This window comes from Leopardus geoffroyi, chromosome D2 (assembly GCF_018350155.1).
Source record: "Leopardus geoffroyi isolate Oge1 chromosome D2, O.geoffroyi_Oge1_pat1.0, whole genome shotgun sequence".
Lineage (NCBI taxonomy): Eukaryota > Metazoa > Chordata > Mammalia > Carnivora > Felidae > Leopardus > Leopardus geoffroyi.
The window spans coordinates 67,720,120-67,864,298 of NC_059334.1; the positions used below are offsets into that span (position 1 = coordinate 67,720,120).

Genomic DNA, 144,179 nt, shown 5'->3' on the forward strand with positions numbered 1-144,179 from the left:
CAAGGCTACTTCAACGAACAAATCAAAGCACACCTGGGGGAGGGTCCAAAACATCACTACAAGTCACAACAACAGAGGGCAAGTAACACTCTCCAAAACACACCTCCTGAAGGGCCTGGCCCTGGACAATGTATGACCCCTCTTTAATATAGTAGTGCTGGGGCACCTGGGTGGCGCAGTCGGTTAAGCATCCGACTTCAGCCAGGTCACAATCTCGCGGTCCGTGAGTTCGAGCCCCGCGTCGGGCTCTGGGCTGATGGCTCAGAGCCTGGAGCCTGTTTCCGATTCTGTGTCTCCCTCTCTCTGACCCTCCCCCATTCATGCTCTGTCTCTCTCTGTCCCAAAAATAAATAAACGTTGAAAAAAATATATATATAGTAGTGCTCACAGGTGCAGGGCACATAACAAACTTTAAAAACACATAAGGGACGGAAAACTAGCCAAAATGATGAAATGGAAGAATTCTCCTCAAAAGAAATTCCAGGAAGAAGTGACAGCTGAAGAATTGATCAAAACAGATATAAACAATATAACTGAAAAAGAATTTAGAATAATAGCCATAAGATTAAATCCCTGGGCTTGAAAAAAGCTTAGAAGACAGCAGAGAATCTTATTGTAGAGATCGAAGAACTAAAAAATAGTCATGATGAATTAAAAATGCTATAAATGAGGTGCAAAATAAAATAGAGGTGACCACAGTGTGGATTGAAGAGGCAGAGGGGAGAATAGGTGAATTAGAAGATAAAATTACGGAAAAAGAGGAAGTGAGAAAAAGAGAGATAAAAAAATCCAGGATCACAGGGGGAGAATTAGAGAACTAAGTGACTCAATCAAATGGAACAATATCCCTATCATAGGACAAGAGACATCACTACAACCATGAAACCTATGGATAACACAATGACTCTAAACTCCTATCTGTCAATAATAACACTGAATATAAATGGGCTCAATGCTCCAATCAAAAGACATAGGGTATCAGAATAGATAAAAAAAAAAAAAACAAGACCCATCTATTTTCTGTGTACAAGAGACCCATTTTAGACCTGAGGACACCTTTAGATTGAAAGTGAGTGGGGGGCACCTGGGTGGCTTGCTCGGTTAAGTGTCTGACTTTGGCTCAGGTCATGATCTCACGGTCCATGAGTTCAAGCCCCGTCGGCTCTGTGCTGACAGCTCAGAGCCTGGAGCCTGTTTCAGATTCTGTGTGTGTCTCTCTCTCTGACCCTCCCCTGTTCATGCTCTGTCTCTCTCTGTCTCAAAAATAAATAAACGTTAAAAAATTAAATAAATAAATAAATAAATAAATAAATAAATAAATAAATAAATGAAAGTGAGTGGATGGAGAACCATCTATCATGCTACCAGAAGTCAAAAAGAAAGCTGGAGTAGCCATACTAATATCAGACAAACTAGACTTTAAATTAAAGGCTGTAACAAGAGATGAATAAGGGCATTATATAAGAACAATAGGGTCTATCCATCAGGAAGAGCTAAAAATTATAAATGTCTATGCACTGAATTCAAAGCATCCAAATATATAAAACAATTAATTACAAATATAAGCAATCTTATTGGTAAGAATGTGGTAATTGCAGGGGACGTTAATACTCCACTTACAACAATGGACAGATCATCTACACAGAAAATCAATAAAGAAACAATGGCCTTGAATGATACGCTGGACCAGATGGACTTGACAGATATATTTAGAACTCTACATCCTAAAGCAGCAGAATATACTTTCTCCTCGAGTGCACGTGGAACATTCACCAAGATATATCACATACTGGATCACAAAACAGTCCTCAAAAATATACAAGAATTGAGATCATACCATGCACACTTTCAGATCACAATGTTATGAAACTTGAAATCAACCACAAGAAAAAGTCTGGAAAACCTCCAAAAGCATGGAGGATAAAGAACATCCTACTGGGGCGCCTGGGTGGCTCAGTCGGTTAAGCATCCGACTTGGGCTCAGGTCATGATCTCACGGTCCGTGGGTTCGAGCCCCTCATTGGGCTCTGTGCTGACAGCTCAGAGCCTGGAGCCTGTTTCAGATTCTGTGTCTCCCTCTTTCTCTGACCCTCCCCTGTTCATGTTCTCTGTCTCAAAAATAAATAAATGTTACAAAAAATTAAAAAAAAAAAAGAACACCCTACCAAAGAATGAATGGGTCAACCAGGCAATTAGAGAAGAAATTTAAAAATATATGTAAACAAATGAAAATGAAAACACAATAACGCAAACCCTTTGGGATGCAGCAAAGGAAAATACACTGCAATCCAGGCCTATCTCAAGAAACAAGAAAAATCCCAAATACAAAATCTAACAGCACACCAAAAGGAACTAGAAACAGAATAGCAAAGAAATTCTAAACCCAGCAGAAGAAGAGAAATAATAAAGATCAGAGCAGAAATAAATATAGAATCCAAAAACAACAACAACAACAACAAAAACAGTAGAACAGATTAATGAAACCAAGAGTTGGTTTTTTGAAAAAATAAACAAAATTGATAAACCTCTAGCCAGGCTTCTCAAAAAGAAAAGAGAAAGGATCCAAATAGATAAAATCATGGATGAAAATGGATTTATTACAACCAATCCCTCAGAAATACAAGCAATTATCAGGCAATACTATGAAAAATTATATGCCAACAAACTAGACAACCTGGAAGAAATGAACAAATTCCTAAACACCCACACACTATCAAAACTCAAACACGAAGAAATAGAAAACTTGAACAGACCCATAACTAGTAAAGAAATTGAATAAGTCATCAAAAATTTCCCAACAACTAGGAGTCCTAGACCAGATGGCTTCCCTGGGGAATTCTACCAGACAATTAAAGCAAAGTTAATACCTATCCTTCTCAAGCTTTTCCAAAAAATAGAAATGGAAGGAAAACTTCTGGACTCATCTCATGAAGCCAGCATTACTTTGATTCCCAAACCAGACAGAGACCCCACAAAAAAAGAACTACAGGCCAATATCCCTGATGAATATGGATGCAAAAATTCTCAACAAGATACTAGCAAATCAAATTCAACAACATATAAAAAGAATTATTCACCATGATCAAGTGGGATTCATTTCTGGGCTGCAGGGCTGGTTCAATATTCGCAAATCAACCAATGTGATACATCACATTAATAAAAGAAAGGATAAGAACCATATGATCCTGTCAATAGATGCAGAAAAAGCATTTGACAAAATACAGCATCCTTTCTTAATAAAAACCCTCAAGAAACTCATGATAGAAGGAACATACTCAAACGTCATAAAAGCCATATATGAAAAGCCCACAGCTAGTATCATCCTCAATGGGGAAAAACTGAGAGCTTTCTCCCTGAGATCAGGAACATGACAGGGATGTTCACCCTCCCCACTGTTGTTTAACAGTGTTGGAAGTCCTAGTATCAGCAATCAGACAACAGAATAAAATAAAAGGCATCAAAATTGGCAAAGAAGAATTCAAACTTTCACTCTTTGCAGACGACATGACACTCGACGTGGAAAACCCAAAGTCTCTACCAAAACCAGCATTCTTCTCAAAGCTCAAACAAACAATCGTAAAATTTGTATGGAACCACAAAAGACCCCGAATAGCCAAAGTAATACTGAAGAAGAAAACCAAAGTGGGAGGCATCACAATCCCAGACTTTAGCCACTACTACAAAGTTGTAATCATCAAGACAGTATGGTATTGACACAAAAACAGACACATAGGCCAATAAAATAGAATAGACAACTCAGAATTGGACCCACAAATGTTATGGCCAACTAATCTTTGACAAAGCAGGACAGAGTATCCAATGGAAAAAAGACAGTCTCTTTAGCAAATGATGCTGGGAGAACTGGACAGCAACATGTAGAAGAATAAACCTAGGCCACTTTCTTACACCATTCACAAAAATAAACTCAAAATGGACAAAAGACCTAAATGTGAGACAGGAAACCATCAAAACCCAATAGGAGAAAGCAGGCAACAACCTCTGACCTCAGCCGCAGCAATTTCTTAATCGACACATCTCCAAAGGCAAGGGAATTCAAAGCAAAAATGAACTATTGGGACCTCATCAACATAAAAATCTTCTGCATTGCAAAGGAAACAATCAACAAAACTAAAAGACAACCGACAGAATGGGAAAAGATATTTGCAAGTGACATATCAGATAAAGGGCTACTATCCAAAATCTATAAAGAACTCACCAAACTCTACACCCGAAAAACAAATAATCCAGTGAAGAAATGGGCAGAAGACATGAATAGACACTTTTCTAAAGAAGACATCCAGATGGCTAACAGACACATAAAATGATGCTCAATGTCACTCATCATTAGAGAAACACAAATCAAAGCCACACTGAGATACCACCTCACACCAGAGTGGCTAAAATGAACAAATCAGAAGACTATAGATGCTGGAGAAGATGTGGAGAAATGGGAACCCTCTTACACTGTTGCTGGGAATGCAAACTGGTGCAGCCACTCTGGAAAACAGTGTGGAGGCTCCTCAAAAAAATTAAAAGTAGAACTACCCTACGACCCAGCAATAGCACTGCTAGGAATTTACCCAAGGGATACAGGAATGCTGATGCATAGGGGAACATTACTCCCAATGTTTATAGCAGCACTTTCAACAATAGCCAAATTATGGAAAGAACATAAATGTCCATAAACTGATGAATTGATAAAGAAGAGATGGTTTATATACACAACGGAATACTACTTGGCAATGAGAAAGAATAAAATCATGCCATATGCAGCAATGTGGATGGCACTGGAGGGTATTATGCTAAGTGAAGTAAGTCAGTCAGAGAAAGACAGATATCATATGTTTTCATTCATATGTGGATGTTGAGAAACTTAACAGAAGAATGTGAGGGAAGGGAAGGGGGGAAAATCACTACAGAGAGGGAGGGAGGCAAACTATAATAGACTCTTAAATACAGAGAACAAACTGAGGGTTGATGGGGGTTGGGGGAGAGGGGAAAGTGGGTGATGGGCACTGAGAAGGGCACTTGTTGGGATGAGCACTGGGTGTTGCATGTAAGGAATGAATCACGGGAATCTACCCCCAAAACCAAGAGCATACTGTATACACTGTATGTTAGCCAACTTGACAATAAATTGTATTAAAAAATAGATAAAATATATTAAATATGTGAATAAAAATATTAAAGATAGATGATATATCGATGATAGATAAAAATAATAAATAAGTAAAAAGCACAGGAAGGAGACTTTGGTTCCGGATGCAGATTTGGTTCTAGATTGCTATATATTAGGTTGCTTGTGTGACCTTCAGACAAGTCACTTTACCTCTCTGGACTTGAGTTTCTTCCCTTGCAACAGATCATGAGTTTTGTCATATGTAATGTGAGCAATGTGCCTTATACATGTGTGGTTACACATTAGAACATTTGAGGAGAGGAGAGCTTTTTTTTTTTAATCAGATGTCCAGGCCTCTACCCAGGCCAATTAAATCAGAATCTCTGGAGAGTGGACCCCAGGCATAGATGTTTTTTAAAGTTCCCCCGTGTGGTTTTTTTTTCATGTTTATTTATTTATTTTGAAAGAGAAAAAGAGTGTGCGTGCAGCGCTTAGACAGAGGAGTGACAGAGAGAGATGGTGAGAGAGAAATCGAGAGAGAGAGAGAATATGAATCCCAAGCAGGCTCCATGCTGTCAGCACAAAGCCTAACTCAGGGCCTGAACCCATGAACCGTGAGATCATGACCTGAGCCAAAACCAAGCGTCAGAAGCCTAACAGATTGAGCCACCCAGGAACCCTCCCTCCATGTGATTCTAATGTGCAGCCAAGTTAAAAACCCAATGAACTAGGTGATTTTTAAGAGTTCTTCCAGGTTTAAGATTCAAAGTACCAGACACTTGATAGAACAAGATAAAGTAGATAGCCCATTGTTTGAATTGAAAGGGGTCAGTGAATATAGTGTGATGCAAATAAAAGTTATGCACTCGTGATTTGGGGCAACCATTTGAAAAGCTGAGCCCAATGTGGTGAAAAGATACGAATCTGGACAAAGATCATGGGATTGACCAATAAACCTAGAGATCAGCATCCTGGGAGATTTGCTGCATTTGTTAATCAATAAATATTTAGTGAGCACTATAGGCCAACTGCTGCCAAACTCTATAGTTGAAACACAGGCAAATGGGATATGTCCACACTACCAGTGGAGACACTAATCATTTCTCTGTAGGCATCGTGAAACACCTCATGGAGGAGGTAGCATTTGAATGAAACCTTAAGAATGGCTGGAAGTATATGCACACGTGGAACTCAGGTTGGGGGTGGGAAGCACATTGGAGACGGGAGAAAGAGGGTAAACAAAGAAACAAAGCTCCACACTTCACACTAAGCGAAACTGAACTCTGTGCTTCTCCAAACACAGCTCTTTCGCATCGCCATACCTTTAATCAAGGTATTCTTCCTGCCTCTGACACCTCTCCTCTTTTTACGTGGACAAGTCCCATCATTTCTAAAGAGCCAACTGAGAGTAAGTTCCTCTAGGATACCATCACTGAGGCACCAGGTCTGTCTCCCAGTACTTCCCCATGTTTGCCTCCATCGTGAGTCTTACACATAATAGCCCCCATCGTGCTGTGAGCTCTTCAAGGGCAGGAATGTCCCGCATGTTCATACTCATTCATGGTCTGGTTTCCATTGTCTATCACATGTCCTGGCTCTTATAGGTCTTCGGTAAGTATTTATTTAGTTGGTCTAAGAAAATAGTCTTTTTAAGAAGATAGATTTTATCATTCTTTAGCTCAAATTTTTTTTTTAATGATTTCTTGTTTACTTTTAATAAAATCCAGACTCTTTACTGGGGTCTACAAAGTCCTAGATGATTTGGACCCACATGTTTTTCTAACCTTTAATCTTTCCTTCTTTTTCACTACGTACATAAAACAAACTTGAAAGTCTTGAGGCACAAGTAAATTAACTATCTGCCAGGACAAAACTTAACTCTTCTTACAAGGAAAATGAAGAAATACAGATAATCACACTGTGGCATCCAGCATACAATCAGAACTTTCTAGTTATGTGAAAAAGCATGAAAATGTGACCCAAATCCAAGAGAGAAATCAGTCAATAGGAACAGATACAGAAATGAAAGGGATGATGGGATTAGCAGAAAGGGTTTTAAAATAGCCATTAGAGGGGCACCTGGGTGGCTCAGTCGGTTAAGCTTCTGACTTGGGCGCAGGTGATCTGACAGCTTGTGAGTTTGATCCCCGTGTCAGGCTCTGTGCTGACAGCTCAGAGCCTGGAGCCTGCTTTGGATTCTGTGTCTCCTTCTCTCTCTGCCCCTCCCCTGCTTGCACTCTGTCTCTCTCAAAAATAAGCAAACATTAAAAATAACTTTTTTTAAATAGCCATTAGAGGAGATAAAATAACATAACTAAAAAAAAATCTCAGTTAATCTCAAAGAATGCAGGAAAGGAGGAAAAAGGAACGAAGAACAGATGGCCCAAATGGAAAACAAAAAGCAAGATGGGAGACTCGATCCCAGTTAAAGGTAAATAAACACTCCAATTAAAAGACAAAGATCGGGGCTCCTGGGTAGCTTAGTTGGTTGGCCGTTCGACTTCAGCTCAGGTCATTATCTCACAGTTCGTGAGTTCAAGCCCCGTATCAGGCTCTGGGTTGATAGCTCAGAGCCTAGAGCCTGCTTCAGATTCTGGGTCTTCCTCTCTCTTTGGCCCTTCCCCACTAGCACTCTGTTTCTCTCTCTCTCTCTCTCTCTCTCTCTTAAAAATAAACATTTGAAAAAAAATTTTTTAAAAGACAAAGATTGTCTGACTGGATAAAAGCAAAACTGAAAATAATCACATGGGAAATGGCAAATGTCCAGTTTGACCAAGTCATCAGGTGTGAAAAGTTAAGTAATGGGAGATAAGACTGGAAAGTCTGACTGAAGCCAAATTATGTTGAGTCATACATGTCAAACCCTATACTTATTTCAGGTGCTTGTGTCTTCTGTGTGCAAATAAATAGTCCACCCCATAAAATGGAATGACTTTCTGGAAGAACAGGTATAAAGCTGACTTATTTTCCAGAATGTTTTAGTTCATAAGAAAAGCAAAGCTTTCTCCCTTCTGATTCTTACCTTCCTCGTGAGGAAACAGGGTGGCCATGGTCATGCATCAGCTGCCCAAGCCACCAATGCATAAATAAGCCAGGTGACAAACAAAACGTCAACCTTTAAGCTACATACTATGATCTTTCTTTTAAAAGTGAAAATGTACTTGGACACTGGAGAAAGTAATAAGTTTAGTCTTCTCTTGTCATTAAATCAATAAAGAAATTAAAGAAAACATTACTCAAAACTGTGGTTCTTGGAAGATATCGCTTTTTTTTTATTATTGTCATTATTATTATTGTTATTTCATTTTTCAGTGGCCACCGAGTATAAAAGTTCCTGGAGTTAAAGGCATAGCAAGATATAGAAAAGATATTGCTTTTGCCTGAGTTTCATGAAGCTGATATCAATCTTTTATTTCATAAACGTCAGGCTGGTTATTGCGTTAAACGTAGGCTTTGGTGCATTAAAAGTGGCAGTGACAGGAATACAAATAAGAGAATCCCCAAGGATACTAAGCAGGGGCCTGGGGAAGGACTGGCTTCCCTCCGACACCCGGAGAATGAAATTCAGGAAAGGTCACGCAGCAGCCAGACTTTGGAGATAAATCTAAGCTCAACTGACTCCGTGAATAACTCAGCGGTACAGTTTTTGCCATTGTTTTTTTCTCAGCCAGAAGAGAAAAGACAAAGGATTTGAGCCTCAGAGGGAGGTCTGGATGTGGGGAGGTCTAAAAAGGCCCCGACTTGCCTCAGAAGATCTGGAGTTTACCCCCCAATTCAGCCGCCCCCAATAGCGCCCTCTGGAGGCCTCAGTTAGATCTGCAAGATAACAGCATTTTTGAGCACTCTTTTCTAAAAGTCCTTTCTGGCTTGACATTTTAAGGACCTAGTACATACCTATAGGGAGCAATCAGTGACTTCTGGAAAATACTCTCCAGATACCAGTTGTCCTGATGCCAATCACAACCTTGAGAGGAACGAATGGTAGAGCTGAGTAAAGCGAGTTTTACCTAAACTGATGGACGAGCAGTTAGCTAACCAACTGATAGCTCTGGTCCTAGGTCACAGGTCCTCTGGCTTCCAACAACACGTGCTCTATCCTATCTGTCACTGCCTTTCAACAAATAGAATATAAGGCTTGTTTAAAGGGTACGTTCAGGCAAAACGAGGAAACAGTGCTTTTGAGCTCTTCAGGAAGAATTTGGATCTGGGATCAAACAATCAAATGGAATGGGGTTGTCCATCAGATCAGGATTAAGAATGGAGTTTGCCTACTTCTGAGTATATACTCAAAAGAATTGAAAACACGACTTCAAACAAATCTTTGAACACAGATGCCATTAGTGCCAGGGGATAAGAACTTTAGGCAGTACATCTGGATAATTTCTCCATTGGCAAACTCTTGACTTCCAAAGTCCCAAGTGCCTACTCTTGCCTTTCCTCATTACTATTCCCTTCAGGTACCTCATACCCTGGTCAGACCACAGGACAATTTTACCTGTCCTACACTTTCCTGACATTATATCCCTGCTCACACTATTCCCTCAGTCTGTATTGGATTCTATGCCTTCACCTAAACATATCTCCACAATTCTGAGAGGCATTGTCTGATGTTTCCAGATGGAAGGGCGTCTCTCCCTTTCTCGTCTGTATACTTTACTTCTTTCCTATAATTATTCCTGAACTTGGGTCAACTCCCCTCTTAAACAGTACATTCCTTTAAGGCTAGAGGAATGTAGATTGTCACAGCACATGGACTTAGGGACTCAAACCAATCTTATCTTGATCTTTACGGTGCCAAGAGTACTTAATTGCCATCTCACTTTGGATATTAAACAGCAAATGCACAATAATATTTGTTGAGTGTTATTTCTTTACTTATTCATTTTATTTTAAAGCCACTTCAACATTAAAGCTCTTTTTCAATATTTATTCATTAATTTATTTTACAACTCGCTTTTGAAGTAATATTATGTAATACCAAAACAAATTTACAAAATAGCCATGGACTTCTATGAATATTTTTAGGGAATTTTCTTCTACAATTTTCTAAGGAAAAAAAGGAGGTACTAAAGATCAAGACTCGGGATCTCTTTCCCATATCACCAGGAGAACCTTAGCCTTCAAGAATGTTCCTTGTGACAGGTTTTTAAAGCTCCCAGACGAAAACATGCTGAACTGAAAGGAAATACTTTCTTTTCATTGCTTTCAACCCTTATTCACTTGACTACTAAAACACATACCTAATCATAGCACATATTTAAAGTCATGAAATATTTTCAGTGCACTGCCTGAGGCAAATGATGTATTGTATATTCATTCCACAGTTCAGTAAATTCTGGATACAAAGACGTAAACCGATGCTCTCAAGTGATCGTGTCAGCGCAAACAAACTTCCCTTAAAAAACAGTTCTTCCTCTCCAGAATTTGATTTTCTTTCTGAAAGATGGTATTCTTTAGATATGTCTCAGGTGGCATACATAAATCTAGGCTACAGATCTTTCCTACAATCATCAAAGTACATTCTGCCCTGTGACCGAATCACTTCCTCACAGGTGAGGCTCTTCCTGCTGTTCCTAGCAGGTTAGAGCTGCCCCCTAACAGCCTTACGTCCAAGTAGGCATTTGCTAAATGAAATAAAAATTCTCCATTGAATTTGCCAGAGTTCTGATCAACCCCCCGCCACTGTTTTGATGTCTCTCAGGAAGTGCTGGCTACCTCAGGGAGTTAGCAGGTAGCAGACATGAATCACAATGTGGCGTGCCAAGCGCCTCTCTTTGTCAGAGACTGAGAAACTGGTTTACGAACCTCTGTATTTTATCCATTTGCTTCTGTAAATCCTGTGGTCTCTGCAACTTTGCCTTTTCCAGCAATTCTACCACCAGTATCTTTAGGGCTTTTTGTCCTTCTCTCACATTGTACAGTAGACCACTAGAATGAATGGAGGATTATTTGTGAAACTCTGTTACCACGTGTGAGGTACTGTGCTAGATGCCTAGAGATTAAATCGCGAGAACAAATATGGCCGCTTACATGGTGTACCTCACAGTCTAGTGGGTGAAGACAGACTGTCAGTCAAATCATGACACAATAAATGGCTTACAGATGCCGTAAGCGCTACATAGAACAGCATGTACTGTTGAGGTGGTAAGAGGGTTTACAGGAGGCTCTGAGCTGTTCAGGAAGGACAGGGATCACTTCCGCGAGATAGTGAAGCACTAGCTGAGAACTGACTTGTGAGTGGGAGCTGACAGTGGAGGTGAACATTCCAGGCAGAGCTAGTGGCATGTGCAAATGGCCTGTGGGAAGGAGTCTGGAAGTTATGAGGGGCTGAAAGTCAGGTTGTAGGGCTAGAGCAAAGAGAGTTAGAGAGCGGGGAGAGAGAGAGACCTAGAGAGGAAGGACCATGTCAAGTCATACAGGCCCTTAGCTCTACATTCCAGGGTCCTTATTCTATGAGTCTCAGAAGTCAAAGGAGAGTTCTTTGGGTTTGACAACCCAAAGCAGAGCGTTGACCTAATTGGATTTGGGTTTCAAAACCAGTGTGAAAATTACTGATACAAAAAGAGGAGAGGGCAGCAAATTGAGGGGGAAGAAATAGTAATCAGCAGATTAATATTAACAATGTTTTCATTAGTGAGCTTTTGCTGTGTCCCACTCTCAGTCCTAAATTGACCATCTAGTCTTAGAGAAGCAATCCATTTGAAGTCATCTCCAAGTAGATCCTTGACAACCCAACCTGCCGTATTAACTTTCCGGCCTTCAGAGGTACTAATGGAAACGATAGGAGAAAGAGCATCCTCCGTGGCCTGCTCCTAGAAAGTGTGGTACACCTGCTGGCAGTCACTAACTCACTCGGTTTCAGCATGAGATGAGCTCAGAGGCCACCTGAGTATGCAGTTCCCTGGGCCTCTGGTAACTACAGTGTCACTGTGCAGCTAGCTCCAAACCGCATTCCTGTCCCCAAAGACCATGACTGAGTGAGGACCTCAGTCACATGCCACCTCACTCTTGCAGGAATTCTGAGCATGTGACTTTAAGTTATAGGTCCATCACATTACTTTTGTATATGAACCAATCCCTCTCTTTGCTTTCCCTCTAGGGTGTTTTTAATGACAATAATTCCTCACTACAGCCTTGAGCTTAATACATAATAGGGGACTGTCTGACAAGTGAGGAAGCTTTTTTCCTTTTTTTTTTTCTTTTTTTTTTTTTGAGAGAGAGAGAGAGAGAGACGGAGAGAAGGAGAGTCCCAAGCAGGCTTCATGCCATCAGCACAGAGCCCAGTGAGGGGCTTCATCTCACAAACCTCAAGATCATGACCTGAACCGAAATCAAGAGATGCTTAACCGACTGCACCACCCAGGTGCCCCAAGGAAGCTTTTTAAATGAGAACCCCATCAACTTGTGCACTTAATCATCTTTATGCGGATGATACAACTAAATTTGGGACTACCGTTTATTTAGAAAGACTCCTTAAATATCAAAGACATTCTACCTGACATCCTGAACCTTTATCGTCAATCCTGTCTTCCTAATGAAACTAAATAGTCTGGTCCTGACGGGCTCACTGATTGTCAAACCTGCTATGTCCACAAACCCAAGAGTGACTCTACAGAAGTCCCCTTGTCCTTTCCCTTGGTTGAAATTCCACCAGTCATCAGGGTCCATATTTCTAACAATACCTCTTCTGTTGAGCTCTTCCTGATTACTGCCCCTGAAGAGGCCATGATAGCTTTCTTCTCTAAATCTTCCAAAGCTTCAACAATGGCTATCTACTGCCTGCTGGTGGTGTTTGCAGAGTGCGCTCCATGCGTTGAATGTAACTGACATGCAGATGGTCCCCGAGAGCCCCAAACTTAATCCCAGTCCTCCCAAGGCTGTCTCAGCAATGCAGGGAAATGTTTCTCATGTTTGAGCTACTATTTCCATCAGCAAGGCTGGGTCTTCTTGTTGCCAAGATAATCATAAACAAACCTACAAAAATGGTTTGCAATCCCATGCATGTAAATGTGTGAAAATCACTGACGAGAGTAACGGGTATGTATCTGCTACTGTATCCAGAAAACTTACTTATATATGTAAGCAGCTCTTTGCTTTTCCTACAGAACTTTGTACTGCTAAGGAATTGGGGCCACTCTGATCCTTGTACTCATAGTACCCGGAGCTATGTCTGGTTGATAGAAGCCCCACAAATATTTGTGATTCTGGTACGTTTTGCCACCATGATGAAAGTACCACATTATAACAGTGTTATCCCTTCCCAGACATATTTCCATTTTAAAAAGGACACCTGCAGAAAATAAAGCTTGTCCTACATCTTTAATAAAGTTGGCTGCTGCTTCTTTGAACCACAGCTATGGGATGGCCCACTCACCTCTCAGAAGATTCTCTGCTCTCCCAGCTCTATTTTGAGTTTGCCAACAGCAGGGACAGAGTCGTGCATGCATCTGTCAGTCACCTGGCACAGAAGTAAGCAGACAGAAAGAATACAGTAAAGATTTGGTATTTCTGACCATATTATGTGCGCAATCTCATGATTGTGGGAGAGAGTACACGGCATTGCCCCTTCCAATCCCAGCTCCAGGAATGGACACTACTGAGCCCCAGGCTATCCTATGCCAGAACATTCTCACCCACACTGAAGAAGACACGTTCAGGTCTTCCAAAAGGGCCAGAACTAAGCAGCCAAAAGAGGACCAATAAAACAAGGATTTGGCTCTGTTACTTGTGAACTTGACTTTTTTTACCTACATCATCACCAAGAGATGGTCAGTCCACTAAACCTGAATGCCCTCTTTATCCTGTCAAGGAAAAAGTCCATCTTTGACAGCCCTGCCTGTAGAAATTCATCCTGATACTGAGCCTGTCTTCCATGTAACTTCCTACTATTGGAGGAAAAATTAGGTCCTCAATGACAGGGATTTTTGTCTTTTTTTCTTTGTTTAATTCTTAGTTAGCATACAGTGTAGTCTTGGCTTCAGGAGTAGAACCCAGTGCTCATCCCAACAAGTGCCCTCCATAATGCCCATCACACCTTTAGCCCATTCCCCACCTACCTCTCACCTCCAGCAACCCTCAGTTTGTTCTCTTTTATAAGCGTCTCTTATGGTTTGCCTCCCTCTCTGTTTTTATCTTATTTTTCCTTCCCTTCCCTTCTGTTATCTGTTGTCTTTTTCAAATTCCTCCTATGAGTGAAATCATGTGATGTCTATCTTTCTCTGACTGGCTTATTTTGCTAAGCAAATACCCTCTAGTTCCATCCATATTGTTGTAAGTGACAGGATTTCATTCTTTTTCATCACCAAGTAGTATTCCATTGTGTGTGTGTGTGTGTGTGTGTGTGTATTTACATATAGGTATATATATGTTTATATACATATATGTATGTATGTATATATAATGTATATATATATATAAAAGAGAAGATATATATATATATATATATTTTTTTTTTTTTTAGATATATATATATATAACCCCAGTGTCTAGAACAGAGCCTGGCACAGAGTAGCACTCAATACTTTTCAAATGAATGAATGAATGAATAAGTCCTCACTCTGCTTCTCAGAGCCACATGGAATAAGTCTCCCTCCTTCCACATACCACCTTTTTAGACAATGAAGCCCCTCGCCTTTCTGCTAAAATTTCTCTAAGACAAATTTCCACGCTGCTTCACTATCCTGGTCAGTCTTCTCTGACCACTAAATCAAAGGGCTCAACAGGCTGGCTCAAGGTGGCTTTATCTCTCTAACAAGACTACAGATCCTGTGAGAATGGGGTCACGGTCACAATTAGGTATATAATATGCATTATGCTCACACAGCTTGATAGAGCACCTTGCATCACAGCATACAGTAAGCGTTCAATAAATGCTGATGAATGAAGCTGTTAGCCTCCCTTTAGGTTGGTAGTGCTCATCTGGATTTCCATGGCAAGTTCTCTTGCTTCTTCTTCCTTTCTGTTTTGTCTATCTTTTCTCCGTAGCATTCACTCTCAATGAACTCCTCCCTCCTAGGACTGACTGGGGCTTATCATTTATTAGGAAATCAACAACAAAACACACTAACTGGGGCACCTGGGTGACTCAGTCAGTTAAGCATTCAACTCTTGATTTCAGCTCAGGTCACGATCTCACAGTTCATGAATCCAAGCCCTGCATCAGTCTCTGTGCTGACAGCACAGAGCCTGCTTGGGATTCTCTCTCTCTCTCTCTCTCTCTGCCCCTCCCCTGCTTGTGCTCTCCCTTTCTCAAAATAAATAATAAAATAAACTTTAAAAAGCCACGCACTATAAAGTGGAAAAGTACCCTCTTAACCAAGGTTATTCTTCTCCCTACCCCCACCCCATGCCCACGCATAATTCTTCAACGTGTACAGTAGGCGGTAAGAGCCATGAGAGAGAATTAGAATGATCAGGAATGATCAGTGAGACAAAGGCAGAGACTGGAAGAGCATGGATTCCCTCATTCACGAGTTAAGTGAAATCTTTGACACATGTTCTCTTTACATTTGTAAGAAAGCCTTGGCTTTATTTTTATAAATATATCCCTTAACACTTTCTAGAAGTATAGGAGCATAATTGATTAAATAGAGTGATATCCCATGTTTTTAATTAACCCAGACTTAGCTTGCTTTGGGAGGTGACTTGGGCCATCATCGAGCACTGTGGGCCCGGTCCCTGGCGAGGCGAGCATGCGACATTCCTCAAAGAAGGGAAACAGCTTGAGGCTCTGGAGTTGCACCCTAAGCGGGACTGAGCACATATGAACATCCAGGCACTCGGTCTCGCTGTGTCACTCTCCCTCCTGCTGTCCTGTCGGCGTGAGAAAACTGAAGCTCAGGTGACTTTCCCAAAGCCACTCGATCAGCAATTAGGAGATCCAGGATTTAAACCCAAGTACGTGGTTCTGCTATCACAGCCTGTGATCTCAGTCACTAGACCGTGCGAAAGACAGGAACCAGAGACTCAGAGTTCCCGAGACTGGGACAGGAATTGTCCCTCAGACCGGTGACGAAACAGATACAACTTGCCCCTTGCCCCAGGTCCCTGTCTACTGCTATTTAATCCGAATGCTTCCCAGCCCTCGAGCCTCTGTGCAAATTGCTGCTTCTTGGGAGCCTCCCCCTGTCACTCACAAGGCTGAGCCCTTCCTGCTGTGCAGCCTCGGAGAAGTTGCCAGTTCTCCGGTGGCACTGCCTTAATCTGCCCCATTTTGTGTGCTGTGCTGCTCGGAGAATGTTCCTAGGTCATCTTCACATGTGTGTGCACATACGCCCACTCTCACCCCCAAGTCAGCTCTACGTTCGTGGCCGCAGAGAAGGAGACTTGGCTGGTTTTCGCAGCGCCCACCTCGGAGCCTTCACCCAGTGCCACTCGGTAGCTCCCGTCCCGTTCAGGCTGAGGGAGACTGCCGAGGCTACTGACAGCCGGCCGGAGACAAGCAGACACAGGAACGGTGGCAGGTAACCTGTTGTGAACAAATTACGTTCAGACAAAATGCAGAGTAGAGAGTGGAGCAGCCTCTGGAGAGGTGTAGACAAAGTTCTAAAGAATCCTTCCAATTTGGGGTGTAGGAAAAAATCAGGGCGGGCTAGAAGGAGAAGGTGACGTTTCCCTTGGGCTTTGACGAATGGTAGAAGTTGGGGATGTGGGAGAGGATGGGAGTTCCAGATGGGTAGCAAGGGCAAAAGCCCTGAGGTGAGTGACCCCAGGGAGGACACAAGGGAGAAAGAACAAATCCATTCAGGGCCTCATCTGGTGCAGGAAGGGTGCAGCAGGGGAATGAAGTTGGTTAGGTGGGTGGGGTCCAGATGGGGGATGGTGGTGTTTGAACCACAGGACTGGCATTTGAGATCTAGTCTGTGGATAGTAGGGAGTCATAGGAGGTTTTAGAGCAGGGGAGTGGTGCAATCACAAATGGGCTTCAGAAAATATTCAGCTATAATTCACATGGAAAGTGTATTGGAAACAGAAGAGACTTATGGCAGAGATACCAGTATGAGAGGTCACAACAAAATGAACAAAGTTCTGAAACAACTAGGGCAGCAGTGTGGGAAGGGAAAGAGAGGGTTGTGAGGGCCCTGGGAGGTAGAACGAATGAAATTCCACACAGAGGGCATCAGAGAGGACAGACACCTGGGGAGCTGAGAATAGTAACATTTACCGGATGTTTACAGGCTCCGTGCTGAGCAACGATGCACATCTTAGCCCTAGAGATCCTCACACCCACCCCAGGAAGTGGGCATCCCCATTTTACAGGTGTGGTCACTGAGGCACGAAGAAGTTAAACAACTTGCCACACACACACACACACACACAGCTGGCAAGTGGCAGCGCTGGGGAGTTGAACCAGACCATCGTGGCCACAGCTCACACCCCTCATCACAAGACTGGGCTGAATCACAGAATTCCAGCAGGTTAGGGCAGAAAAGCATGAAGAGCCTAAGAAGGTGCCTGCCAAGAAAGCACTGGAGAGCAAGGTGGAGACAATGGCGGGGCAGTGGGGAGGGGGGGGGGGCGGCCAAGGGGGCAAGGGCAAAGGTCCAGGGGCAAAGGGGGAGGAGTGTCCCAGAAGGGAGTACTCCTCACTGACCACCCACTCTGTGCTGCAGCCAAGCCAAGCACTGTTTTTTAAGTTTTTAATTTTAATTCCAGTATAATTAACGTACAGTGTTCCATTTGTTTCGGGTGTGCAATATAGTGATTCAACGGTCCTATACCTTACTCAGTGCTCATCATGATGAGTATACTCTTAATCCCCTTCACCTATTTCAACTAACCCCCCCTCCTCCACCTCCCCTTTGGTAACCATCAGTTTGTTCTCTGTATTTGTGAGTCTGTTTCTTGGTTTGTCTCTTCCTCGCTTTTTTTTCCCCTTTGCTCATTTGTTTTCTTTCTTAAATTCCACATGAGTGAGATCATATGGTATTTGTCTTTCTCTGACTTATTTCTCTTAGCACCATACTCTCTAGCTCCATCCATGTCATTGCAGATGGCAAGATTTCATTCTTTTTTATAGGTGAGTAGTATCCCATTGTATATATATACCACATGTTCTTTACCGGTTCATCAGTCAATGGACACTTGGGCTACTCCCATAATTTGGCTATTGCAAATAATGCTGCAATAAACACAGTGGTGCATGTATCTCTTCAAATTACTGTTTTTTGTACTTGTTAGGTCAATGCTAGTAGTACAATTCCTGGACGGTAGGGTAGTTCTACTTTTAACTTTTTCAGGAATGCCAGACACTTTGGGAGCACCTAGGGTGGCTCAGTCAGATGAGCGTCTGACTTCGGCTCAGGTCATGATCTCATGGTTCGTGCCTCACATCTGGCTCACTGCTGTCAGCCTGTCAGTGCAGAGCCCACCTCTGATCCTCTGCCCCTCTCTCTCTCTGTCCCTCCCCCCGCTTGCACCCTCTCCCTCAAAAAATAAATTAGGGGTGCCTGGGTGGCTCAGTTGGTTAAGCATCTGACTTCATCTCAGGTCATGATCTCGCGGTTCACGAGTGGAGCCCCACGTCGGGCTCTGTGCTGACAGCTTAGAGCCTGGAGCCTGCTTTGGATTCTGTGCCTCTCTCTCTTTGTCCCTCCCCTGCTCACACTCTGTCTCTCTTTCTCAAAAAAAAAAAATAAACGTTAAAAAAATTAAAAAAGGAAAAAAGAAGAAACAGAAGCCCAGAGCTTGTGCATGAGGTTCTAGGATTCAACCCAGGTCTGCTTAAAAAAATAAATAAAGAGATTAACTCAGGTCTTTTTGTCATCAAAGTCAGAATTCTTACCCATCCTTTGCCAAAATGGACACAAGAATTCACACAAATGAGAAAAAAGAAGAGGCCACTGTCTATGGCTGCTAAGAGGAGGTACAACCATACAGCTCCCAATCCAAACCAAACACTTCTCTCAGTAACTATTAGTAATCACACTGGCAGAACCAGTGGAAGACGGGGCCATCCCAGGCAACCTAGCAAGTGTACATCCTGCTGAAAGGACCCTGGCTGCACTACATGCCATGAAATAATTGAAAGAAACGAGATAAAAATAAAATAAAATGGCGCTGAGGACGGGGCCGGACAACCATGGGTGGGAGGGAAATAGGACATGAGGAACTGGAGAAAATGAATATGGAGTCAATGTTTTCACGAAGTCTGAAGATGCTGACTATCTCTAGAGAGGCAGTGAGACCGGCCCCGCCCTGAGCAGGGACAGTTCTTTGTAAATAGCTGTTGACTCATTAATTGAAACCGGGAAAGGGATTGTTTTTTCAGGAGGAAAAAATATTGAGTAGATTTTTTGTAGTCAAAAGGAAAAGGCCCTATGGGGGGGAGGGGGATTAAAATGCAAATACAAGAGGAAGTAATGAGATAAATCAGATTGGAGAGCCCAAGGGTCCAAGTGGGAGAAGAGCTTGCCTTGAAAGGGAGGAGAAGAACTCTCTTCTCCAGAGAGGTAATCAAATGAAGCTGTGGTGAGCAGCAGACTCATGGGGCAGAAGTTGCTCATCAGCAGAGGGAACTCAGGAGCCTCAGGTGAGGACAGGATACCAGCAACATCCTTTCCACATGTCCCTAACAAGTATCCTGGAGCAGGGCCCCTAAAGTTGCCAGCACACTTCCTAAAAGGGAAGATGTCACTAAAGGACTAAGATGCCTGAGGCAGGGACGAGTCTCCAAGCTAAGCCTTAGTCCCAGTTTGACCACTGACTTGCTTGGTCACCCAGAACAGGTGCTTCCCCTCTCGGGGGCTCGGTTGGTCTCTACCAAATCTAGAGGTTGAACTTGATCCGTGGATTTCAAAGGACTAGTGGCCCAGCATAGACAATGACGAAGTGTGTGTTTGCAACACTTAATCCAAATATAATGCATCCATGTCTCGTAAGTGTATGGTTCTCTGGATATTCACACCCTGGGCATGCAAAGAAACCCACACCCAGATGAAGAAACACAACATGACGAGTAGCTCCAAAGCCCCTTGCGCTCACTTCAGTCACTAACCCCCCACCCAGAGGAGCCCGTGCCCCAGCAGCAGAGATGAGCCCCACCTGTGTTTGTCCTGTCTCTCCATCAGGCCTAGAGGGTGCTGTTTGGGGCCAGGTTTCTTCCATTCAGCACCACCCACGGCGCGGTGTGTAATGAGGGCATTGGCAATAATACGTTCCCCCCAAAATGACAAAAGTGAAGGCTATCCCATGACTCCTTCATCAGATTAAATGCATTTAAGTTCAATGACCCTCCTTTATTCTGAAATAATGTTCTCCCACCTATTTTGTGACAAAATCTTGTCCTCGAAGTTTGGTTGGTTTTCTGGTTTTGTTTTATTGTTGATACACTCGTCTTTACCCCTGTGCCGCAAACCCCATCTCTAAATCACACGGCCTTGAAATTTGGCTGGGCCAGGCAATCCCCGGGTCTGGGCCCTGCTGGTGTGAACAAACTCCAGGGTTCTGGGCACTGTGATTTACTGGGCAGTCTCTTCAGGACTCTGAGCGTCCTGGTTAAAGGCCCCTCTGACAGCTGAGTGTGGAAGGAGAGAGCTAAGTCCACAGACGCTCAGCGGTGCCCGGAAAAGCTGCAGAACTGAAAGTCTTTACTTTTCTTGAGAGGAGAATGGAGAGAGGGAGGGGAGGTGGGTAGGCCACACACACTGTGTCCACACAGTGACGGGACTCCATAGTGTCGACTGCTCTGTAAACCAGACCAGATGAGGTTCAGTCAGGCAGCACAGAAGTCTGGACCCGAGGAGAAGGTGGGGAGCCCACTTACAGAACAGGACCGGAGAACAGAGCTAGACCACGCGAAGTCAGGTCTGAGTGTCCTCACCTCGGAGTCCCCCGGGGAATTCAGGAAAGAGGAGGATGGGCCATGGGCTGTGTCCCAGGAGGCCCTGAGAGCTGAAGAGCCTGTGAGACCTCATGGCAGGCACCCAGTTAATTTAAAGAAAAAAAAAAAAAAACAAAACTTGCTACACTAACTGACAGTAAGAAAATCACCTGTGCTGCTGCAAACACTACCAGCTGTGATGGAGTTTGAATCCATCCTTAAAAACAACAATTCAGGCTCAGTCACTGCCCTGAAGGAGCCATGAAGGCAATAGCATAAACGTGAAATAAAATACAAAATAAAAAAGGGAATCTCAGAGTGCCCAGTTCTTAAAGAATAATTGTCTGGTGAGATTATGGAGCCTGTGATGGAATCTTCCATCAGGATCTACTTACTGAAGGGGAGGGGCCTTCAAGGCAAAACTCAGATCTGCCTTCCCCACCGGTGGTGCGGTTACTTATGCAGCTAAATCTCCTTCAGAACAACCATTACAAGGCAATCCTCCCTCATATCAAATCAATCTGAGGCCATGTTTCACATCACTAGTTTGTAAAAGGAGGCACCAAGAGCTCCTTGGTGTAGGTCGTATCCTAGTGCATCTGACATAGGATTCCTTACAAACGTAACTTTTTTTTTTTATTTTTTTTAACGTTTATTTATTTTTGAGACAGAGAGAGACAGAGCATGAATGGGGGAGGGTCAGAGAGAGGGAGACACAGAATCGGAAACAGGCTCCAGGCTCTGAGCCATCAGCCCAGAGCCCGACGCGGGGCTCGAACTCACGGACCGCAAGATGGTGACCTGGCTGAAGTCGGACGCTTAACCGACTGAGCCACCCAGGCGCCCCAAACGTAACTTTTTTTTTTAATTTTTTTTAACGTTTATTTATTTTTGAGACAGAGAGAGACAGAGCATGAATGGGGGAGGGTCAGAGAGAGGGAGACACAGAATCGGAAACAGGCTCCAGGCTCTGAGCAGTCAGCACAGAGCCCGACGCGGGGCTCGAACTCACGGACCGCGAGATCATGACCTGAGCCGAAGTCGGACGCTTAACCGACTGAGCCACCCAGGCGCCCCAAACGTAACTTTTTAAAACACCTTCTATATGGCATAAAGCAAAATGTATATCAGCATTTCTCCATAGTTGGTTGTTTTTGCTACCGGGTCAACAAGGGGCAGCTCTGTTTTGTTGCTGGCTATCCAGCCTTCAACACCCACCGTTCCATTTGTTCCTCCATCCCCTGTTTGGGAACATTTCCCACCTTTCAAGGCCTTGGCAGAAGGTAAGTCCAACACCTGCCACCACACCCTCCCTCCTCTATTAGCAGAAGTCAAGGGGCCGCATTGTTTCTCCACCACCCCCTGAGGCAGGCCAGCAATCCAGGCTTCACAGGTCAGATACTTGTTCCTGGTACCATGAGCGCTGGCCGAGCGGTGCTAATTCAGGGAGAATGTTTGAAGGTCAGATTCAGCACAGAAGTGCATCCTTCTGATGCCAACTGTTCCCAACACCCGTGCCACCAACAACCCTCCATAAACCTCTTCTCCCTCCGCTTTTTTTCCCCTAAATATGGAGTCAATTTCTGATTCTTACAGATGAGAACCCAGCGAGAGTGCATTTTCTACTACATACGTAATGGGGCCATACATCGGCCCAATAAGCCCTACCTCCAGATCACAGATTCTTCAATAGTAGAGACATGTTCTATTATTTCTTCCCATAGATGCTCAACGACAGGGTTGGGTGATACTAACTGATGCTAACAAGAAAGAGAAAGGGATTAGATGACCTCATAAGGGAATGTATCGAACTTAGTATGAAGTTCTCTGAAAAGAAGTCAAATAGAAGCACTTTGAATCTCCCAGAGTGGATTTGGTTTTCAATAATACAATAAGCTAACATGTTGAAGTGTAAGCATATAAATAACTCCACTGCATATCTGCCTCACGAGACATTATGTCCCAGGTATTTAATTTTAAAGTCACACTGAACATTATGTTTTAGTTAATGAACCTTGCTTCATAAGGCAATGAAAGCATTTCTGCCAATTAGCATCAGGTCCACTTCATATACATATCCCTCTAATTCTGCACTCGCCCACTGGGGGGGGGGGGGGGGTAGAAGGTAATGACTTTCCTTTCACTTTATGTACACTTTCTGTGTGGGTATTTTTACCCCCTGGTACCTCACAGTTGGTCACCTCTCTGCCAAAGAACAGCTAGAACATCTACATTTGCATCTGTACGTGCTGTTCCTTGACCCACGATCACAGCAAATTTAATTTCCTTCGTAGCAGAGAATCACCGTGTGATTCCAGCTCTGTGACATTCTGGAGAAGGCAAAATATGGAGACAGTAAAAAGCCAGGGGTTGCCAGGGACAGAGGGGTGGGAGAAGAACCGCTGGGGCACAAAGGACTTTTGGAGCAGTGAAAAGTTCTGTACGCAACCATAATGATGAATATACATGTTATTACACATTTGTCCAAACCGCCAGAATGCACAACACTAAGAGTGATATGGAATAAACGACTGATTTTGGTTTTATAATGCATCAATATAGGTTCATCAACTGTAACAAATGTACCACTCTTGTGGGGGGGGGGTGTTGTTAATAGTGGGGGAGGCTGTGCATGTGTCAGGGCAGGGGTACACAGGTTATCTGTATCATCCTCTGAATTTTGCTGGGAACCTAAAACTGCTGTAAAAAAGTTAAGTCTTAAAAAAAAAAAAAAAGTCCAGAAAGCAAACCTGTGGTGATTTTGTAGCATCTAGTATGGTAAGCCACCTTAGCAGAGGCCAGCAGAGGTCGCTACCTTAACGAGATGGGCTCGCACTACCCAGGAAGCCTGGGATAGGAACAGCATGTCCGGATGGGACCAAGCACTAGGGAGGCCTTAGAGAGGTTCTATAGAAACCTCCTGCCTGTCCTACTTACATTATAAAGTCCCCTGTGCTGTAGTCATGTTAGGACATGTGTCTCCATTAAAGTACATGGTCTGTGAGGGGCCCCGTGGCAGGCATCTTTCTGTTCCCATGACGCCCAGCTAAGGGTCCCATCGGAGCTGGCGTTTCAGTCCATCTTTGTTAAGTGAACTCTACCTGCATTCCTGCGCATAGACGTGGGCTGGGTACAATGAATTCTGAAAGGACATTGAGTGGCAGCTGTGTGAGAACACGAGGGTCCTCCTCAGGTCTTTCTTAGTAGCTATAATCCAATGCGCTTCCTCCGAGGCTGGCCATCGTTGCTCTCTCTGAAGAACCACACTGCCACCTGCTGGCGGAACACACAGGAGGGCCTGGATGTCACCGGGCCCACTCTGCAGGGGCTTGAACGAAAGTCGCAATGCTTGCCTCCCAGAGTAATGCCCACCCAACCCCTGGCGCGTGCGACACTTTCAACTGTGGAAACCCCAGGATCCCACCCTTATAGTTCTCCAAGCATCTCCTTGGACGATTCTTGCTTTTCTTCAGAAATGTTTGTGTTGTTCAAAAATGTATGTCCTCCACCATGACCCTGGGCAAATTGCAGACTCTTCTGACCCTGGGAGGAAGGAAAGAAAGCATGGGATGGTGGAGGAGACATGTCCCACTCACCCCTTTTCCAAGGGCCTCCTTCACCACAGCCCCAGATCACCTGAGCAGACTCGGTCAAGTTTTCTATAATGAGGTTTGTTTCCCATTCTAACAACTCAAACATGAGGATGCACCTTAGAGTCGTAATGCCTCTGTGTGAAAACCTTCTTTGATACCTTCTGGGGAGGTCGAGAGATCACCAGCATCAAAACCTCAGTTTATAGAATCGCACAGTGTGGGAATTATATCTCAGTAAACTGCAATTTCAAAAACAAATCTCTCAGGCTGGGTGGAAGTCATGGGCGTCCACGCTGAGCTCACGTTCAGGAACATGCTCTATGAGAGCTTCCTCACTCAATCCTCACGACCAAAGGACAGGGAGAGGCCGCCACTAATCTCCCTTTGCAGAAGGAGAAACGGGGGCTCAGAGAAGTTGTGCTCTCACCCAAGGACTCACAGCTAGTTATATGGTGCCATGTGATTTGGAACCATGTTCTTAATCACTATAGTACTCTGCCTTTCACATGCTACTTCTGTAATAGAAAAGTAAAACAAAAATCCCCTTAGAAAGAAAAAAGACTTTCCCTTTTATTAAACAAATATGATAGGAAAAAAACAAGATGTCTTCCACCAGGTGAATGTATAAACAAACTGGTGTATCTATAAGATGGAATATTATTTGGTGATGAAAAGAAATAAGCTATCAAGTCAGAAAAAGACAGGGATAAAGCTACATATTGCTGAGTTAGGCCAAGCTGAAAGAATCTACATAGTATATGATTCCAATTATACGACCTTCTAGAAAAGTCAACACTAGAGAGACCGTAAACATATCAGTGGGTGCCGGCAGAGTGGGGCAGAGGGGGGGAAGCCTGAATAGGTGAAGCCCGGGGAACTTTTTCAGGGCGGTGGAGCTATTCTGTGTGACACTGTAAGTGTGGACACATGACACTATTCATTCACCAAAACCCAAGGAACCATACAGCACAGAGTGAATCTTACTGTGTGCACTTTGGCAAAAATCATTCAAGAGGTCAAGGGAATCCCAGGATGGAACTCAGTCTGTGACCAGGCATTCTAACAGCATTCAAATGTGTGAAACAAGCTCACTAAAGGGAGAGGAGGAAAGGGCACTGACTTACGTCACTTCGGAAATGAGTGGCGTCTGCAAAACCAAAGCTAAAAGAACTGCACGGGAACACTGTACCCGAGTTGTTCGAGATTTCCGCACAGGCGCACAGTGCTAATACTGCCACACATGTGCATCAGAACCGAACAACTAGGTAAATGGATGGGGACTGTGGGAGTCGGGTTTCTCACTGGTGGAGCAGGAAGCTTCCAGAGAAGCGGGGAGAGGTGATCATGGACGAGAGCTAGCGACCCTAGCACGAATCATGTCTAGCTTAATAGAGACACAGATGGTTACATATAGAAAGGTATAGGTAAATAGATGATAGAGAGATAGAGAGAGAGAGATGGGTTAGCGTACACACATCGGGGTTTCCTTGCTCCCCGCGGAGAGGGCCTACAATGACAGTCCAGTAGCAAAGAACCCATTTACCGCCCAGATGGTAGCTTTAAATCGCCTTCTCCAAGAAACGGAACTAGGGCTCCTTGGGAAAACGGCTGATTCTAGAACTGAGGCGAGAAATATACCGGATGAACTTGGAGCTTCTTGTAATGCCAGAAAGTAAGAACATGCTTAACGCGCACGCACACGCGCGCGCGCACACACACAGAACTGTATCAAAAAGACAAAGGAACCAACTCAAAGAGTTCCCAATGGCCAAAGCTGGAACAATTTGAGCAACAAAATAAAGAAGTATTCGTTATAAACCAAAGCACAAGTCAACACGGATATGAAGAAATAATTGAAAAAATGAATTAATGTGAGCAAAGAGACAAATCGTCTGTGCACAATTCTAAATAAGTGATGTAGATAGTCCACCTTCGAGAAAACTGCGCAGAGCTTAGTGGACCACACATAGTGCCTTCCTCCCAAAAAGTACAGTCCAGAATGGAGGTTAAATGAGTAACTGCAATGGAGAAATCTGACGAACACTACCTCTGCCAGGTGACCAAAGTCAACAGCAACAGGAAAAATGACTCTTTAGCTCTGTGGTTTTCCTCCCCAAGACCCAGAGCCGCAGTCTAGTCGTGAGAAAAACATGAGAAAAATCCCAAGAGAGGGACACTCTAGAGCACTCCAAAACAAAGAAAGTCCAAGAAACACAGCTAAGAGGAGCCAAAGGAGACACGACAACAAAATGTAGTGTGATATCCTGAATGGGATCCTGGAACGGAAAACGCACATCGGGTAAAAACTAAGGAAATCTGAATAAACTGTGGTCTTTAGTTACTAATAATGCATCAACATCATTCCATTAATTATGACAAATGCACCATAATATGTAAGAGGTTGATAATAGGGGAGACCGGGGCACCTGGGCAGCTCAGTCGGTTAAGCCTCTGACTTCAGCTCAGGTCATGATCTCATAGTTTATGAATTTGAGCCCCGTGTCGGACTCTGTGCTGAGAGCTCAGAGCCTGGAGCCTGCTTCAGATTCTGTGTCTCCCTCTCTCTCCTCCTTCCCTGTTCACACACACACACACTCTCTCTCTCTCTCTCTCTCTCTCTCTCTCTCAAAAATAAACATGAAAAAAAATTTTAACTAATAATAATAGGGGAACCAAAGGAATACTGTCTTCACAGTAAATTTAAAACTGTTCTAAACAGTAACATTTTTTTTTTTTAATAATGATATGATGGGAATGCAAGCTGGTGCAAACACTCTGGAAAACAGTATGGAGTTTCCTCAAAAAACTAAGAATAGAACTACCCTACGACCCAGCAATTGCACTATTAGGCATCTATCCAAGGGACACAGGTGTGCTGTTTTGAAGGGACACATGCACCCCCATGTTTATAGCAGCACTATCAATGATAGCCAAAGTATGGAAAGAGCCCGAATGTCCATCCATGGATGAATGGATAAAGAAGATGTGGTATATATATACAATGGAGTATTACTCGGCAATCCAAAAGAATGAAATCTTGCCATTTGCAACTATGTGGAGGGAACTGGAGGGTATTATGCTAAGTGAAATTAGACAAAGATAAAAATCATATGACTTCATTCATAATGAGGACTTTAAGAGACAAAACAGATGAACATAAGGGAAGGGAAACAAAAATAATATAAAAACAGGGTGGGAGACAGAACAGAAGAGACTCATAACTATGGAGAACAAACTGAGGGTTACTGGAGGGGTCGTGGGAGGGGGGATGGGCTAAATGGGTAAGGGGCACTTAAGGAATCTACTCCTGAAATCATTGTTGCACTATATGTTAACTAATTTGGATGTAAATTTAAAAAAATAAAAATTAAATTTAAAAAATAATAATAATGATATGAGAAGATTAGAGAAGGAAGAAATAGGGGGACAATAAACAGAGAATTTAAAACAAAATGGGTATCCTACCTTCTGCTTAAAAATACATATGTCCCAGCTAATTGAGTACTTACTAGCTGTCTAGCATTAGGCTAAGTGATTTGTGCACATTTCGTCACATAATCCTCACGAATATGCTAACAGTAAATATCATATCATCTCCACTTACAGATGACAATCAGGATACATAAAAGATACATAATTTGCCCCACACCAGCTAGTAAGAGGTGGGACCAAATTCAACTCACTCCTGTCATTCACTCTCCTATAAATGTGTTTAGAATGTCTTCACCACTCCACCAATCAATAGATATTGAGTACCTACTGTGTGCCCTATCCTGGCAATGGCTGGTGTTGGACCCCAAGGAGCTACAAGTCTAGTTGGAGAGACATGGGGAAAGTTCGATTTTAAGAAGGAAATATCCATCACAGTTTGTGAAGAAAGTAAATGCGAAAGAAATTTAGAGCAGGGACGTTCAGTTGGAGCAGTCAGGAAACACTTCGTGGAGAGACACGTGGGACTTGAACTAGATTCGGAAGAAGGCAAGAATTGGAAGGATGAAGGACAGGAGGGGGCTCCGGCAGGGAGGCTGAATCCAGCGGCAGCCGTACCTGCTGGCAGGGCAGGCACTGGGGACGCAGTGGAAGGAGCCCTGGCCCCGAGAGCCAGGAGACCAGGAACTGGTGTGGCTCTCGTCTGGGCCTTCGCTCTGACCTCAGTTTCTTCCTATGGTCTGGTCTACCTCTTTACAAAAAAATGATAAAACAATAAAAATAAAAAGATGTTCACACTAACAATTAGGAAGAGATTCTCATCCATGGGACCCTGTGTATCTTTTGCAGCATGGCCTCTCGGAGAGAGCGGATGGGCACAGCAGAACCCGGGGTGCAGCCGTCCCCTCGATCGGCAGCAGTCACCTGGCCTGTCTTGGAGCTGAGCATCCAATGAGAAGTCACAACTGCTGCCCAAGAACTCAATTCAGGACCCACATGTTTGTTCGGCCCATGCACGTTTTTGTTTTTTCTTTCATGTGAAATCAGCTGTGGATGTTTAAAAAGTGGGGCATGTTGTGCGCAAACACACACACACACACACACACACACACACACACGAGTTTCAGCTCCTCTTTAAAATCACATTTTTGGGGCGCCTGGGTGGCTCAGTCGGTTAAGCTCCAACTTCGGCTCAGGTCATGATCTCGTGGTCTGTGAGTTCGAGCCCCGCGTCGGGCTCTGTGCTGACAGCTCAGAGCCTGGAGCCTGTTTCAGATTCTGTGTCTCCCTCTGTCTCTGACCCTCCCCTGTTCATGCTCTCTCTCTCTCTCTCTGTCTCAAAAATAAATAAATGTAAAAAAAAATTTTTTTAATAATAAAAAAATAAATAAAAATAAAATCACATTTTGGGGCACCTGGGTGGCTCAGACGGTTAAGTGCCAGACTCTTGATTTCAGCTCAGGTCACGATTTGTGAGTTTGAGCCCTGCACTGGGCTCTGTGCTGACAGTGTGGAGCCTGCTTGGGATTCTCTCTCTCCCCCTCTCTCTGTCCCCCTCCCTTGCTCTAAATAAATAAATAAATAAACTTTAAAAAATAAAATCATAAAATAAAATCACATTTTTATATTAAATATAATTTATTGTCAAACTGGTTTCCATATAACACCCAGTGCTCATCCCAACAGGTGCCCTCCTCAATGCCCATCACCCCTTTTCCCCTCTCCCTCACCCCCCATCAACCCTCAGTTTGTTCTCAGTATTTAAGAGTCTCTTATGGTTTGCCTCCCTCCTCTCTGTAACTTTTTCCCCCTTCGCCTTCCCCATGGACTTCTGTTAAGTTTCTCAAGATCCACATACGAATGAAAACATATGATATCTTTCTCTGCCTTATTTCACTTAGCATAATGCTCTCCAGTTCCATCCACGTTGCTACCAATGGCCAGATTTCATTCTTCCTCATTGCCAAGTAGTATTCCATTGTGTATATAAACCACAAATTCTTTATCCATTTGTCAGTTGATGGACATTTAGGCTCTTTCTGTAATTTGGCTATTGTTGAAAGTGCTGCCATAAACACTGGGGTACAAGTGCCGCTATGCATCAGCACTCCTGTATCCCTTGGGTCAATTCCTAGCAGTGCTATTGCTGGGTCATAGGGTAGATCTACTTTTAATTTCGTGAGGAACCTCCACACTGTGTTCCAATAAAATCACATTTTAATGCTTCTCCTGTGAGCCCTCCTCATCACAGGGCACAGGATGCAGGTGGGTACCTCCTACCTCCTTTGCATCTGACACACAAAAAAACACATAAAACAAAGGTGAGTCTTGAGTTACAAATGAACAGCCTTGGGACCACAACCCCATGTTACTTTTGACCTCAAGTGTCACCGGGAACAATTCTGGATGGAAATATCACATTTTTTTTCTACTGTTCAGTTACTGGATCATTTGTTTGAATACAAAGGATTCATTCTTTTTCTTTAAAGTAGAATAACTTTATTACAATATGTCCTGTTGGTCACCCTGGGTCTGTTTATTCAGTTTTAGGGTGTTCCTCTTCCATGTGTACTTTCAAACTTTTTGAGGTTTTTTGGGAATGTTTTCTAGAACTCTAGTTTTCTTGCTTAAGTTTTCTTCTTTGGGGAAACCTATTGCATAAATGTTACATTTTTCCTGTCTTTTGTAACTATCACTTTCTTTTAAATCCTTTTTATTTGTTTGTTTTTGCTTTTTGTTTTCCTTACTCATCTTCTATTGATCTTGAAACATTGTTGCATTTATTCATTGCCATGTTCCTTCTGGTGTCTCCATTTTTTTAAATGCTTATTTATTCCTTGAGAGAGCGAGAAAGAGAGCAGGGGAGGGACAGAGAGAGAGAGAGAGAGAGAGAGAGAATCTCAAGCAGATTCAAAGTTATCAGTGCAGAGCCCAAAGAGGGGCTCGATCTCACAAACCACGAGTCATGACCTGAGCTGAAATCAAGAATCAGATGCTTAACTGACTGAGCCACCAGGCCCCCGTGATCCTTCATATTTAAACAATTGTTTTTTCTACTTCTTTCCTGAATTCTCAATTTCTCATCTTTTCTAATCCTGTCTTATGTTGTTCTTGGATGTTATTTTTAAATGTGTAGATATGTTTTGAAGCATTTTTGTTTTCATCTGTTTTAGGAGCATTTCGTGATAAAGTGGTATCACTGTAGGCAGGTCATCCTGCAGATTACTTTTCTTTTTAAGTTTGCAAGAACACTTGGGGCATCTGGGTGGCTCAGTTGGTTAAGCCTCCGACTTTGGCTTAGGTCATGATCTCACGGTTCGTGGGTTCGAGCCCCGCATCAGGCTTTATGCTGACAGCTCAGAGCCTGGAGCCTGCTTCAGATTCTGTGTCTCCCTGTCTCTGCCCCTCCCCTACTCATGCTCACGCTTTCTCCTCTCAAAAGTAAATAAACATTTAAAAAATTTTTTTCAATTGCAAGTTTGCAAGAACTCTTTACCTTAATCTTTTTTTCCCCATTGCCCATTTTTAGCTGAAATGCATTTTTCTGAACTTCTGGAAGAGACTTGAACTAGGATAGTTTCATTCAGGGCTCAAGAGCCTCCTTTCCTGTTGGTTTTGTGAAGTGTTAAAAAATACAGCACTTGCTTCCTTCAAAGTCCTGGCTCTGTTCCCCCTGACTGGACCTTCGCTTTCCTTTGTGTCTCCTGCACCTGCACCGCTTCCTTTGGGATCCTGTCCCCAGCAGTTTCTCCTCAGCGCGGGACTTTGTCCTAGAAGTTCCTGGGACATTGACTGCTCCAGCCCCTGCAGGCCTCACCACAAATCCCTCCCACTCACCCACTGGGGTGTGCAAACCACCCCCAGTTCCAGCGGCTGCTCCTGAATTGGCTCACTGCGATTTCAACTTCCTGATCATCATTTGGGGGTTCTTGGGTCTACCAGACGACCTGCTCGTACTCAGGGTTTGTGGGGCTTGTCACCGAGATCTGGCATGGATCTCATCCAGGAGTTTTAGTTTTGCTATCCCAGCCAAATTCTGTTTTTATGGAGTGATGTGGGGAGATCCAAAACCTATACCATAACTGCCACCTTACCAAAATCTGCATTTTTGTTTTTAAATGCTGATCCTGTGTATTTAATCCTTACTCTGTACTCCCAACTACTCTCACACCCAGCAACCACAGAATGGGCTTTAACTGCCAAGCCCCGCCCCCAGCCCTCCCACTGCCCCCCTGCCTCTCCCCTAGGAGCCAACAGCACTGAAGCTGTTGCATGGAAGTGGTCACAATGTGCTTCCTGCTGAGTCTTCTGGTCTTTGCAGAATAAACCCCTCACCTGTGGGGAAACACCAAGGGCAAAACGTGTTTCGTGGCTCGCAGGTACAACCTTGCCTCCTTGCACAATTGCTCACTCCTATCTGATGGGAAATGAAGTATGTGAGTGTCAGGCAGCTGGACGCCAGGACGGGCCCTCAGGTTGCACAAGCGCTAAGGGCTGGGCGGTGGACAGGCCCCTCACACAGTTCGAGTGACGTGGATGGATTTATTTTATCAGAGGGAAGCCGGCCCCTGGGGTGTCCATGGCGTCGGCTCCACATCTGTTCCCTTCCTGGAATCCTCACTACCTTGTACATTAAACTTCACCAGGGGATAAACTGAGCAAGAAAAAGAAAATCAGCTTCCCAGGAATTATTCCATAAATTTAGCCTGCTGCCTGTTTTTACACCCAAACTTTTTGTTTTTATCACGTATTTGAAAGTTAAAAAAAAAGAGTCCTTTGATCCACATTTTATCTCCTCTTCCCCCTGAACACTTGCACACTGCAGTTTTATTCTGGTTCTCCAGATTTCTGGGATCAGCCCCCCTCACCTTGTCTCTCGGACTTAATGCCAAGACATGAAGATCCAGGCAGGACACTCCAGGCACCCGGCACCAGGAAACTTTGCTTCTTGGGCTTGAGCCAATTAAATCAAACTTTGCTCTGAGGCTGCCTTGGGAAGTGACAGGCTTAACAGCCCGATGAACAAACAGTGGAGTTGCCGTCACACTTGAGTTACGGTCTGTTTAAACTCCAATTCAACTGCAATTCACAGCTCCCACTTCTTGAGAGAGGGAAACCTTCGGGGTCTCGGAGGAGACGACAGTCTGAGTCCTAAAGGGGAGGTCTTCTGACTTTTACAGGGATGATGGAAGAGAAACATGATTAATACATCCTATCGTTTAAGGAGAAACTTCTTTCAAGTCCAATCCTATGGGACATAGAAATATGAGTTTGTCTGTGTGAAACAAACACAATTAAGAGTTGGTCTTTGGTGGATCAAAATACATCCTGTTACTGGGAAGCCACATCACAAATACAACCTGAGAACTAGCCGTGTATCTTGCTTTTTCCCACATTGCACGTTGGAATCAATGGTCCTCGAGAGAAAAGACGGGAGGAGGGACACTGGAAATGTTGGCAAGTGTTTTCAGACATTCTGTCAATTTCGGCCCATCCTATCAGTGAAACTTCCTAGGCTGGCACCCTGGTTCTGAATGGTAAAAATAGATTAGCTCATTTCATTTTCTGTTTCCCCAGCTGGAGAAAGTAACAGACATTGCCAACCACGCTTTGGTGAAATGTCCGAAATATGCTTATATTTATTCATCTTTCAAAGCCATCCAAATCCAAGATATGGTTTAAGATTTAAGGAAACTAGTTTTAAAAAGAACCAGCCATACAATGACATAATCAGAACTAATCAGATGTATGTGCACTAATATGGAAAAACAATTTGGATATACTCCCAAGTTAAAAAAGCAAATTGTATAATAGGTATAGAATGACCCAATGTTTGTGCATGATGTGTGTATGTGTGCATATGTGTGCATATACATTTTCTTTTTTATGATTAAGGAGGTTAATTATAACATTTCTCAGATATTAAAATCATAAATTCATAAGCAGAAAATATTCACATATTAAAAAAACTTTCCTCAGTTTCAGAGAACTTAAATTCGAGTTTCGAACTGATAATCTCATCTTGATAGTAGAGAAGAGGAAGACGTACTTTTGGAAGTTACTAATTAATCTATCAAAATAAACACAACTTCAATTTTCTAACAGATTAAAAACATTTAGGTTGTATGTACACAACACTGTCAATTCAAAAGGTTTCCATTTCTTTTTTTTTTTTTTTTTATTTTTTTTTTTAACGTTTATTTATTTTTGAGACAGAGAGAGACAGAGCATGAACGGGGGAGGGTCAGAGAGAGGGAGACATAGAATCTGAAACAGACTCCAGGCTCTGAGCTGTCAGCACAGAGACCGACGCGGGGCTTGAACTCACGGACCGCGAGATCATGACATGAGCCGAAGTCGGCGGCTTAACTGACTGAGCCACCCAGGCGCCCCAAAAGGTTTCCATTTCTAATGTTCAGTGTTAAATTCAGACTGGAAACGGTTATCTCTTTTTTTCACTTGTTTTTCAATGAAGTATAATTGACACACAGTTATGTTAGTTTCTGCATACATATTCTTACATACACATATATTCATCCTACATGTTACTGAGTACTGAGCACAAAGAAAGAAGTTGGAGGAAATACAGAGCAGATTAGTAGCTGTATCTCCAGCCTATGTCTTAGGTTGTTCCTTCAAACAGCAGGCCCTAAGACAAGGACATGCATGTCAATGGTTTATTGGGGGATGGCCCCAGGAAATGCTGGTGGGAGAAAGGGAAAGTCAAACAAAAGGAAAGGAAGAAAATAAAGGGTCCTAGAACAAGTTACCATGGTGGGAAGTGGGGCTTCATCCCGCTGAGCAACCCCATAAGACAGTATAGACGACACCCCAGACATCCCAGCCAAGGGTTGAAGAGGTCTGTCCTCCCGTGCCCAACCACGATGGTCTGAGGCCCTGGGGGCATTAGCTCTGCAGACTTTGGGAAGCTTGCCCCACGCAGGAGAAAGCCCAACTGGGGCACCAGGGTGGCTCCATCGGTTGAGCGTCAGACTTCAGCTCAGGTCGTGATTTCACGGTTCGTGGGTTCGAGCCCTGTGTGGGGCTCTGTGCTGACAGCTCGGAGCCTGGAGCCTGCTTCAGATGCTGTTTCCCTCTCTCTCTGTCCCTCCTCTGCTTGCACTCTCTCTCTTTCTCTCTCAAAAATAAATAAAAAATTTTTTGAAAAAAGAGAGAGAGAGAAAGCCCAAGGACGGGGAGTTGCAGGCACTTGCCACAGAACACTGTGAACAAGTGACGAGACATGAGGACTGAGGCGCTATGGGGGAGACACCACACAATGTATGCTACAGGGTAGACCATGGAAGACTCACAGTATACTCACCAAAACACTGGATTTCCTAGAGAAAAGCAAGAGAGGCTTACAATTAAGTCAGACAATATGGGCGGAGGCCAGGGATCACTCCTCAAAGGGGACCGTCTATCTGGAAAATGCCTGCCCCAAAGGCCACCAGCCCTGGAGATGAGCTCGCCTAACACGCAGGGTGGACAGTGCTGTGAGGAAAGAGCCAGCCGAGACAAAGCACATTTTGACATTTTATTCACTGATCATAAATACAGTCTCATGAATCAAGGTGATCATGAATAATGTACTAGCACCTGAAACTTGGCCACCCCAGAGCAAGAGCTCAGTGCTTCACCATCACTGGCCAGACAATTCACTGCGGCTGATCAGGGCATCTCCCCGCATCGGCGTTTGGCTTTGTGGGGATCCTCCTTCTGGTGCAGCAATTTTATTCTTGGCTCGTTCTCAACAATTTAAAAAATCATAAAAGATTGAGTGTTTGCAAGAAAATATCAAAGAGGATCAGAAGATTTTCAGTTCTTCTTAGAATCTCAAAGTAAAAAGGGGAACTAAGGAAGGAGAGGGAAGGGGGCAGATGGCAGGGATCCGCCAGGTTTCTTCCCTTCCTCAGAGCATTTTACAAAAACAAAAACCAGGGAGGCATTAACGCTGTTTGGAGATGGGTTGCGTCTCTCTGATGAGCCACTCGAGGGCTTCCTGGCGGCCCTGTTTCTGCAATTCCTTCCCGATCACATCCCTGCAGGTCAGGTGGTAGTTGTTGAGCCAGTCGCACTGCAAGAGGGGAGAAAGAAGAATGTGCTTATTCACCATCACACCTCTCCCAGAGGCTAAACGGGCAAACGGAGAGGCGTGGCCCATGTGCTGAGATCACAAGTTGAGAGCAGAGATGCACAAAACTCCCCCCCACCCCGTTCAGGGACAAGTGACTTCTTTGTGCTCTATTTCCCTGGAAATCGACAGGACAAGGCTACATCGCTTATGGTAAAATGCTCCTAGAACAGTCTACATACAGCATGTGGACAATGACTGAAGGAGCGGTAAACACCTGGGAGCAAGTCACGGCCTTGGCTTCCCTGAGTGCAGAGTAACCTGTAACCAGGTATCCTCTCAACAGGACCCCTGGAAGCCATACGCGCAGGACATCATAAGAGGGATGGGCAGGGGGGTCTGGTGGGTCCTTCACTCACCCATGTGGCCTCATTCCCGTACACCTGGGCCATCTCTGGGTGGCAGCGGAGGAGAAGGGTGCTTACCCTAGTCGGCTGCTAAGATTCCTGCTAAGAGACACACGTGAAGGTGTCCCACCAACACACGGGCTTTCCTGTCCTAAATCCGCTGACAAAGCTGAATAAACTAGAATCAGCTGAACCCACGTGGGTCTTGTGAGCGTGGCTGTCTAGATGACCCCAAAACCTTGGGTGGCCAAGGACTGTGGTGCCACAGGGTGGGGTGGGGAGCTCAACTTTCCAACACTCAACTGAATGTGGCCACCGCCTCAGGAGATTTTTTAAAAGAGGTAAAGGAGGAAGGAGGTCTGATCCACAAGACCTGAGGGCCAAAGATCTGCAGCCACAGAAGGGTGAACTCTCCCCTCTGGGGCAGGGCGGTGCGAAGGCTGGAGGGAAGCAAGTTCTACCCAGAGGACAGCCACCCATTCTCTCCACTGTCCAGGAAGTGGGTCTGACCAGACGCTCAGCCGCAGCAAGGCTGGAGAGACTACCACCACCACCATGCAGTTGTTGTAACGAGCCAAACACCACCCGGGGAGGCAGTGGTGTTACAGAAGCACAGGCCTCAGGGACTACAGTCTGCACCAGGTACCAAACACCAGCTCAGGGTCGAGATGGGCACACAGATGCAGTGGTATTGCCACCTGGCTTTGACCCCGCCAGGGCTCCACTCCCCACCAATAAGAACCTACTAGCTCCTGCTGGAGCTGGGGAGTGGGGGAGGGTGTCAACAGCCAGCCAACTGCTATGGGTCAGCAGTGAGGCCGGGCAGGGCTACAAGACAGCCCGCAGTCCAAAGCGGCCAACCCCGGGGCCAGGAGGAAACTCCCAAAACCCTTTCAGTTTGTACACACAGCCTCCGTGAGGCCTGACCAACTTCCCTAAGGCCCTGAAAACCTGCCGCTGCCCACGTTCACGAGCAAAGTCCTCAGCTGCCATCTGGTGACAAGTGATGGGAATGCAAGACCGAACCCAAAAAGCCCCTAAAGTAATTGTTAAGACAGTCTGTTTGGGAGACGGGAAAGGGCGTGACCAAGTATTTTAAAAGCCAAATGGACAGAATCTGGTTGTGGGGTACTACTGTGCCTTCAGACAGAATGAAGCCCCAGATTCATTAAGTGGTATATGGAAAGACGTTCTTTGGCCAAAAGAGATAATAAATGTACTCTGCCTGGCATGTTAAGTACATCTACTGTTATCTGTAGAAACTTGCTTATGATCTAAGGGTAAGAAGATATTATCTGTCCTATAAAAATTGACAGAAGGAACAGTTCAGTGAATTGGCTATGCAAGGTATGGTAATGAACCACAGATTAAGACAGAGCCACTGGGGGCGCCTGAGCGGCTCAGTCGGTTATATGTCCGACTCTTGATTTCGGCTCAGGTCAGGATCTCACGGTTTGTGAGATCAAGCACCAGATCAGCTGGTGAGCTGACAGCATGGAGCCTGCTTGGCATTCTCTCTCTCCCTCTCTTTCTGCCCCTGCCCCGCTCATGTGCACACGTGCATGCACTCTAATAAATAAATAAACATTGAAAAAAAAAAAAAAAAACCACTGGTCTACGTCCAATGTCATGGGGTGGACTGTGAGGTTAACAAAACTCTTTCTCCCTCAAAGAAGAATGGTCTCACTCAACCTTCTTCATGCATATTTCCCTGGATAAAGCAGAATGTCATTGGGAGAAATGCCTCCTGATTAGTTCATTTTATCTAGACGGCAAGGATTGCAAACCCTGGGTACAGGGTAGGAAGCCACGGCCTTGGTCTTCCAAGAGAGTAAAGTGACTTGTTACTGAACAGTCCCTCGCTAAGACCCTGGAAGCGGTACCCAAGGCCACGGTAAGAGACAGTGGCTCCTGTGGTCACAAAGGATTTAAGCAGGGTGGCTTCCATGCCCACCTAGTGTTCTTGTCCCCTTTCACGTTAGCCATCCCCTGCAGAGGCTGGAAAAGACCACTGCAATGCTGGAGGGACTCTTCCCGCCACAGACACAGCTGACATTGCTGCTAACAGGCTGTGTCCTGTCCAGCACCCTCTACAACCACATCAGTAGGACTCGTTTAGGTGCTACGAGTGGGAATGTCTGGCGGGTCAAGGGCGCCGACAGTTAAGCACAGGTGTCCACACTAAGCAGGAGGTAGATGACATTTTCTGTCACCCATCTGTGAGCTGGATGAGGCAGAAGAGGCTTCTAGCTGCAGGAATTCCATCCCACAGTCCAATAGAAGGGGCCTCCTCAAGCCTGAGGCACTTTTCTCCAGGGCCGAGCATGAGGCCTAGGTGTGTGCCACTGAGGATGCCTAAAGAGGCACTTCAAGGACCCTGGAGTGGGGTCAGTGGCTGCTTTGAGTGATAAAAACGTATTCCTATAGAACCTACCACACTTGTCCTGACTTTGGCTCCCATCGATCATCTGCCTTTGCAGGGACTTCTGACCACCTACCCTGCTCTGGAACTTGTGTCCTTCTGACTTCTGTCTTCCTGGCTTGGGAGCAGTTTTGTCTGTCCAGTGTTGACCATTCCTGCCCTGTCTCTGACCCCTCTCTGCTCTGATGTTGATCACCTGGCCTGATCCCTCAAGGCTTACTCCAGGTCCTGGTGCCTGCCACCTCACCTGGCCGTGTGGGCCTGGGGACCCACCAGAGGACTTGAAGGGGTTTCAAGACCTGTTTCCTTCTGAGCTTGACAGGTGAGCACTATTGTGCTCCTAGCTTTGGGAAGAGTTTCACAGCCCAGAGTGACCGGAATAGTAGTTACCACCTCTCTCCTTTCTGTGTGGAAACTGGGCATATGACAATAGATTTTGCTTTTCATGCCCTTAATGTTTCATTCAACATTAGAAAACAATCTGGTATGCGCAATGGCCAACAGGCCCTTCCACCCATCTGGCTTCTCATAGGGGAGACACATGGCCCACAGTTTGCTAAACACGCCTCAGCACAGATATGGCTCCTGCCCTCATGGAAAGCAATGGCAAATTATTCCCGCTCACGAAACCTTACAGCCCCACAGTAGTGCAGGGAGGACCCCTACCTGGAGAGCCAACAAATACAGGAAAAGCACCTACAGACCACAGGAGACCTAGAATCTTCAGACTCAGGTGGCACAGACCTCTCAATTAAAAAGTGAGAACAGACTAGAGAGCATAAGGTAGCTCCCCACCCCCACTTCCATTCTGTCACCTCCAAGCCACCCTCATTACCTCTTTGTCTGTAAGAGAATCCACATCTATCATTTTGGTCTGTATCGGAACCAAAGTTAAAGGTTCAAAGGTCAGGCTTCCCCGGTTATTGAAGTTGTACTGTTGGAAAAAGAAGAAAACAGAAGCTTTTACTTCTCCCTCTCACAATGAACCATCATTGGTTCGCCATTGGTCATTCCCGCCAGCCAGGCCCACCCCTCAGGGCCAGGTGTGACTGGGAACCAAGAAGGGGTCAGAGCATTTTCAATCGGCCCAGGAGGCACGATGAACCCAGCTGACGCGACTGTCCCAAAGCTGCTCCGCTGTGCAAACAGCAGCCATCAGAAGCCGAGGGGCTCTCAGCAGCAGGTCCACAGGCTAATGTCCACAGTGATGGAGAAGTAAGGAAACAACATGGCGGTGTCTGGATGAGAGGCATCACTGGTTTTGGTTCTCAAGACTCTACGGCGTATAAGTGCCCGACACCACTTTTATTTAACAGTTAACCACGTGGCCTGTCCTGACCTGCTAGTCTCATCAGGTGACACATAACAGGTTTGTCCATCCTACATAGTATGGAATGGCCACAGCACCTGAGGGCATGCTGGGTCTCTGTTCCTGGCAAGGCCTCTGGGAGTGAGAAGAGAAGTCACTCCCACAGACAGTGACTTCAACATGCAGATCCCTGCAGGCTTAAGAAGCCACTTCTCTCCAACTGTTTGATTTCCAGTCACTCACAGAAGAGGAGTAAGCAGGTCTTCTAGGTAAAGCCTAGCACCTGACACCCTGCATCCTCTGTGATGGGGAGAAGGAGGAGCCCCTGTCCTCTACAGGGCACCGGACCTATCTTCTCGCCAGCCTGTGGGGCCTGACCCACAGTATAACTCATGGCTCCTCAGGTTTACCCAATAAAAATCATCTAGGGAATTTGTTGAAAATACAGTTTCCCGGCCCCAGCTCTGGGTCTGGGGTCTGGGGTCTGGGAGGGGCTTTTAAACAAGCATCTCCCCCCCCCCCCCCGCCCCTGTAGAGGAAGCATCATGACAAGAAGCTGCCTCTAGCAAACTCAGACCCAAATCACATTCAGCAGCGGCCTGCCTGGGGCTCCATGCATTCCAGTTCTGGGTCCCAGTTCATGAAGAATTTTCTTTTTGGCTTTGCAGAGGAGAGTGATTTCTAGGAAACTCTCCACTATGGGAAGGAAGCTCCATTTCAGCTCCAAAATGGTACACTCTTGGCTCCAAAAACAAACATCTTTATCTTCCCTCATTAGGAAATAATGAAAATTTTACAATAAATAAATACATAACTACCTACCTTGGTCTTCACAGGGACCACCAGGACAACATTTTCAATGCGAATTCCAAAAGCCCCATCTTCGTAATACCCTGGCTCTAAAAGACACCAAACCCAGAAATGAGAAGCAGCCCATGATGAACGTGCACATGACCACTCCTGGGATGACAGCCCCACCCTGGAGGGGGAGGAGAAACAGGTGAACAGTCCCCTCAATCCAGGCGCAAGGGCCCAGAGATGCCTCCTCCTCCCACATGGCCACTTTCAATAGGTCTTCGAGGAACAGAAAGGAAGGTTCTGAAGTCCCTGAGTACAATAACAGGATCCACCACAGAGATCACAGCGCATATTCATAAGCCATAATGATGCACGCATTACAATACATTCACAGAGATCTGTTAATGATGTGGGAAAAGGGAGTACATTAAGAAAGCAGAATACAAACACTATGTCCAGTATAATCTGAATGATTAGAAAAAAGATATATACACACATGAAAGACCAAAAGCTAATACATCAAAATATTAAGTAGCATTTCCTATGGATGGCTGGATTACAAATGATTTTCATTTTCTTCCATATGCTGTTCCACTGTCTCACTTTTTCTAATTTTTTTTTAACGTTTATTTATTTTTGAGAGAGAGAGAGAGAGAGAGAGAGCGAGCGAGCAGGGGAGGGGCAGAGAGAGAAGGAAACACAGAATCCAAAGCAGGCTCCAGGCTCTGAGCTGTCAGCACAGAGCCTGACACGGGGCTCGAACTCACGAACCGCGAGATCATGACCTGAGCTGAAGTCAGATGCTTAACCAACTGAGCCACCCAGGTGCTCCCCATCTCACTTTTTCTAAAATGAACACGTGTCACTTTTATAATCATAAAAAGTTGTTCTTAATTCAAGGAGACAAGAGGGGGAAAGTATATCTAATTTACTTTAAAATAATTAAGTATAAGAAACAACAGAGAGTGTTCAAACAGGCTCAGAGATCCATGCATGCACTGGGTGAGAGGGACACATACCGTCGGTGACGATCATGCCTGCTTCCAACGGCTCATCAGAGAACGTTTTATAACTGATGCCACAAGGACCCTCATGAACATTCAGGAAAGACCCAACACCGTGTCCTGTTCCGTGCAAGTAATCCAGGCCAGAATCCCATAAAGCTGAGCGGGCAAACGAGTCAAGAAGGTGTCCTGAAAGACACATAAGAACCACTTGATGATATTTGTCCAGTACTTTTTCAATTTGCAAAGCACTTTAGAGATTAGATTTATTATGTTTGGCTCCAGAAGGTGAAACAGAAACCAGCGTGTAAAAGTTACTGGAGGGTTCTGATTTCAACCTGGCACAAGGAAGAGCTAACAATCAGAGCTCCCGAGGAGGGCCGCTCCCCAGCCAATCAGAGCTCAGTCTGAAGCCAGAGGATTGTTTGTCCACGAAGCCAGCAAGGGGACGGCCGCCGGCAGCAGCTGAGGGTGTTGGCGATAGGGACATTCCCTTCCCAGTTCTGGGACCCGGAGGTTTCAGGATTAAAACCAGACTGCAATAAAAGGGATGCCCAGGGAGATGAGTGCAGGCTCCATCTAAGATTCAAGGTCCAGGTGTTGTCAACTCCCTGTCCAGTGTCCCATCCATCGGTCCTCAAGCAAACTGGCATATATCTGAAGTCAGGTTCCCAGTAAAATAAATCCCGACAAGGATCCCAACCAGGAGGCCCTGGCCCAGCACTGCAGGGCAGAAGGAGGCTGCACCAACTTCCGCTTGGGCCCTGAGGCCTTCACGCCCGGCTGCACTCTCCTGGGAGCCACCTTTATGTGTCATCCGACACCTGAAGTGGTCAGGAGAGAGGTATACAGCCGACATCAAGCCCAAACCTCAGCCTGCTCCCTGGGAGGCCCTCTGAGCTCAGTCAGCGGGTCGAGGAGACTCACTTCCTGCGGCACACCCACCTGCCCCGGACGGGCCTGAAGGGACTGGGGCTGACACGACAAGAAAAGACACGTTCTTCCACTCACATTTAGACACGTTTGGTGTCTGAACAAGAACCAGCCTGTCACATGACAGAAGGAACCACCTACCTTTGGTTCCAGTTGGAAAAACGGCTGCGCTCACAGCTATGTGGCCCTTGAGGACATATGTGAAGCATTCCTGCCAAAGAAAACCCAGGGGGCGTGTTGCAGAACCGGGACAGAGGTGTTAGTCCTGTAGTTTTCCAGCAGTTCAGAAAACCTTGCTTCTGAAGGCTTTTAGCAATACCACAGAGAAAATCAGAGTGAAAAGAAAAAGAAATCTGGTGGAAAAAAAGCTTGGTCATAGGACCAATTTTCCAGAAAATCTTGAAATTAAATTGAGTAAAAGAGAACTGTCAGAGACACGATCCCACAGATCCTTCCCTGGTAATGAACATTCCAATATACTCTGAGCACGAGAAAGCCTGGGAAAGTAGGACAAAGTACTGGTGAAGCCAGCTAACATTTCCCGAGCGACTCCTCTGTGCCAGGCATGGTAGTAAACACTGATCATTTAATAGCACACTTCATGATGGAGATGCTGTGGTCATCCTCACTTGACAGAGAGATTAACCAGCATGCTGGGTGGCTCACTTCATAAGCAGCAGCATCAGGCCTTGAAGCCAGGCAGTCCTGCTTCGGCCTCTGTGCCCTGACCAATGTTATACTCAGGGGTTATCCCTAACTGCCTGGATGAAGAAAGTGCTGCTTGGAAGGTTAGGGGTTTGCTGGTAAGGTGCAGAGTTAGGACTAAACCCATACTCTTCAGTCTGGTCTGGAATTCTTTCTCCAGAACAAAAAGAGTCACACCAAAGGTATATGGACCCAAGGTCAAACTCCTCTGAGGGGCTCATGCCTACAAATAGATGAGGCACAGGACCTGAAGTATGAAGCTTGCTCTGCTGCACTGCCTAAAACTCTCTTCCTTGGATAAACTTCCTGCAGAAGTTCCCAGAAAAACAGATTCACTGAGAATCAACCAACATTCACTAGGTAGTGACTGATCCGGGAACTTGCAAGGTTCATGGAACCTTTACAACCAGCCCTGGAGGCAGGTACTCTTATCCCCATTTCTGTGGATGTGTCTGTGTGCTTTACTCAGGGTCACAGAGCCAGTAAACAGCAGAGAAGACCTCAAGTCCAGACTCTAGACTCCTGGTGCACATCTCTCTACCTCACTGCTATCTCCTCCTTTCCAGGCCAGACAGACCAAAAACTGAGCAGTGTATATCATTTCAGAGGGTTCCTACGGCTAAGCCTATAAATGGAAATGCTGAACTTGAAAAAAGAAGGGGGTGGCTTTCAGAACCAAATCTAGATGCTGTTTGTAAAAAACGTACATTTCACTACCCCATTCCCATCCCTAAAGATTTCCTGACTCAAGAGAATACTACTGACGCTGTTAAACTTGAATCTGAGTTCCTTGACCTTAGCAGACAGAATGCTTTTAAAATGTCTCCAGTAATTAATTAAATGGACATCATAAAGCAGATAAGCCTGACTCCACAGTAATGAGCTATTTTACTAGCCCACATACAAATTTTACTTAGTTACACAATTCCTTTTCATAAAAGCAATGCTCTTACGAAAGCAGAGAGGCCCTCTCAAGTTTTCTGCTCCACCTTACCTTCTCATAGGCTGTAGGGGTCCCAAAATGCATGGTCCGTGTCACATCTGTGGTTCCATCCCTTTCCAGAAGAAAGGACAAATTAGTTTTCACTCCAAATAAGCTTTTGCTCAAATATGAGGTAGGTGAGGCCACTGCTGGTGGCCACGTAAAATAGTGCAGCCACTTTGGAAAGTAATCTTCAGCTCCTTAAAAGGTTATAAATACGGAGTTACCACATGACCCAGCAATTCCACTCCCAGGTAAATGCCCAAGAGAAGTGAAAATCTAAAAACCTGTATACAGATGAACATAAGGGAAGGGAAGGAAAATCACAAGGAGGGGGACAAAACATAAGAGACTCTTAAATACAGAGAACAAACTGAAGGTTGCTGGAGGGGTTGTGGGTGGGGGGATGGGCTAAATGGGTAAGGGGCATTAGGGAGGACACTTGTTGGGATGAGCACTGGGTGTTACACGTAGGGGATGAATCACTGGAATCTACACCTGAAATCCTTACAGCACTATATGCTAACTAACTTGGATGTAAATTAAAAAATAAATTCAAATAAAATAAGAAAAACCTGTATACAAACGTTCACAGTAGCATTATTCATAAAACCGAAAAGGTAGAAACAACTTGAATGGCTATCAATGGATAAACAAAATGTGGTATCTATACAATGAATACTACTTAGTAGTTACAAGGAATAAAGTACTGACACACGCTAGGTCACGAATGAACCTTGAAGACAGAAGCCAGACAGAGAAAGCCATGCATTATATAGAATTCCATTGATAGGAAATGCCCAGAATAGGCAAACCCGTAGAGAGAAAGTATAGTAATGGTTTCCTAGGTAGGAGAAAATGGGAAGTGACTGCGAATGGGAATTGGGTTTTTTTCTAAGGGTGATGAAAATGTTTCAAAATTGCTTGTGGTGACGGTTGCACAATTCTGTGAATATACTAAAAACCATTGATTGTACACTTGACGTGAGTAAACTGTATGGTATGTGAAGTATATCTCAATAAAGTCGCTTAAAAAAACTGAATGAGACAAAGTAGGAATGCAAGGATGGCCTCATGTACTGAGAGTAAACTCGTCAGGCCCTGACACACACAATGCGAGGACTGTTTCATGGGAGACGCTGTCACTGGGGTCATAAACGAGGGGGAAGAGGACAAAGTAAACAGGAGGCTGCTTCTATCAAAAGAGGGCCGGGGCGCCTGGGTGGCTCAGTCAGTTAAACGTCCGACTTTGGCTCACAGTTTGTGAGTTTGAGCCCCGCATCTGGCTCTCTGCTGTCAGCACAGAGCCTGTCTAGGATCCTCCATCCCCCCTTTGTCTCGGCCCCTCCCCCATTTATGCTCCTCTCTCTCTTTCTCAAAAATAAACATGAAAAAGAAAAGAGAGAGAGAGCCAACCTCCAATTCCTCCCATCAGGACAACAAAGGACTGAACCCTAAAAATACCCAAAGGTATCTCTTAGAACACACTAATCCATACCTGTGACACAGAAAGGATAACTTCTAGAATCCTGCTAAAATTTAGAAGTGAACCAAAATGTCCACCAGTAGCCAAATAATCTCAACACCCTCAGTTCTAGGCTGTTATCATGAATACCAACCCATGTGTCCCAAGGCTAGGCTGTGGTTTCCATGCACAGGGCAGAGCTCACTTAAAGATCAGGCTCCCCCTCAGCCATGGTCCCAACTGCAGTGGGAATGGAGCATTAAAAGGCCTTGCTCGTGCCCTCTTCATGCAGACAACACCTGTTCCAACTCCCTCTCATGGCTTCCACATTGAGACCCAACCAACTCTTGGGTTCTCCTCTGAGAAACTTTCTAGAGGGTAAGTGTGAAAAGGAGCAAGATATAAAGACGAAAATTCAGAAATTTGGGGGCAACCTAGTTTCTCATTCATTCATTCAAAATTAATCCCTTACCTCCCAAGGCCCTGAGGCCACTACAAGTCCAGAGAGCTAGCAGGTGGTTTATGAGCTAGAGCAGAAGCCTTTCCAGTGGTTTTGAAAGCTTGCTTTCAGTTATTTATTTAGCATTTAACAACACTCGGCCAAGAACTAAACATTCCTATCAAACAGTCTTTTGTGGGAAGAGTCACCACTGGGCTCTTTCAACCATGGGTGGAAAAAAAGGACAAGACACGGGAACGAGTCCATTAGCGGCAGGTGCAGAGTGGGAGTCTCAGCTGAGTGCTCTCGGCTGGAGCCTGGCTTGCCCCCTATTCAACTGCTCTGACCCAACATCGTCAAGTTCTACGGCAGCCCTAGTTCACTTACTTGTATTGAGCTCCCGAGTCGATCAGGTACACCTCATCTAGCGACAAGGTCCTATTCGTCTCAGGGACTGGCCTAAGAAAGTTAATTAAAAATTAATTAGTCCACAAATGTAAACACTTCCTGAATCTGGGAGGGGGACAAATAAGAGTTCCTTATACTATTCTTACAACTTAGGTTAAGTCTGAAATTATATCAAAATTAAAAGTTACCAACTAAATTAATTATTCCAAATAATTTAATCTTCTAGAACTAGTCAAAGACCCAGTCGACCTATCTCCCCAACTGGATAAAGAGATCAAGAGAAGGAAGAACAACATATCTCTTTATATCTAGCTCCATGTGTGCTTGGAACAAAAAAGATGTTCATGAAATAATTGTAAAAGTTACAAAAATAATAACCATTAGATGCAGCAGGACCAAGCTAGAGTCCTCAGAACTGGGAATATAGCAGCCAGGAGTCACTTGTCTCTGGGTGTGGGGGTCCCAGGCCCCGGCCTCAGCCTCCATGTAACTCCCTCAGTCCTGACCCCATCAGGAGCCTCCCCACTTGCTTCCTAGGCCACCAGACAGGCAGGAGGTAAATTCCTCAATTTGGGAGGAAAACTAAAGGGATTTTTACTGGGAAATGAAGTAGATCATAATGTTCTTATGCCAAAGCACTTTTTCTAAATGAACACGAAGCACTTTTAAAAAGTGATCTGATTTCCCCAGGCCACTTCCAGACAGTGTCACTGCACTGGGAAATGCTACAACGAATAATAGCACTGCAAGTCTCTGCCCTGCCGCTGAGAGAAGGACTCCTTCATTTCCAGGCACCGCCCCCTCTCCAGCACTACGGGCATCAGTGGCTACTTGGGCCGAACGACTGAAAAAGACAACCAGACATGGAAGCAACGTCCTGCTTCTCAACAGGCTTCCAGCAGCCCATTGTGAAAACATGCCAAAGTAGAAGCAGGCTTCTCCCCCATTTGATCGGAGTTCTTTTTAATGTGTTAATTACATGTAAAATTCTAGGATAGTATCCAGCCAAGAAATTCATCACCTGAATTAAACATAAGACAAAAACTGGAGTCCTTTTGATATTTTAATTTTGGAACAGAAGCATTAATACGAGAGAGCTGCACAATCACAGCTGTGACTGTCTCCCACACAGCTTCAAAATCTGCCCCAAGACTAAAAGCTCTAAAAGCAACTATTAAAAGGGGGTGGGGGTGAATCTCTGCCCAAGTACAGCCCAGTCAGACAGACCAAGTGATCTTCCCCCAGACTGTGTACCTCAGACATGGAGCAAAGAACTCAGAATGTCCAACACAAGGCAAATCCATTCAACTGGGCAATTCTGAAAGCTGAAGCCCGATAACCAAGCCAAGTTCCATTTCCCACCATCTCCACAGACAGATCAGCCCTAAACTTATCAGTGCCCCTCCCATCTCACAGTGCAGGGAATGCTCAGCTCTGGGAGTCCACAGGCTCTTATAGGTCATCTGCTAAAATGCCTTCATAGGCTGGGTGCCAAGCCCACAAGGAGGGAAGAAAGGGTGCTGATTATCTCCCTAACCATAATAGTATGCTCAACAACCTCATAAGTTTTTTGGTATGGAGTGATGGAGCTCACAAAGATGTCTGGACTCCTGCATCAAGATGGCTGCCATTATCAAGAAAGACAAACACCGACCACCATGATCAAGAGCTATGAATACAGCTTCTGTAGACACAGAAAGGAAATGGGCACAACCCATTTGACTACATCCTGAAGAATGTCAGTGCCATACACCTGAGCCTAAGTGGAGGCTCCCAAAAGGCAGAGAGTGGGAGATTGAGAGAAAACAAGACCTCATTTCCCATATAAGAACAGCCTCAACAGACAACATGGGGGTGGGCACTGGGGCCTCTGGTAAAATAATGTCTCTCCCCTGCTCAGGCTCCTGTGCAGAAGCAGCAGCAAAGCCAGGCAGCGTGCTCCTCCGCATGCCTTACGCGTAGTGAATGATGGCGCCATTGGGTCCCGTACTGGAAATCGTTGGGAAGCTCAGGTCCACAAAGTCAGCCTGTTGTCTGGAACAGAAAGACACAGAGAGCACAGCGGCTTCCAGAATCTTATTGTGCCAGCAATCAGGGCCCTCTCAGCCTCATTTAAGTTGCCAAAGAAATGACCACAAGGTTCCTGCGCACACGGATCCGTACCTGCGAAATTCCTCAGCCTTGTCGGCAGCTGAGATCTCCGACACACCACCTTTGGGCACCTACAAGGAAGTTGCTCATAAGTCATCTGGAGTGATAAATTCACGTGTTTATTACCTGTTAAAAGGGATGCATTAAAAGCTTATTTTTTCCTCAATTCCCATGTCCTGGCTGTCCAACCTACGGGACACAGCTGAGGTCTTGTCTTCAACAAGGAGGGAACTTTCTAAGACTCTTACCAAAGCAATCTAAAGTAGAAGGGTTTAGGGGCCCCTGGGTGGCTCAGTCAGTTAAGCATCCAACTTCAGCTCAGGTCATGGTCTCACGGTTTGTGAGTTCAAACCCCGTGTCAGGGTCTGTGCTGACAGCAGCCTGGAGCCTGCTTCAGATTCTGTGTCTCACCCTCTCTCTGCCTCTCCCCCACTTGTGCTCTGTCTCTATCTCAAAAATAAATAAAAAATTAAAAAAAAATAAATAAAGTAGAAGGGTTTCTATCCTTTCAATTTTTCACTTAACTCTCTGCCCCAGTGTTATACCCTAAAACCTCCCCAAACTTAATCCATCTAAGTTGAAAAATTCAAAACCATCTCCTGCTAGGATATTGTCCTGCGAAAGTCATCCTAAATACGTAAAGAAGATAAATGAAAGATATTATTACAGGGTGATTAATAACGGCCAGAAAATTAAAAAGGATCTAAACACCTGAAAATAGGAGCAATGGCAAATTGGTCTAAAAACTAAACGCAACCTCTCTGCTTGGATCCTTCTGTTTGTTAAATTTTTTTTATTCGAGTATAGTTGACACACGGTGTTATGTTAGTTTCAGGTGCACAACACAGTGATTCGTCATCTCTATTTATGCTATGCTCGCCACAAGTGTAGCTACCATCTGTCACCTCACAATGCTTTTACAATTTGGATCCTTTTTTTAAGGCCTCAAAGCACATGGAAAATGCTCGCGCTGTGGTGCTAACGGAATAAAATAAAATACAAAATCGTATGTATACACTGAGAGATGTGTAAAACTTATTTACACAGAAGGAAAATAGCCAGAGAGAATAAAATAGTTACACACAGGGTGATACCCTTCTTCCAGTTTAAGCTACTTTTAAAGAATTGTTTATATAATATTTAAAGGGAACATGTGATTGTTTAGTAATGACACAAAGAAATCCTCCTGCTGTCAACCATAAGGAATGAAAGGGCAAGAAACTAATGGCCAAGAGTCAATTTACTATCAAATAAAAAGTTTTAAGTCTTAAATTGAAGTACACAAAGATCTTTTTCTCTTAATATAATCAGCTTGCCTAGAATATTATTGTGAGTCATTTTTCCTCATAATGAAATTCCACTCAGTTATAAGACAATGCCTTGACCCAAAAAGGATCCTCTCTGTGAAGGAAATTCTGTCTTCATCTGTGTTACTATTTTCTACAATTAAAAAAACTTCTAAATACACACACACCAAATTTCCAGAAAGAACTACCAAAAGTAAGGACTAAAATTAGATCAAGACCTTACACCTCGTGGTCACCAGAGCATGGAGGTGCCACGGTTTGAATCACATGTTGAGAACTTCTGAATAATCTACATCCATGTGTTAAAACAAGACGAAGAACCAACCTCTTTCTCCAGCCAGTTAAAGAGTTCACAGAGGGCAACAGCATCTTTAATCTGTGCAAAGAATAGAGACAATTTTTTTTAAGTTATTACTGAAAACCAGCTGGGCAAATTCAGTGCCCAGCCCTAACGTGGTTCTGAGAAAGTCGGACCCATCGGGCACAACCAGGGAAGGGCCTGCCGAGAGCAAAGTCAAATCCCTCAGTGGATTCATTCCTGCCCTCCAGAGGCAAGAAAGACAAGCCACTGGCAAATGCCATCTGTGGGCCTCAAATCTTTCTAGACCCACCACTGGCCTTGAAACATACCTTGGGCCATTTAAGAGGCATCACCTTCTTATTCTTCTTCTTCTCCATCATCATCATCATCGTCGTCGTCGCCTTTTTTGTGTTATACATTGTACTTTATAAAGATCTAGCCCACTGAGTATTCTACTTCATTTTCTCACTAACGCTGGAAGGCTCAAAAAATTTCCAATTTTGTGCCAGGCTCAAAGCCACACAGCAGGTGAGGGACTAGGCCTTCCAACCACCATACACGCCCCTTTGCTCCGGCTGCTTTACTCACGTGAGCTCGCCGCATGCCTTCTGATTCGGCAGAATTCTTCACAGCTTTGGCGATGCAGATGGGGGTGTAAGGCATACAGCATCGATGATCCTAGGGGCAAAAGGCGTAGTATGGGAAACTGAGTCTGGCTCCACTCACCCAAGACCAAGGTAATCGCCTCTTCACCTAGCACATCAAGACAGGTCACGTGAAGAGCTCCCATTCAGGACCCATGGAGCTGTGCCTGGGGATCGAAGTCCTGCCCCTTTTGGTTGATGACTCTGAGCATGACAAGAGGGGCTCAAACGCTTCCAAAAGGTAAAGTACATCAAACAAGATTATTTTTCTTCTGTCCCCCACATCTTCAGCTCTCTGGCACTGCTGGCTGCCGGCCATCAGGAAGACACTGCTTTTCAAGCTTCCATGGTCATGGTCAGAGCCCATTCACAGATCAAAGCTTGACTGAAATAACCCCTTTCTTGAAAAAGCACAAAGGAGGCTTTTTCCCACTGGGGACACACACGACTGAGGGAGGGCTCCTGCTCCTTCCCATCTTGCTCAGGGATCACAAATCACCTACTGTTCACGGTCTGATCGTAAAGGGCTGGGGAAGACCCTTCCCAATGAGAACGAGTCAGAGGCCAGGCCTGCACTCCGGGAGGGGGTTTAGGATCACCTTGCACTCGCACAGAGCTTGTTGAAAGGCTTTCATTCCTTCTAGGCTCCTTATTCCCTCGCTCCTACGTGCACAGCCCTCATGAAACAGAGAAGGCAGGCATGGTCCCCTAACTTAGGTCAAGGAAACAAATCTCTGAGCAGATGAGTGTCACACAGTGTGAGAGTGGCAGGGCATACTGGCAAGCCAGGTCTCAGTGGGCCAGGCCTGGGCTCTTTCCAGGATGGAGAAGAGAGGAGACCCCTGGGCTTGCTAAAGGGCACTTGGCAGCCAGAGGCTCCAGACAGGATGTTCGAAAAGGCTACAATCCAAGGTGGCTTGGATTCCAGTCATGCCCTGGGCCCTAGTTAAAATGAGAGGACAGGTGTTCACTGCTTAGAATAACCCAACAGGGGCTGAGTAAAGGGCAGGGGTATCACTATCATTTGACTTTCAACAAGTCCCCAACTTCCCAAGCCCCTCTGGGCCTCCAGTCTCCTTAGCTGTAAAACGTGGTAAGGGAGGAGCACACGCAGAGTAGTGTTTCCCAGAGTTCTCCTACCACCTACACAGCTCTTACACCGGCTGCCAGCCCTCTAGACCTTTACTTCTTTTCTTTAGACCATCTTTATTTAAAAAATATTTTTTTTAATGTTTATTTATTTTTCGAGAGAGAGACAAAACACAAGCAGAGGAGGGGCAGAGAAAGAGGGAGACACAGAATCTGAAGCAGGCTCCAGGCTCTGAGCTGTCATGGGGCTCAAACTCACGAACGGCGAGATCATGACCTGAGCCAAAGTTGGACACTCAACCGGCTGAGCCACCCAGGAGGCGCCCCTCTTTAGACCACATTCAAATCAACTTAGTTTGTTAAATTCTGTCTTAAGAAACAATTTTTATATCATCATGGTCTCAAATACTAGAAATATTTTTTCTAGTATATGCTGAATTGCTTTTAAAACAGAGAATATTTAAATAAACCTAAGTATTAGTATATACCACCTAAAATCATCTCTCATGCCACACTCTGGACAACACAGGACTCAATGAGTTCTAAGGGCCCTCAGATTCTCAACATGGCTCTAGCCCAAAGGGCTCATCTAGGGAGAGGACATCTCTGATCTGACAATCAGTCCCCGAGATCTTCCAAAACAACCTGTGTTTCAAAGACAAAGCTGCATGATGCCACAACTGGGAAGGGGCTGGCAGCTGGAATGTGGCCGACTTTGGATGGGCCTCAGCAGGGCTACCAACCTTGGGGATGGTCTCGCTTACAGCGTAGCTGGCCTTGTCGCTGACCCACACCTTCTCCCTTGGGGAGAGATTGGCACACAGAGCCTTGAGCTCGCCCAGGATGGACTTGTAGGGAAGCACCTGGATTCTGTATTCGGCTTCTAGGCCCAAGTCAAAAAGCAGATGCTCCTTCACATTGGGGGCATCTATGCGGTCACCATCAATGAAGAGCCTGCAGAGGGGCCAGGGGTGAGGTGACAGAAAAAGGAGGACATGTGAGTGAGGGGGGGAAGCACACACCCACACATACACAACAGGCTCCACCTTCTAGCAACCGAAACCAAGCAGTTCCCCTTCCTCCCCATTCCCTTCTCAAATCCTGCTCCCCAAACTGTGCCCCTATCCCCGTGTAAGTTATCACCATCCACTCCATTCCCCCAGCCGGGACGTGGACACTGTCCCTTCCCTCCACTAAGATCTTTGGGCCTATAGTGTAAATCCTGATCAAATCTGTCCAGCTTTGACCGTGGCCTTGCCTAGTCACCAGCCAGGTTCAGGCTGCCCCCATCTCTCTGCTGGATTAGCACCAGAGCCTCCTAACTGGTCTCTGCATCTAGTCTTGCCCCTGCCAGCACAGTTTTCCCAGCCATAGTATTCTTTATGATTTACAAACCTGATCATGTGAAAAAAGTCATTCAATAGCTCCCCAGTGTCCTCAGGATAAAGGTCCGAGCTCCCGGACACTGCTCATGGGCCTTCCTTTATGTGGCCCCTGCTCACCTTCCAGCCTCACACTCTATGTTCCCACCACACTGAACCACTCCAGGCCCTCCTCAGGCAGCGTGCTCTCTCCTGCCCAGAGCCACTGAAAATGTCATGCCCTCTGCTTAGACCACCATTCTCCTCACTCCCCGCTCACCTAGCCAACGCACATGCGCCCTTGATCTCTGCTTCGATATTACTTTCCCCAAGAGTCTCCTCTGATGCCCAAGTTTAGGTCAGGCCCCTCCTGTAACATCCATACCCATCCCACTGACGAGTCAGTGCCCACTTACATGCCCTGAAGCCCCTGAAGAGACATTCATCCCCCAGCTCCAGCCCAGCACCCTGTCTCATTCACCCTAGCACCCAATAGAGACCCTATCAACTTAATAAATGTTATCTGAATAAAGAACCATCCAAATAAAAGAACAACTGCAGAAAGGCCACAAACAATGCTTTAATACATAAAGTTTGACGGTGGGGGGGGGCTTCCAGTGTCATTTCTGACCTTCCAAATGCCTGGGTTTATTTGAACTATGGCCCCAAGACTGTATAACTGAGCTGTACATCCCTATGCACTGGCTGCTACAAAATTTAGAATCAAATGTGTGGCCTGACCAAGACTTTGCAGCAGGAATTTTGTGAAATAGCTTCATTCTGGTTTTGTTCTGATGTCCTGCCTGGTTTGTTTGGTTTTTTTCCTATCTTCTAGTACCAGAGAGACTTTCATAGATTTCAAGTTATTTGGAAGATTAAGAGAGAGGCAGGATGTAAAAAAAAATACCTGCTGTTAAGGAAGACAAGAAGGGAAAGGAAAGAGGAGCGGGAAAGGGAGAAAGCAGAAGAAAAGCAGTGCATCAGCGGGACGTCAGGTAGTGACGGGGTCGACCAGCAAGGGGAGACGGGGAATCTGAGGAGCCGTGAGGAAGGAAGGACTTTCCAGTGTGGCCCAACACTCACATGATCGTCTCCAATCCTATGATTGCATAGGAGAAAAACACCGGATTGTGCTCCACATCTGATCCTCGGAGATTGAACAGCCCTTAAAAAAAAAATAAAAGCCCCATCACTTGCCTGACTTGAGATTACAAGAGAGAGCCTGTAGGGGGAGGGAAACGCTTCAACAACCATGGAAGGCTTCCATGGAAGGATTCCGTGGCATCTCTCAGAAAAGCCGGAAACCTCACTTCCTCGTTCCACTTGGAGCTGCAGTCGCTCATGCCCGCCAAATGATGGCACCAAAACTGTTTCTTATGCTACCATATTGCTGTCCCGGGAACAGAATGGAAGTTAGTCAAAAAACAGGAGGATTACCCTCCAAAGAGGTGAAATTGTCCCCCTGGTGGTGACCTGCCAGACCTGGCCTTGCTGCAGCAAACTGGCATTCCCAAGTAAAGGGAAAGGAACCAAGCACTCTCTCCCTTCTGAAGCAAACAACGTCCTCGGGTAGAAAGACTGAGACCCACCCAGGATGGTGAGGGAGCCCAACAAGGCCCTCCGGCTAAGAGTCAAGGAGCCCCGAGGAGGCGGAGCTTCCCAGCAGAGGAACAAAAGCAGGGAGTGAGTGGTAGTGGCCTTTAAGCCCAAGAATGAAACCCATATCGGAGCCCACCCAAGGGTCAGCTATGATACCGAACTGGAGTGGAGGCCCCACCTACAGCCAGTGTTAAAGGTGTTTGGGGAGATCACTGTATGTTTGAAGGAGTTTGGGGAGATCACTGTATGTTTAAAGTCTGGGGAGATCATTGTATGTTTAAGAAACTAAAGTGGCCAGCAGAGAGAATAGCTAGGGTCTCAAAGCTTCCAGATGCCTAATGCTTGCTCTCCTGAAGAATACAGTATTTAAAAACTCCTAGTGAGAAAAGCTCTACGTCTATTTTAAAATAATGGCTTCTCATAACAAAGCAATGAAGCTTTACCTATCAGACGAGCAGTTTAAAAATGACAGTACCAGGGCACCTGGGTGATTCAGTCGGTTAAGTGTCTGTCTGACTTCGGCTCAGGTCATGATCTCACGGTTTCTGAGTTCGAGCCCTGCTTCGGGCTCTCTGCTGTCAGCACAGAGCCTGCTTCAGATCCTCTGTCCCCCTCTACCTCTCTGCCCCTTTGCTGCTCACTCTCTCTCTCTCTCTCAAAAAATAAATAAACATTACAAAAATTTTTTTGATAAAATTTTAAAAAATAAAAATGCCACTACTTGGGACTGGGAAGGGTGTGGCAAGACAGAAATATTCCTATCCACTGTAAACAATTCTAGCAGGTAAATGGCAAGATGGGTCCAAAGGCCTACCATGTGCACACCCTCTAACCCATAATACCACCCCTGAAAGCAACCAGAAATAGAAGAAAATCATCAGAAACCAAGACACAGATTTTGATGCACTAAGATTTTGATGGCGGCATCATAATAAAATCATGAGAAAATCAAAAATAACCTAAGGTCATCCTTAAGGGAATGGGTAAAGTAAATTATGGTATAACCAACCATATGATGGGATATTTATATTTACTTAAGTTACGATTATATATGCTTAAAGTATGCTGATACTTTGGAAAAAATCAAGCTTCAAAATTATATACGCACCAAATATTAACAGTGATGATCTCTGGGTAACAAAAAATAGGTGCTTTTTTTTCTTTTTCTTTTTACTTCCTCTACATTTTCCAGGTTTTCCACAATGGGAATGTGTTTTCTTAAAACCAAAGGGAGAAATTAATTTTATATATGTTATTTTCCCTGATGTCGAGGTTATTAATTAATTAAGGATATAAGTCACTGACGCATGTCAAGTATCACTGATATCTGACAAAGTTTTGGGGCTGGGGACTGGAGACATAGGACACTGTGTAGTAGGGTCTCTTTCTCTAACGAGAAAATTAAAAAATGAGGTAGTGCCTCTTCTCAGTCACCCTGGGTCAAACCCAGTCAGAAAAGGAAGACGGAACAGGAAGATTCACCAAGATTCCTTCAGGTTCTAGAGGATGACAGCTACTAAACAATTGCATGCAGGTTGTTTAAGGTCTAAAGATTCAGAAACTGCTATTGTATCAAAAAAGCTGGTGAAAAATATTTATAGTTCCTGAGTTTTCTGAGGTACAAATATTTCTAGAACATGGGGCGCCTAGGTGGCTCAGTCAATTAAGTATCCAACTCTTTTAATTTATTTGTATTTTTTTTATGTTTATTTATTTTTGAGAGAGACAGAGACAGAGACAGAGAGAAACAGAACACAAGTAGGGGAGGGGCAGAGAGAGACACAGAATCTGAAGCAGGCTCCAGGCTCTGAGCTGTCAGCACAGAGCCCGACACGGGGCTCGAACTCACAAACCACAGGGTCATGACCTGAGCTCAAGTCAACACTTAACCAACTGAGCCACCCAGGTGCCCCATAAGCTTCCAACTCTTGATCTTGGCTCAGGTCATGTTCTCATGGTTCATGAGTTCAAGCCCCATATCAGGCTGTGCGCTGACAGTGTGGAGCCTGCTTGGGATTCTATCCCTCTCTCTCTGCCCTTCCCTTGCTTGCTCTCTCTCTCTCTCTCTCTCTAAATAAGTAAATAAAAACAAAAATTTTTTAAAAAGAGAAATATTTCTAGAACATTCTCACTGTGAAGAACACAGTGGCCTACAGAAAAAGTACAGAGAAAAAAATAATCTCCTATGGTGCCACTTCTACAGCTATAAAGAGACATGAATATTGACAGACACACAAATACTGACAGACATTAGGTGTTAGGAAGGAATGTCCTTCCTCAGAGGTGTCCCAGTCCTGAAGAGACTGGTCAGAGGTGGACATCCACCATAGATTTAACATCAGCCCCTGGCTGTAATACCACTTTGGGCAAAGCTACATTCCCCTCTCCCATCCTCTATAATTCTTTCTCCATCCTACTTGGTGCATCATATACCCATTGGTGACAGAAGTCTTTTGTTTATTCCCTGGCCACTCAGAAAGCTGATCTGCACGAACACACAGATTCCCAGAGAACCAAGGGAGAGACTGGGTAACATGCCCAAACAGTAAAGCCAGAGCACTCACACGCAATCTCATCCAGGGCAGTGACCACAAACCACACGACGTTCCTCTCGGCCATTTTCAACCGAAGGTCTGCAACCTTGTCCTTCCAGGAGATGCCTGCAAGAAACAAACGTGCTTGCGGCTCTGGCCCTGGTTCCAGGGACCCACGGGAGCCAACTGAAAGAACCCATCCCAAACATTCTGAGCCAGCACCACCTGTTATAGGGAGCATGTTGGTTGAGCAAACAGGAGGCCTAGATTTAAGCCTCTGTCCAAACCTGTTGACTTTCAAGAGCCCTGACTGCCTCACCGACAAAATTAATACATTTGTTCATCCAACAAATGTCTATGAAGCACCTAGACTTCCCAGGCATAGATATCTGCCAGGCATTGTGCTGGTCACCGTGACTACAGCTCTGAGTTATACCCAGTCCCTGCCCTCAGGGGGCTTACAACCTAGGTGGGAAGGCAAATAATTAAACCAGCAACAGTTACACTTCCGTGTAAGAACTGGCACAACAGGGGCGCCTGGGGGGCGCAGTCGGTTAAGCGTCCGACTTCAGCCAGGTCACGATCTCGCGGTCCGTGAGTTCGAGCCCCGTGTCAGGCTCTGGGCTGATGGCTCAGAGCCTGGAGCCTGTTTCCGATTCTGTGTCTCCCTCTCTCTCTGCCCTTCCCCCGTTCATGCTCTGTCTCTCTCTGTCCCAAAAATAAATAAACGTTGAAAAAAAAAAAAATTAAAAAAAAAAAAAAGAACTGGCACAACAGCAGAGGCACAGGGAGCCACGAGAACATACTGCCCAGAAGGGAAAACTCACCCAGTCTTACAGGCCGGGGGAATACCACCCACTTTACGTTCTTGGAGCCGAGAGACTCGCCCTTCGGTGCTAAGACCTAGGTACTCCCTGCAATCTGACTCACTGGGACCACTACTTCTAAATCACACTTGCCCTGTCATAGCCAGGGCCTCCCTATGGCTCTCCAGATGGAATGGTAGCCCTGGGGAAGCTCACCCCATCACCACCACGACCACCACCATCCCCACCATGAAACGGTACTTTCAACTCCGGTTACAGCCACCTGGGAACAGGACGACCCTCTGTCTTATTCACCCAGCACCTGGCACAGTGTCCTGCACATAGTAGGTACTCGTGTTTGTTGAACACAAGTCTTACCCTCAACGTCTGCTCTCCCCTCTCCTACAAGTAATAGGTCAGCGCCTCTGATTCAGCTTCTAAAAAACTCAAAACATGCGAATGGAAAATGTCTAGCTGACCCTGGGCCACTCCCTGGACCTAACCCCCTGAATCTGAGCTACCCTCCGGTGAGGGCATCACAAGGAGAGCAAGCTGGGGGCTGCCCCCACAACCAACACCGCTTTGAAGATCAGCTCGGGAATGCTGTTTAAAACTTGGCAAGAGTCTGGGCTGTAATGCTTTCTTCCCAGGACCCCTCTGGGCAATCTGCCTACATTCCAGACATCCCCCATCCACCTCTACTCTGCTGTTTCTACCACACGACTCCCTCCCCTTCAGCCCCACCTCCCTGGCCTCTCTCTGTATCCCTCACTCATAAATCCACACTTTCAGCTCCCACAAACGGTTCGCAGAACTTGCTCCACACCGACCACTATCATACAGGCCTAAGAAACCCATGCCCCAAAGCCGCTAAAGCAGAAAGTACGAGATGGGGGGGGCGGCCTAAGGAGGTAAATCTACAAACGCAGGCAAAAGAAAAAGAAATGGAAGCTAGAAACCCCTCGGCCCTGTTTCCAATATCAGACACGTGAGAGAGGCAGTGAGCAACAGCGTAGTAAAAAAGCCATCTTAGCAGCAGCCAAAGGTCTGCCCAGAAGAGCAGAGCAAGAATAAATTATGCAAAGTAGGTGGTAAGTAGGTGCCAACCCTGGAAACAAATAAAGCTCCTGCCTTCATGAAATACCCCACCAGTGCCAGTGCCAGCATAGGGCAGAATCCTCCCGTGAGCTCAAGCTCAACTCTGATTCAGGACAGCGATGAAGACAAAGGTGACAGGTGGAAGGGACGATGGCTGGGGGCCCTGCTGCATGCAGCACAGTTCTGACCTGTGTAATCGAGGCCCAGGGTGAGGAGGGGCCTGCACGGGCGCTCAGGACGGTCTGTCCAGATTTTGTCCACAAGGTTCTCCTTGACAGGAATGAGGTGGTGGCCTGCACTTCTCAGAACCTTGGCCATCTTCTTCCAGTAATCTGGGGAGAAATACACGTGGCCCAGCCATGCATGAACTGAACACCATCTCGGCCAAGGCAGGCAGCAGAGCCTTGAGAGCCCAGCGCCTTCTGAAAGGCGATCCTCCCGTGGCCTAGCGCTGAGTGCGTAGGACGCAGAACTGCAAAGAGGTGATCTTCACCACCAACCGCCTTCCCCTGCCTCTCTGCCAGAACTCCTCTCCTCACCTTGATCTTTACCATGACGTCAAGTCACGCAGAGCCCCCAGAGGATCCACGTCCCACAAACAAAGAAGAACAATGGAGAGGCATCTAGAACCCACTTCCTCACCCAAGCTGGAAGGACCCCAGCTCACTCACCAGTAGGAATGATCAGTGGGTCCACACCAACCCTGGATCCTTCAGGAAGTACACTCACCAGCCAGTCTTCCTGAGTTGGTGTGTCCTTCAGACCTACAGAGGGAAGAACAGAGAAGAAACCATTCCCAGTGGAACCAAGCTCACGGTCCTACCCAGAAGGAAGCAATTCACCAACATCATATTGACAGGGCCTTTATTAAGAGCCTTCTCTAAGGTAGATTGGTGGCACTTGAAAAAATCTGAACTTCCCTCAATCCTGGAAGGCTGCAAGAAGTATAAGATGGTGTGTTTTTCTTTTCTTTTTTTTTTTTTTTTTTGAGAGAGAGAGAGAGAGAGAGGAGGGAATGCACAAGCGGGGGAGGGGCAGGAGGGAGAACAACAGTCCCAAGCAGGGTCTGTGCTGTTGGAGCAGAGCCCAATGCAGGGCTCAATCTCATGAACCACAAAATCGTGACCTGAGCTGAAATCAAGACTCAGACGTTTAACTGAGTCACCTAGGTGCCCCTTAACACCCAGGTGTATTAAGACGGAAGCATACGATAAGAGTAAGAAGACAACAAAAAGAAAAGGCACGATTTTCATTCGACTCCTGGTCAAAACAGCACCCCGGGAATCACTGCAACATAGGTACACGTGTCACTGCAAACATCTCCGCCATCAGTCACTTTACCACCAGTGGTCACTTGAAGAGCACTTGGGTGGTGACTGGTGAAGGCTGGGAGCTGGGGGCCTCCCTCACATCCCACACCAGGTAAGAGAAACACACGCCATGGTACTCTCCCCTCACTGGAAGGCAGGGTGGCAGAGAGAAGGCTCCCGCCCCTCAACCAGGCCTGACTGGAGGGCTGAACACAAGCCTTTGCAGCAAAGAAATCTTTCCAAAGATTAAGACAGGAACACACAGGTACCCGTCACCATCATCTTTACAATGGCTCCCTGGCTTTCCAACTCCCGAGAGCAAATAGCCCTTCCCGTTTCTTCCGAGGGATTCGTCATACGACACCAAACAAGCTCCAAGAAAGGAACTGAAGTTATTTTTGATATTCCAGTTTTTCTTTAATCCAAGCCAATACCTTCTATGTTTGGATGCGTGCTTCTTAACTGATGAGATTTTTACTAAAAACTTAACAGCTTGGTGAAATACATGTATATTTAGAGTGAAAGTTCATATATTCTAAACCAGTACTTATCTTCACTATTTTCCCTACGGACTGCTGATAACCACATAACCACAGAGGGGAAGTTCAAAGATTTATAAAGAAATGAGCTCACGAACTTCAATTCCAAAAACTGCCTAAAAGCTGGCACTGAGCTGTTATTTTGCTATTTGATTCTTGGCTATTTTTTTCCCAAACCGCTAAAAAGCCACTTACTAACGAAGCTTCTTTTAATGCCCCTCGTATGACTTTTATAGGATGAAGTCATGCTATTTCCTAGCAGACAGATATCTGGCAAAACCCCAGGGATGAATCACTCCCCAACCAAACCCACCAGAATTTCCCTATGCAGGAGAAATGCCTGAGGAAAGAGGGGCTCAGGCAAACTAGAGACAGACTTGGAAAGAAGGAAGATTCATTCCCCGGTGAAACCAAATACCTACTTGAAGAAATGAGCAGAATTTGCTCCTCTGACACTCTGCCCCCCACAAAGTGCTAACAGACCTGACAGCTGGAGATGTGGGCTCCAAGAAGAGATGCCCATACCCCAGGGGTACACTGATCCACCAGGGCACAAACAGAAAATTTTAGGAGGTCTATTTGTATTCATTTTTTCTAAAAAACAAAGAAATTAATTTTTGTTCACATTTGAAATGCAGATGGACAGCAGCACATATATCTAAACACATAAACAAGTATACATATATGTTGAGGGTGCATGAGCCATTAACGGAGGCATGCAATCAGAAAGTTTAAAGGTCACTAGCCTGTTCATTTATAACAGCCCCACAGCCCCGAATGCATGCTTGTGTGTGTGTGTATGTAAATGTGAGAGAAAGAGGGTTTTCTGGTGCCATGACCTGGATGGTGTCCCCCAAATTCACATGTTGAAGCCCCAACCTCAATGTGACTGTATCTGGACAGAAGAATTTTAGGAGGTAATTAAGATTAAATGAAGTCAAAAAGGTAGAATTCTAATCTGATAGGATTGGTGGCCCTTTAAAAAGAAGAAAAGAGATCTATCTCTCTGCCGTGTGAGGACACAGTGAGAAGGCAGCCACCTGCACATCAGGAGGAGGGCTGACACCAGAACCTGACTATACTGACACCCTGATCTTAGACTTCCAGCCTTCGGAACTGAGAAAACAAACTTGTGCTGTTTAGGCCACCTCGTCTCTGGTATTTTGTTATGGCAGCCAAAGCTGACTAAGATACCCTCAAAAAGGTCCATGACCTCATAAAACCCTTGGGTCCCTTCCCAAAGCTGGCCAACTGAAGTTGGGCTGGCCATGTCTCTACACACCCATCTTCATGAGCGTCCAGTTGCTGTCCATCTGCTTGGCAGCCTGGAGAAAGTAACGTCCGTCGGTCCACATGGCCGCATGCTCTTCCGTAATGATGGCTGTGCCTGCAGCAGGGGAGTAAACAAACAAAAGAGAAACGTTTCTGACAACCACGCAGAAGCTGCACACGGTGGTGGCAGGCAGGCAAGCACAGTGAGCCCTGGGGCCCAGCCTCCCACCCTCACTCCAGCGGCGCAGATGGGCCTTTGACTCCAGAGAAAGCTCCAGGCAAAAGAACACAAAGCCACTGAGAACAAGCTGTGGGCCAAGCTCTGAAGGCTGCCTGAGGCCTGGTCCCTGCACAGTACCCCATTTGCACAGCTCGAGTCAAGGCCAACAGAACAGAGGACTGTGCACCTATGGTCAAAATGGCCTCATAATCAACAACACGGAGGTGAAAACGATTCCAGCACAGTGATCTGCTCTACTCCAGAGGAATGGTCTCACCTTTTCTGAGAAACCCACTGGACTCTACATATTCACGGTGACTCACTGGTCACCAGCAGGGGTTGACATCTCCCACCCCTACCTGCCCTCAGTTCCTACAGGCCTGGCAGAACTCAAGGCTTTCAGCAGAGGTGCCAGCCAAAAGCAATCCTAAGGGGCCAACCAACACAAGCACATACACAAAAGGAAGTGGTTCTTGCCGAGTCTAACTAGCCTAATGATGGGAGTCTGAAGGGGGAAAAATCACCCTAAAACTCAAGGACAGGGCAGTTTTGGAAAAGTTAGGACAGGGCACCAATGTAGCTCAATGTTCACCTTTATTATTTAAGTTTTTTAATGTCTATTTATTTTTGAGAGGGAGAGAGAGCCTAAGTAGGGGAGGGCCAGAGAGAGAGGCAAACACAGAATCCCAAGCAGGCTCCAGGCTCTGAGCTGTCAGCACAGAGCCTGACAGGGGGCACAAACCCATGAACCGTGAGATAACGACCTGAGCCGAAGTCGGACACTTAACTAACTGAGCCACCCAGGTGTCCCCACTTTTATTATTTACACTGAAAGTGAAATTACCCAGAAGCCAAGCAAGCACTTGGAGAATTACACAGGACCAGCAAGCTAAGGTGAGGGTTCTGGGGTACAGTTAGTGACCATTACTTATAGAGTGCCGTTGACACAGGTATCTTCAGTTTAATTAATACGGTTTTCTGTACATATATTATTTTCAATGAAAAGTTCAAAAACATTTTTTAAATGAAAATTATTTAAAACTGTAATAGCAAATAAATAAATACAATAAAACTTTAATAGCAAAAGCATAGAGAAAAGGGCCATTAAAAGCTGACCTTAGGGAACTGGGGGATGCTGGGAATTCACACCTTTCTGCAGAGGTTCAAGGGCGAGTGTCCGGCTTGCATTCTCTTTTGGGTCCTATCACAGGCTGAAGCCTGGCCCCATTATTTTTGGGAAGTGAACAAAAGTACAGAAAGAACAGACAGAGCAGTTAGCAACTCACCCGCAGAGCCATCAAATCCAGAGACGAAGGCCCGCCGACAGTCACACGGAGCAATGTACTCACTCTGGAAAACAAAAGGGAGGGCGAACTGGACCTCAACCAGTCACGTGCCAACTGCTCTCCACGTGCTCAGCTATGTGCGAGGCCCCACAGGGACACGAAGGCTGGCGGACCTTCAAGGAACAGTCTAGCTAAAAAGTCAAACTGAACATGAAAAAAATTAGCACACAATCCAGAAGACCCCAATTAATTAAGGGCTAAAAGAGCTGCTCCTGCCAGCCTCTATTTCTTCTTCTGCAGAACAAAGAGAGTCAGGATGAAACAGATCAAAACTGCTCTTTCCTCACTGAGATCTTGAAAAACAAACCAGTAGCCTTCTCCCTTCCTTGCCACTGGCATTTAGGCATCTGTTATTTTTCTGAAAAGAAAGGCTGAATTTCTGTTTTAGGCGCCAATAGTTCTCTCACTTAGATCTCTTTGGCATTGGCTTGTTTCTGAACTTCCTGAAGTGTGTGTTCTTCTCCAAGGTAGCAGCCCCAATCGCTCCCACGCAGACCCTGTCCCTTCCTGTTGGGGAATAAATGGAAACGCTTCCTCATATCCAGGAGGCTTCAGCAAAAGAAAACGTCATGTCCCAAACCAGGTCTTGCCCATCCCCCTGCCTCTAAGCGGAAGGGGTTAGAGACTGCGGAACACAGAAGGTTCTCATTCCTGTGCAGAGGGCACAGGGCCGTGGCATGCCACTTCTGGTGACAGCCCATGACACACAGAGAACGAAGGAATCTCCCCAAGGTCACGCAAGTAGCAGAGGCAGGATTTGAACTTGGGCTCTGAAGCGCCAGGCCATGCTGCTCCCACAGGACACATTCTCCCTCTCCAGGATATAGCGAAGTGTGAAGACAGACTCTCTAAGCAACTTGCCCACTCACAGGTCAACAGCACGGCCCAGATCTGGCACGCGCACCTCCACAGCTGCTGCTCCTTCTACCGTTAGCGGGTTTCTCCCGAGCTAAAGGACCCGGCAGGGCTCAGAATGCTGAGGATGGAGAACGGGGCTGCCGGACCAAGGCGTTTTTAGGTCAACGTGATGAAGGGGTGAGAAGCCGTCGATGTTCTGCTCCTGCCCCTTTCACCAGGGCAGCTGCAGTCACAGCCTCAAACCAGGCACAGGCACACTACCCACGGAGATGCTGGAGGGCCAGTGCAGAGAGCCGTGACAGGTCTAGGTCACACCTGGCCTCCAGCAGGCCCAGCTCTCTGCAACAAGTCTCACTGCATCTCTCAGGCTCAGTTGTTCATTTCTAAAACAGGTCCCTTCACACCGCTGAAAGCAACACCAGGCACATGTTTTATCCCCAAACCATAGAGGGACACTTAACAGGCAGCACGAAGAATGCAGAAGGAAATGGCCGCCAGCAGCATTTATGAACTGGAGACTTCTCATTTGATTATAAACCCAGCAATCACTGGGTGCAAAACTAAAGAGAAGTAAAGCAAAAACGGAGGGTAGGGAGGAGTTCCCAACCTTCTCCTAGGATTGCTGTGAGGAACAGTAATTTAATGTTTAAAACAGAAAACTCACCAGAAACCTGAGAGTGCTGCATATATGCAATGGAACAGATAGTATCAGTTTCTTCCTAAATGCTGAAAAAGCATCCAAGAGGCCAGGAAAACTAAGTAAACAAAAATAACTCTTATACTAAAAATCACAGTGCACAATGGAGAAGACACAGGAGATGCTCCTGATGGATGAGGAGGGTCCCCTGCTTGAGGCTCATCCACCTGTGACACACAGTGAGATTGCCAGCAAAGGGCTGGCAGAGAAGGTATTGCTCATCTCGGCCCAGCTAGTCTCCACTCAGGGATCAGCTCTCGAGGAATGTCCCACCCCTACTGGGGCAAGCCCGAGAGGAGGGACAGGGCCTCTCAAAGCAGCTGCCCATTGGCAAAGGCAGGAGGCAGGTTTCTCCAAAAGGAGGTGGAATTAACGGCAGGTGGACATGTTTGGTTTGGGATCAAGACGAGGTCTGGGCAAAAATGTCTAGACATGACCTAAGTAGTCAACATGCCAGAAAGCCGTCACTGACCAAAGCTGTCACCTCCACACCAACAGGCTAGGCAGAGAGGCCAGACAAGCACTGGGCCTGGGCCTCCCACTCTTCCCCCAGCAATGAAGCTGGCAAAACCCAAGAACACTCTCCCCAGAGAACAGCAAAAGGTCTAAAACAAGCCAAAGCCTTAGCATACGGGGGAAAAGGCACAAGGAAGCAGAGCTATCGGCTTTCTCTCCAAAACCACCGTTTCTCTCCACCTGAGGCCAGCATTCAATCCAAGCCTCCACCATCTCCCCGTGGACCACGAACCCTACAATCCATTCTTCACACACACAGAGTGAGCTTTCCAAAATGTCTGTATGCACCATGTTAGCACCCTGCTCAAAACTCACCATAGCTTCCCGTCATACTTAGGATAGAACCCAAACCCCAGCCCATCCCCAATGCACTGCTTGATCGGACCCTGCTGTCCTCTCAGAACTCCCCTCCACTCTCCCAGCCACCCGAGATTTTCAAGCCACCTCGCCTGCTTTCTGTATTTTGTACTTCCAAAGCTCATTCCTACTTCAGGGCCTTTGCACATGCTTTTCCTTGTGCCTATCAAAGTCCCTTTCTGATTGTGGCATGGCCGGCTCCTTCTCATCATTACACTGCAGATCAGATGTCACCTCCAGAGGGGCTTGCCTGGACTATCCAAAGTGGCCACCTGGCCTTTACCTCTCTGTATAGCACATTTTTCTAGATGCTTCTCTTCTTGATCTTTTTTTATACCATTATGGTGTTATCTTGCCCCAAAATACAAGTTGCATGAGATGGGGGTATTTGTCTTTGTTCATCACTGTCCCTGTCCCTATCATGGTATAGGTATAGATAACCTATCATGGTATAGGTAACACACAGTAGGTCCTTAACCAACATTTGCTGAATAAATGAACAAGCAGAAGGAAACATGAACCTTTGTCCTTCAACCTAGTTAAAACCTTAGCCATCTCTTTGAAGATGGAAGAAGGGACACAACCCAAGAAATGCAGGTAGCCTCTAGAAACTGGAAAAGGCAAGGAAATAAGATCTTCCTCTGGAGCCTCCAGAAAAAAACATAGCCCTACTGACCCACTGTAGACTCCAGACCTCCAGAACTGAAAGATAATAGATTTGTGTTATTGTAAGCCACTAAGTTTGTGGTAATTTGTTACAGCGGCAGCAGGAAACTAATACATTATCAAGACCAGAAGGGATCATTAACTGGGGTTTCAAACTCATTAAATGTGTTAGGGTACAGACAAGTAAACTAAACAAGTAAAGCAGGATAAGGAAGTGACTCTTCCAGAGAGAGCAGCTCTTCTCAGCTCTGAATTCTGTTATGCCGGAATGCAGGCCGCATGTTGCCAAACCTCAGTAATTCAGGAGAGGTGAAATATATGTGTTCATGAGAGATCACCCAACTTTTAAGCGTTGACATCTAATTCAAACAATGTAAATAATACACAGCCAAATAAGGCACATCTGTAAACCAGAAAAGAAGAGGAAAAAAAAAAAAAAAGCCGGGGCGCCTGGGTGGCGCAGTCGGTTAAGCGTCCGACTTCAGCCAGGTCACGATCTCGCAGTCCGTGAGTTCGAGCCCCGCGTCAGGCTCTGGGCTGATGGCTCAGAGCCTGCAGCCTGTTTCCGATTCTGTGTCTCCCTCTCTCTCTGCCCCTCTCCCGTTCATGCTCTGTCTCTCTCTGTCCTAAAAAGAAATAAACGTTGAAAAAAAAAAAAAAAAAGCCTTAGCCATCTCTCAAAATCCAGCTCAAATATGCCCTCTTCCACAAAGTTTTCTGACCCACTCCACTCAGAGACCTCCCACATCAGAATTTTATAGAAGCATCCACACTGACATTTGTCCATGCCCTGCCTTGGGTGATAACAGATACTAGTAGCTACATTTACTAAACCCCTACTATATTGCCAACAACTGTATTTCCATCTAGGACTTCATTTCCCATGCCCCCTTGCATCTAAGTGGGCTCACGTGAGTAGTTCTCATAAATGGAATGTGGGGTCGAGGTGATGTCTCGGTCAGGAGAGTAAAAACTGGGTGTGCCCTCTCCACACTCCTCCCCCTTCCACCAGCCGGAATGGTGGCATCAGAGGATGGAAAGAGCCTGGAGCTCCAAATCGCTCTCTTACTAGTGGAAGAAAGTCAGCCACCAACCAAGAACACCCATTCCAGACTGCTACATAAACAAGAGTTAAGGCTCCACAGTACCCGGCCACTGAAACGTTGAGATCTGTTACCATAGCTAGCATTACTCTAATTAATACAGTGGATAAAATCACTCTGTGATAAAAATCACTGCTCCACCCTAGGAGAGAGGCTGTTTAAGAAATACAAAACAGGAAGCCAACTCCAGGAAGAATGGGAGTAGGACAGAGTTTAGGAAAATCTGATTCAAGTCTTCCAGAAGGAAGAACCATAAAAATAGCCAAAAACTCAAGTTGGCACAGTCACCTCTGACAGAACATGACCCTTCGATTAAACTACCCCCAGGAACAGAATATAAAGCCTTACAGATGGGAAGGATAAAGAATTTGGATTTCTTAAAGGCAGAGCTGGCACAGCTCTGGCCCCAACCAATGATTCTCCTGGTGTGGGGCCAATGGCGCCCACAAATCCCAATGTTTGACTTAGATGGTACATGAAAGCATCCAGATTACCAGAAAGAATGGACAATTCCTCACCTCAAAAGTCTCTCTGGGCCCAAACTCATGATACCGCAACCCTTATTCTGGGTTTACAGAGAAAGAACCCCTCAGAGTTGCAGAGGACAGTGAGGACCAGACCCCTGGAGTGCCAGGTCCCTGTGTAATTACACATTTGGGGTGCATTTTCTCTCTAGCACGGAACAGTGCGTGGGTGTGTGTATTTGTGTTTTGGAAAGTACACAAAGGACAGAATTCAAGATTTTCCTTCATTCTCCGACACCCTCCCTTCCCCACCCGTAGGAGAAATTCCATCAACTCTGAATCTAGCCTGAAATGAAACAGTTAGGAACAAGAGCCACAGAGAACAGCAGCCTCTCTATTACCGAGAAGGCTGCTGCAGCAGGTCACACACAAAGCCGAGCCTTCCTTCTTGTCCTCACAGTCCTGGCAAGGCCCCAGAGTCCCACTTAGCAGTCACCCCAACTCTGCCCCACCTCTCCACAGAAACCGAGAAAGGGACTCGGGACTTCTCATTTGCTTCTCTGGACGGCATCACAAACCCTCTCAGGTTCCAACCTTCCCAAACCCCTCTGCCATCTGCCTGTCAGGTCCAAACTCAGTCTGTGTTCTACGGCTTCTCCTCCAATCCTTCCCCTCTTCTCTGCTCCTAAGGCCGGCATCACGTCCCACCCCTCTGTACCCTGACTCTGGGATCCTGCAATGGCCTCCCAATGGCTTCTCAGTCTCCAGTATCTCCCTTCTCCAATCCATACTAACCCCTGGTCCTTCTCTTGTTCAAAATCCCTCAATGGGTCCCGATTTGTCTGACAGAAGCCTCAATTCCTGACTCTCAGTTACTCATCCAGGGAGAAGCCATCTAATTCTGATATTCCGGGACCATTAGCAGGAGATGAAGGGCTGATGAGAGCCTGTTACATCACCTGCCGTTTGGCCAACCTCACTGCCATTCCCAAAGTTTAGCAAGGAAGACAAGTTTATCAGGCCATTGGACCAGAAACAGCTTTATAATGACCAAAATCAAAAATCAAAAAGCCAAACTGGCTGACGAACAGCACCCAGAACCAAGGTTATCAAGATAAACTTGGCCTGTCTTGGCTACAAGAATATCCCCTGCTAGTAAACAGATAGATTATATTCTAACTCCAGGCAGAATAAAACAAACTGAAATACCAACAGTGCAAAGCTTGTCACACCCCTTACCCAGAAACTTTCAACTTTTAATTCAAATAACACTCACGGATCCAGTCTTTCACACACCTGAGGCCTCTCCCTGAGGTGAACCGTAAGAAGTCCTTTCTTTTTTTTTTTTATTTTTTTTATTTTTTATTTTTTAAGCAGGCTTCACACCCAGTGCAGAGCCCAACGTGGGGCTTGAACTCTTGACCTTGAGATCAAGACCCGAGGTGAGAGCAAGAGTCAGACGCTTAACCAGCTGGGCCACCCAGGCGCCCCAAACTGTTAGGAATCTTTAGCTGGGGCTCTATGACGGCCTGTGAGACTCTCTCAGAGGAGAGACCCAATTTCAGACAACAGTGCTAGGAGACTGTGATGGTTAATTTTATGAGCCACTTGACTTCAGACCATCTCCAGATAGCTAGCTGGTAAGAAATTATTTCTGGCTGTGTCTGTAAGGTGGTTCCTGGAAGAGATAACATTTACATCAGTATGCAGCACCTGGGTAGCTCAGCTGGTTGAATGTCCGACTCTTGGTTTCGGCTCAGGTCATGACCTCACAGTTCATGAGACTGAGCCCCACATCGGGCTCCAGGCTGAGAGCAAGGAGCCTGCTTGGGATCCTCTCTCTCTCTCTCTCTCTCTCTCTCTTAAAATAAATAAACTTAAAAAAAAATTTTTTTGCATCGGTAGACGGACTAAAGATCATCCTACCAATGCAATCATCATCCAATCCACTGAGGGTCTGAAGAGATCAAAAGAGTAAAGTCAAATTTGCTCCCTCGTTTGAGCGGAGGCATTCATCTTCTCCCGCCCTCGGACATCAGCATTCTTGATTCTCGGGCCTTTAACTCAGACAGGGACATACAGCACTGGGTAACCACAAGCTGGGGGAAGCAGAACGCCCGTGGTGTGGTTCCAGCTCAAACCCAAAGGTCTGAGAACCAGGGGAACTACTGTGGGAGCCCTCCCTCATGATACGTCCCTCTACACACATGGACATCTCTATACAATTTTATTGGTTCCATCTGGAGAAGCCAGACTGAGCCAGGAACTCACAGAAGACCCCACACCAACGGCCATATAATGTGCTCCCACCGCAGGAACCAGCATCCTGCTCAATATGGAGACACAAGAGCAGCAACCAGATCAGTCCAGGGCAACTGCCTGATGCTTGAGAGGCAGAAAATGAAAAATATCACTGGTACGTCGGCACGGAATCCATGTGACATGAAGCCCAAGTCCAGAGGCTAAAGCCTGGGACTGACTGGAGACAGAGAAGACCCATCAGAGGAGCCTGGACAGGAGGGGAAAGAAAGGACCTCCTCAGGGACAAGGCTAGAGTCTGCCCTTCCTAAATGCTGGGGTGCCTGCTACCTGTATCTCCTACCAGGACTCAGGCCCAGGTTGTGTGGGGCCAAACTACTTACTCATCTAGCCCTTAGCCAACAGGAAACTTTGGTCCCCACGAAGGTGGTGAATCTTGTTAGTCCATTCTAGAGGACACAGGCGAAAGGAAGAATTGTCACCAACCCCCACCCTAAACTGCACCCACCTCCCCTGCCCCCCACCAACGCCTACTAAATCTAACGGTAACATACCCGCCACCCTGGCTTCCTCACATGCCACCCCCGTTCCGACTGAATCTTCTATTTCTCCTATACTCACATCTCGCACTCTCTCGCCTCCCTCTTCATCCACTTTTGCAGGCAGAACCCTAGTCTTCAGTGGCTTCCTCTCTCGACACAAGGATCTCCCTTTCCCCTCACCTCTTCAATCCAGTTCTAACCCATCATGGCATGAAAAGTGTTGTTGTGGATCAATGGAGCAAGGAATTCCATGGAACACTGAGTCCCTTACCCTATCCCTAAGATGACTGTGGGAAATCCATGGACATTTAATTTAAGTCTAGGAAATGCTGAATACTTCTTCCTCTCCTTAGAGTTGCACATTAAAGTGCAACTTTACAGGGCACATTAGCATTTAAAGGCCCCGAGAAGTCCTGCAGTTAAGAAACTGGTCAAATGGGCAAAGGACTCAAACAGACATTTCTCCAAGAGACATACAGAGGGCCAACAAACATATGAAAAGATGCTCAACATCACTAACCATCAGCAAAATGCAAATCAAAACCACAATGAAAAAAAAAATGCAATATTACCTCATATCTGTTAGGATTCCACTATAGGGGGGAAAAAACCAGAAAATAAGTGTTGGCAACCCTTGTGCACTGTTGGTGAAAATGTAAAATGGCATAGCCACCATGGAAAGCAGTATGGAGGCTCCTCAAAAAATGAGAATTACTGGGGCACCTGGCTTGCTCAGTCTGTAGAGCATGTCACCCTTGATCTTGGGGTCATGACTTCAAGCCCCACATTGGGGTTAAGAGGTTAAGAGTTTACTTAAAAAAAAAAAAAAACTAGGGGCACCTGACTTCAGCTCAGGTCACTAACTCACGGATCGTGAGTTTGAGCCTTGTGTTGGGTTCTGTGCTGACAGGTCAGAGCCTGGAGCCTGCTTTGGATTCTGTCTCTGTCTCTCTCTCTCTCTCTCTGTTCCCACCCCCCCCCCCACCCCACTCATCCTCTCTCTCTCTCTCTCAAAAATAAATAAAGATTAAAAAAATTATAAAAAACAAAAAATAAATAGAATTACTATATGATCCAGAGATCCCACTTCTGGGTATATATCCAAAAGAACTGAAACTGTATCCCAAAGAGACATTTACACACCCATGTTCCCTGCATTATTCACAAAAGCCAAGAACTGGATGCAACCCAAATGTTCATGAACAGATGAAAAGATTTTTTTCAAATGTGGCATATAAAAACAAAATATGGTATAGGGACACCTGGGTGGCTAAATCAGTTAAGCGTCCAACTCTTGATCGTGGCTGAGGTCATGATCTTGCGGTTCCTAGGTTCAAACGCCACACTGGGCTTTGTGCAGACAGTGTCGAACCTGCTTGGGATTCTGTCTTTCCTTCTCTCTGCTCCTCCTCCACTTGTTCGTGTGTGCTCTCTCACTCTCTCTCTCTCTCTGCTCCCTCAAAATAAAAATAAACTTTAAAAATAAGGTGGTATATACATACAATGAATTATCATTCAGCCTTTAGAAAGGAAATCCTATCATAAGCTACACCATGGATGAACCTAAAAAACATGCAAAGTGAAATAAACCAGTCACAAAAAGACAATACTGTATGATTCCACTTACGGGAGGTATATAAAGTAGTCATCTCTTAGAAAGTAGAGTGGAAAGTGGTGAGTGTGAGTAGTGGGAGGTGGGACTGGGGGGGTTGTTCAATGGGTATAGAGTTTCAGTTCTGTAAGATGAAAAAGTTCTAGAGATCTATTACACAACAATGTGCATATAGTTAACCCACTGTACTGCATACTTGAAAATAGGATGATAAATTTTATGTTGAACTTTGTTATCGTAAAGATAGAAACTGCTTAGCTCATTTCACTATATTCTTAACCACTGAATACACTTTTTGCAGAACACCTTATGAGACACAACAGGAATACTACAGAATACTGTTTGGGGAATACCGCTCTAAACATCAAAGTACACCAAACTGCATGCTGTTGCCTCTAATTATCCAATCCCTTTGGTTATTTACTTCAGCCCTTCATTGGTTCCCGAGGCCAGGAAATCTTATGTTTCCAGGCAGGGGTCCAATCTTCATGCTGTCCCAGGTTAACACTGGCCTGATATTGTCACAACCATGTGGTCTGGCACCCTTGAGGAGGGGCAGAAAAGCGGCCAGTGAAAGTGAACATCTTTTGAGAACTTTGCTCAACTTACAGTAATACTCTTTTGTGCCACGCCTCCATCATGATAGACCCTTATCAGTCATCATCAGTCATGTCTGTACCACATGCCATACCACACGTGTGTGTACACACACACACACACACACACACACACACACCAATGATAAACACCAAGCTGCTATGCTAATCAAGTTCTCAACCAGGACTCTGGACTTGGGATTAAGGTTCTAGCTCAATCTGGTATCTTGAAAGTAAAAGATCAAAAGATATAAATGTGGGAACTACTGGTTGGCCCCTGTTTACTGTCTACCATGTTCCCTAAGAAAGGGAGAAACTGATCTACGGCAAGAACTGAAACCCTTCCCATCTCAGTTGTTCTTGGCCAGCTGCATTCCTGCCCTCAGGTTCCACGAGCCACCCCATCTGAGGCCCTGACATCGCACAACTCCAGAGACCACCATTCACAATCTAGAGTTCTGCCAGCGCAGTGGCCCTGCCCATAAACCCTTATAAAGCCTTTTATTGCTCAAAGGACCTCAGGGCGGTTTCTGTTACCTGCCCCTGAAGGATCAGAGAGCACCAGCTATATTCCCACTATCGCTTATTACCTGCCTGGGCTTCTGCCAGGGGCACTTGCCATGTTGTTTCTCAAAAGCACTCCAACCTTCCCTGCCCTGCTCCTCGGCCTTTGCTCCCACTAATCTCCCTGCCTAGAATCCTCTCCGTCCTTCCTCTATTTATCCAACTCTACCCATCCTTCAACATCCAGTTCAAATGCCTCCCCTGCTCATAAAGCCCTCGGTCATCTTTCCCTCTCAACCCTAAACTTGCAAAGCGCTTTGCCCATATTTTCTTGAAGGCATTTCCACATTCCACCTTGTAATACAGACACATGTGTATGTATCTTTACTCCATTACTCAACTGTATGTTCTTGGGAGCAGGACCATTCTAATCTTTGTGTCACATACCACACCTAAGGCAGTGCCTCGCACGTAAGCAAAGGTTATAAAAAATATATATGTATAGATGACTCTATGGGAGAACAGTACTTTGTATACTGTCTCATCTCTCTACTAAACCATCAGCATAGTGAGGGCAGAAATTCAACCTTAAATTCATCTCTGTAACCCTGCAGGAGCATGACCATGGTACAGGCATTCCAACACTTGCTGACTGAATGACCTAAAAGAGTAGATACTAGAATGCTTTCACCCCCTGCCCTTCAGCCCCACCACGTGCAATCTCCACCTCTCCAAACCCGATTCTCCCATATTTAGCTCACCAGTGTTTTCAGAGGTAAAGGTCACTTACTGAGTTACTTCCATCAAAGGTAGTGGTTGCGGGGGGAAGGAGGGTGTTATTCAGAACTACCCCTAAAACCTGCTAGGGTAGAGATCCGTGACAACTTTCTGGCTGCTCTTCTGGCCATGTCAGAGGGACAGGACAGTCTGCATGGGGAGAGGAGAAGGAAGGCAGAACAGACAATTCTGCTAAGGATAGGGTGTGGCAGAGGAGAGGAGGTTAGGTGTGTCAGCGAAAGAAAGGTCCAGATCTCTGCCCCTTCATTTGTCCATCAATGCTTCCACAAGTTATTAAAAGCTGGCTATATTCACTGGAAATAAGGAAGCCAGGGCCAAAGCAACAAGCATTCAGTGAGACCCTACTAGACACAGGTCCCTGGTGCCAAGCCCTGGAGGACACACTCGGTTGTGGACTGACAGCTAGAATCCTACAAACACACTGGGGATGGAGGAAAAGAATGACAACAGAGGACAGGCTGATGAGATCCAACCCTGGCCCATCTCCACTTAGTACCTGGTGGGCGTCTCCTGATGGGATGATGTAGGCCTGGATCGGCTCTGTCACATACTCCGTGTTCCTCATGGCTTGTCTCAGCTGCCGAAGCAGCTCTGAGGTTACCTTTGGAGCCATTCTGCCGTCTGCAACAACAGGAGAGTTTGTTCCAAAACCAGCTTGCCCGGGGCAACTCAGTGACTAGTTCAAAGGCAGCCCTAGGGATGGGCCTGCCAGCTGCCCCACCCCAGCTGCATTTTCAAACTGACCACCCCCACCACACCAATACCAAAGGTCCCAGGAACTCTACAGTTTACAGTTCTTAAATACCACTTCCCAATAGCCATTTGCGGCATGGAAAGTTGAGCTACTGATACTCATTTCCACATTGATCAGTTACCTCTTCCACTTCCAGGGCTATATTCTAAAGAGATAAACAGATGCACAAAGATACCTGTCTATCTTTGTTGATAGTAAAAAAAAAAAAAAAAAAAAAAAATGGAGGAAAATACACAATTGGGTAAATGAACTATAATATATACAATAGGACACTACAAAATCGTTAAAAATTACAGACCAAAAAAAAATTACACTGACCTATATTTAACTGGCAAAGACACCAAAACCACTGGTGGTTGATTAAAAACAAATTACAAAAAAAGATGTACAGATTGTTCTTATCTGGAAATCTGTATGTGTATATTCAGAGAGAAGTTTCTAGAAGGCCAGTCACCCAAGTGTTAATTAGTGGCTACCTTTGGAGAGAGGGACTTGGAGTGATTTTTCTTTTCTTTTTCTGATGTTTTACTGCTTAAGCTTGACCGCATTAAAAGAAGTACATTTTAGGGGCGCCTGGGTGGCTCAGTCGGTTAAGCGTCTGATTCTTGATCTCAGCTCAGGTCATGATCTCATGGTTGGTGAAATCAGGCTCTGCGCTGACAGCACGGAGCCTGCTTGGAATTCTCTCTCCCTCTCCCTGCTCCTACCCAACTCGTGCTCTCTCTCTCTCTCTCTCAAAATAAATAAACTTAAAATATCATATTACAATATTTTTGTTGGCCAACCACAGATTAGGAGATCAGTCCACTACAAGTTAAAAGTCTAAGTCACGTGATCTAGTGAATACCTACTGTCAACTGGGTGTGCAACCTCAGGGAGAAGGGGAGTGGGGTCTCAGTGTCTGTGTTCACCTCTCTAAGATATGGTGGTTGCAGAGTAGATCCAGGGTTTTCCAAACGAGCCCTGAAAAAGTCCCAGGGGTCCCTAAGAGTCTATCCCAATAAAACTAGAGCTGGAGTCACCAGCTCAAGAAAATACAAAACTGAAACAAATATGAAAATCATTTTAAAAAGAAATGTTAAATGTAGGCTTACTAGAAATTCTTACACTTCATACTTTTACTAATTTCTAGTAAAGAAATCATCAAAAGAAATACTCAAATCAAAAATGTATTCTTGCCTCCTGATGAGTACAAGAGACAATCTCTATGTGATAAAGGACATAATGCAAACTTTCAAATCATTTCGGCTGGTTTTTCAAAAAAGTTTTCTCAAAAACTACTGACATCAGCGAACGGTTCTGATAACTCATACATAAAATAACTATAGATATATGACTAGATAATGACTATATCATAGTTATAGTCCCATAGGCATATAACAACTTCACAGAAAGTCAATTATAAAACAGGGACCATACATATTTTTCCACACCCCATATACTGGCACAAAACTATACTATTAGAATTCAAGTAGAATAATGAGTTTTTCCAGCTCATTTTTAAAATAGATTTTACTTTTTTAGAACAGTTACAGATTCACAGCAAAACTGAGCAGAAAACACAGAGAGTTCCCATATACCTCTCTTTTCCAACATACACACAGCCTCCCCCACAACCAAGATTCCCCACCGATGGAGCCAGAAAGCATTATGCTAAGTGAATTAAGTCAGTCAGAGAAAGACAACAACCATATGATTTCACTCATATGTGGAATTTAAGAAACAAAACAAACGTACATAGTGGAGAAAAAGAGGAATACCAAGAAACAGACTCTTAACTATAGAGAAAAAACTGATGGTGACCAGAGGGGAGGCCGGGGGAAGGCAGGGTGGGATCATAGGTTAAATAAGTGATGGGGATTAAGGAGGGCACTCATGATGAGCACTGGGTACTGTAAGTAAGTGTTGAATCACTAAACCATACACCTGAAACTAAAATTACACTGTATGGTACCTCACTGGAACTTAAATAAAAACTTGAAAAAAAAATAAAATAAATTGAATTTAAAAAACAAAAAAAGATCACCCACCAGAGTGGTACATTGGTTACCACTGATAAACCTACACAGACATATTATTATCCCCCTAAGCCCACAGTTCATTTTAGATTTCACTCTTGGTGTGGTACATTCTACAGGTTTTGACAAATGCATGTCACGTATCTAGCATTATAGCATCATACGAAACCGCTTAATAGTTTTCATTGCCCTAAAAATCCTCTCTGCTCGGTCTTTTTATCCCTCTGCCTCACTGCCCCCCAATCCCCGGCAGTGACCAATCTTTTTACTGTATGCACAGTTTTAACTTTTCCAGAAATTCAGACGGCTGGAATCACACAACACATAGCCTTTTCAGATTGGCTTCTTTCACTTAGCAATATATATTTAAGGTTCTTCCACATCTTTTCTTGATAGCTCATTTGTTTTTAGTCATGAATAATATCCCATTCTCTGGATGTACCACAGGTTATGTATACATCCAGCTACCGAAGATCATCATGGTTGCTTCCAAGTTGTGGCTGTTGTGTACAAAGCTGCCATAAACATCCATGTACAGGTTTTTGCATGGACTCAAGTTTCCAACTCCTTTGGGTAAATACCAAGGAGAATGACCACTGGATCCTAAGGTAAGAATACATTTGGTTTTGTAAGAAACTGCCAAACTTGTCTTCAAAGTGGCTATACCATTTTGCACTCCCACCATTAATGAATGAAAGTTCCTGCTGCTCTGCTCCCTCACCAACATTTGGTGTCTCCAGTGTTTCGTATTTTGCCAACCCATTTTTTAAACAAATAAAAAATATTTTACTTAACTATACATGTCCTAACATACAATGTTGGAAGTAATGAAGAGTGACATTGGAGCCATTATACGACCAGTATGGTCAAGGACTGACAGCCTGACTCAGTGTGGCTTGAACTCTGCTAGATGTGGATCTGTTTAGGTTTGTCTTCCACATTTTTATCTGCTGCTTCTCCATCATCACCAGCATCTGGGGCTACAGAAGTCTCAGTCATTACAGTTACCTCCAATAGACTCCCCTGTGAGGTACCATGTTGATCTTGGGACTCACTGAAGAAGTGCTCCATTCTTAATTTGCCAGGGTAGCATCGACCACCGGCACCAGGGCTCCGTCTCAGGAGTCTCCACAGGACAGCAAGTACTTAATGACAGAGTCACTGGAAACAGTCCTATTCACAATTCAAACATTCCCATGTTCCCTGCATTATAGCTGCCTCTGAATACTTTTCAGAGAGGCATCCTTTCCTTTGGTCTAATCTGTTTAACCTGTAATTTCTCTTCTATCTAAGAAGGATCATAATTATCTGATCCGATCTAAGTTTATATGTCAACACCTCCATTGGGTTCAAAATGAAGCCTACTGCAACCTTGTAAGCTTGCCAGCATCTGAAAATTTACTGTGACATCTTTCAGGGGCTTCAAACCATATTTCTGAGCAAGTTGACATTAAAAAGAGTCAAGTCAAAATGCAGACTTCCTCGGAGCAGTATTTCCACCTTGGCCGCACAACAGAACTACCTGGGGGACTTCTAATTTAATTAGTCTGGAGTACAGCCTGGGCATCTGGAATTTAAAAAAAAAGCAAATACACGATAGCAGCCAATGTATTTTCTTTCAAGATCTTCAATTTCCTTATAGGATTTGGCTTCTATTTGGGCACATTCTGACTTAAAGATTTTGATGGCACTGACTGGGAGTTTATAGCACTGACCAGAGTACATATCAACCTTATCAGTCACTGACTTCATCAATAAAGTCAACAGAACTAACGGCAAGCACAAAATCCTCAATTCCAAACTGAAAATCATCACAGGCAAAATGGAACTGGCCAAGGACATCCTCTACCTCATGGTCACCATAACCTGCCTCCTCACCACCAGATTCTGACCTTCATCACCATCTCTGCCTCATCCTCACCTTTCCCCTCTTGACCGGCCTCCTCGGAAACATCAGCACCGCAGGTCTTACTCTACTCCACACCCCGCACTTCCCTACACAATGCCACCTGCCGTCACCACCTTCCCTGCTCCCTTCTCCTCTTCCTTCACATTTGGTTGGTGTCCTTGGTCAGATGCAGCCACTTCTTTGTCACCCATACCAGACACAAAGAAAGCGCTCCCCAGACCGCAACCCACAGTCAGGACATGGTAAGTGGCAGCGGCAGCCACAGCAAAGGTGAAGAAGATAGTGATAGGCAATGACTAAAGCGATGGGCTGGGGCATTGGAGGCGGCCTCCAGGCACCAAGATGGCTGGAGCAGCTGTGGCCGCAAGCACAACAGGCCCTGAAAGCAATTGAATGGGTGTGCAGCTAGCCGAGGAGGGGACGAAGCTTACAGAATTACAAGACCCAGCCATGGAGGTGGCAGCACTTGAAAACGCGGCCAAGATGGAGGAGATGAGAGTCTCGGCTGGTTACCCTCGCCAGGTGACTTTTACGAGGGTTAGATAGGTTACTATATACAAAGCACTTAGAAACAGTGTCACACACACAGTAAATGTTATGTGTGTGCAATTAATAGAGAGATACACATTAACTAACTACGAAGGCAATGTGATAAATAGCGCAACAGGCATATATACTGCTTCTCCCTAAGAGAGGGACCATGCCATCCTCATTCCCGAATCCATGTATCTAGCCCACCACCTAACACATACATATGCTCACTCAAAGATGGCTGAGTCAAGGTCACAACTTTATGTCATGATCTTTTATCAACCAGACTCAGTATAACCAACAGCAATGAATCTTCAGTGAAAGAAGAGAGCTAGGATCTTAGATGTCACATTACAGCATCTGCTCACTCCACATTCCATTACTTTCAGAAATTTAGAAGCAGCCAAGAGTTAATCAGGGTGTGCAGGGAAGAAAGAAGCCAAGAGCAACAAGCCTAGACCATGATGTAACATTAGCCCATACGCTGCCAGGTATTTTTAAATCATGCTTTAAAGAGAATGACTCACTTAAAAGTCTCTTGTACATGCGGGCCTGCTTTTAGAAATAAGTTTCTAAACCTTCAGCCTTTATCATAAACAAAACTTCACTGCTTAGAAGTACATGAAAAGCACACCATATTTACCTCACTGGGTGGCTAGAAGAATTTAACTTGACATCATGTGTTAGAGCACCATGCACAGCATCTAGTACATTACAAAAGCTCAAGCAATATTATTTGAGTCTGGATCTGAAGCACCAGCTGGGTTTCCTACACGCCTTGTTGTAAGAATAGAAGGGGCTGGTTTACTCCGATTTCAGCATCTTAACACATGCAAAGATGCCAGGCTGCTCTTCCAGCATCAACAGCTTTAGAGGCAGTGGTTTCCTTCTCTGTCTCACTGCGGAGTGAGGACTGAGGGCTTTACACACATTAGTGGTTAGTTCTCACAATAACCCTCCAAGGGAGGTTTCGCTATTCCCATTTTATAAAGGAACAGGAGTTAAATACTTGCCCCAGACAACTGGATCATCAGGCACCAAGACCCAATATCTATCTAATTCCCAAGTCTATGCTCTACTATAACATATTATCTAGGGATGTAATAGAGGCTCTCTTCAAAGTATTCTAAGACCAATGGAGTCAAACAAGGGGGTTCTAGTTTCCAGCTGGGATCAGCAACCTCAGACAACTGATGTTCCCTGGACCTCTCTTTCTTCATACCTAATAAAGAGAAGTTCTCTTTAAACTCTAAATTTGATCATTCGATCACTTTTTCCCTTTACTTACTTATTTCTCATTCTTTCTTCCTTCTTCCTCCCCTCCTTCTTAATGTGACCCAAAATGTGTTGGATACATTTATCTATATTTTTAAAGAAAAGGGACCTAACTGCATGCAATTACAGCACTGCTCTTCCAAAGAGAGACCAGTCACGGCTTATGTGCTTCAGGTGATCGATTTTTTTCAGTCAACTAAAAGGAAATGCTGTGGTTCTCCTGGGTGGTCCTCAGAAAAGCGTTAGCTTTCAAGGGATAGAAATGCACTTAAATACCACTTTTCAGAATTCAGGATTCTGGCAACCCAACAATATAATCAGCCAGTTCTGGGAAGACAGTATGGTTCCAGAAATTTCTCCCAAAAAGATTTTCCTGAATGTACATTCAATGTATACAGTAGAGTACTATACTATAAACTTTTCTCATTTCATAATCTTAAGACAAAAATTGGAGGCCACTCTCTAAGGTAGTCAATAAAAGTTTACAATAGAGAGTAGAAAAACCAGAAGAGGTCATTTCCAAAAAATAACCTATCTCCTCTTCCACCACCACCCAATCCCCAGAAACGGGAAATACAAAAACTAAAATTCTCTAATGTGTTACCTAAAAAAGTGGTAAATATAGACAGAAATAGTAACCAACTATCCAGAAGCCAAAAGACAAAATGGTTTTTAATTTCCACATATATATCTACCCAATTAGTCCCAACCATGAGCAATTATTAATCCTTTACCCCCTCTTCTCTCCCACTTGGAGTTAGAGTATGGGGACCTAAAATTCTTTTGAGGGGTGCCTGGGTGGCTCAGTCGGTTGGGCGTCCGACTTCGGCTCAGGTCATGATCTCACAGTTTGTGAGTTCGAACCCCGCGTCAGGCTCTGTGCTGACAGCTCAGAGCCTGGAGCCTGCTTCGGATTCTGTGTCTCCTTCTCTCTCTGCCCCTCCCCAACTTGTGCTCTATGTCTCTCAAAAAATAAATAAATGTAAAAAAAAAAAAAAATGTTTAATTCTTTTGAGATGTTCCATCTAATTAATAGGCAAAATTATTACCTGTTTCCGTGCCTGGGTCACCAGAGTATGCCACCTCGTTAGGCTCAATTATTCTTAAATTTTTCAGCTGAAAATCCTGGTGATTCGCCCTTAAGAAGAGAAAGAACAGGATATTGCAGACTTTGACCATAGGAAATGTGGCAAGGCTTATTTAGAGAGGATATCTACTTGACTTAGCAATTTTCCTTCATGAGTCAGAAGGACTCTCACCCCGATATCAAAATGAAATTAAGTAAAAGTTTCAGATAAAACCTGCAGCTAAAACAGCACCATAGCAGGCAAACCTTCTCAGATCTAACCTCTTAATTCATGAATTCTCTTCAGTTATGTCTAATCTCCTAACTAGTCTAAAAAGATTTTTTTGGCAACAACTATATTTTTCACATGTACAAATTCTATTTGGTTTGTTTGGGGGTTTTTTGTTTGTTTGTTTTTAGAGAGAGAGGGCAGGAGAGAACAGAAGGAGAGAAAGAGAATCTTAAGCAGGCTCCACGCTCACCATGGAGCCCAATCCCATGACCCTGGGATCATGACCTGAGCCAAAATCAAGAGTCAGACACTCAATGACTGAGCCACCCAGGCACTCCTGGGTTTTGTTTTGTTTTGTTTTTTAATTTGCCTGCTCTTTCTTCATGGTGTGCCATTCTTTCACTATGGTTTCTATTCCTTCTCTTAACTTCAATTATTTGGGGCCCTTATTTTAGAATTCATTTCAGACTTAGAAGGTCTTAGAACCAACTAATCTTTGACAAAGCAGGAAAGAATATCCAATGGAAAAAATACAGTCTCTTCAGCAAATAGTGTTGGGAAAACTGGACAGCGACATGCAAAAGAATGAACCTGGACCCCTTTCTTACACCACACACAAAAATAAACTCAAAATGGATGAAAGACCTAAACGTAAGACAGGAAACCATCAAAATCCTAGAGGAGAAAGCAGGCAAAAAACCTCTTTGACCTCAGTCGCAGCAACTTCTTACTCAACACATCTCTGGAGGCAACGGAAACAAAAGCAAAAATGAACTACTGGGACCTCATCAAGATAAAAAGCTTCTGCACAGCCAAGGAAACAATCAGCAAAACTAAAAAGCAACCAACGGAATGGAAGAAGATATTTGCAAATGACATGTCAGACAAAGGGTTAGTATCCAAAATCTGTAAAGAACTTCTCAAACTCAACACCCAAAAAACAAATCATCCAGTGAAGAAATGGGCAAAAGACATGAACAGACACTTCTCCAAAGAAGACATCCAGATGGCCAACCGACACATGAAAAAATGCTGAACATTACTAATAATCAGGGAATTACAAATCAAACCCACAATGAGATACCACTTCACACCTGTCAGAATGGCTAACATTAACAACTCGGGCAGCAACTCAGATGTTGGCGAGGATGCAGAGAAAGAGGATCTCTTTCACACTGCTGGTGGGAATGCAAACTGGTGCAGCCACTCTGGAAAACAGTATGGAGGTTTCTCAAAAAGTTAAAAATAGAACTACCCTACGACCCAGCAACTGCACTACTAGGTATTTACCCAAAGGACACAGGAGTGCTGTTTCAAAGGGGCACATGCATACCAATGTTTATAGCAGCACTATCAACAATAGCCAAAGTATGGAAAGAGCCCAAATGTCCATCGATGGATGAATGGATAAAGAAGATGTGGTATATATATACAATGGAGTATTACTAGGCAATCAAAAAGAATGAAATCTTGCCATTTGCAACAACATGGATGGAACTAGAGTGTATTATGCTAAGCGAAATTGGTCAGTCAGAGAAAGACAAATAACATATGACTTCTCATGTGTGAAATTTAAGATACAAACAGACGAACATCAAGGAAGGGAAGCAAAAATAATATTAAAAACAGGGAGGGAGATAAACTATAAGAGACTCTTTAATAGAACAAACTGAGGATTGCTGGAGGCATCTTGGGTGGGGGGATGAGCTAAATGGGCAAGGGGCATTAAGGAGGACACTTGCTGGGATGAGCACTGGGTGTTATATGTAAGCGATGAATCACGAAATTCTATATAATGATTCTGAAACCATTATCACGCTACATGTTAACTAACTTGGAGGTAAATTTTAAAAAATTAAAAATTAAATTAAAAAAAGAAGGTCTTGGGATAGTAAACTTCAAGTTTGCTGGGCCTGCTGGCTCCCTCTTAGTAAGTTATTCCTTGTGTGTTTTGTAATCTTTTATTAAGAGCTTATCTTCAGTAGAAACTATTTTATCTGTGAAATGTCCTGGTTGTACCAGCACCACTGTCACTGTTGTTTGCTTATGAGATTAATCTCCACTTTAATTTCTTAGCTAGGAGTTTTACACACAAATCTCCTATCCCCATCTAGGGATAGTCTGATGCCCTGGACCCCAGGTAAGAAGGCCTATAGAGTCTGATAACCTCCCCCGGCTCGGCTTACCAGCTACCATTCAAGCTTTAAGTTCCCCTAAATTTCTGGCACCTGACAATTTCTCTTTCTTTCAAGACTTTTCTATAATTGAGGCCCTACTCTAGACACAACAATGAACAAAGCAGACAACATCTCTGACCTCAGGAGGTTTACGTGGGTAGGGGGATAGGGGCTCGAGGATGCAGAACAAAGAGGATCCAGGAGGAGAGGCATTAGACACAAAACAAGAACACAGTCTGTCAGGGAGTTCTGTGAAGAAAAGTAAAGCGGGGCAAGGGGAAGAGTGTCAGAGAGGGAAAGGGAAAGGTGATTTTATATGGGGTTGCTAGGCAAGGTCTCTCTGCTAACAGATGACATTTTAGCAGTCCTAAAAAAAAAAAAAAAAAAAGTGACAGATCAAGCCATGTGAAAGTCTGAGAACATTCTAGAGAAGGGGACTAGTAAGTGCAAAGTCCCTAAGGCAGGAGTATGGCTGGTATACATCGGAGAAAGCAAGGAGGCCAGTGTGGTGTGACCGTGTGTGCTGGCAGGTGGGGAGGTAAGTGGTTAGGAGACAAGAACAGAGGCAACAAGGAGCCTGCTGTAGGTCATACAAAGGGTTTGGATTTTATTCAGTTTTAAACTTAAAGGTAATTTGGTCATAACTTTACATTTTTATGTATTAGTAGAGGGACAGGAGCCCACATTAGCTCAACTCACCACATAGCCAGAACGAGAAGACCAGACATTTTCACCAATCTTTCCAGGCCTACTCTCTGATGGCTGCTACTTTAATCTTGTTGGACAGAATGAGATGTTCTTTATTGAGGATCATATATTCTTTCATTAAAAAGTAAGACGTCAATATTTCTTATAAATCTAAGTGCAAATATCCTCAGCAAAATACTAGCAAAACTGAATACATTAACATATAAAAAAGATCATATACCATCACCAAGTGGGATTTATCCCATAAATGCAAGATGGGTTCAACATACAAAAATTAATGTCATACACAGTATCAATAGAATAAAGAATAAAAACTGCATGATCACATCAGAAGACACAGAAAAAGCATTTTGACAAAATCCAACACCTCTTCATGATAAAAGTACTCAGTAAACTAGAAGAGAAATTCTTCAACCTGATCAAGAATATTACAAAAATCCACAGCTAACGTCATCTTTCTTTTTTTTTTTTTTTTTTAATTTTTTAATGTTTACTTATTTTGGGGAAAGAAAGAGACAGAGACAGAGACAGAGTACGAGTAGGGGAGGGGCGGAGAGAGAGGGAGACACACAATCTGAAGCAGGCTCCAGGCCCTGAGCAAGTGTTCAGCACAGAACCTAACGCGGGGCTTGAACCCATGAACCTCGAGATCATGACTCGAGCCAAAGTTGGACACTTAATCGACTGAGCCACCCAGGCGTCCCAACAGCTAACATCATCCTTAATGTTAAAAGGTTGAACACTTTCTATCTAAGATAAAGAACAGGACAAAGATGTCCAATCTTGCTACTTTAGTCAACACTATACTGGAGGTTCTATCCAGGGCAATTAGGCAAAAAAGTGAAAAAGAAGGCATCAAGATTAGAAAAGAAGTAAAATTATCTCTACTTGCAAATAGCAGTATCTTCAATATAGAAAATCTTGAAGAACCTACACAAAACAATTAGAACAAAGAAGACTGCAATCAAGACTGCAGGATACCAAATCAATATACAGTAATTAATTGTATTTCTATATACTTGCAATGAACAATCCAAAAATAAAACTAAGAAAAGTTCATTTACAACAGCATCAAAAGAATGAGTACCTAGGAATATATTTAACAAAACAGATGCAAAGCTTATACTCTGAAAACTACAAAACATTGTGAAAGAAATTAAAATAGACCTAAATAAATGGAAAGACATTCTATGTTCACGGATTGGAAGACTCAGTATTGTTAAAATTGCAATGCTCCCCCAAAATAATCTAGAGGTAAATCCCTATCAAATTTCAGCTAGCTTGTATGTGCAGAAGTTGACAAGCAAATCCTAAAATTCATATGGAAATGCATGGAATCCAGAATAGCCACATCAATCTTGAAAAAGAACAACAGTGGAGGATTCATCCTTCCTGATTTCAAAGCTAATAAAACTACAGTAATCAAGACAGTGTGGTATTGGCATAAGGTATTGGCATATAGATCAATGAGACAGAATTAGTTCAGAAATAAACTCTCACACTTATTGCCAGTTTTTGACAACAGTGCCAAAACTATTCAATGGAGGGAAAAAAAAAAAAAAAAGACTGTCTTCAACAAATAATGCTAGGACAACGGGGAATCCACATGCAAAAGAACGAAACTGAACCCCTACCCTCACACCAAAAATGAAAATTAACTTAAAATGGATCACAGACATAAATGTTTTCTTGGAAGAATACACAGGCACAAATCTGCCCGACCTTGGATTAGGCAATGATTTCTTAGATACGACATCAAAAGTATAAGCAACCGAAGGAAACAGATACACTGGACTTTATTAAAGACTTTTTTACTTCAGAGGATACCATCAAGAAAGTGAAAAGACAGGGCACCTGGCTGGCTCAGTGGGTACAGCATGAGACTCTTGACCTCAGGGTCATGAGTTGAGCCCCACATTGGGTATGAAGGCTACTTAAAATAAAATGGTTAAAAAGAGAGAGAGAGAGAGAAAGTGAAAAGACAACTGATAAAATGAGAGAAAATATTTGCAACTCATATCTGATAAGAGGCTAACATCCAGAGTATTGCGAGACACCTGGGTGCCTCAGTCGGTTGAACACCCAACTCTTGATTTCTGCTCAGGGCGTGGGATAGAGCCCCGTGTCAGGCTCCACACCGAGTGTGGAGCCTATTTAAGAGTTTCTTTTGCCCTCTCCCTCTGCCCCTCTCCCCTACTCACACTCTCTCTAAAATATAATAATAATAACAAATTAAAATAAAATAAATTAAAAAAAAAAACTATTGCAACTCAACAATAAAAAGGCCACCCCAGGGGCGCCTGGGTGGCTCAGTTGGTTAAGCAGCCAACATCGGCTCGGGTCATGATCTCATAGTTTGTGAGTTTGAGCCCCACGTCGGGCTCTGTGCTGAGTGGGGCTCTGTGCTGACAGTTCAAACCCTGAAGCCTGCTTTGGATTCTGTGTCTGCCTCTCTCTCTGACCCTCCCCTGCTTGCTCTCTCTCTCTCTCTCTCTCTCTCTCTCTCTCTCAAAAATAAATAAACATTTTAAAAAATTAAAACAAAAAAAGACAACCCAATTTTTTTTTTTTGAGAGAGAGAGAGAGAAAGAGAAAGAGAACATACATGAGAGGAGCAGAGGGAGAGAATCCCAAGCAAGCTTCACATCCATCACAGAGCCCAATGTGGGGCTCGATCCCACAACAGTGAGATCACAACCTGAGCCGAAATCAAGAGTTGGATGCTGACCCAATTGAGCCACCCAGGCATCCCATGACAACCCAATTTTAAAATGGTCAAGGGCATCTGAATAGACATTTTCAAACACACATTTTTCCTAAGAAGATATTCAAAGAGTGAATGAGCACATGAAAAGATTTTCAGTATCTTTATCCGTTAGAGAAATGCCAATCGAAATCACAATGAGATGTAAGTTCACATCCACTAGGAAGGTTATAATCAAAAAGAACAGAAATAACAAGTGTAGGACAGGATGTGAGAAAATTGGAACCCTCAGACATTGCTGGTGGGAATATAAAATGGTGTAGTGACTTTGGAAAACAGTCCAGTATTCCTCAAAAGGTTAAATATGGAATTATCCTATAACGGGGCACGTGGTGGCTCAGTCAGTTGAGGGTCTGACCCCTGATCTCAGCTCAGGTCATGATCTCACGGTTCCTGGGCTAGAGCCCCCACATAGGGCTCTGCACTGACAGCTCAGAACCTGTTGGGATCCCCTCTCCCTCTCTCTCTCTCCTCTCCCCCACTCACATACACATGTACTCTCTCAACACTCTCTCTCAAAATTAACAAATAAACATTTAGTAAATAATAATAATTATTATCCTATGACCCAGCAACTCCACTCCTAGGTATGAAAAATTAAAAACACAAGCCCACATAAAAACTTGTATATGAATCTTCATAGCGGCATGTTCATAAAAGCCACAAAGTAGAAACAACCAAAATGTCCATCAACTGATGAAAGGATAAATACCTGGTCTATCCATACAATGGAATATTATTTGGCAATAAAAAGGAATCAAGTATTGATGACTTGGTACAGCATAGTAAACTCTGAAAACATTTTATGCTAAGTGAAAAAAGCTGGTCACAGAAGACCGTATGTTGTACGTCCAGAACAGGCAAATCCATAGAGACAGAAAGTAGATTGGCAACCGCCTACCAGTGGGGTGAAGTTGGAGAAAATGAGGAGCACCTACCAATGTGTACAGGGTTTCCTCTGGCAAGGGGTAAGGATCTTCTAAAACTGCTTGCAGTGTTGGTTATACAACTCTAGGACTATTCGAAAAATCACTGAAATGTATGTTTTATTTTATTTTTTTAGTGTTTTATTTTATCTTTGAGAGAGACAGACAGAGCGAGCGGCGGGGAGGGACAGAGAAAGAGGGAGACACAGAATCTGAAGCAGGCTCTGTGCTGTCGCAGAGAGCCCGACGTGGGGCTTGAACTCACGAACCGCGAGATCGTGACCTGAGTCGAAGTCGGGCGCTTAACAAACTGAGCCACCCAGGTGCCCCAAAATGTATGTCTTAAATAGGTGAATAATGTGGTACATGAATCATATCTCAATAAAGCTGCTATAGTATTTTACAAGGTAAGAAACCTCTTTTTCTTGGACAGAGATCTATGTCACAGTCTCACCTGATTCCCCTTGACTTCATATATCCGTTTAGCAGATGGTGAGCCAAGGAAGTCAGTTTCTCTATACATTCAAAGTTAATCAGAGCACAGGACAAGAGGGCTGGAGGCAAGTCATTCAGAAGTAGCTCTATTCTTTCACTTTTTACAAGAGAAGGCACAAAGATAACTTGCCACAGGCCATACACTCAGTAGCTGCGAAGCCAAGACAAGAAGTCGGGTCTGACGGGCGAAGCTCACAGATTTTCAATTCAAGCTCGCTCTCTGAGCATCACTACCTCCACCTTCCTGGCAGGATCAAAGGGGCCACAAAGCAGCTGTTCTGTTCCTGTCACACCCTGGTGTCTGCAGGATCCAAGATCCAGCCACCCTTCACTTACCTGGACAGATACATTCTCAGGCTCTCAGTTGAAGCAGGGCTACCTCCCCTTAAATGTTAGAGGTACAATGCACTTCAGGGACCATCCAACTCAGCTCCCTCCTCTAGACAAAGGAACTGAGAAACAGAGACCAAATGACTTGCTCAAAGCCTCACAGCTAGCTGGGTGACAGAGCTAGTCTAGAACTACAGTCCAGGCCTCCCAACTTCCAACACAGAGCTTCCTTGACCTATACGTTCTCAACATCGTGATGTGCCAAGAGGTGGGTAGGGGGAAAAAGCGTGCAGAGAACTTCCCGTTCAATCTTCGCATAAGATGGGAGGGGCACATCTTTCTCCCATTTTATAAAGAAACGCCGGCAGGGTTGTGCTTACTCTCCCCCTTACCCGGGTCGGTGATGAGAATCACGCACAATTATCATTCAGGATGGGACAAAACAAGGATCAAGATCCTCAATCACAACATGGGGCACCTGGGTGGCTCAGTCAGTTAAGCATCCAGCTCTTGGTTACAGTTCAGGTCATGATGTCACGGTTCGTGGGTTCAAGCCCCATGTCAGGCTCTGTGCTAATGGTGCGGGGCCTGCTTGGAGAATCTCTCTCTCTCTCTCTCTCTCTCTCTCTCTCTCTCTCTTTCTCTCTCTCTCTCAAAACAAATAAAATAAACTTAAAAAAAAAGATGCTCAATCACGTCTAATAAGGTAAGGGTAGACTGAAATAAGTTTTAAGATGCAGAAGTGGGAAATGTGGTCTTTTCCTACCCCAAATCCATCCCTCCCTCCTTCCTTTGGTCAAAGCACAATGGTTTCCATCTAAGACAGTCTCATGTCCATTTTCAGTCCACAGAGTTGGTATGAATCTCATCCCCTCACCCACCAACTTCTGGGACCCACGCCTGGGCAATCTATCCCTGTGATCACAACGACTAGTTCAGGGATAAACATTAGGTCAAGTCAGCCTACTGGAAATCAGATCTGGGATTTGTGCTCCAGCCATTAGGAAAGAAGTCTCTATTTCTGCTGGGGCTGCCAGCTTAGAACCATCATACCTCCCATAAGGACAAAGTCTGCCTGAGAACGAAGCCAACACTTAAGAAAACAGAGCCAAGATGGGAATGCAAGCTGGTGCAGCCACTCTGGAAAACAGTATGGAGGTTCCTCAAAAAACTAAAAATAGAACTACCCTACGACCAGCAATTGCACTACTAGGCATTTATCCACAGGATACAGGTGTGCTGTTTCTCGAAGGGACACATGCTCCCCCATGTTTATAGCAGCACTATCGACAATAGCCAAAGTATGGAAAGAGCCCAAATGTCCATCGATGGATGAATGGATAAAGAAGATGTGGTATATACATACAATGGAGTATCACTCGGCAATCAAAAAGAATGAAATCTTGCCATTTGCAACTGCATGGATGGAACTGGAGGGTATTATGCTAAGTGAAATTAGTCAGAGAAAGACAAAACTCATATGCCTTCACTCATATGAGGACTTTAAGAGAAAAAAACAGATGAACATAAGGGAAGGGAAATAAAAATAATATAAAAACAGGGAGGCGGACAAAACAGAAGAGACTCATAAATATGGAGAACAGGGTAACTGGAGGGGTTGTGGGAGGGAGGATGGGCTAAATGGGTAAGAGGCACTAAGGAATCTACTCCTGAAATCATTGTTGCACTATATGCTAACTAATTTGGATGTAAATTTTAAAAAATAAAAAAATAAAACTACGAAAAAAAAAAAAAAAAACAGAGCCAAGAGATACAAAAAAAAGAGGCCAAGTCTCATGCCAGTGTTGGTCTCCTGGACTGAGCTGCACTAGAAGTCAGCTCAACCCCTTTTTTACCTAAATCAATTTTACCTGAAATGCAAGAAGTTCTCATTTTTACACTGAATAGCACTCAAATTCTGCCACTAGGGGAGGGGCCTGGGGCAAATGTCCCTTCTCAGTCTCTCAGTTGCCTTCTGCGTGTGGAGGCTTTGCCAACTGATGCCAAAAGACCCTTCTGCCCCTAAAATGTTGTGATTCTATAATCTAATCTTGGTCCTCAAAGCTACTTATGGGTCTAGGACCTAACTCACATTAACCTAACCCCATTTCCAGCACTTAACATACTGGCAACTCCTTCCACACCAGGTTTGCCACAAGGCCCACATCCTTCCACAAGCCAGGTCTGCTTTTCTACTCATCCCAAGCATGCCATAGAAAGCCCAAGGCCAGGTCAAGGTCAGCTCTGGATCTGTCCACTCACAATCACAAGTACAACCCATGGTCCGCGTTCAGCAAGTGGGACCGGCCATGCTGCCAGGTGTATTTAGTCAAGTCTCAACTGGTCTGAGGATGACTGATCCCGTGTGCATGGCAGGGAATTTGGCTTCCAGCCTTTGTGATTCCAGCCTTTGTGAGACGTTTCTCAGTCTCCCACTTTGTTAGCTGCTGTAATAAGTATACCCTGGTTGTGGGGGGAGTATAAACTGAAATGTGTTTGAGATCAGGAGATTATCCATCTCACCTCCCTGTGCCCAGGGAGAGCCCAGGGCAGGTTACTGGTGGGATCTTTCTAGAGATTATGCCGAAGTATTCCCTTACACAGTCTCTGAAACCAATTGGGTGGGGATGGGCCTGCGGCTCCCCATCTTCGTGGCGGCTGCGATCAGTAAGGCGAATTGCCGGTATCAGTATTGTCAGGGTTGTAATTTGAGAATTATATTACCCGGGAAGAGGGCGAGAGCAGGGGCTCTTCCACTTCCCAGGACACCTGGAGGCGCCTGGAGGGGCCAACTTCCTGCAACAGCCTAGGCCTTCCCGCTGGGCCAGGGGGAAAGGTGGGACACGGCCACCGCCCCTCCGACCCAGCGATGCCGCTCCGCGGACACGCTCATCCGGGAACCGGGACCAGGCTGCCCGAGGGTGCCCGCAGCCCTCCTGAAACGAAACGGAACTTGCCCGGTTGCATGGCTCCCTCCCCCTGCTCCCGCTTGGGGGTCTCCCGAAAGCCAGGGCCCTCGCCGGACTGTGATGGGCCGCCTGCCGTTTCTCACCCTCTAGTTCCAGCCCTCCGGGGTGCCACATGCGCGCCCGGCGCCCGGAATCACGCGCTGCCCAGACGCCGGCTCCCCGGCAGAGTCCCTCACCTTACTCGCGGTACCTTTCTGGAGGCTGCCATTCGGCGGTGACGTGCCCCGGCCCACGTCAGGGGAGCGCAGACCAGCTGATCACCCTGGGAAGAGCAGGAAGGAGCGAGGCAGGCGCGCAGGCTGCAAGCGCGCGAGCCGAGGGGCCACGCCCCCTTCTGTGGCGTGCGTTCGCGCCGCGGCCCCGCCCGCCCGAGGGCCCCGCCCACAAGCCCGCCGCTCCAAGGCTTGCTGTCAGGGAGGCGGGAAGCAGGAAGTGTGTCCGGGTTTCCACCCCAGCAGGCCTTGCCTCTTCCCCTGCGGCGGGTTAAGGGGTGGAGGCCGTGCCACGGAGCATCATTTCTGTTGGTTTTTCTCGCCTTTTCCCAAAGAGGAAAAAAAAAGGGGGCTTTGCAGGCTAAAGGGGCTGGGGCGCGAAGAGCTACCCTCCAGGGATGTTCCTGCCCTTAGGAGGGCAGAGAGGAGGGGAAACGAGGTCAGTTCCGATAGTACCGCTGCGGGGTCTCGCTGAGACTTTAGAGATGTCCCCCACTTCTTCGGGCAACTTCAAAATCCACCTAGCCGCTCCACCTGGAGAGCAACGGGCACCTCAAACTTAACATATCTGAACCACGCTCCCGGCCCAACTCACCAAAACAAAAACTGTGCTCCATCAGTCTTGGCCATCTCAGTGGCTACTCCATTCTTTCACATGCTCAGGACAACACCGTGGAGTCATCCCTGCCTTCTCCGTTCAAACACCACATCCAGTCAGTCAAAAAATCGTGTTGGCCTGTCTTCAAAATAACTCTCTAATCCCACCCCACCTGTCCCTGCTCCGGTCTGACGCACTTGTGTGATTGATCACACTGGCCTCCCTGCTGCCACCCAGCACCTGCACAGTCCAGCGGAAACACTGCACCCAGCGTTTCAATCCTTTGAAGTCTGAGATCGTTTTGCTACTCTGCTTAGCACTTTCTGATGGTTCCTCGTGTCACTCAAGCTAAAAGCTCTGCTTGATTTGCCCCTAACCTCACTTCCTTCTGTTCTCACCTTGCTTGCTCTGCTCCAGCTAAACTAGCCTCCTTGCTATCCTTGAAAAAGCTGGCCACACTCATGCCTTTGGCTTTGCTCTCCCTCCAAACGTTTCGGCTCTCTTCCTCACCTTTCTCTCACCTTGCCTTCAAGTCTTTGCTTAGGTAGCATCCTCTCAAAGAAACATACTCTGACCACCCTATTGAAAAATGCACTTGTTGGGATGAGCACTGGGTCTTGTATGTAAGCCAATTTGACAATAAATTATATTAAAATGTTTTTAATAAAATTAAAAATTAAAAACTAAAAGCAACCTCCCCCCCCACCACTCCTATTACTCTGCTATATTTTTTTCATAGTGCTTATCACCTTTTACTACAATAAAAATGTACTTGTGTGTATTGTCTTCTGTCCCCTCTTCTCCACACACAAAAGTGCACACACACACACAACATAGCCATCAATGCAGGGACTGTATCTGTATTGTTTAATGAATGACAATCCCTGACATGTAGTAGGTTCTCATTGTCTATTTTCTGCATGAATGAATGTCCCTAGAATGTACAGTCCTCAAGGGTAAGGGACCCTGGTGCTCAGAACAGCACCTGGCACAGGGTCAGCACTTAGGAAATATTTGCTAAGTGAAAGTGACCACGTTTTTAAAAGGTGACCTATACTGGTTGCTTTGACCTTCAGGGAAGACCTAATACCCCTATATCAAATAGGTTCTGCTGCCTGTAAGAACTTAAAGTTCTGGTTCTTATTCAATACGCATTTAGACAAGCTAAATCAGGCCCTGTAGAAAAAGTATGAAAGAACTAAAAGATGTGGTGCCTTGAAAGGCAGCAGACAGGGGCGCCTGGGTGGCGCAGTCGGTTAAGCGTCCGACTTCAGCCAGGTCACGATCTCGCGGTCCGTGAGTTCAAGCCCCGCGTCAGGCTCTGGGCTGATGGCTCAGAGCCTGGAGCCTGTTTCCGATTCTGTGTCTCCCTCTCTCTCTGCCCCTCCCCCGTTCATGCTCTGTCTCTCTCTGTCCCAAAAATAAATAAACGTTGGAAAAAAAAATTAAAAAAAAAAAAAAGGCAGCAGACAGCTGTTCCATTTCCCCAAATTTCTAGAGCCAAAAAGAGAGAGATTGTAAATAAAATGAGAGAGATTGTAAATAAAATGACTGGTTCCAGACCACATCTGATAGATGGTGGCAAAGATCAAGTTGTAAGAGAAAAAAGGAAATGTCAGAGAGACAGATAAATGGGACATAAAAGAAACAGGTATTTCGTAATCACATCGTCTGGGAGGAGTCTGCTCAGAATTTACAGCATCTGGCTTTGGAGGAGAAAGAGAAATACTTGGTGTTCCCTGGACTGGATTTGAGTTCCGGTTTGCTGGAGAAAAAGGCACCCCTCCCCCTTTGAAACTTCTGGGACAAACTCCGAGAGAGGTCGTTGAGTTGAATCATCACAAAAGGTGAGAACACTGAGGTCACAGCAGGTTCTTCTGACTCTTCAGTCCCCACATGTTTGAAGAGATGGACGAGTCCCTAACATTTACTGAGTGCTTTGAGCCTGGCCCACAACAACCCAACGAGTAAAGGACTGTTATCCTCATTTTACTGGTTAAGTCTAGTAGAGGTTTGCAGAGGTTAAGTCACTTGCCCAAGTGACTAGTCAGTGGTGGGGCTCTGTGGTATACATTCAGGCAGCAGGATGGATTCCTAGCCCCCCAAACACTTTCATGAAGGGACACTAGAGGTCACCTCATCCAACCTCCTAACCCATACACTGGAAAGAAAGAGGCAGCCAGATTCATCCTTCAAACTCAGACTAGAAGGGTCTTAGATGAGGCCAGAAACATCAAGTGTGGGAAAACCTATTATACGTTGAACTAACCACCCCCCCCCCGCCACGCACACAATTCACATGTTGAAGTCCCGACCCTCCAGTACCTCAAAATGCGATGGTATCTGGAAATAGAATCATTGCAGATATAATTATTAAGATGAGGTCATACTGAAGTGCTGGATCCCTAATCTAATATGACATATCCTTACACAAAGGGGATATTTGGACACAGAACACAAAGTGAAAATGAAGGCAGAGATCAGGGTGGTGCATCTCCATACAAGCCAAAGATTGCCCGCAAACCACCAGGAGCTAGGAGAGAGTCAAGGAACGGATTCTCTTTCACGACACTCAGAAGAGACCAACCCTGCTTTGATCTTTAAGTTCCAGCCTCCGCAACTGTGAGAACACAACGTTCTGTTTGAGGCATCCAGTCTGTGGTACTTTGTGACAAAAGCCCCAGGAAACAATACAGGTGAGTTCTAAATGTTAAGGTGTATGAATTATGGGACTGTTCTTTTGGCCACATATTATTCATCCATTCTCTTCTGGTAACCACCCTTCTCCTTCCTTCTGAAGACGCATCCTTTCTTCCTTCCCTTGCTCCCTCACTCTCAGTCTATGTTATTCTAGTGAAACACTTGGGATTCCAAGAGTCTTTCATGACCTAGGCATCAGCTGTAGTCAAGGACCAGCGGTTGCTATGGGACTAGGGCAACGAGAGTTTCATGGTGAGCACTGGAACAGAGCTTTGTTTCCTTCCGCCAATCAAGAATTTGGATGCATGTTCTCTGGAGATGCTGCCTCTATGTGCAACACGTGAGTAGCACCAAAGCAGCCAAAGGCAGAGCAGAGAGCGAAGAAAAGAAGCAGAAACTTCATAGTCGTCTCTGAGCCCTGAATCCCGCCATGCCCAAAACCAAATCTCCCACTGGGCTTTTCACATGTCAGCCTAAACATTTCCCTTTGTGTTTAAGTCAGTTTGACACGGATTTACTGTTCACTTGGCATCGAAAAACTCCTCACTGAATCATTTCAGTTATATTCCAACTGTACAACTGAATCTTATTTTATGCATGACATAGATGTAATTTTATTAATATTGATAATTAATCATGAACTAAGAAATAGAAAAAGTAGATTACAAAACAATGTAATATCCCATTTTATAAGTCTATATATACATCTATCTCTTCTAATGTAGATACATTTTTTAGAATAAGGAAAATGATTTACAAAATGCTAACAATCTTTATCTTGAGGTGGCAGAATTTGGAGTGATCTTAATTTTGCTCTGCTTCTTTGTTTTAAGATTGGTTTTGTTATTTAAAAAAAAAAAAACCCTCAAAATACTACTCATTTCTCTGACCCTTTCTCCTTTAAAGATAAATGAAGGACCTGTTCTATTCTCCAAATCTGAGCACATCAGGCAGAGTAGCCCTCCAGTATTCAACTTAATAACTGGTTGATTGGGGCGCCTGGGTGGCGCAGTCGGTTAAGCGTCCGACTTCAGCCAGGTCATGATCTCGCGGTCCGTGAGTTCGAGCCCCGCGTCGGGCTCTGGGCTGATGGCTCAGAGCCTGGAGCCTGTTTCCGATTCTGTGTCTCCCTCTCTCTCTGCCCCTCCCCCGTTCATGCTCTGTCTCTCTCTGTCCCAAAAATAAATAAACGTTGAAAAAAAAAATTAAAAAAAATAAATAAATAACTGGTTGATGGCCTGACCATAGATGGGGGAAAGCAGGCAACATCCCTTTTGATAAAATCCCAGATAAAAGGACTGAAAAACTAAAAATTCTTGTGGGATATCAAACAAAATTACAACTTCAGAGGAGAGGTTTAACCTTTTCAAACATTTCAATTTGTACTAATAAAATTGATAGTTACAGAACCAGTGATGAGTGAGGCTCTCATAAATTGTTACAATATGGCCTTATTTTTTTTTTTTTTTGTAAAGTTAACCAAAAGATAGGCTTGTGGTTACACCCCAGAAAGGAATGGGGGAGGAAAAGCCAACTTTGGGAATTGTAGCGTCTGCCAAAACAATGTACTATAAATTAAGGGTGGGAGAATGCATTTGGCTCAGCTCAGAATCCACTCACCCTTTGTATTCAGTGAAAACTGAACTCAGACCTTTTGATATCTGAGTTCTATTTACTCTTGGCAAAGTTCAGTTCTTCAGTTCAAATAAAAAAAATCTTTTTTAACTTAAATACACCCCAAGGATTTCTTGGACATCAAATGATTCTTGCACAAACAACATAATGATGAGCTAAGTGTAAATGAATCAGGAACATACAGAGTAAGTGACTGAAACATGCAGAACTTCCCATGATATAGCACAAGAGGCTCAGGAAAGCACTATGTCTGTCTCTTCCTTTAAGGAGGATTTCTTTTTACCATATTTTATCCTTTCCTTGAGAAGTCTTTGTAAAATGTGGGAAAGGGATGAGAGTATATCCAGCTGTTCCTGATGTTGACTTTTCACAATCCCTTCCTGGCTGTGCCTTGAAAGCTGGGCTTTGGATAGAAACAGCATGGCCGAGAGGTAAAGGTCAAGAGACAAGCTCTGGCCCTGGGTCTGCCACTAAATAGGCGTGTGACTTTAGAACTGGCAGGTCACCCCCCTCTCCAATTTCCTAGGAATTTTGTATTTGACCAGCTCCTTCCAGACCTGCTGTGCATTTGATCAAGTTCTAATCAAAAGGCTCAAAGTTGACAGCTTGGCAGATATGTTTTGTGCGGCTCTGACTATATCCCTTTTTCATAACAGTTTTATTGAGATATAATTCACTTTCCATACTTTTCGTACAACTTACCTGCTTAAAGTATGCAACTCAATGGTTTTTAGTATATTCAATTTTAGAACGTTTTCATCACCCTGAAAAGAAACCTGCATCCTTTAGCATTTACTTCCTATTTCTCTCCATCCTTTCTAACTCTAGGCAACCACTCATCTACTTTCTATAGATTTGCCTCTTCTTGAGGTGTCACATAAATGGAATTTTTTTCAATGTTTTTATTTATTTTTGAAAGAGAGAGAGAGACAGAGCATGAGCGGGGAAGGGGTAGAGAGAGAGGGAGACACAGAATCCAAAGCGGGCTCCAGGCTCTGATCTGTCAGCACAGAGCCCAGTGCGGGGCTTGAACTCATGAACCATGAGATCATGACCTGACCTGAAATCGGACACTTAACTGACTGAGACACAGAATCTGAAGCAGACTCTGTGCTATCAGCAGAGAGCCCAATGCGGGGCTCAAACTTAGAACTTCGTCTAACAAAGTCAGACGCTTAACCAACCAAGCCACCCAGGTGCCCCACATAAATGGAATCTTACAGTATATGGTCTTTTGTAACTGGCCTCTTTCATTTAGCATAATTTTTTTCAGGGTTTATCCGTGTTGTAATAATTCCTTTTTTTTTTCCAGATAATATTCCATGTAATGTTTTTCCATTCATCAGCTGATGGACATTTGGGTTGTTCCCACTTTCTTTGGATATTGTGAATAATGCTTCTACGAACATTCATGGACAAGTTTTTGTGTGGACATGCTTCCATTTCTCTTGAGTATATATGTAGGCATAGAAGTGTTGAGTCATATGGTCACTCTATGTTTCACCTTTTGAGGAAGTGCTAACCTGTTTTCCAAAGTGGCTCCACCATTACACATTCCCACCAGCAATGTGCGATGGTTCTAATTTCTCCACAACCCAATCAACACTTGCTATTATCTTTCTTCTTTATTTTAGCCATCTTAGTAGGTAAAAAATAGCGTCTCGTGGTTTTGATTTGCATTTCCTGACAGCTAATCATGTTGAGCTTCTTTTCGCCTGCTGATTGGCCATTTACATATGTCCATTGGAGAAATAGCTATTTAGATTCTTTGCCCATTTTAAAATTGGATTGTTTTTCTCCGTATTGAGTTGTAAGCGTTCTTTATATATTCTAGATGCAACTCCCTCATCAGATATGTGATTTGCAAATATTTTCTCCCTTTCTGTGGGTGGTTGCATTTTTAAATTCTAATTACACAGCAACATTTAAAAAAGGAAAGGCTTACTATTTAAAAATCCCTATCTTCAGCTCCTTTCGGAAAATCTGAAGATTGGTCTGGCAACACTGGCCCTTCCTTCTATGCAGCAACAAGCAGCATGAATAAAGCAGGGGTTTCTCCCTTAAGACGGGACAGGGAGCCCTCCCTTGGACCATGTAGCCTCTTCTATGTTACCGTCCAGGTCCCTATAGACATCCCAATGTGTGACTTCTAGAGAATTTGACAGAGCATGGCCAGGATTTCAACTGCACTGAAATTGTCCTTGCAGTCGAGTTAAGTCAACTATACCTCGCCAGATGTTTCGCCTTTGGCACTAAAACACAGAATGCCCCAAACTTTGCACCTACTAACAAGTTCTTCACCCTTCCTGTTCAGTGATTTGGCTTTTGCAAGGCCCGGGGCAACTCACTGGGGCTTGGCAAGGTGTCCAGAATTTCGGCAGCCCAGGTGGTAGTGATGTCATGAGTGTCCCTTGCCATAACACTTCCTCATTATTAACTCACACGTGCCCAACTCAAACAAATGGAATTTAAAAACAGAGTAATGGTCTGCCTGAACTTCAAAACCCTGCATAAAAAAAAAATAAATAAATAAAATAAAAAAATCAGAAAAACAATTGCACGCTTAGGACCATAGCCGAGAATAAAAAACCACAATTTCTGATTATTGAACATCCCTTCCTCTAATTATGATTTGCCTGCTAAAAGCAGCCCCTTCTCAGAGTAAAATGAGCATTTCTAAAAATATGTATTAGTGGGGTGCCTAGGTGCTCAGTCGGTTGAGTATCTGATTCTTAATTTCAGCTCAGGTCATGACCCCAGGGTTGTGGGATCAAGCCCCTCATCAGGCTCCATGCTGAGCTTGAGATTCTCAGTCTCTCTCTCTCTCTCTCTCTCTCTCTTTCCCTCTGCCCCTCTCCCCCGCTCTCTCTCAAAAAAAGAAAAAGAAAAAAAAAATAGTTGCCAACACATAAAAATGAAGAGATCCCACCGCAAGAAAAAAAATCTATTAGATTGGGCCTGTGGTTCCTGCTAGAATTTTGCAACAGACATAGTGAAGCTGATCAGTGGGGCCCAGTGCCCAGCCAGTGGGCCTCATGCATCATGCTACCTGCCTTGTTCCTGAAAGTATTGAGTTGAGGACTCTTAATACAGGTAATTGAGACATATGTGAGGCGTTAGTACATTTGCTGCCTGTGGGAGGGCTCTTGGTAGTTTCACCATAAACATCTTTGCTGGAAGCATTTTGGCCACATTAACTAATTGGCCATAAGACAATGTTGCTATAAAAGATAAAATGATGGGCGCCTGGGTGGCTCAGTCAGTTGAGCATCTGACTCTTGGTTTCAGCTCAGGTCAAGGTCTCATAGTTTCATGAGTTCAAGTCTGATGTCGGGCTCTGTGCTAACCATGTGGAGCCTGCTTGGAATTCTCCATCTCTTTCTCTACCCCTCTCCCACTCATGCTCTGTGTCTCTCTCAAAGTAAATAAAAGAGATAAAATCACACAAAAAAATAAACAGGGACATTCGTTAAAAAGGGCATAATGAAACATGAAAAATGAATAACCAAATTTAAAAGACCATTACAAAATGCCAAATATTTGAATATATTCAAAACGTATAGTGTAGATTATGGCAATACTGTACAAATAACTGACTTTATTTTGCAGACTGTACCTAAGCACTTGTCTTCAAAATCTTTTGTTTATAGTACTATATAGTTTTTTTTTTTTACTCGTTCGTCTTTTCATTCAGCATCACACTTTTTCTTTTCTTTTTTTTTTTTAATTTTTTTTTTAACATTTATTTATTTTTGAGACAGAGAGGGACAGAGCATGAACGGGGGAGGGGCAGAGAGAGAGGGAGACACAGAATCTGAAGCAGGCTCCAGGCTCTGAGCTGTCAGCACAGAGCCCGACGCGGGGCTCAAACTCACGGACCGCGAGATCACGACCTGAGTCGAAGTCAGACGCTTAACCGACTGAGCCACCCAGGCGCCCCACACTTTTTCTTTTCTGCTAAAACGTCTTCCTTCATTAAGAGGGGTAGCCATTTCAGAATCCAAGGATGGATACCTGTTACTGAGCTTTGTGTTGCATTGTGAAAGCCTTCCATACCGGTGTTTGCTTTTGGCATATTGTCACATGTCTGTTGATAGACATTCCAAAGTTCTATGGGAAATGTGGGTTCAAAAGTGTGCCACTGTATAGACCACTAGGAGGGCTCAGATTTCTATAACAAAAGAAATGGGAGTCTACGTCAATGGAGAAATGAAACTAAATTGCCAGCCGATTAGTTTTTTTTCTTTTATGGCGCAACTGCCTTGTGGCCAATTACTTGCGCGGCAAAAATGCCTGTGGCAAAGGTGTCTGTGGCACTGAGGCTTGCAATGACAATACCAGGGCGGTAGGAGTGCTCCCAATCTCCACGACTCTTGTTAAAAGAGAGAAAGACAGACACCAGACAGACAGACCAATACTGAGGGGCAACTGAGACCTTTGCAGGCTCGGAGGGCTTATCGGGAGAGCGGATGGTCAAAATAGGAGCACCGGAGTGCTGAGAAAGGAGGAGGAGGAGGCTGTGGGGCCTCTGCAGGACCTCCTCTTGGCCCAAGTTCACAACATAAGCAGCACGTGCGGCAAGACCTCCGCAGATTTCAAAGAGAAAGAAGGACAGGGTTGCCTCAGAGCACAGGTTCCCACAGGGGAAAGGCTGGAAACAGCGTGCAGTCTGGGAGCTGGGGCCCTTCACCTGCTTGAGTGCAAGGAGCTGGGCCTTACTTGTTTCCAGAAAATGCCCTCTAGTTTGCTCTGCTGTGCAGCACGTCAATTCTTCTCATCGACTGCTAACTGGTGATTGGGAGAAAGGAGACCTGACCCTACAGGCTATCTGAAGACTAAACGAACCCAAGAAAGGCACTTTGCACCGTATCTGGAGCCCAGAAAGAACACAATAAATGTTAGCTCTGTTATTACTGGTGAACTCCCACAGTGCCTTTTAAGAATCTGATATCTATACATCTTCATAAAATCACGACTGTCAAAACTGGAGGAGTCCTTGGAGACCTTCTAGTTCACTGAATGTAGGAGAAAAGCGGTTTTTTCCTCCCAAAGAAGAGGCAACGGCCCTGACCAGTGTGTGGCCTTATCAGTCTCGGGGTTTTGTCAATGCTCTGATTGTGTAAAGCAAGGCAAGCCTGGAGATGGGAGGGTAGATTTGCCGTGGGGTAGGCCTTATTGTTATGCCGAAGAGTCACCTTTCTTGGCAGTTTTGGCTCAATACTTAAGTCCGAAGTTAGGAGGCCCCTGGGTAAGGCTCAGAGACAAATGAACTGGGAAGTCGTGGGGGAGGGTGTGATTTACATCCTTTCCCTCCCAGTCGCCAGAGTGTGCGAGGAGTGGGATGGACGGCTCTTAGGTTGGGAGTTCAGCACAGCTGTAAAAACAGCCTGTCCCCACGGGTTCCCCCAGCTCTTTGGCACAAAAAAGCTGTGGAGTGGCTTAAGGAAGTAAGAGCAAAGCAGGAACTGCTCATCAGGGGAGACAGAGTAAAACAAAACGTTTCTATTGTATGATCTCATCACCAACCAGGTCTCTCTTCTTGTCTTGGGAATTAGGTAGAATTGGAATCATGGGGGAGTTAAATAATAAAAATTTTTTAAAATGTAATAGATGAAAAAAATCTCTAAAGAAGATTTTGTGGCGTGTCATAATCACCAGTTCTCGGGGCCTATCAACTGCAGACAGGCTTTAAAAGTCTAAAAACCCTAAACTGCTGTGCTAGGCGAGACTCTGTCCCACCCTCCACCTCATCAATGCCCCTCCTTCTGGGCTCCAGCCTCCCCTTCCATTTCTTCCAAGGGAACTTCCTTTGTGCCTCAGGACCTTTGCACATTGTAAACGTCCCAAGGGGCTGCAGATTCCACGAAACAACAATTGTGCTTGGATAAGGAGGCTGGGACTGGCACGGAACTTAAAGAAAAGAGGATTCCAACTAATCTCTCAGAGAAGCAGCAGGACAAACTGGAAGGCGCCCTGGCTCTTAGAAGAACTTAGAACACTCTGCTGAGTGCTGAAATATATGACCTCAGGAATCAATGCCCCCACTGGGCCATAATTCACGGAGCTGAGCTCTTATAACTTATGCCCTTTCCTGTAAGCATATTATACTTCAATTAACACTTTGCTTAAAAGTACTTTTAGGAGAAAATACAGGAGAGACTACCTTGGGGTAAGGAAGGATCCTGGGGTAAGGAAAATTTTCTTAAATAAGACACAAAGAACACACATCATTAAGGGAAAAAACTGACTAATCAATCACATAAAATTTTTTTTAATTAAGAGGGAAGCAGAAACAATAACAGCAGTGAACTTACAGATAGCTTCAGTGTAATAAGGAATAACATCATGAATAGGTAACATTTATTTTGCCATGAACTATGCCAAGGCCTTTGCAAATATTACCCATCGTACCCTTGAAATGACCCTGTCAGATCAGCACTGTGATCATCCCCTAGTCCTCTCCTCCTGGGGATTGCCCCCACATGGCCAAGTTCATTCTAACCTCTGAACACAGTCGGACCCCCTTCCCCTCCTCTTCTCTCTAGTTCTGCTATCCTTCCAGGCCCACCTGGAACTACACCTACTGTCTGAAGTCAACCTTCACTCTAGGCCAACATTGCCCAACAGAAATTTCTGCAAAGTAAAAATAATAATTTTGCACTGTCCAATATGGTGGCCCCTAGCCACATGTGGCTACAGAGTACCTACTACGGTGAGGATGACTGAGAAGCTAAGTTCTTCATTTTATTCCATCTTAACTAATTTACACTTAAAAATCCACATGTGCCTAGTGGCCACCATAGTAGATAGCACAGCTCTGGACTATGCCGGGTCACTGTATTGCCTTGATGTTATTCCTCCTCCAAGAACTGAACACAAAGTTGGTTGGTTCCCTAAATGTTTTATTTGCAGAAGTCTTGCCTTTGGGGCCAGATCATTAGCATAAGGAGGCAGTTACAGGTAGGAAAAAGCTGCCTTTGTGGTCCTACTGTTGGTACACAGTGCTGAGCAGAGAACCGGTTGGTCTCCTGCTAAAATCAGTTGTCACGCAGAACAGGGAGAGGTAAAAATGCAAAGCCAAGAGCATGGGTGACCCAAAGTAGCTGATGCTCCACTATGGAGGGGTGGGGTGGGGTGGGGTGGGGTACCATTCCAGGGAAGAAGCTAATAGCTCCCCTGTTAGAGAAGCCAGCGCTCCGCCCGGAGCCCAGATGAGGGCAGCTTTAGCCCCAGCCAAGTACTTAAACGCCTGTGAGACCTCCTGCATTTCCTGGAAGCCTCATTTTGCACCTCAGAAGTGGCTCACACTTTCGGTAAACACCGAGGTCTGAGGCAGAGAGCAGGGATGGTTACATGGCAGCAGAGGGGAGGGAGCCCGACCAGAGTGCCCCCAGGTGCTAACTAGAGGCGATAACTGTGTCGTGTTCCTGTGAAGCTGTGAACTCTCACTCCCCTTCTCAGAAACAGGCTCATTGAGATTTGCTCTCTGAAGTGCGGACTGAACAGCAGTGGTTGAAATAGCAGGAGTCCGGCAAGGGATACCTCCATATGGGCCCCGTCACCACACCAGTCTGGGGTGTTTTCCATGGGGACAGACATGAGGAAGGGGTCAGCAGGGGCACTTCCCAAAAAGGAGAGGGGGTTCCCAGTCCCCTGACACAGGAAAGCGGAAGACATGAAAGGGCTAAGGCCTACCGAAGAATGTTTATCAGATCCCCTCAAGGCACAGACACTCCTGCAGGTCAAATGGAGATTTTGAAATAGATGAAGGTTGAATTGCAAGATACAGGTAAGTGTGAAAGCCAGAAGATTTGGGGAGCCTGGACATTATGGCAAGTAGTGTATGTTTTAGGCAGTCTGGGAGGTCCTTGAATGGAGTTTGAAGGGGCCCCAGTACCTTCCTTTAGGGGGGGAGATGGAGAGGAGTGGAGAAAACTACTATCTCCCAGGATGCCCAGGCTGCCACTGGAATTTATCTGTGGGCCAACCTGGGGAGAGGAAGAGCAGGAAGGTACCTGGGTACCTGCGGTGCCATCCGTCCCTACCTAGTCTGGGAGAAGGAAGAACTTGGGGTGTGTAGGCTGTGGCCTGCCGTCTATATTAACTCCAGCCCACACCTGCTATGCCCACACCTGTCCGCCCCGTCCAGAGAGAAAAGCATCAATAGGTTAGAGGCCTGATACAAAAAGTACTTCCTCTCTAAGACCCTATTAGGAAAAAGATAGCCTTCTCCCTCTTCCCTGAATTCTGCCCTCTCTCCCTTGACCTTCACAGACAGGGTCTGCAGGGTGAGGGACCCTGTCACTGCCACCACCGCCTCACTTCCCCTCTCTCCTCCCTGACTCTCTGTCCACAGAGGCCACCGATCACCTCCCAGCCGTCAAACTGAACACACTGCTGAGGCCTCAATTAACTTGGCCTCCCTCCTTCATGAACGGCTCTTCCTCTGGGCCTTCTTGATACGGTGCATGTCCCCTCGATTTCTCCAGCCTCCTGGGTCCCCCTTCCTGCTTTTGTACTTGCCAGGGCTCCTTCTCACTCACCCTGCGCTACTCCTGGGTGCTGGCTCTGCACTGCCCCTGGGCACTCGTCCTGAACCTACTTGCCTCCACTGTCGGTTCTTGAACTACCGTATCTATATCACCAGTCGAGACCTGACTTTCTGAGTACTGCGTCCTTATTTATTCCTAACTTTCTGCTCAACAGCATTGCCCATGTATTCTGCAGGCACTTGAAACTCAACACATCCAAAAGTAAAATGATACTCTCTGTCCTTGAAATTTGATTCTTTTGTATTGACAAATATTTAATACCATTCTATTCACGAATAGAAAGCCAGAGCCTAATGAGATGCATTTTTGCATTTATTTCCCTTCTTTCTGTTGACAGTACATGGATTTCCATTCAGGCAAGACCCCTGTCTGCCCCACCCCACCTCCAGCCCATGTGTGTCTGGGGAAGGTGGTGCCAGGCATGGTCCCTGTTTGCCAACATATCCCATCCTCCGGGCCCAAAACTTTGGTTTAGGAATAAATAGTACATGGCCCAGTTTAGGCTAGTGAGATATGAGGAGATATTCTCTAGGGAAAAAAAACTGCCCTACCCTTATAACTGTTGAACAGCAAATGTTTTTCTCCTAAATGATGTAAATAAGGAAGTGTGTACCTCCCAGAACATTCTGTAAGCCATCTTGTGATCATAAGGCAGCCAGTCTTATGGTGAAGTAGAAAGCCTAGAAGTCTGAGGAGAAAGAGAAGAAACGTCATTGGTAAACCTCAGCCTCACCTGAAGGCCACCTTACCATGGGCTTATTAAAAACTTCTTTTTAATTTTTCTGGATTTTCTGTTACTTGCAACCCAAAGTGCCCTAAGTGATACAAGTAATAAGCCCTCAATAACTATTTGTTGAATTGGACTGAAACCTAAAAAAGCATTAATTATGGGTTGACCTCCTAGCAACGTAATGCCTTGATCCAGTTAAACCACACACATCTCATTAAGAAAGCACATCGGTGGCAGAGACTACTTGTTTTAGAGGTTTCCGGAAAGAGTAGGCCTTACAAAGTGCCTCAAGTCATACCATGGAATATAGCTAGTCATGCAGTCGACACACAAACCTGGTTTTCTCTCTCTACTTCAATGTCCTTGTCTCTAAATCCAGGTCATAAAACTTGCACTTCCTTCTACTGCCCCTAGGTCACGACAAAGCTGGGAAATCAAAGGTATTAAATTTTATAAGGTCTCTTTTCCCACAGCAAGAAGTATGGATGCTATCTATATGAAGCATGCCTTAGGAATCTCTTCCTCACCTTTGGAAGGGTCTTTCGTTTCTTGGAAAACTTGTTAGAAGACCCCTTAGGTTGGCTCCTTACATTAAGAAAAACCTCGGATGAGGTATCAAAATCACAAATAAAACTTCAGCTCATTATGTCCAAAACCAACTTATCAAGCTATAAGAAAATGTGGAAAGTGAGAGAGACGAACTAGATAGAGGGTTTCCATCGTGCTTTTCTAACACACTGGTAAATCACAACCCAATTGTGATATGAGTTGTGCGTTCTTCTTAATAATGGTCTAAGTACCATGTTTACTATAGTGAACATCTGTTAGTTTCGCCCACCCAGCCTCTGTTCTCCTGGTTCCTGGTAACAGCCCCTCAATTTTCCTCTGGGGAATAACACACACCCACTCTTAGACTATTTGGTTCAGATAAGGTTGACCCTACCTCCATGGAAGATGGAGGTGGGGAGAGAAAATACAGTCCCTGCCAGTCAACGCATCCCACTGACCCAAACCCAAAGGCTGATTCAGGAACAGGAGGTAGCACTTCCAAGTCATTCCAATGAGTCTCAATCCTAGCATTTATGCTGGAACTATTGGGAAAATAAGCCTCTCTTTTCACAGAGGGTGCTAAGCTTTGAGAATACAAGACTAAGGCTGCCAGCAGTCATTTATCGCTCACGAAGAGACTCTGAAAATGTCAATGCAAAGGAAAGTAGAACCTAGAGATAGATAGCGTAAGTCCTAATGAAACCATTTGAGTCCCTGGATCCAGCCAAGGTTGAAGTTTCTGGTCCTGGATGTTCTTTCATTACACAAGTCTGTAAATTTTATCCTTTGCTTAAGTCAATTTGAGTCGAGGTTTTACTATATGTAAGGATCCTGAGTTTGTATTTTTGGAAAATAAGTTGAATGAAGTCAAGGCTACCCTCATAATAATATCTCTCTTGCTTACATTCTGATGTGCTTTCTTAAGTGAGAAAGAAAAGAGCCAACACCAGCAATGACATTTGACCCATAATTTAGGTGCCTTTGGAAGTGAGAGACCAAAAATTTGAGCCTGCCAGAGTCATATTTCTTGTTCTTGACTACGATTCACGTGAGGGCCTTCACAAGACAAAGGCTGAAAACCTCTTTACTGTGTTACTTCATAGGTTCCTTCCAGGTTGTGTAAATGACTTTTATCCTCATAGCACATTTCCATCTATAGTTTTTTGCATTTCCCAGAGCACTTTCCTGCTCAACACACAGGGACATTTGGACTTATACAACCCTACACACCCCACAGCAATTATGATACCCCTTTACAGATGAAGAACCTTTACAGATGAGAATGGTAGAGTGACCTGCCTAGCCCCAGAGCAGGAGAAACTCAGGTTTTCTCTTTCTAACCAGCAACCTTTCCTCCTCCTGTGAGAGCAAAATGAGATCATACATAGGAAAGCACTTTGGAAAGAAGGAAACTCTATCGATGCCAGATGTATTACTATAAAGCCAAACCTAAGTACAGAATGACCTTGTTATCACCCCTGGAGTGAGGATGCTTACAGATTGGGCCTGCTTAATCTCCTGGTACCCTGGGGAGAGCCTCTGCAGCTTTCTCCAGCAGGGCTAAGTCTTGCGTGTCCCTGACATCACTTTCTCCAGAGGGGACCCATCAGGAAGAAAGAGTGACCTCTCCTTCATTCCTTGAAAACATCGCCCCCCAATTATGCCCAACTCAGGCCAATCCAAACGTCAGAGGGTAATAGCGTAGATGTCAAGATTCAAAATTTATAGACAGTGTGGACATGTGTGATGGTTTGTTTGGGGAAATGGATCCGTGATGTGCAAGATATACGGCACCAGATAAAACATCCTGACAATATTACACGCTTGGGGATGGGGGTGCGCGAGCATATTATTTTGAAAGCACGCTGTTATGACATTTAAAAAATTCCGGAGTGAATGCTGAGCAGATCTAGAGGCTAATGCGATGTGGGGACATGCAGCTGTGCAGAAACATGAAGAACGATCCGTTTTGCATCACAAAGTGCATTTTTCATTTTCCTCTCTCTCCAATCATGGAGTTCAGAGAATTTTAAACGAGTGTGATTGGGATAGATCTAAAATGTGTAATGTAAAAGTGATAATAAAGACTCAGTTTTGAAAGGCTGCATATACAAATACTCTAAAATTAAGACTGTGTTCAAAATTGCAAAGGTTTTAACCTGAAAGCCAGTGAATTAGAAACACTGCTTATTCTCTTGCCAGCTGGGCAACATAAAAGGCTGCCATCCTTTGTTAGGAGGAGCCTTGGATCATGAGGTTTGTTTACTTTTTACTTACAAGAGGTCTCGCCAAGTGCAACTCTCCCGTAAAAAACTTCCTTCTACTTAGATGCACTAAATGTTTTAGAGGGCTTGTTATGTGTAGGCTTTCACACATCTGCTATTTTAAACTTCACAACAGGCAAATAATACCACCCTCATTTTACAGAGGAGAAAATGGAGGCTTAGGGAATTTGAGTAACATGCCCAAGGTTAGATGAGCAGAGGATGCAAGGCCAAAAGCCATAGGCAGGGCTTCTAACCCCTCACACACAACCACCTCAACCCAAAAGAGAGCACATGCATGCATCCATTCATCTCCAGGCATGTGCAGGCCCTGAGCTAGGCACTGGGACGATGGGGACAGGAAGATGCCAGAACTGAGATTTCAGAGGGGCAGACAGCAGCAAAAGGTACAGGGCCCAAATTTCCAAGCTGATTCCAGCAGGCTTCAGTATCTGGAGATTCGCATGGTAGTAAGACGTGGGAGGTAGGTGTGGGGGTGTTCCTCCTACCAACTGACTCACCTTCTCTCACTGAGCTCAGAGCCCTGAGAGACAGCATCTGGTTAGGTCGCTTGATCACTATTAACCCACTTGTGCAAAACTTTTATATATTAGGCTATCTTATAGCCTGTGGGCTAGCCAGTGGACTGGCTGCCTTTAGGACAAGTGCTCACCCCTGATCCAATCAGCTCTGGCTTGGGGTGGGGGGTGGGGTGGGATGGGGGTGGAATCCTATGGCATAGGACCACCTATGTATGCTTAAGGAAGAGCTTAAGACCGTTTCTTCTATAAGGAACTGTAGGTGTGAGATTGCCAAATAAAATATAAGACACACACCTAGATTTGAAGTTTAGATAAACTATGGATAAATCTGTAGTGTCAGTAAGTCCCAAATATTGCATGGGACTTGCAGATAGTATTTATTGTTTATCTGATGTTTATATTTTAACAGGGTACCCTGTATTCTTATTTGTAAATCTGGCAACACAGTGTGGAGTTAGAGGGAGTTGAGGATGCCTCTCTAAGGCTTGGTCAGTTCAAAAGAGAGAGGAAGTAAAAGAGCTAAGGTCACAGACTCCAAGAAAGACATCAAGACTAAATTGAAGATCAGGAAGCAGAAAGAAATTGAAGATCAAGATGTAGAAAGTTATTGTCTTCAGCTGGCTTCTAGGTGACCTCCTTGGGCAATGTCAAGAAGGGGACACTGGAAGACAGGCAGGCAGCAGGGTTTTGCTTCCGGGTGATCAGCTTATTTAGACAAAGGAACCAACCAGGGCCCACCAATAAGAGGGGGATATTGTCCTTCAGGGATATTGTCCAGTTCCAAGGACAACTAGGCTTACAAGATCTAGGCAGCATGCAGAACCCCAGCACAGAGAGTATAGATCAAAAAACTTAAGCAAATACCCCAGTGGTTCCAATTAGGCATAGGTAGTGCTGGGCCACAGTTCAGGGAGCAAGTGAGCCCCTGAAATTAGAATACTGGACCCTGAAGAGTACAACTAATTTGAAGCCCTGCTTCTTCAGACTAGAGACTTCAACCAACCATCTGCCAAGATAACAGGGGGCTCAGAAACCAAAGAAGTTATAGCTACTGGTAAGTGGGCAATGGAGGGCTGACCCAGGCTGCTGTCATTCATCCAACTTTCCCTTTCTGGGAGTCTGACCAGGCTGGACTTCCCAGGGCTAGGCCTGAGCATGGAACTGAGAGCAACAAAATCTTAGATCTGAATGAGTGGGGAGCAAGAACCACATACAAAACCACAGGTCAGCTAAGAAGATCTGTCAAGATGGCAGGAACAGTCAGAGAGGAAATGAGACCCTCTGAGATAAATGTCCTCAGGACCTGCATCAAACCTGTGGGCCAGGAGTTAGGAGTGAAGGTCATTGTCTGGTTTGGACTTTGGTTTGGCTTTTGATCTTTTTGGAACACAATCCACACTTTATATACTGATCTCTATGCTGGGTATAGAGCCTGCTTGAGATTCTCTCTCTCTCTCTCTCTCTCTCTCTCTCTCTCTCTCTCTCTCTCCCTCTCTCCCCCCCCTCAAAAAAAAAAAAAAAGACATCTCCTTATTAGTATTTCCAGAGTGCCAGATTGTTCATCTGTCCATCTCCAAGAGCTTTTGTCTGGTTCCTGTTACAAGAAAAGAGGAAGGAGAAAAAGAGAGAGAGAAGAGTGGAAACTAAGGAGATAAGTTCAGAGTGGGTGAAGCGAACTGGTGGGTGACTTAAAAATGGCAACACCTACATTCCTTTTAAAGTTTGCACAACCATGGTTGTGAGCTCTTCCTCCATTTCTTCCTTGTCATCCCCGGTACAAACTTTCATGCCCATAAATAATTGGTGTGAGGGGTGTGTGTGATGTGTATGTGTGTGTGAGTCAGAAAAGGGTCTGAGTTTCATGTCTGGTCACTGTGGAACAGAACAGAGACCACATGAGCTGAGGAACTCAAGAAGGAAAGGAATCCATAAGATCCATTGGGAATTCAGAGACATTGTGGAAAAGGCTTTGGATACCCACAGAAGGAGGAATTGAGAGTTTATTCTAGTTTCATCTAGAACTCAAGGAAAAACGAAATGCCAGTTAACATCTGGGATACATACGGCAGAGCAATGACAACCAGAATTAAGTGAGAGAGAAAGGGTTAAGCAGACAGAGAGAAAGAGAGAGAGAGAGAGACCATGTTCCTTCTTGTATTAATTAAGTAGGCTAAGCTGCGGTAACAAGTACACTTATAATTGTTCAAAAACAATAGTTTATTTTTTACTTACTCAACAGTTTGAAGACAGCTCTTTTCCATGTGATGATTCAGAAACTCAGGCGCCTTCCAGCTTGTGGCTGTACTATCCCCAAGGGTCTAGGACCTCATCATTATGTATGTCCAGCCAAAAGAAGGGGGAGGAAGTAAGGTGGGGACACACAACCTTCTTGACCTGGAAATGGCCTGTATCACTTCCACTCACATTCTGTTGGCTAGAACTCGCTCATATAGACACATCCAACTGCACATGTAGCCTGGGAATTGTGGCCTAGCTGTGCATTCAAGAAGAAGAGGAACCGGATTTCTAGTAAATAGCTGTCAATCTATCAGTCTTCCCTTCCAGACACAACTGTCCATTTGCACCCTTCATCCCGCACAGAGAGCCTACACCCACGTCCTCCTTAAGGAAAATAACCCAGAGCTCCGTTCAGTCTCTACAACCACTTGAAATTCTGGGACTCTGGAGAACACCACGTCTCCTCAATCAGATCTACATGTGGCTCCTGATGGTCCAACAATTATTAACTAAAAGACCCAGTTATTTGCTCCTCCAATCCACATCTGCTATGCCATGGAGGAACAGGGACTTGAGAACTGCAATAAAACTCTCATTCAGAAAAAGGGAGAATGGGAAAGAGTCCTTGGTTAATAGCACAATGGAATCTTGCTAGGTGGGCAGTGTGAAGGCCCTTTGCCAGGTAAGAGGGGATAAACGCCTTGCTTAGTCCTTTAATCTGCTCTCTGGGAGGGTTTCATTATCTATTTTTCTCTAAGGCCCCTTGCTCCATCCTTTTGGATATCCTTCCTTGTCCATTATCCTTTTGGGCCACTTCCGAAGTATACTCCTGAAAGACTGTGCAGCCTTCCTAGCCCACTTTCTTCTCAGGCAAATCTAGGAACAAAGGGCAAGCTTTACCAACCAAAGATGATTTCATCCCAGCTTGTGACTCCTTAGTAATACAATTCCCTACAAAACTTAGTAATCTTCTGATTTATTTGCTTCCAGTGGATTCCAAGTGCCAGTAACCACACCCCAAATTTTTTCCTGGACATAATTCTGAAGCCTAAATTATTTTTTTCCTCCTGTCCATAGCTTTCTCTCAACTTAATGGCAGCTACCTTGAGGTCATCTGAATGATAGACTCGGGTGGAAAGGCTACACCCTTAATCTGAGTTTTGCTACAGGGGCTGAGCTGCTATATTTAACGGAGAACTCTTTTTTTTTTTTAACTTTTTTTTTCAAGCTTATTTATTTTTGAGAGAGAGAGAGAGAGAGAGAGAGGGAAGGAAGGAGGGAGGGAGGGAGAGAGAGAATCCCAAGCAGTCTCCACGCCACAGTACCAGCCCGACATGGAGCTCAATCCTATGAACCACAAGATCAAGACCTAAGCCAAAACCAAGAGTCAGACACTTAACTGACTGAGCCACCCAGGTGCCCCATATTTAACTGAGAATTCTTAATGAGTTTTTGTCCTAAGTCTAGGATTTTTTTTTTCTTTAGTCTTATTTCTTTCCATTTGGGATCTAGAATCAATACGCTTTTCCAGATTTGGGGGCTGTCTTCCTTTTCTTTTATTTCTGCTTATAAACTGGTCAATTATTGCCAGGGACCACATTTTTCTAGCAGCGCAACTTGTTGTAAGTAGAAAGGAGCTCAACTCTAACATGTGCTAACACTCTGTCTCTTTCTAATGGCTCCCCCTAGAGCTACAGGCTCATCTTGGTCTGCCTTCCAAATGATTGTGGGCGACAGTTTTAACAAGTATTTTGCCACTGCATAACATGGGTCCCCATTTTTGCAGCCTGCTCTATTGTCTTATCTCTCATGGCACAACTACTAAGTAAATGCCACCTGTTTTAGGTGTTTCTTACATTAGCACTCCCTCTCTGACACTAATTTCTGTATTACTTAAGGCAGGTAAACTGCTGTTAAAAATAGACCCAAAATGTATAATAACTTGAGCAAAACAGAAGTGTATTTCCACTCACATAATAGTCTGAGGCAATTGTTCCTGTTTGTTGGGTAACTCCCTGGCACGCAGTGCCAGTGATTCAGGAATCAGATTCTTTTGTCCTGTGGCTCTGCCCCTCCTAGAACTTCCTCATCATATGCAACCAGTCTCAGAAGGTAAAGAGACAGTAAAGGGGCACACCTGCTTATTGAAAGGTTCGACCCAGAAATGCTCCACATAACTTCTATTGGCTAGAACTCAGTCATGTGGCCATACTCAATTACAGGGAAGCTGGGAAATTAGTCCCTGGCTGAGCAGCCATTTTCCACTTCTCCCCTAAACGTATCCACACTTCCTACCTCCCTCAGTGCAGTCTCTTCTCTCCCTCTAGTTGTGGAATGTGTTCTGTTAAGTCTTCAGGTGGATTTCTTGGGTATTCGGAATGATTTGACACTTATCTAGCTGTGTTGCAGGGACGAGATGAGCCTACCGTCCTCCTACAACGTCACCATGTTAGCTCCCCTCCTGAGCAGCCATTTTTCCAATAACGCTCTGTAGTTCCAGGGATCTACAACCTATATAGCTCTCAAGCCAAATCCAGCCCATTGCCTGTTTTTTAAATGCAATTTTATTGGAACATAGCCACGCTCATTTATTTACATATCGTCTAAGGCCGCTTCCACACACTAACAGCAGTGTTGAGTATCTGCAACTGAAACTATATGGCCTACAATACCTAAAGTATTTCCTATTTGGCACCTTCACAGGAAAAGTTTACTGACCCCAGCTTTATACTGTGGAGGCTAGAACTATCGCGCCACCTTGCCACCACAAGGGGGAGTCTGGAACTGCTGGGGCCCACCACATGACCGCTGAAAATAAGCCAATCAAACAGAAGGCAGAGCCTAGAGATGGAGAGAAACCAAGTCCTGTTGACCTAATTTGAGCCAGGAAGCCAGCCCAGTCTTGGACTTTTTGGTTAGTTGATCAAATACATTTCCTTTTTCACTTAAACCAATTTGAACCGTGTTTCTGTCTCAACAGAAAGGGCCCTAACTGATAACCTCTCCCACCCCAGCAGTGGCAGGGAGTGGGCTAGAAAGTGATGCTTATCTTATGTTTAAGAGGAGTAACAAAACTTCAGTCTGACTTTGCACACCAATGGGTCAGACTTGAACTGTGGACAAGTGCTACTGAGGCGTAACCAACATGTGACGCTTTCCCAGTTTAGCCCTGAACCTATTGAATCACTGATCACTGGGAGCTTCCTTTGAATGTTTCATGTCTCTGAGTGATCGAATTTCTCAAAGCAGGTGAATGTGAAAGGCAGGGGTTCAGCAAGGCAGCTGTTTAATCATCCCTCATCCCTAGGAGACCTTGGATAAAACCTGGCCAAGAAACAAAGCAGAGATTTTTTAGTCCGGCCTGTCCTGGAAAGGCCCTGTGTCATCTACACAATGAAACATAATAAGCAGTCTCTCTTCCAGGACGAGCCCTCAGAGTTCTCTGCAGGTGCACTGGCAGAGCATGGAGGGGTTGGCAAAGGGCAGGTGGCTTTGTTCTCCCTGCTGCCTCCTCCTTAGATGTTGCTCATTACAGAGTGAGACGGTGGTGTTATATAACACGAACACAGCCTAATTCCACTAGAGTACGAGGAAGAGCAAAATATCTAACTGTCCTCAACACACAGCAGACAGGAAGACCATATATAGGATTCTTCCGACCTTGACAGATGGGCAGTGCATTGAAGTCACAATACTCCCTGAACTTCCTGTGAGGTGCCCCTTATTAAGGGAAACGCTTGTTATATGATAAGAGTCTTCTAGAGTAGGTTAGCAAAATCTGTATTTCTAATAATTCTTGGCATTGCCCAAGCAACCTCCCTCCATGGATCTCTAAGAGCTTTGCAAACATTTGCTGCAAAATAATTTTACACATGCACATACACACATACAACCATACTTACTCTTTAGAATGTCCCTTGTGACTAAGTGAAAAATAATTATACACACTCCCTTTTAATTAACAAACATGTACTCCTATAACCACATATCTCCTGTGACATGAATAAGAAATACATCACCCAGGAGATGGAGATGCATCCGATGCTTTTTAACCCTTTGTAAAAGTATGGAAGCACCGTGCAAAAAATGTGATTTCTGAGGAAGTATGTAGGGCTATACAACACAATCTATCTAACACTGCTATACGCCAGTGAAGCACAAAAGGCAGAAGCCCTGGAGGCTCTGAGTGTGTGGACAGTCGTATATCTGAGCTCAGTCATATGCGTCCAGGTCCCTCAGGGTCAATTGATGAGGTCTCAAGATTGGGGGCAGATCAGAGGAAGTTTGACTCAGGGAAATAAACACTAGCTACGCCAAAAGAAACATTTAAATTACGGTCATCTGAGAGAAAAACACGGGTTGAAGCTAGACATGTAGAGGTGATGGGTGAGGCAAGTTCACGTGTAAAAAAATAAGTCAGAACCTGAGAAGGTCAGGTAGGGAGGTCAAGTGCAAAGTAAGTCAGGGCAAATGGTCCAGCAAGTACTATGTATATAATGAGAGAGAGAGAGAGAGAAGAAAGAGAGATTTATTTTCAGAAACTGGCTCATGCAGTTGTAGGGGTTGGCAACACTGGAATCTGTAGAGAAAGCCAGCAGGCTGGAAATTCAAGTAAGAGCTAGTACTGCAGGCTTGAGTGCGAAATATGTAGGGCAGGCCAACAGGATCTCAACTCGGGCAGCATTTCTATGTTACAGTCTTGTAACATAGAAGAATTCCTTCTTCTCCAGGAAACCTTGGTCTTTGCCTTTAAGACCTCCAAGAGATTAAATGAGGTCCACCCACATCATGGAGAGTAATCTGTCTTATTTAAAATCAACTGATTGTGTTAACCATGTCTACAAAGTACCCTCCCAGCAACGTCTAGACGAGTGTTTGACCAAACACCTGGGCACCATGGCCTAGCCAGCCGACACACAAAATTAACCATTGCATTGTGTTTAATGACACCCAACAGAACCAGATGTTTACTAAGTTCCTTACATCATCGAGATTTCAGACTAGGGGAGACTATAGATGAGGAATCTGAAACCCAGACAGTGATGAAGAGTGACCCTTGGGTCATCCCAAAAAAGAGGCAAGGACTTAGGTCTCCTAAACCCCAGTCCAGTGCTTTTTCTCAAACTCTAGAGCTAGGCATCCTGAGCCCCAGTGCCAACACCCACACAGTTTCTTTTTTGATCCGACTTGGTTGGGTGTAAAAACAGACATACGCCTTTAAATCAGAGCCAGCTAGATCACATTCTAATCATCCAAATATCTCGTTCTTCAATAACTTCAGGAGGAAGTTAGGGATAGCAGAGGCTAAGGACAACAACAAAATGCAAGAGTTTCCAAGAGTCTGGAAAACATATGTGGACTTGGAGCTTTGCCCTTCTGGGTTTTAATTCTGAGTCAACCTCAGCGAAGCAGCAATTACTCTGAGAATTCTCATTTGCACCTATGTTCATCTATTTGCAAAAAATGAGTTTCATCAACATGGACCTGCTCGTCAAGATAGGGCTGTTCACTTTTCCGTTTGTTGGGGCTAAAATGGCGAAATCGAATTATTTCTGACTTTTTGTGAATGAAATAACAGCGCTTGCTGTGTGGCACCATCTGGGCCATGCACAGCATGGATTGTTTGCATCAAACCCTGCCTGGCATTCCTCTGAGGTCAGAGTCCTCCAATGGCTGTGGTGCCTCCAGGAAGCGCTCGGAGCAACGAAAAATTTGGCAGAAATAATCCACAAGAGCATCATGAATGCAAAAGCCCTTTCCACAACAGAATAATTATCAGGCAAGCCAGGCACTTTTCTGTGGGGAAAAAAGGGCATACTTGAAGAAATCACTCAGAGACCAAGGCAGAGAGAAACCATCTGCTACCATCCTGCCAACCTGGCTTGCTTTTATTTCTTTTTTAAAAAAAAAAATTTTTTTTCAACGTTTATTTATTTTTGGGGCAGAGAGAGACAGAGCATGAACAGGGGAGGGGCAGAGAGAGAGGGAGACACAGAATCGGAAGCAGGCTCCAGGCTCTGAGCCATCAGCCCAGAGCCTGACGCGGGGCTCGAACTCACGGACCGCGAGATCGTGACCTGGCTGAAGTCGGACGCTTAACCGACTGCGCCACCTAGGCGCCCCATGGCTTGCTTTTATTTCTGTAAAATCACAGTTTGCAGCGTGTGGGTGTTACCGTGCTGGCTTTTCCCCTAGCAGCGATAACAACCACGAAAACTTCCACACTGCACTGGAGCAAGTATTTGTCAATTTGAGTGGTATATGTTGAATAATAATTAGGGTTAATTCAGTGCTCATTCGGTGCCAAGGAATGTTCTGAGCATTTTACATTAATTAACTCATTGAATCCTCACAAACCCCCTCTGAGGTAGATACCATTATTATTCTCATCTTTGAACTGTGACAGTGACACAGAGAAAGGTTAAGTTAGGAGGTTAAATTCCCTAAACAAGGCTCATAGTTCATCAATTCTAAAATGTTTGTCACATGTCAGCACTACTGAAATTAGGATGTGCCCTACAATTGATGGCACATTAGCATTGCGTTCTAATTTAATTGGGAGCTTTTTTCTTTCTTTCTTTCTTAGTGATGCGTAAAACAGTGACGTGTCTTATAGTCAATACATCTTAAATTTGATGAGATACGGAAGGTGGGAGAGCCAGGGCAAACCCCAGGCAGTTTGGTTCTGGAGTCTCTGTTCTCAGACCATGAGAAGCAAAGGGGTAGAATAGGCTGCGATGTCAACCAGGAGTTCAGAAATTGCCCTGAATAGGGTTTCCAAGAAGACCACGCCGTTTACATAGCTTTCAAATTGGTCATTACAAAGCAAAACTTTTACTTAGTTGATTTTGAAATGGAAAAAAAGCCTCGGCAGCCTAAAGCCAATTCCTCGGTCTTTTTATTTTTTTTTTAATCCGCAATGCTTTTTGATACACCAAAAGCTCATACCGGTTCCCTCCCTCTGACGCCCCCAGGAATTCTGATTTGCTGAACTTACCATCACCCCACTCAGAGTGAGAGTCTTTGGCCTGAAGACTATCCAAAGATTTTCTTGTTCTGTGTGTAATTATGCATGGGATTTGATCCACCTTTCTCATTCCCTATCTTCTTGAGCATAATAATATTTACATAGAACTAAACTTAGAATTAAAAAAAATTTTAATGTTTATTATTTTGAGAGAGAGAGACAGAGACAGAGAGCGAACGGGGGAGGGGCAGAGAGAGAGAGGGAGACAACAGAATCCGAAGCAGGCTCCAGGCTCTGAGCTGTCAGCACAGAGCCCGAAGCAGGGCTCGAGCCCTCGAACTGTGAGATCATGACCTGAGCCAAAGTCAGCCGTCCAACCGACTGAGCCACCCAGGTGCCCCTAAACTTAGAATTTTTAAAAAGAGTGAGGGTGAGGGGCGCCTGGGTGGCTCAGTCGGTTAAGCGTCCGACTTTGGCTAGGTCATGATCTCTTGGTTTGTGAGTTCGAGCCCCGCGTCGGGCTCTGTGCTGACAGCTCAGAGCCTGGAGCCTGTTTCGGATTCTGTGTCTCTCTCTCTCTGACCCTCCCCTGTTCATGCTCTGTCTCTCTCTGTCTCAAAAATAAATAAACGTTAAAAAAAATTAAAAAAAAAAAGAGTGAGGGTGAATCAAAGAGTAAAGAGTGAGTTAGGATGTGTGTTTGTGTGTGTGTGTGTGTGTGTGTGTGTGTGTGTGTGTGTGTTGTTTGAGTTTCTTATTTACTTTTTCCTTTGTTTTATATTTTGGGTTGGTAGGAAGGAAATCACTATCTAAAAGAAGAAAGAAAGAAAATTTGTAATTTAAACCAATTTATTATTCCTAGTTTTTCCGTCAACAAAACATTGATTTTTGTTGCCCGGGAAACTGGAGGGAGTTTCTGGAGAATTAATTACCTCATTCCAAACCAAGGGGTCACTAAGAACTCTCTTTTCAACTCTGTTTTCATAGGAAACAAAGGCCCTTCCTTGTCGCTCACCTGAGTCTCTCTCCAGTCTGAAACCTGAGCCTCTCCTCATTCCTGGGATTTCGCACTTCCTGCTGCAAACCATATGTTAGGTTATAACGGGAAAACCCTACAGTTACGGTGGGGGAGGGTGGAGGAGAAAGGATGAGGTCACAAATCCCTGCAGGAGGCAATCACAGCTCTACCCCAAAGCTGCTAGAAAAACATGTTCCAATAAATTAGATTGTTTTCATAGCCCTTCGACTTCAACACTGGGCTCTTTATGGTTGGAACGGTCTCTCCCTCTCCTCTGTATAGTAAGTGGACTCTTTTTAGACATCTGCAAAAGCTAGTGGCTAGCCTGCCCTGACCTGTAATCTGCCTGGATTTTGTTCCCTGCACCTGGAAAGTTATTTTAATTAGGTGCATTTTTATTCCTCTCCTTTTCTTTGGTGGAGACACCACATACAGAGGGCCTGGGGGGGAGGTGAGCCCTCCGGAGTCACTAACTCAGACCGAGGCCTCTCAGGGGGCTTTGGTGGTGCTGAGGACTCCTGCAGGGTTCCAGCAAAAGATGCCTAAGGTATCTGGGTGAGGGCACCAGGGGGGGGGATTTCTCGCTCCCCAGAACACAAGCAGGGCCACGAAGGCACACCATTGTTGGGATATTCCGGTTGCCAATCTGAGCCAAAAGAAAGCCATCGCCAGGGATGAAAACATATGCATTGTCCCTTAATCGGAGGACAATAGGTGCATTTCCTTAAAAATGACCGGCAGAGAACTGACTCATGTCAGAGTGGTGGAGGAGAAAGGAAACAGGATTTGAAATTTAGCAGACACAAAGAAGTGTCCAAGAGCCTCCATGTTTGTCCTCTGCTGGGTTTGGAGGCACAAGGAAGCCTTGGAGGTGTGGGGAAAGGCTGTGAGAGTCTACTCCTCCCTGATGGGGGGTGGGGGGGGCTGCCATCCCCTCCCTGATCCTCCCACAGACACCCCAGAGAGAGGAAGCCCTTTGAGGTGGGGAGGCAGGACTTCATCTCAACCTAGGCTGAGGATGGGGTGTGGTGGGGGGAGGACTTTTTTTTTTTTTTTCTTTCACGCTTTGTAACATGTTAGGCGTTAATGTTGCAAAGAGTAGTTTACTTCTTCGCTTTCTGAAGACCCCTGAATTTGGGACCGCCATCCCAGAGCCCTCAGGGCTTGCTGCTTCACACCCACCACCCTCCTGTGGGGGTCCAAGACCTGAGACACAAAGCTGCAGCCTGCCCAAACCCTTCTGCCCATCCTGTACCCTTCCACGATTGGTTTATACTGGGACGATCTTTGGGCATCAAACATCGCAAGGTCTACATGCCTCAGCCTTGCTAAGGGGCGGGTTTCTTCCACCTTCTCCTGAACCTGGGAGCAGATACACTACCAGTAGAGAGGGCTGCCTGGCCTTGCCCCGGCCTGGACCCCCAGGGCTCAGGTCCAGGTGCCAAGCCCCCATGTCAAAGTTGTTATGTTTTTGTTTCGTTCCATTGAACCTCTTCCCCGCACCCCCCCCCCCCGACCCCTGCTTTCCTGATGATTGATTTTACAAAAGAAAGTAAGCTGCTGAGAAGGTTCTGGAAGTGGGGAGGAGGAGCAAAGACGATGACTAGCAAAGGCAGGTGGGGGTGGGGTTTTTTGCCAAAAAGTCTGGGTACGACAGTCTGGATCATCTGGTGCCCTCCTGAGTGGGACCCCAAAGTATATCCTGCGTGGAAGGGTCCCTGGATTTATTGGCCCCAGCCCCTACCCTCTCCTTCAGCCATATTGATGGCTGAAGGAGGCAAAGAAGATCAGAACTTACAGCCCATTGCTCCCTGGAGAGGAAAACTTGTCATCTGGCTTTATGGAGAAGGTTCTATCTTATGCTCATACAACATTATCTTTACCGTGTGCTAGGATAATTAAGAGGACAAAAAATGGGGACACGTGGGTGGCTCAGTCGGTTAAGCATCTGACTTTGGCTCAGGTCATGATCTCATGGTTTGTGGGTTCGAGCCCCACAACAGGCTCTGTGCTGACAGCTCAGAGCCTGGAATCTGCTTCAGATTCTGTGTCTCCCTCTGTCTCTGCCCCTCCCCTGCTCACACTCTGTCTCTGTCTCTGTCTCTGTCTCTGTCTCTCTCTCTCTCAAAAATAAATAAACATTAAATTTTTTTTAAAAGGACAGAAAAATGTGAAATACTTGAATGATCTTGTATTATAACATTAATATCGAGAGTATCTGCTTTCCAGGCTGAAGTGGTTCATTCATTATTCTAGTCCTGCTTTAGTCCTTTGTAATTCATGGTAATTATGCTTTTCTTGTTAATACAAAAAAATGTATAAAAATAAAAACTTGAAAAGGCAAAGAAAAAAAGAAGAAATCTAGCAGATTCAATTTTTTTAATTTTTTTTTAACATTTATTTATTTTTGAGACAGAAAGAGACAGAGCATGAGCAGGGGAGGGGCAGAGAGAGGGAGACACAGAATCTGAAACAGGCTCCAGGTTCTGAGCTGTCAGCCCAGAGCCCGATGCGGGGCTCGAACTCACAGACCGCAAGATCATGACCTGAGTTGGACACCCAACCGACTGAGCCACCCAGGCGCCCCGCAGATTCAATTTTTTTAAGGTTTATTTATTCTTGAGAGAGAGAGAGAGAGGGAGCATAAGCAGGGGAGGAGCAGAGAGAGAGGGAGACACAGAATCTGAAGCAAGCTCCAGGCTCTGAGCTGTCAGCACAGAGCCCAACGCGGGGCTCGAATCCACAGACTGTGCCATCCTGACCTGAGCTGAAGTCGGAGGCTTAACTGACTAAGCCACGAGGAGCCCCTAGCAGACCCCAAATTTGAACCCTGTCTGTCCCACTTGCTAGTTGCATCATCTGCAGTGGACTACCTGAGCTTCCGAACCTGTTTCCTCCTCTATAGAATGGAGATTACAACATAAAGTAGGACTCTTATGAAAACTAAATGATGTGTTTACAATGCCTGATACAAAAGACTGACTAAATGCTCTGCCCCTGTTTAGTGCGCCATCCAGATGTTTATGACTTAATGTCTCTGCATGAGGGGATAGGGTCACACCTTTGCTTATGAGGGAGCATCTCTCCAAGAGAGCAGTTATGCTCCATTTTTTTTCTCCCCAACCAAGCTCAGACTTATCCCATTCCTCAACACATCTCAACCACTTTTCTCTGGAGTCCAGTGGGCCTCAGAATTTAGATCTCTGCCTACCTAACAAGAGACCAGGAATGTGGGCATCTCTGGCCTTGTAAGAGCTATGCTGTTTGGACCAAACGGGATTCATGTTGTGAACAATTCACTGTCTTGCATCCTTTCAAAAACAACTTAAAGGGGTATTCCTTTCTTTCTTCCAATTCTGTTCTTTGAATTTATTTCCATAACAAGCACATTTCCAAAGCCACGTGGTATACTGCTGCTTCCATTAATCCTTTCTATGGCTTTTCTAGAAGCCTTTAAAATCCCCAGTCTGCCTGATTTAAGAACCCCATCTCCTCCATGAAGCCCTCTCTGGCTGCCCAGCACCCACCGAGCCCTCCCTTCCCAGAACTCCTGCAACACCGCTAATCAGCACCAGATGGCTTAGCAGGGAGCACTTTTCTTGCTCCATAGTGCTGTGGTCATTGTTCATGATTGCTCTTAAGCCCCTCGGCTAGGATCGCCAGATAAAACACAGGCTGCCCAGTTAAATTTGAATTTCAGAGAAGCAACAAATACCTTCTTAGTATAAGTATGTCCCAAGTATTGCATCCATATTTTTGTTTGCTACATCTGGCGACAATATAAGGCCCGACAGTCATACTTCTGCAGGTCCAGCAGCTCTCAGCATGGAAGTGAGAACGTTCTAGACCACATGGTAAATAATTGTTGGTAATAACAACAATAATAACAGCTAACATTGATCAAGCATCAAGCACCTACATTTGCCAGATACTGTGCTAAACACATAGACAATGTCAAGGAGAGGACATATATGCATAAGCATATTGTGGGTAGCACAAAGTGGAATATGATTTTTTTTTTTCAAGCAAGGGTTAAAAATCAAGGGAAGGTCCTCTAAGCCATATAACCCGGGTCTGTCATTTACCGTCCCCGTGATACTGGATGTTTACCTTATCTTTCCTGATGTTCCTCATTCGTAAAATGATTTCTTTCCTCCTGTAACGGTTTAATTGAGAAAATACACTGGAGGTAAATAAGATAATACATGAAGGGCAAAGCACAATGCCCAGCACACAGTTAAGTTTTCAGGTATTGTTGAAGGCATCTTGGTGGTGGAGAGAGTGTCACTCTTGTTGAAGCTTGGAAAGGAGAGCTCTTTGGCCTGGGTTGTCAATAGAGTCTTCAAGAACTGATCAATTTAAGGAGCCAGGGACAATTCCCAAGAGAGGAGGAAAGTGGGAGGCAATTTTAGGAAATGGTGAGTAGACTTATTTGCCAGAAATCAGCAACCCAACTGCTTCAGTTTGCATGGGATTAACTAAAAATTTTCTTTACCATCAAAAATGCTCTGTTAATCTAATGAAATTGTAAGTCCCCATCACTAAAAACTTTGCTCTCTTGACTATAGCGATTTATAGATATGAGGACACAAGTTTAATATTCAGTGATAGAATGAATTTTTTTAAAAAGGAACCACCAGGTACCATTCTATCTTGATTTCTAAGCTTATCAAAATGAGATAACTGAGGCACTGATATATATATTGACTATGACTCTATCAACTGATAATAAAAAAAGTTGTACTCTTTTGGTAATGAACCTTGAGAATGCTCTCCAGAAATGCCTTTTGCCCCTTCTTTCATGCAGGCGGACTAGGGTACAGAAGCACGGGCCTAGCACTTGGGACCTTTTGCGGAATCTGGACTTCCGCTGAGTTTCTGCTCAGGGCTGGGGCTGTGGGAATGAAACCAGAGAGGGTGCCAGATGGCAGGGTGTGGGAAGTCTCCGGCTGGAAAGGGATGGCCAAGATAAACAAGCGACTGGAGGTCTGAAAAATGAATGGATAAACATCCAGACCAAAGTCAACAGCGCTGGAGAATCCAACCCGGTCTCCACAGCCGGGGAGGTTTTGACACATGAGTTCAATCTCAAGTCCTTGAAAGAACTTTTGTGCATCAGATTCTGAAGCATCCCTGCCTTGGGGCGTTGGGGGGGGGGGGGGGCGGCGATCACACAGCTCCAGTAGCAATGCAGGAGTTGTTAGATTTTCATCAGTATGATTAAATCTGTAAGATAACTGCTTAAAAATCAGAAGACTATTTGATAGTACTATTTGATATTAAAGAGTGGCGTTCGTTTTTAAAGTCTGATAATGGTATTGTGTTTGTTTTTAAAAGGATCTTTATCTTTTAAAACTACATACTAAACATTTACAGATGAAATGATATGATGTGGATTTGCTTCAAAATAATCCAGGGATGGATCTGGGGATTAGCCATAAAATTGATCATTATTTAAACTTGGAAAGCATTATATTATTTTCTCTTCTTTTATATATGATTCCCGAAATTTCCCATAATCCAAAGATGTAAATAAAGGCTGAAAGACAGGGGTTCCTGGGTGGCTCAGTTGGTTCAGTGTCCGACTTTGGCTCAGGTCATGATCTCATGGGTTTTGAGTTCGAGCCCCGTGTCAGGTTCTGTGCTGACAGTTCAGAGCCACAAACCTGCTTTTGATTCTGTGTATTTCTGTCTCTCTGCCCCTCTCCTGATCGCACGTGCTCTCTCTCTCTGAAAAATAAAGAAACTTTTTTTAAAAAGTGGTCAAAGACATACTTATCTTATATCATAAAAAAATCCAAACTAAGATCTAATAGAATATGTTTTGTTTTGTTTTGTTTTGTTTTGTTTAAGCATAAGGACATTGGTTTCGGGTCTAGATAAAACAAAATGAAAAGGTACACTGACAAAATTAAGCTCCATTTGAAGCTATGAAATAAACATATCTCTGAGTATCTCACTGCAGAATGCCTATGCCGTCCTGCAAATTCACGGGTAACATGCATATCGTACTATGGTATTCTCACTTCCCTGGATGACTGGATTCTGTAAACTTAATCTTAGGAAACGGTAAATTCAAGGAGTAGAATTTGTAGTGCGGATCTAAGAGATGCTACAGAATAGCAGTTATCACTTGGTTGGCTGTTGGCCCATCTGCAGTTCAATGGGGTCTTGACAGACTGGGGCAAAAAAGAGGAAACAACTTCTTGAAAGTAAGGAGCCTAACACACTGACCAAAAAATCCCCACGGGAATTCTTCCCTGACTCAACTCATTTCCTCCCAGCCTTCTGGTACCATGGAGTTTTTTTGGTGTTGTTGTTTATTTGGTTTGTCTTTTCAATCCCCAATTAATTTGAATTATAGTAACTCTATGATGCATGCAATGGGGGGAAAAAAAAGAAAAAAGAAAAAAGAAAAGTATTTAGAACGCCTTGTGTAAACAGAACTGATTCATCTTTGAAAGTAATACTTGACCGTTTCCTGACCAGCAAAAGACCCCAAACCCTGTGTGACCAGAGTTAGTATTTATGCAACTAAAATGCCTTGAGTTTGTTTGCTACCGTTGGGTTCTGGATAGAAATGCCCTGCTGTTTCTTTAAAGTACGGTTGGCACACTCATTGACAACATAATCTTACTTAGCTTGCAAACATTGTTAGAAACGCAGCACATGCCATATCATATTGTTTTTAATGCAGCGAAGAGTCAGATGATCCCGTACAACTTGCACAGCACGGGAAGGCCGCGTGCAGGCCCGGCTGCTCCGCTCGACAAGTCCAAATCAATTATGCTCTAATCAGGACTGTTTCCGGAACTGGTCAGATGGAGGTTCAGAGTGAAGAGGAAAAATTGCTATTTCTCTCCAGATCCTGTTTGCATCAGCCGACTCCATCTGAGACACATCCTGTTTGACCTCTGGCGTAGCAGGGGAGGGCAATTGTTCTGTTTGACTTTTGACTGTCACTGATCCGAGGGCCTCTGCTCTTTCTTATTTTTAGGAAAAGCTTGAATTAGTATTAAAACTCAGTCATCATCCTCTGTCCATAAGGGCACGCAGTCTGGGCTATTTCTTTTCTCAAATAGTGGTTCCTGGTGCATCAGAATCCCCGGGATGCATATTTAGAATCCAGATTTCCAGCTCTACCTTAAGACACAGTCTCTAGGAAGGTGCTATTCTAGCCAACCACCCAGGTGATTCTGAAGTGCAGTCAAGTTCAAGAACTTGCAGCAGCATGAGAACTGTTCAAATGCAGCCGGGTCCAAGTCCCCTATTTATACCCTAACGCCGAGAAAATTGTTTTGAAATTTGGGCACCTACAAGGGACCTCCAAAAGTAGTGTAGATACAGGAAAGCTTCAAGGACATCCCATCCATACGTTTCCAGGGAGTGGACAGTGAGAACTGGAAGGTGAGCCCAAAGGCTACTGTTTTCACCAAACCATGTCAAAAGGAGAAAAATAAAGGTAAGGTTAAATTTGTTGAAATTATTTTGTGATTATGTTAGCCATATCTTTCTAGAGATGTTAAAATATCTGTCTTCCTCTGGGCTGCTGTAACAAAATACCACAGACTGAGTAGCTTCTCAACAACAGGAATTTATTGAGCCCAGTTCTGGAGGCTGAAAAGTCCGGAATCAAGGTGTCAGCATGGTACGCTTCTGGTGAGAGTCCCACTTCCTGATTCAGAGCCAGTGCCTTCTCCCTATTTCCTCACATGGGGGAAGAAGCTAGAGATCTCAAGGGAGTCTCTTTGATAAAACATTAATCCCATTCTTGAGGGCTTCACTGTCATGACTTAAGCACCTCCAAAGGCCCCATCTCCTAATGCCATCACCTTTAGCGGTTAGGATTTCAAGATACGAAGGGGGGGAGGCACAAACAATGTGTTTTCTTTGAGAGACTTAATTTCTATGTGTTTATTTATTTATTTTTGGAATATTAATACATAATGTCCCTTGCACAAAATTCAAAATGTACATATTGGCCATGTGGGATGCCTCCTTCTACCCAAAATTCTGGTTCCCAAACCCAGAAGCAGCCGCTGTTACAGGTTTCTTTATATCTTGAAGAAATGCTATCTATGCGGGCCACCTGGGTGGCTCAGTCGGTCACGCGTCTGACTCATGATTTTGGCTCAGGTCATGACACATACTTGCTCACGTTCTGTCTCTTTCTCTCTTCCAAAATAAATCAACTTTAAAAAAATAAACAATAAAAAAATAAGAAATGCTCTATGCATGCACAAGCAAATACCGATCATTTTTGTAGAGATTCACTTTTGATACAGCAGGTAGCATCCTGCATCTTGCTTTTATTACTGAACCATGTTGGTTAAGTAATACTTCCATATCAGTACCTTTGGAGAATTTTTTTTTTGAAATTAAATGATAGTGATGACATGTTATAGCTGAGCATTTTTAAAATGCCCTGAAAAAAAATAAAATAAATAAAATAAAATGCCCTGAAGATTACACACACACACACACACACATATTTAGCAGTCTTACACTGGAGCCCCAAAATATTTTAAATTTTTTTCTAGCTACGAAACCTGAAAACTGAAGCCACTGGCATAATAGTAATAAAAATAATAATTTAATAATTATGGTATTATAACAACATTTTATAATAAAAGATTGATGTAATAATGATTCATTAAACTATGTATTAAATAGGAAGAAAAAGAAACATTTCAGAATTCAATAGTTTTGGGCTAAAGTCCTACTTCTGTCCTTTCCTAGCTCAAAGCATTTGGATAAGTTACTAAGGTCTCTGAGTCAGTTTCCTCATTTGGCCAAACTGAGGATAGGATGGGAAATGAAACCTCCCTCCCGAAGTTGTGAGGATTAAATAAATGATGAATAGAAAGCACCAAGGAGGGGCTGCAAGGGTGCATTGACTTTGGCAGTTGGGAGATCAACGAAGACTCAGGCAGAACTCAGCAGAGTGTTACCAGCAGAAACCAGACCCAGCAAGAGGGGAGCAGTGGCTGCTAGGGAGAAAAGGAGGTAGGTGGTGAGCACATGCATGGTTTTTGAAGCTGGGCACCATTATGTGGTCCAGTCTCACAGCAGGCAAGGTCTTGGCCAAAGAAATACTGCCTGGTAATCAAAAAGAAAATTCAGCCCTCTGGTCCTTTGTTGGCATTTTCTGAATACCTGGGAGGGAGAAACAGTGTGGAGTGACATTTCTTTTCTTTTTATGCCCATCCAAATCCTACCTATAAATAGGAAGAAATGGAAAGTGGATCCCTTCTGCGAGTCCACTGGGAAAAGACCAAAAGTTAGATAAGTGCTATTGAAGTAAGTTTTAAGGAGCGCCTGTGTGGCTCAGTTGGTTGAGGGTCCGACTTTGGCTCAGGTCATGATCTCACAGTTCATGGGATCGAGCCCCGCATCAGGCTCTGTGCTGACAGCTCAGAGCCTGGAGCCTGCTTCAGATTCTGTGTCTTTCTCTCTCTCTGTACCCCTGCCTCTTTCTCAAAAATAATTAAACATTAAGAAATAATAAGTTTTAAGAAGTGGCCTATGCAGTCTGGAAAAGTGAGCTATTGTAAGATTCTTTTTAAACAACGATGACAGAAGCAACGCATCTGTTCTTTTCTCATTTTTTGATTTAAAAAAAAAAATTTTCTTAATGTTTATTTATTTTTGAGAGAGACAGAGACAGAATGTGAGTGGGTTAAGAGCAGAGAGAGAGGGAGACACAGAAGCAGAAGCAGGCTCCAGGCTCTTGAGCTGTCAGCACAGAGCCCGACACGGGGCTCGAACTCACGAGCCATGAGATCATGACCTGAGCTGAAGTCGGACGCTCAACCGACTGAGCCACCCAGGCACCCCTTCTCATTTTTTGTTTGATTGGGTTTTTTTTTAAACGTTTATTTATTTTTGAGACAAAGAGAGAGACAGAGTTTGAACGGGGGAGGGTCAGAGAGGGAGGGAGACACAGAATCTGAAACAGGCTCCAGGCTCTGAGCTGTCAGCACAGAGCCCGATGCGGGGCTCGAACTCACTGGCTACGAGATCATGACCTGAGCCGAAGTCGGACTCTCAACCAACTGAGCCACTCAGGCACCCCTGTTTGATTGGGTTTTTATCCCAGTATAGTATATTTATCCCAAAATAGTATATTTCAAACATATACTAAGTAGAAAGACAGCATAATGAACTATCAATTCATGGCCAATTTTCTTGCATATTCCTGCATTTCCCCTCCATATTTTTGAAACAAATGTATGATATCATTTCATCTCTAAGTATTTCAGCATGTAATCCCTTAACATCATCAAATAGCCAGTAATTGTTCAAATGGCCAATGGTCTCATGGATGTCATGCTTTCTTGTAACAGATGATTTGAGTCAAAATCCAGATAAGATCCATACATTGTTATAGGTTTTCTTGAAAAATCAATAGCATCTCCCTCCATTTCTATTTTTCTCCCTTGCAATTTGTTTATCAAAGAAACATCTTTCTTCCCTTCAGAGTTTCCTTCAGTCTGGATTTTGCTGATTGCGTTGCTGATGCATAGGGGAACATACTCCTCTCCTTCCTTCCTAATTCCTGTATTTCCTAAAAATTGGAAATTACATCTGAAGGCTTGGTTAGATCCAGGTTTGATTTTGGGGGGTGGGGGGTTGGGGCATGTACGTCAAAACTATTTCATAGCGTTGCTTCCATCAGCAGGGACTTAATGGCTACTTTTCTCTTTTTTTGTGTGCTGTTAGCAGCTATTGGTGTTTAATGCCACATCTCTCAGTGTGTTTGGTTCCTTTGTGTCTTTTGTTCACTGTCATCCAATGAACTGTTGTCTCTGGGAAAGGTCAAGTCATAGGTTAAGGTCTCCAAGCTTTGGATTGCTAAGAATTTTCAGAAATCCATCACCCCAAAGTTATGCTTTTTCAGAATTTTTTTCCCAGTTTGTTGAGCTATAATGGACACATAACTTTGTATTAGTTTATAGCATGAGACATAATTATTTGGTATATATCTATATTCCAAAATGATCACTGCAATAAGTTTACTTAATATCTACCACCTCACATAATTATATATTTTTTCTCATGATGAGAACTGTTAAGATCTCATCTCTTACCAGCTTTCAAATATACAATAGGGTATTGTTAATTACAATCACCACACTGAACATTACATCCGCAGAACTTACTTATCTTACAACTGGAAGTTTATACCTTTGAACCATGTTCACCCATTTCCCCTACTCCCCAACCTCTACCTCTGGCAACCACCAATCTGTTCTCTGTATCTATGAGTTCAGTTTCTTTAAATTCCACATATAAGTAAGATTGTACAGTACTTGTTTTCTCTGTCTGACTTATCTCACTTAACACAATGCCATAGAAGTCCATCCATGTTCTCACAAATGGCAATATTTCCTTCCTTTTTATGGCTGAATAATATTCCATTGTGAATGGTATTTATGCATGTGCGTGTGTGTATGTGTGTGTATATATATATATAGTACTTTTTGTATCCACTTGTTCATTGAAAGACACTTAGTTGTTTCCACGTCTTGGCCACCAAAAACAATAATGCAATGGGCATAGGGGTGCAGATATCTTTTCTAGGCAGTGATGTCATTTCCTTTAGATATGTGTCCATAAAAGGGATTGCTGGGGGCGCCTGGGTGGCGCAGTCGGTTAAGCGTCCGACTTCAGCCAGGTCACGATCTCGCGGTCCGTGAGTTCGAGCCCCGCGTCGGGCTCTGGGCTGATGGCTCAGAGCCTGGAGCCTGTTTCCGATTCTGTGTCTCCCTCTCTCTCTGCCCCTCCCCCGTTCATGCTCTGTCTCTCTCTGTCCCAAAAATAAATAAACGTTGAAAAAAAAAATTAAAAAAAAAAAAAAAAGGGATTGCTGGATTACATACTAGTTATATATATATATATATATATTTTTTTTTTTTCGAGGAACCTCCTTACTGTTTTCCACCTGGCACACCTCCTACCAGGAGGTGTCTTGTCTTTTTGATGACAGCCATTCTAACAGGTGTGAGGTGATATCTCATTGTGTGGAGATATATGTGTTTTGATTTCTATTTCTCTGATGATGAGTGATATTGAGCATCTTTTCATGTGTCTCTTGCTATTTGGATGTCTTCTTCAAAAAAATGTCTACTTTGTACCTCAGCCTGCTTTTAAATTGGAATTTTTAGGTTTTTGCTATTGAGTTGCATGAGTTCTTTACATATTTAAAAAAAAATTTTTTTAACGTTTATTTATTTTTGAGACACAGAGAGAGACAGAGCATGAGCATGGGAGGGGCAGAGAGAGGGAGACACAGAATCTGAAACAGGCTCCAGGCTCTGAGCTGTCAGCACAGAGCCCGACGCGGGGCTCGAACTCACAGACCATGAGATCATGACCCGAGGCCGAAGTCGGACGCTTAACCGACTGAGCCACCCAGGCGCCCCTCCTTACATATTTTATATATATTAGCTCCTTATCAGATATATAATTTGCAAATATTTTCTCCCTTTCAATAGGCTGTCTTTTCATTTTATTGATCATCTTTACTGTGAAAACACTTTTTAGTTTATGTACTTCCATTTGTTTATTTTTGCTTTTGCTGCCTTTGCTCTTAGTGTCAAATCCAAAAAGTCACTGCCAAGGCCAATGTCAAGGGGCTTACCCCTATGTTTTCTTCCAGGAGTTTTATGGTTTCAGGCCTTATGTTCAAGTCTTTAATCCATTTCAGATGGTCCTTTATCTGCATTTTTCTGAACACCAAGAAGGGAAAAATAGTGCAGGGTGATATTTCTTTAAGTTCCACTTCTTTCTTTAGGAACTTCACCGTGTTTTTGTGTTTCTTTAACTAAAATGGCTCCCACCCTGCAATCTTCTCCAAAACCCTTCTGAATGGTAAATATGCCTCTTCCTCCTCTCCTCTTTCCCTTCTGATTCTGTACCAAGAAAGCCCAAAGAACTATTCATCTGGCAATGACAGAATTCTTCTTAAAGGACAGAATGATTCGCAAAAACACAATCCTCTCTGACTGTCAAGAGGGGGACAGTGGCGGGAACTGTGGTGTATAATCATTTTTGTCCCTTCACAAATCAATGAAAGTTGGATTAAACCAGGCCAAGCTCCAGCTGGGATGCAGAGACCCCAGGAATGTGCCAACAGGTGTACCTGAGCAAAACCGTGAGGTGCCATGAGAAAAATGTGCCCATCACAAAGGGCACACTGCATTGAACATGAATTTGTTGATCACAGGCACCTTGCTGAACCAGTCAGAGTGATATTTGGGGACAGACTGTTCTGAGGCCTCTCCAGTAACTGTCTTAAGGAGGCCAGTTCTCTCTACATACGGATCTGGCATTCTTCACCCTGAACCACATATCATGCCATAGTATGCTACCTTTTTCCCGTTTCTAAGTAAGCCATCCGTGGCTAAAGCCCGACTGGGAAGTGCTGGGCAAGAGGCCCATCATCCCAAGGTGAGCACGTGATGGGCAAAGGAAGAAAGGAGCCAAGGGGAAAGGGCCAGTGGCTTAGCTCTGAGAGCATTCCAAGCTCTTTGGAATAGATGCCTCTCCTCCCTCCTCCCTCCTCCCTCCTGCAAGAAAATTAGAGCCCAATTTAACAAAGCAGAAAGGTGGGGAACTTGACCACGTGTTAAACTTGGTTACTTTCTTTTTTTTTTTTTTTTTTTTAAATTTTTTTTTTCAACATTTATTTATTTTTGGGACAGAGAGAGACAGAGCACGAACGGGGGAGGGGCAGAGAGAGAGGGAGACACAGAATCGGAAACAGGCTCCAGGCTCTGAGCCATCAGCCCAGAGCCCGACGCGGGGCTCGAACTCCCGGACCGCGAGATCGTGACCTGGCTGAAGTCGGACGCTTAACCGACTGCGCCACCCAGGCGCCCCAAACTTGGTTACTTTCAAAACAATACTCTGGTTTACTTAAGGTACAGTACAAAATAAGTGGGTTCACGTTTCATCAGCTCAAATGAAAAATCAGTGCCAATGTGAATTAAATGATAACTCTCTTTTCTACAGAGAAACTCAAACTAGGAGAGGCAACATAGCTGTGGGGTTGCCGAACGCCCAGGCTTTGGGATCAGCCAGACCTTGTCACATCCTGACCCCATCAGTTTTTATCTGTGTGTCTTTGGGAAGTTGCTTAATCACTCTGCGAACCACGTTTTCCTTATCTGTAAAATGAGAATAACTCACCATACCTACTTCATAACATTGTTGTGAGCACACGTGTAGGGCACTTGGCATTTTGCGAACAGAGAATGGTTTCTTTTTTAGAATTTATTTATTTGTTTTCGAGACAGAGAGAGACAGAGCATGAACGGGGGAGGGGCAGAGAGAGAGGGAGACACAGAATTGGAAACAGGCTCCAGGCTCTGAGCCATCAGCCCAGAGCCCGACGCGGGGCTCGAACTCACGGACCGGGAGATCGTGACCTGAGCCGAAGTCGGATGCTTAACCGACTGAGCCGCCCAGGCGCCCCCAGAGAATGGTTTCAATAAATAGTTTTTATTGCTGCTGCTGGGAGTTCTTGGAGAATCAGACTTTGTTAGTGTGCAAGATTTTTTTTAATAAACTTTACATTTTGGGGAATCATTTTACATTTATGGAAAGGTTGCAAAGATAGTCCACAGAATCCCCAAATACTCTTCACCCAGATTTACACTCTTGTGGTACATTTGCCAGAACTAAGAGGCTCACGCCAGTACGTCTCTATTACTATAAACTATTACTGTTACCATTACTAATACTATAAAACTTGACACTTTATTCAGATTTCACAGTCTCCTATTCCAGGATATAATCTAGGATGGCATATTGCATTTTTTAAAAAATTTTTAATGTTTATATACTTTTGAGAGAGAGGGAGAGAGAGACAGAGGCATGAGAGGGGGAGGGGCAGAGAGAGAGGGAGACACAGAATCCGAAGCAGGCTCTGGGCTCGGAGCTGTCAGCACAGAGCCTGATGAGGGACTCAAACTCACAGACCGTGAGATCATGACCTGAGCCGAAGTCAGTTGTCCGGCCAACTGAGCCACCCAGGTGTCCCTGTCATACTGCATTTAGAAGAACGTTTTTAATTGGCACAACCATCAACATTGTTAATCAATCAGTGACTCCATGGCCAAAACCTAAATGTGCCTTTCTAAAATTCTTGACAGTTCCTGAAAATCACTTTTTCTCTTAAGCAGCTATTTTGCAAACCTACCGACCTATTAACTGGCATAGTAAATCCTTTTGCATCATCAGCGAAATAGTCAAATGCAGATTAGCATCTGCTGGAATTATCACAATATTCACCTTATTCAGATCTGAAATTCCTACGATTTTACTGTGCACACCCTCATGGCCTACCAAGAGATACAGTGTTTGGAACTTAGTAAGTGTTCAAAAAGTGTGTGTTGCTAAGCTAAATGTAAAAGGGAATACATATCTCCTGACAGCTTGATCTGCCTAAAGGCACAGTTAAGTATATTTTGCTTTGAGCTGGGTCTTATTTTGAGTGATCTCTTAGAGTTTGACTTCGCCTTTGTCTATGGAACCTGTTTGTACAAGACTATGCAGAATCTGAGCAAATAAGACTCACTGTTTGGCAAACTATGCATTTCTCCACCATCTTTCACTCAGCAAGAATTGTCCCTTGGGGGGATCAGTTCTGATGTTGAAAATAAGTCAGTTTCGCTTTTATCTCTGAAGAAAAAAATATTCACCTGGGTGAACTCAATTGCTTGCAGGTTAGTTGTGGTCGTTGCTGTTTTTCATAAGCACTATTCACCACGGATGATGAGGATCACCAGGGTAGCTGTGGGAATGAGAAGGACAGCAATAAGGATGTCCGGCCAGCCATGAGCTTCACGGTGTGATCCAGTGGGTCTCCTGCAGCCACACTGGGACCTCAGGGGTAAGACGCTACAAGATAGTTGTGGGAAGGGCACGGCTTCCTTCACCCATACTGACAAATGCCATACTGCATCCAAGCCGTTCATTTAGTCATTCTTGCATTCAACTTAAGATACCTATCAGACAACTACAGGCCACCTACTTGATGTCTGCTACTGAAAGTGTGGCCTGTGAAGCATCCACTTACTTAGGGGCTTGTTCGACATGCTGAATTTCAACTCCCTCCCCTCAGTCGTCTGAACCGGAATCTGCATTTTAACAAGATCTGTAGGTGATTCTCATGTGAGAAGCACTGGGCCAGATGACAGGGGTAAGAGCCAGAATCCCGTGAAGAGACAAATGATATATTTGTTGGAGGGACTATTGATAAAATATTGATCAGTTATAGGATACCAAGAAAGAATAGGGAAGCACACTAGCGCTAGCCGAAACCTATTACCATCCCAGCAAGAGCTGCTCAACAGAACCAGTGGTCTTTGGTAGCAAAGCAAAGGGAAACAAACATTACCAAAGTGTGCTTTGGCAAGGAATGAGCTAGGGGATAAATACCCCCACTTTTCCTTCATTCCTCTGCCAGTGCCTCCCAACCAACACAAAGCCAGAGGGCAAGCTAGTTGGTGCAGTCTATAAGTCATGTGCCCTGGACAAAGCATAGTGGCAAAGGATACAAAGTATCTCCGGTGGGGTCAGTGGGGAGTATCCATCATACCATGAATCATGGCCTCTGTTCTCAAAGAGCCTGGTCTCTAGAAGACCTTGTGTACCTGTGGGTGGTGGTGATGATAGCCTCTATTGTTCCAGCTTAAACATAACTACATTTTCAAAGTGACCTTGGATTTGATATTCTAGGATTCTCTTAGATCACTTTTGAACAACCTAACCATATTTCTGAATAACTGTTATGTAAAAAACATTTACCTACATACTGAAAATATAGACGTGTTAGATATGGTCCCTGCCTTCAAGAAGTTTGTGATTTTGTCTATTTTTTTAAATGTTTATTTATTTTTGAGAGAGAGAGAGAGAGAGAGAGAGAGCAAAGGAGGGGCAGAGAGAAAGGGAGACACAGAATCCGAAGCAGGATCCAGGCTCTGAGCTCTCAGCACAGAGCCTGACGCAGGGCTCGAACTCACAAACTGTGAGATCACGACCTGAGCCCAAGTCACACACGCAACCGACTGAGCCATTCAGGCACCCCAAGAAGTTGGCAATTTTAGGCAATCGATGCTTCTTACATAAAACTGCAAAAAGGCTCAAACCATCAACCAGAATCCAGTGAAGCAGGATATGGAAGTGAGACTCTGGAACCAGACTGCTAGGTTCGAACCTCAGTCCTGACATTTACTAGCTGTGGAGCTGTATACATGCTGCCCAACTTCTCTGGGTCTTCTTTTCTGCCTCTATAAAACTGAGATGGTAAAAACAGTTACCTGCTTCAATGGGTTATGGTGGTAGTGGTCAGGATTAAATGAGCTAGTATGTGAAAAGTATTTCCAATGCTGCCTAGCACGTCGCCAACCCTCTATGTGTTAGTTATTGAAAGCTAAGAAATAACCATGTCTTCAGTGGCAGAGAATCTAAAAAAAGCAGAATATCAGGTCCATGACATAAGGTTACCCTTCTAAATGTATGCACTTAAATAAGTCAGTTAAAGGGTGAAAGTAATGAGTTGGCACAAGGATAAGAAAGTATGGAAACAAACAAGTTTGTGAAACCTTGACCCTCAGTTACTTCTAGCCCCCAGATCCATGCAATGCCTTGTCTAAGTGTTCTTTGAGGATTAAGGAACTTTCTAAGGAGACAGGTTCCCACAAAGCCTTCCAGGTTAAAGGAAAATGAAATGTAAGTATAAAAATAGTAGTGCTTTTAAGAAATTGACGTTGCTTATGTATTCAAAACCAATTAAAGGAGTTCTAAATACATATGGAGGTGTGGCTACCCTGGGTATCAGGCATGCTGGAGAGCTATGGCAGTGGAAGTCACATCTGAGGGTAGAAGTCGGCTCTTGAGATTGCATTTAGTTGCCTCTTTGTCAGGATTTCCAAAATTACAGGCTTCTTTTGTTAATCCAGCACTGTTTACTGTTTTTTTTCTTTGCGTTTGGATGAACTTTTGACCTAAATTATATTTCTGATCTCCAGTCACTTAGTGGAAGGCCATTAGTGACTGGCCTTCCGCACACATGCACGTGCACACACATTCATATATTACATTTTCAGACCAATTGAATTACAGAAGGAGCCAGTCCAGAAAGTTATTGAATTAAAACCCTAGAAGGGAGAGATGGGTTTTATTGTTAGTGGTTGGCATGACAACTTGATATGCTTGAGAGTAACATGTGCTGAGTTCATGTCTTGGAGACTCTGACAAGTTCAAGGCAGGGCCTTCGCCTCTAAATCTTGTTGCCAAGGTAATGCAGCATAAGGCCAGAGTCCACTGAAATGAATACCTCTGACAGCTCATGCCAGCAGGAGCTATCTGATTAAAAGAGATCTTTTTTTTAAAAAAGAAACAGTATTTTAACAAGAGCAGGAGGAGAATGCAAAAGCAGGATATTGAAATATGGACAACAGAAAATCTGAAAGGAAAGCAGTCAGTGGGTGCCAAGAAGTAACTCAATAAAAGGGTCTGTTTTATTAGCAAGGGGTTGGTGATGTGTGAAGGTCTGCAGGCAGGGATTCCAGCCCTCCGGGCCATTTTGTTAGTGAAATGATACTGCCCCAGTTTGGTTCCCTGGCTCAAGTTCAACAGAATGATTTCACTTGATTGGTGGCCGCCCCCCTTCCGCCCGCAGATTTTAATTTGACAGATTTCCTTCTCTGATAATGCATTAAAGAAAATGGTTTCTGAGGGACTTTTAGAGGTCACACATATGTCTCAAAATGAAGAGGGAATCTACAAAAACCTCAGTCCAGAGTGGAAGCCACTAAACGCCACTGCCTTCAGCCTCTAGAAGAAAGAATCCTCAAGCTCATGATCATATTTCCAGTAGGGATTTGATTCGGGCTCCAAGTAAGCTGACTCTCCTTTACACTTCCAGGGATTTAAAAGGGATAATTAGTAAATGCAGGCATGTGGGTAAGAGGGTAAAAGGTGGAATCAATGGAATTCAGAATCTTAGATCAGCAGTTCTAATTTAAAGTTTCTATGAATTCAGATCAGAGTATTATTTCATAAGCAAATGAGGGAATGTAAATTTACTATCCTTATCCTACCCTACACAAGTAGCGTCTACAGTATAATTTGTAATGAAGAGGCTATTGGCCTTAGAATTACCAAATTCAACTTCTGTCTCTGTAAATGATTTGCTGAGTGAAGCTGGCACAGTATTTAACATGCTCTGTCTCTGTTTCTTAAACTATAAAACAAGGGGGATTATCCTAGGCTTTTCCTGTAAGAAGAGTTCTCTACTTGGAATGTATAGCCAAATCAAGGAGAGAGCTCTTTTTAGATATTCAGATTCCCTGAGCCCTGCCCCAATTTCTACAGAGTCGAAATCTATATCTTTCAAGAGCTCTACACATGATTCTGATTTACCTCTCTGTTTAAGAATCACCAAAGATGATATATGACTTGTAAAGATGAACAAGCTAATATATGGGAGTTGTATTAAGCTCCTTAATCAGTCGAAGAGGAAGAGTGCTGCTAAGTTCAGCTACTCTTTGGCAGCTTTTATTTTTAATATTTTAAGCAGGGCAAAGAAATTAGGAATGTAGGAAAGTTGGCATACATAAGGTAGTTCACATTTCCCTCTACCGCTTGAGGTATTTGGAGATATCCCAGCTTTAAAAGAAAAGCTCTTTGAAGTAACTCTTTTTGTTCATGGTTTGCAACATTCCCCTCCATCTCTATCGATCGGGACAGAATGATAATTGAAGTTTATCTAATGCTTACTGGCACTATTCTGAGTGCTTTATTAGTGTTAACTCATTTGATCTTTCCCCCTCTCATACACGCTGTGGAGAGATAGAGTAATGTAAGGCCAATGGTAACAATGGGTAGAGGTGGGCTTTAAACCCAGGAACCCCACTCCAGAGCCCTACTCTTAATCAGTGTGTTGAAACCATTGATAGGTCAAACATTTCCATGAATAAATTGCTCAGTCTATATTTGAGAATTTTTCTAAGTCTGAGTCATCACTTCCTAAAATGTGGTCCTTAGATTTCCTAGATCTGGATCATCCGAGGTGTTTATTAAAAATCCAGCGACCAGGGATCAATCCCAGACCTATTACGCTAGAATCTCAAGTATGAATGGGGGGCTGGGAACTGCCGTTTAGAAAGCATACCCCTTAGGTGATTTTTTCCCCCAACTTCATTGAGGTATGACTGGCAGATGAAAATTGTATATATTTAGGGGTACCTGGGTGGCTCAGTCAGTTGAGCATCCAACTTTTAGTTTCGGCTCAAGTCATGATCTCAGTTTGTGGGTTCACGACCTGCAATGGGCTCCACACTGACAGTGTGAAGCCTGCTTGGGATTCTCTCTCTCTCTCTCTCTCTCTCTCTCTCTCTCTTTCTGTCCCTCCCATACACATACTCTCTCTCTCTCTCAAAAAAAAAAAAAAAAAAAAAACACTTAAAAAAGTTGCATAAATTTAGGTTGTACAATGTGATCTTTTTAAGGTCTATAACCCGATTTAATATATACATATATATTGTGAAATGATTACTATAATCAAATTAACACATCCATCATCTCACATAGTTACCCTTTATGTGTACGGGTGTGGTGAGAACACTTAAGATTTACTCTCTTAGCAATGGGGTGAGTAGGCCCAGGAAAATTTAAGAACCACCAGCATGGGATTAGCATTTCATAGGTCACCATTGTTGAGGATGAGGATCGGAAGAACATTTTGGGAGCCGTCGAACCAAAACTGGTTTCTAGAATTAGACACTGAGCACTACCCGGGGTGGTTCAGTCCTGTGGCTAATGGATAGTTTGCACAAGGCACAACTTCTGCCCAGAAACAAGTGGTTGTTGTCTGTCGTGGAGGGAAGCCAGCAAACTAATGATATGAATTTGCCTTCAGAGCCCAGCTCTCATTTCCCCTCAAGAGGTTCCTACTTCTTGGTAGCGGGGCTAGCACCGGCCTATAACTTTGATGTTTTCATTTGTAATATCCAAGTGTCAGGAAGGCTCTGTGTCACTCACACCCTGTCTCAGGCACAATGGCAGAGTCAGGGAGCGGACCGTTTGGAATGCAGTCTGGCCCCATTGGGGCTTTGAATTGAGCTGGAACTTGCAGACTCCCACAAGAGATCACTGTGGTGTCTTTTTCCGATGTGCAAAGAAAAGGAGGCCAAGAGGCTAACCCAGAAGGGTTGGGGATTTGTACTTTGGAAGAAGTCCATGGTGATGTTTTTAAGAATTAAACATTTTTATGCGAGGTTTCTTGGGGTATAATTTATATGTAGTAAATTTAGTTTTTTTGGTTTTTCGGTTTTTGTTTTTTTTTAGTGTATGGTTCAATGGGTTTTGGGAGCTATACTCAACATTATACCACCAATGCCAGTTCTGTGAATTTGACTAATGTATACAGTCAGACAACCAACGTCAAGGACATAGAACAGGGGCACCTGGGTGGCTCAGTTGGTTAAGCGTCAGACTCTTGATTTTGGCTCAGGTCATGATCTCACAGTCGTGAGTTTTAACCTAGCATCAGGCTCTGTGCTGATGGTGTGGAATTCTCTCTCTCCCTCTCTGCCCCTCCCCCGCTTGTGCTCGCTCTCTCTCTTGCTTGCTCAAAATAAATAAATAAACTTAAAAAGATTTTTTTAAAAAAGACATAGAACGCTATTGATTCCCCAAAACATTGCTTCGTACTGCTTTGCAGCCAATCCCACTCTCTTTCCCCCATTCTTTGACTACCACTGATCTAATACGTATTTAAATTCCAGAATGTCACCTAAATGAAATCTTATGATATGTAGCCTTTTGTTCTTGCAGATGTCAATAATTCTTTTCTATTTATTACTCAGTAGTATTCCATTGTATGGGTTACCACAATTTATTCATTGATTCACCAGATGGTGGGCATTTAGGCTATTTTCACTTTTTGGCAGGAATTGAGATTTAAATGAACACTAATTAAGCAGGCATACCGATAAGCAGACTCTAGAAAACGAAATGGTTTATGCCTACAGCCTCTGATAAAAATCATCATCACACTGGAAATTCCAACTAACACCTAAAGAAGAAGGAACTTCATCTGTGGCTCTGGAAACAAATAGGAAGTAAGAGAATCCATTAGATGGTGTTGGGGTAGTGATTAGAAGAGCATTTTAGGCCCTTGGAAAGCCCTAAAATGATACTACCATGTTGAGACACATGAGGGCGCTCTCACCAGCCAGCATTGGCAAACACTCTTTCGTTCTAACAAAGGTTGTTTGTTTTTTAATTTATTGGAATGCTTTGTTGAAAACCCTGGTGAATTCTCACTCCCACCCTTGGTCTCATTGGCCACTCTTGGATGATAGAAAAGAATTTGGCATCCAGTGAATCTGTCTTTGACTAATCCTCAGGGGTTTATTGTACCCAACCACAGTTTTATGGTGAGGCTCCAGTCGGCTTCCCTACTTAAAGTTACATGGAAAGGCTTCCAAAGGAACTCAAGACCAGAATACCTCATAAATCACAAAGAGCACTGAGACTGTCCCTAAAG

General features: G+C 44.5%; 1 protein-coding gene and 1 long non-coding RNA gene across 6 annotated transcripts; one reads left to right on the forward strand and one right to left on the reverse strand.

Annotated features, from left to right (window-relative positions):
* Positions 1-35,484: 35,484 nt before the first annotated feature.
* XPNPEP1 (X-prolyl aminopeptidase 1) lies at positions 35,485-93,941 on the reverse strand. Of its 5 annotated transcripts, XM_045438841.1 has the most exons (22): positions 93,694-93,712; positions 82,993-83,081; positions 77,062-77,173; positions 75,953-76,077; positions 64,425-64,488; positions 62,929-63,033; positions 60,469-60,561; positions 59,986-60,129; positions 57,924-58,019; positions 54,844-54,925; positions 53,143-53,353; positions 51,255-51,344; positions 50,691-50,741; positions 49,071-49,129; positions 48,864-48,941; positions 46,887-46,958; positions 44,608-44,668; positions 43,050-43,119; positions 41,991-42,164; positions 40,996-41,072; positions 39,700-39,798; positions 35,485-36,038 (listed from the first exon to the last, which is right to left on the reverse strand). In XM_045438841.1, the coding sequence occupies exons 4-22, from the start codon at positions 76,067-76,069 to the stop codon at positions 35,910-35,912; spliced, it is 1,872 nt and encodes a 623-aa protein (XP_045294797.1). In that variant the 5' UTR covers positions 76,070-76,077; positions 77,062-77,173; positions 82,993-83,081; positions 93,694-93,712; the 3' UTR covers positions 35,485-35,909. The 5 variants fall into 5 exon arrangements, with proteins under 5 accessions (XP_045294797.1, XP_045294795.1, XP_045294796.1 ...); XM_045438839.1 differs by lacking the exons at positions 77,062-77,173; positions 93,694-93,712 and adding an exon at positions 93,787-93,941; XM_045438840.1 differs by lacking the exon at positions 77,062-77,173 and having other exon boundaries at positions 93,694-93,715.
* Positions 93,942-95,905: 1,964 nt separating this feature from the next.
* Positions 95,906-114,678, forward strand: LOC123577527. Its single transcript, XR_006701896.1, has 5 exons — positions 95,906-96,387; positions 96,857-97,116; positions 112,377-112,446; positions 113,632-113,728; positions 113,945-114,678. It is a non-coding gene; the product is annotated as an uncharacterized LOC123577527 (long non-coding RNA).
* The last annotated feature ends 29,501 nt before the right edge of the window (positions 114,679-144,179 follow it).

What these genes read in the sequence shown, in the direction of transcription:
- XPNPEP1 (XM_045438839.1), bottom strand. Translation starts at nt 93,818, where the DNA reads ATGGCAGCCTCCAGAAAGGTACCGCGAGTAAG. An exon ending in GACTCGGGAGCTCAATACAA is followed by an intron (nt 44,669 to 46,886) that starts GTAAGTGAACTA and finishes TCTTCTGGAAAG; the next exon opens with GGATGGAACCACAGATGTGA. An exon ending in TTTTCCAACTGGAACCAAAG is followed by an intron (nt 42,165 to 43,049) that starts GTAGGTGGTTCC and finishes TGTGTCTTTCAG; the next exon opens with GACACCTTCTTGACTCGTTT.